At 43.0% G+C, this 119,663-nt stretch overlaps 3 protein-coding genes across 11 annotated transcripts; 2 read left to right on the top strand and 1 right to left on the bottom strand.

Moving 5' to 3' along the window:
* Positions 1-13,124: 13,124 nt before the first annotated feature.
* map1aa (microtubule-associated protein 1Aa) lies at positions 13,125-37,457 on the top strand. The gene is made up of 6 exons (XM_040133545.1): positions 13,125-13,198; positions 25,841-25,923; positions 26,920-27,060; positions 27,192-34,188; positions 34,321-34,547; positions 35,668-37,457. Exons 4-6 carry the CDS (start codon positions 27,354-27,356, stop codon positions 35,821-35,823), a joined length of 7,218 nt encoding a protein of 2,405 aa, XP_039989479.1. The 5' UTR covers positions 13,125-13,198; positions 25,841-25,923; positions 26,920-27,060; positions 27,192-27,353; the 3' UTR covers positions 35,824-37,457.
* A 7,890-nt stretch (positions 37,458-45,347) lies between these two features.
* On the bottom strand, positions 45,348-80,859 carry ppip5k1a (diphosphoinositol pentakisphosphate kinase 1a). Of its 9 annotated transcripts, XM_040122913.1 has the most exons (32): positions 80,767-80,811; positions 79,779-79,830; positions 79,521-79,689; positions 74,220-74,753; positions 73,195-73,390; positions 72,647-72,737; positions 72,417-72,502; positions 71,708-71,862; positions 70,867-70,968; positions 70,087-70,248; positions 69,839-69,960; positions 69,624-69,725; positions 68,630-68,716; positions 68,468-68,543; positions 68,241-68,350; positions 67,584-67,669; positions 67,340-67,465; positions 65,934-66,055; positions 64,282-64,464; positions 63,128-63,269; positions 62,206-62,429; positions 61,456-61,583; positions 61,133-61,247; positions 60,883-60,990; positions 60,346-60,474; positions 60,121-60,261; positions 59,665-59,758; positions 58,122-58,247; positions 55,944-56,006; positions 48,497-48,634; positions 48,290-48,403; positions 45,348-47,908 (listed from the first exon to the last, which is right to left on the bottom strand). In XM_040122913.1, exons 4-32 carry the CDS (start codon positions 74,361-74,363, stop codon positions 47,292-47,294), a joined length of 4,089 nt encoding a protein of 1,362 aa, XP_039978847.1. In that variant the 5' UTR covers positions 74,364-74,753; positions 79,521-79,689; positions 79,779-79,830; positions 80,767-80,811; the 3' UTR covers positions 45,348-47,291. The 9 variants fall into 9 exon arrangements, with proteins under 9 accessions (XP_039978847.1, XP_039979231.1, XP_039978874.1 ...); XM_040123297.1 differs by lacking the exons at positions 55,944-56,006; positions 79,521-79,689; positions 79,779-79,830 and adding exons at positions 51,429-51,608; positions 52,355-52,414 and having other exon boundaries at positions 60,358-60,474; positions 80,767-80,859; XM_040122940.1 differs by lacking the exon at positions 79,521-79,689 and having other exon boundaries at positions 80,767-80,812.
* A 14,679-nt stretch (positions 80,860-95,538) lies between these two features.
* Positions 95,539-113,431, top strand: LOC120792434 (aggrecan core protein-like). Its single transcript, XM_040131618.1, has 21 exons — positions 95,539-95,626; positions 95,795-95,886; positions 97,110-97,401; positions 98,734-98,908; positions 99,642-99,769; positions 99,912-100,205; positions 102,485-102,787; positions 102,922-103,096; positions 103,185-103,312; positions 103,529-103,822; positions 103,936-104,034; positions 104,139-104,207; positions 104,259-104,591; positions 104,712-105,920; positions 106,830-106,907; positions 107,947-108,060; positions 110,360-110,518; positions 110,628-110,710; positions 111,757-111,901; positions 113,038-113,220; positions 113,357-113,431. The coding sequence occupies exons 1-21, from the start codon at positions 95,539-95,541 to the stop codon at positions 113,422-113,424; spliced, it is 4,509 nt and encodes a 1,502-aa protein (XP_039987552.1). The 3' UTR covers positions 113,425-113,431.
* Positions 113,432-119,663: the final 6,232 nt, after the last annotated feature.

Raw genomic sequence — 119,663 nt, forward strand, 5'->3', positions numbered from 1 at the left:
AGGTCGAAGCCTAGTATATGGCTGGACCATGTATGGTCACAATGTGCAAAATTTTAGGACGTAGTTAAAAACTGTTGGGGAACGGCTATAAACAACTACTTTCAATGGAAAGTAGCTAAAGCCTGCTGGAAAAGTTTCAAAGTTGTCACTAGATGACATAATACATTAATTAGCATATTCATGGCGTCACCACATCATATTTGCATTCTGCCTAGTGTGAGCTGGTTTCAGCCCTTTATCCGTGTGTTTCTCACCTTCTCTCTGTGCTCGCATATACAGTGATTTAATTCAGCCGAATTCCCAATAAAGCTGCTCTCATTCCCATGTTCTGTTTCTGTTCAGACAGTGGAGCGCGGCCCATTAAGACTACACGTTAACAGGCAGTCACTTCCAATCCATTTCCAAGCTGCTGCTCTGATTCTGATTTTTCTAACCACGATGTGGTCCGACAAAAACACCAGACACATGAGTTGAGGACAACGACTGTGCTGTGATTTCGGCCGTAGTTACCTGTGAAACGATTACTCAGAGAGAAAGTTAGAACCTCATTCACGTCTGTGTCAGTTGCCGTGCGGTCAGTTGAACGGCGCGCACGGAGAGGTGTGCCTGCGGGAGGGAGAGCCCGACCTCGCGAAATACTGGAGAATCTCTTCTACAGAAAGTAGCTAAGATTTGTTCAAAATGTCGCTAGATTTGTCGCCCGGTGCTTTTGTGAAGAAAAGTCGCTAAAAGGGGTCTGAAAAGTCGGTAAATATAGCAACAAAGGCGCTAAGTTGGCAACACTGCCTGTAAAATTGCCCTGATGACGCCATAGAAACTGTTTGCGCCAATTCATTTTGAAAGAGCAACAGCCAATGGGGAACCGCCAACACTGTTGGTCCAGCCATGAATATGCAAGGGGTGAAGCGATTGATCTGGTGGAGCAATTGATCTGATCTGCTGCTGATGTTTTGTTGTGTGCATGTAAACGTAGTGAATGAGGAGCTCTGAAAAATATCAAGGGATACTTAGCAGTGGAGGATTAAATCCATTTCCAGGTCAGAAAGGGAGACACGCCCAGCTCTTATTGATGCTATTGATTACTCTCTTTGTCTCTGATTACTGGTTCCAAACTGTTCACCCTGCCTCACAGCTGCCACTGACTGAAATCTTATCCAGATACAGTCTTGAAAATTGGCTGCAGTAAACTATGAGGGCAGGTGAACACGGAGCTGGAAGGGGGCCGTGAATATACAGAGACGTGAGCAGCAGCCTGAAACAAACACAGCGTGTCCCTCGGGATCACCGGCAGGCTGCTGCAATCATCCGTACACACACGCAAACACACGGACTTCTTCCACTACCCCTGTGGGGACACTCATTGACATAATGCATTCCCTAGCCCCTTACCCTAACTTTAACCAGCACAACTAAGTGCCCAACCCCAACCATTACCCTAACCCTAATCTAAACCTAATTCTAACCCCTAACCCAAAAACCGAGTCCTAACCATCAGAAAGCAGTCTCTACCTGTAGGGACCTCAATTTTTGTCCCCACTGTGACACCAGTCCCCATGGGTTGGTGTGCATTCAGGCTTAAGTCCCCACCGGGATACAAGAACACACACACACACACACACTCACCAGCTATATTGTATTTCAGTAATTTGCAGGATTCGTCTAGACAGTCTGTGGATGCTGCATATCAACCTGTCCAGATTTCGCCATCTAAGCAATATAATATGGTGTAAGAGATTACCATCGCAGGGTTCCAGAAACCTGCATTATAGCACATTATTGAGTCCAATCTCTTTCTCATTGATCCAAATATTATATCAAAGGTGTTGTTTGGTTTATTTTCTTCCCAGCAGCAGAAAAACAGAACATCTCTGTGGATGCAAGAAATTCTTATATATATATATATAACAACACTACAGCAGTGCTGCGAGGCTGTGCTTGGGCACAGCGATGCTTTGGGCTAAATCCTATCATGCTGATGTTTAGCAGGTATGATGTTTACCACGTTCCCCACCTAAGTTTATCGTAGCTGACATTTGCTAAGTAGCACTCAACATAAAGTGCAGCTGAGGCTGACGTGAATGTCATTAGATTTGCAGGTATTTGGTCATAAACCAAAGTATTGGACAAATTGAAATTTTAATACGATGATTACACACGAGGAAATGACACAGGACCAAAAAACTCATTAAAGTTCATACGGAGGAGGAAATTAATGTTTGTACCAAATTGTATAGTTTACCATCCAATAGACATTTCAACTAAAAATCACAACTGTCACCCTTCATGGTGGCAGTGGAGGCAAAGTCTTACGATCACCAAAGTCAGTAGGCTTCATCCTCTGGGGGACCGTGAAAGTCTGCACAAGGTTTCATGGCGATTCATCTGATAGTTTTTGAAATATTTCCATCTGCACCAAAGTGGTGCACCGACCGACACGGCCATCCCGAGAGCTGCTTGCATGGCTAAAAACATCTTTAAGAACAGTTTTTTGACATTAGTCTTGAACAGGACCCAGTTTACAGCCTTGACTCACTCTCAACCCCATTTGGATGTGACCCTGTCTCGAACTGGATCCCCGCAGGTTTTTCACATGACTAAATTGATCTTGTCTACGGCCAATAGATAAGGTGGCATAAACAACATGAATAACCTACAAAAGTTGTATAGCGGTTACGTAAAGGTTTGGAGAAGGTTGTTTATGCCTTCAGGGATGCTGGTTCACATCTGGTTCAGACCAGAGGGAAATGAGCAGTAACACTTCGGTTTAACAAGGCTTGTCTCAACTGTGAATGAATATGAAGAAAAGACTGAAAAACAGCAGTGCAGATTCCCCTGAGTTAACACTGTTTTTTTTTTTTTTGAAAAGTCAGTGTTCTTGTTTTATCTCTTAAAAAACAAGGCGAGACTTTGATTCCTGTGAGCTTTGTTATTTGACAGCAGTGAGCAAAAACACAGGATTAAGAAAAATTGTTTTATGTAAAAAATAAAATATACTCCAGAAAGCTCTTTCACAGATTTGATAGAGAGAGACAACATTTGGGAATGTGTGGAGTGAGCCGTTAGTAAAAAAAAAAAAAAAAAAAAAATGTTGCCTGAGGCAGAGCCTCAAGAATCAGTCCCAGCCAAAATGGCAGCAGCAAACCTCAATCACTGAATTCCGGTTTTCTGATTCTGATTTGAAAGGATTCGGCTGGTGGGATTCAATATATTTTTCTGGTTGTAAACAAATCCGATGAAAAGACCAAAACTTTTTCGCATCCCTACTCTAACGGCAGTAGAGGATGCATTTGTTGTGGACTATTTTTCAGTAGCGGACTTACTGCAGCTGATTTGCAGCAGCAGGACGGTGTATCTGGGATTGAGGCAAAATAAACTACAGTGTGTGTGTGTTCATGGTGATGAAGGATCGTGTCGCCCAGTGCAACAGTGAGGCTCACTTCTGTGTATTTAATAGTTATTGGAGCTCTATGGAACAGAGGGATAAGAGATATCAGGCTTTGGATACACACACAATACTAGTTAGTGGGATAAGTCATAAGTCATTGTTGGTTTTTGTCTCTCCATGGGAAGAAAAATGATAAAATATCACCGAACTTATTTTTTAAAGTAAGAAGAAAGTAAATGATATTCGCAAATTCTGCATTCTGGGATTTTGTGATTTGTTGTGCTGCTTTACTTAGCCTGTGTTTCCACTTGGTAGGCTCTCATTGACATCAGTGCTTTGAGTAAAAATGAGCGAACCGAGACACTAATCAATTTTTGCGACAGCAGGCGGGGGAAAAGGTGCACTGAATGTGGAGAGAGTAATAGCTCAGTAATTGTGGACCCGAGACACGCTGTGTGGCGAGAGTGGCTGATAAAAAGATGCTCGTTATCCCCATTAAAACCTTTCAGACTGTTCTTCCAGGAAATGATGTGTTTTTATGCTAGACTGGTTTCTGTATTGCAAATAAGACCGACTGGATCTCTATTAAGCCCAGAGGAAACGCACGAGTTCCCAGTTCAGATGGTAGAGATGAAGCGACTGGGTTCTGTGTTGCCCGCCGGCATGCAAAGGTCACATTGGAAAATTGATCAGGTCCAGGCAGTAAAAATGTCCTCAGAAGTGGGTGCACCCTCAAATTGAAGGCAAATCCTCCAGTGGCTCTTTTCATAATAGCGATGGTCAGAGGGGTTTAGAAATTCTCTACTGATTCGTGTTTATTTTCCAGAAAAACCTCTCACGGCACCCACGCGGTCTCCGCGGGCCTGGCTTGCCTGCCTGTAATACCAAAGCTCCTCCTGGTCTGTGCCTTGAATACTAATACGCAGCTGTTGGAGGAGTGCAGAGTCACAATGGCTGACAGGCTCATACACAGAGAACATAAAGGAAAATCTATAAGACCTAGAAGACGGGACGGCAGGCTTTTGTTATCAAATGGGATCAGCTGGCTTCCAATTACAGTAAAGGATGTAATCAGATGACAGCTGGTAGCTTATCAGCGTTTATAAACGGTTTATAAATGGTCTGAGATCGATGACGCTCTTATATTGTGACTTTCCAAATTTTCCTTCAGCGCTCACCTCATCGATCGAAATTTTGAACAGAGATCGTAAAACCGACGGAACAGAAGCTGTGCAGCTCATCAGCAAAGACAGACAGATTTGGAGCCAGGATAGAAAATGATCGTTAACAGATAGAGAGGTTTTATTGCATGAACCACCACATGTACCACTGCTTTCTAGTGGAGTCAGATTTTAAGCTAGCGTGACACAGACAGTTTTCATCAGCATCTCATCACAGTAAAACTGCGTGTTGCCGGAAAATAACAGTCAGCTCCGCGCTAGCATTTCCCTCCACACTCAAGCCCTCTGATGCCGACGTGGAAAAGCTCCGGCAGCCAAGATGGCAGTCACCTCCCTGATGGGTGGCATATGTGCTGAAGGACAGCCAGCGCCCTCGGGGCCTCACAGCCCTCCTGAAGGCTTCGCTCTGCCTCTCTGCAGCTAGTGTGTACACGCAAACGCTAATCTGCCCTAGCACACAGGCGGAGGACGGATAAGCGAGAAACACAACGTAGGGACAGGAGGGTTTAGGAGCTGAGACAGGGGTGGCTGATGTTGTCTGGCTGAGGCACGGGGGTAAAGTGTGATGAGGTTCAAAACTGAGGCAGTTAAAAGAAAAGTCCAGCCAATGATGCTGTAGATGTGGGAGTTTGATGACGTACTGTGAAAAGGTTTCAACAATTTTAAACAACAACAGACTCTAGGATGTGGTGTTAATGCCTCAAACCCATTATGGCTTATTAGGCTTAGTTGTAAAGATGCCATTTTGAGCCAGCGTTCATTATTCAGACTGGGAGACATCCAGCATTGCGTTCCTACGGCCAGAACAGACCAGAATGCAGTGCAGCCACATCACACAGGGACTGATTTAATCCCAGTTTCACAATTCCTAGAACTTTCTTACTCTTTCTGCTCTAGCATTGCAGGTATCCATAAACTCAACATCTTTGGGTTTTTGACTGCTGCTCTGACAAAACGGAGCAAGTTGGATATGTGCAATATGTTGTTTTTCACTATTTTCTGACACCTTATACACCAAACAGTCGATCTATTAATAAAGAAAATAATTGTCAGACGTATTGATAATGACGATAACTTCTGGTTGCGGCTTTACACTTTTCCTACGACGGCATAATACAACCTTTCACCGGTTTTTCCTACGGTTAATTACTTGACACGGAGAAGAAATTAAAGCAACATTAAAATAAACGAGCTCAATATAAAGCATTTAAGGTCTTAAAACTAGATTTTGATGCAGGGTCCCTCTACCAGACTGGGGCCATGAGATGGAGGATGGAGGGCCGGACATAGTCGATATTGTACTTCAGTGGTGCAAATTTCCGATGAATCAAATTACCCAAATGATACGTAATGAACCTGAATAATGAGGTCTGGGGCTCCTGGGCAGTTGCTGATTTTTTTTTTCTCCACTTGAGGTCAGCAGAATCCAGTTGTGAACACAACACTGACATATCATCACCTTTTAACTTGATACGGTGGACCTGTTAGCAAACGTTTGCATTGTGTTTTATGGTCACGAGATAAATTCACTGATGAATGTTATTGTGGCTCCAAATGGCAAAAAGCCGAAGCACCGCTCATCTTCCTCAGAGTGACACCTACACGTCCGAGCGTCCCTTTTCTCAGTTTCAAACCCTCCGTGGCCTCTTTTCACCCCCCCCGAAGATGCTCGCGGTTTCCCCAAAGGAGTCCTGCGATATTGACGCTCTGCTGCATCTGTTATGTCAGGATGAAATGGACAGAGTATGACACACAGGCAATCTGCGCATCCATCACTCTATGTCCATTAGTGTCTCGGCCCTCGGTGTCTCCTCTGCACACAGCAGACCCTTTCCTGATTGACTGATGAGGCACAGGGACAGTCTGGCAACATGAAAGATCACGTTTTATCCCGGGAGAGGAGGAAGAAGAAGAGGAGGAGGAGGAGGGTGGCAGTAATGGTCTCCATGGCTGCAGCTGTCGCCCACACGGTGCAATTAATAAAGACTCAGTGGACCTACACTGCAGACTGATAGCTAATAAACAAAACCTGGATCAGAAGCCCCCTCAGAGAGGAGATGTAGTCAATAGTGGGCAGTGAAGCTCAGTGGATCCTATCATACTGGTGTGTACACACAAATATCAGCACACGTTGTGTAAGCGAGCCTCTGTACAGCTATGAATTCACCCTTACGTCAATGCATCTACCCTCTGGTCACTGCTACTGATGGGTCCGGGAAATAGTTCAATGTTACCGCTCATTGTCTTTCACTGGAACTGTATTACGATGTGATGATCGTATGGTGTTGTCACGTTACAAAATGCTTTTACCCAAATAAATAATTCCAGGAAAACTGCAATTAGAACTAATTAGATGAGTTGTTTGGTGCGGCCCATTACGACCAAACACTGCTCACCGCCTTGAACACCAGTTTTATTATTTTCTGCGATACATTTCCCACATTGTGATCGACACTGATACTGGAAAAACATTTTAATTAATATTGTATTGTATTGTATTACTGATTTTAACCCTATCGGTTAGTAACATGTTAGTAACTAGTAACCAGGAGCTTAATTATTTTTTGTAACTCTCTTCAATATTTTCCATATTAATTTCACTAACTTTGCTTTCATATTGTTCCGTTTTTGTCAATGCCAATTATAAAACCATTAATAAGACTAAGAGTCTGAAGCCACGCTGGCAGTCCTGTGAGGCTGTGCTTAAAATTTGCTCACTAGCTCTAAACAAGTGAGAGTAAGTACAGCTGAGGCTAAATGTCGTTTGTATGTAGAAGGTGTTTAGTCATAAACCAGACACAAGAGCAACACTGAACGCAAATTAAAAATCTGGCCTGCTGGTGCTGCGATATGAAAATTCAGGAGATCACCAAAGCCAGTAGGATTCATCCTCCGGTGACCACGAATGTCTAAAAATATTCATGGTCCCAGTAGGATTCATCGTCCGGGGACCACGAATGTCTAAAAAAATTCATGGTCCCAGTAGGATTCATCATCCGGGGACCACGAATGTCTAAAAAAAAATCATGGCAACCCAATTAGTAGTTGGTGAGCTACGTCGCACATTTCCAGACAAATCCACATTTCGCTTTCGCCTTTGTCAGCAAACTCTGAACGATGCACACACGCGAAAATTTAGAGAGTAGAGGACTCATTTCCCGAGTACATTAGCTTGTGAATAAAGGGAGCGTTCACAACACGTGTGACGTACTACTTGATCGGAGGCCGGTCGGGTGTTCACCCAGCATGACGGACATAACAGCAGGCCGAAGCTGACAGGCAGAGACAGAGATGAGTGATGGCTGCTGCAGAGAAGAGGCCTTCAGGAGAGCGGAGCAGCATTATTAAAGTCCCTTCACACACACACACACACACACACACACACACACACACACACACACACACACACCTCGGACACACAGGTGTAATATTATCTGCCGCTACACTCTCATACAAACAACAGATAAGAAAAAAAAATGGCAGAGTAATGGAGGTGGATGTATCATGAGTGGGCAGTAATAGAATACTGCAGTGTCAGCAGGCGTAGTTCCTGTGTGGGACAACTGCATTTCTACATCCTCATCTACACTTAAAAATCATTTTTGTTTGGTTCTCTCGTCTATACTCTTTGAAGACAATTTTCTCGGTAACAATGCTGAACCAACAGAACCAGCCTCTAATGAGTTCCTGTCCCACACGGCACATTCTCGGCTCACACTGATCTGCTTTGTTATTGATTTCTGCCTGAGAAAGGGTCGGATATACAGCAAATCACAGAGACCCGCTCTGGAGAGCAACACCGACAGGTCACACCGCCGGGCGTGAAACGATCTGATATGGTCCATAAAGTAACCTGCGGGGATGACACGGCACTCTGTGTCATGTAATCAGTCAACTAACGCGTAGTTCAAATTTTCATGACATGCCTTAAAAATGTCCAGGCATGGTAGGCAGCGTTTGTCCTGGTTGTGGTTGAGGAGGACGTGTGCCGATTAATAATTCAGCAGCCGTTATTGATCCGTCCCTCGGCTTCTCCGCAGTCAGGGCCGTGCATCAAGGGCGAGGGGTCCCCCCTGCTTCTGTGCCTCTCATCTGGACCCCACGACGCACACTCGCATGCCTACAGACGTGTGTGTGTGTGAGTGCACACGAATGCACCAGAAGACGTGAAAGAGAGCCAAGTTACTGTAATGCAAACGGCATTGTGGAAGAAGAGCGTCTCTAGGGATTTCTGTAATGTCCTTGGGGTAGAGGACGAAAACACTGAATTACCACTTCATTAGGTACTAATCTGTATACTCCACTGCAATCCACAACAACAGCTCTGCTATGAAATCCTTTTGTCTTTTAGAGGCTTAGAGGGTTCTGTGTTTATTGAACAAAATGTGGTCGGGGAGGTGTATTCGAAGTTGTAGATAAGGCTGGACGAAAACTGCATTATATTTAAATATTTCTTTCTGTTCTGTCCACCCCAACTTAACAGCAGATGTAACTTACTTTCATTTCGTTGCCGATGAATTTGACGATATTCTTGTTTTAATTATTAACCTTTTGGTCAAGAAAATGTTAGAAAAAAGGGAAAAATGCACAACGTCCTAAAGCCCAATGCGTCAAAATCCCACACTATTCAATTCTTAATGATATAAAACTGAGAAAAGTGGCAAATTTGAAAGCTTGAACGAGCGAATGACTGCATTTTTTGCCTGACATAAATGGTGAAGTCGTCTGGCAACTGAGCCAATCTTTTTTTGAGGCGATGCTTTGATGTTAAATTGGCAGAAAGCACGGTTCGGCTGATTGACACTCGGTGGCAGCATCGTGGCAGAAACAATGCACAACGCACAATATTCAAAACGGTCAGCGTTGACAAATGGTTGATGAGGAAGGAACTGCATTCACTGTCAGGCCTCAAGGAGCAGGAGGGAGGAGAGGGGGGGCCGGAGTAGCTGAGACACTCCGGGAGAGAAAAGCAGCGCGCCCGGAGAGAAGGGCGCGGCAGAGGCCAAGCATCCGAGCTGTACAACTAACAGCTGTCTGACATTTAGAGGAGACTGCAGGTCATCTGAGATGGTGCTGGATCAGTGCTGCTTCAACAGAGTGGATACGATGCACTTCGGTTTCACTAACAGACTTTATGCGGAGGCATTTAAAATACCAAAGCCACCGTAGGCACCTTCCTGTCGGAAGACTCCTCAGTGTTAGTGGAGACCTGCATGTTTTGATTAAAGAGGCCCATGGAAAAAAAAACCCTACATGAACGTAGGAAGACCTTGCTCTTGTAGATCAGGTGCAACTTGCACCTTACACACTACACAAAATGACAAGGTGTTAACTAAATCGTTTTATAGAATATAATCCCTGGAGTCAGGGATGAATTGCTGAACGGGCCTAACTTTCAAAACAAATGTTAGCCCCTAACGCGTGAAACAAATAGACGAATAGACACAAAACTAACACAAAGAGACAAAAAAACTAGAGAGAGAGACACAAAAAAATCCACAAAGGAACTACAAAGAAATAAAATGGCTACAAAGGGAAGGCTACAAAGAGACGCAAAACGTCCACCAATAGACACAAAATTACGCAAAGAGACAGGAAACGACCAAGAAGAGTCATTTTGTGTCTCTGTGGGGGTGTGAGGGTCTTCCTCCTACATAGGAGGGATGGGGGGGGGCAACCTGGAGAATGCACTTCATACCTTGAGTTCCATAAAACATAAAAACTAACACAACGGATTGTTTTTCTAAGCCTCACGTCCTTAGCTACTGTTGCTCGGCCTGTCAAACTTTACATCCTCGCACGGCACATGTGCTTTTTACGGTCACAAAGGCGGCAGATTTACTCAAAATTCTCAGCAATTTCCGAAACAACGGGTCACTGATTTCAGACAGAGGTGGACAAGAGCAGACTTTCTAGATCCAGCCAGTGACCGTCCATTTTTGGTGGCTGAAATGGCAACTGTTGCTGATTTCATCAGCAGGATTAAAGTAAAATTGCCTCCCTGAGTTGGCTGAAAATGCTGTCTCTGGCTGATTTCTGACTTGTCTTAAGAACAAACAAGACACCTCAGGTAACTGGGGTTGCTGGAATGCAAACTTCTCCAAATACAACAAAAGAGCAGGACTGAGCTCTGATGCATTCAGGACAGGGAAATCCTGCAGCATAGCCTGTACTCCGCGAGCTCTAGTAACCTAGTTAGTCAACGTGCTATCTGCTTGCTTGCACTTGTCCAGGTTGAAAATGCCACTAAAATCTGTTCAAGGCAGAGCCAGCCGGCCCCATGGAAGTGACAAGTTTAACCTCATGTTTTTATTTTCAGGAATCACAATCAGCAGCACAGGTCCGCGTCCTGTCATCGTACGACGGTTCTGCAGGGGCAGGTTCAAATCATCAACGCGCCTCCGCACACGTTCCACGGGAACTCTGCCAGCTCTGCTGAGGTGTGAGCGTCATTCTCGTCACCTTTCACAGCCGAAACAGTGCGACAGCATGTGCACAGTTACAGATTTCAGTGTTCAGGCTGGTTCAGAGTGTGAGTACATTAAAACATGCTTAGTTCTCTGCTTCTGTGCAGCCACAAGTGAAAAGGGTGTTTCCTCCACCACGGTCAGTATCGTCTAAATCATGCTTTCACAACGGCCACCTGTCCAAGAAAAACTGAAATATTTGTTTTAATTGTAAACTGCTTTAGTCACATCTCCAGCTGCCAACCGTGTTTTCTGTTTTCCATTTCTTTTTCACACGATGAAATAAACGTGTTTGTCCAAATGTGATATCGCAGGTGAAATCCCGAACACTAAACTGAGAAAGTCATAAAACTAATACGGATTATGGTTCGTTCACAAACTCACACAATTTTGAGGAGAGCAGTTCAAGTGTGGCCTCTTAAAGCTGAAAGCTAAAAGTACTAAATATTAATGCCTGACGAAAACAGGTACACTTTTCCTTTTTATAAACTGAAGGGGACCCGGAGGGTGAAGATTTCTTTTTTTCTACCCGCCTTTGTGAGCTATTTCTGCGTCAAAGAAAATTGTTTTCTGTGTGATCCAAAAAAAAAAGGTTGAGATGTTATTTCAGGAACAGAGGGGACAGCGAAATGTCTGGACTATCTTTTGTCTAGACATTTTAAGGGTCACTGAAACGGTGACATCCACCTCTCTCTCCCTCTCTCTCTCTCTCTCCTCTCCCTCTCCGTTAGTCAGATGTTATGATTCATGGTTTGCAGTGGGTCAAGCTATCAGAACTTACAGTCTATTTTAGTTCGTCTCTGTCCCACCCAGCAGCTGCCGTCTGAGTCACAGCTGTTTGAAAAGTCCCCTTCCCAGAACAGAGAGTCCACTTGCTTCCCCCTGAGTAATAACATCTAACTTTATTTGTCTAGATAAACTTAATTTGTGCATCATCCACCCCCCCAGTAGACTTGGTGTTTGGGTTTGACTTACAGTTTCTGAATAGATTAACGCTGATGGTGATTCTAATATCGTAGAGTGTTACATGCACGCGGGACCGCGCACGCCCCGCTACACGCTACGTGCTAGCGCCATGAGCTAAACACACGGTTGAGGCCGACGAGTTACACCAGAGGCTGAAAAAGTCCAGCTTTGAACCTTCTGACTAAAGAAAAGATACCTGCAGGTCACGTCGGAGAGTAATAACGTGAAAGGGGTCGTTTTGCAGTGACAAACGCGCAGAGAATTTATCACCCAACCGCGCAAGTCTACAGAGATTTTCAGCCTCTTTTAGCTCAAAGTTTTTCCCATTTCACGGCTCAGTCTCAACACTCTCATAAACCCCGGTTTCCAGCAGGCAGCCACAGCTCAGAAAATAACAAAAAAAAACAAAACCCAACTCTAATTCACCCCTGAGCTTGTGAAGAGAGCGGAACCTCTAGCAGCTAAAGGGCCAGATCGTTTTGTCAGGAGTTGGTGGAGACCAAACCAGAGGTTAAAAGAGAGTGAATACTGGACTTACATCTGTCTGGAGGACACAAACACCAGTCTAGGGGGATGATAATGCTGCTTCATATTTTCTGGGTGCATAACTAGGCAGCTGCTTGCTAACAATGTCGCCACAAGAGCTTGATGTTGTTGTAGCTTTTTAACACAGAAGTGTCTGCGTTTTGGTTTTGTTTTTTTTATTGTTTTTTTTTTTTTTGCTTTTACGTTTTTAGTCTGTGTAAACTGCCGTAGCCACAATCTAGGACACATTTTCTGTAGATTTGTCTCAAAACAAATGTAGAGACATTTTATGTGTCTGGTCCAGATCGATCCGTGGTGCGTTGGGGGGGGGGGGGCTACAACGCTGGATCAAATTTCATTGTTTTCGTTATCATCACTCAGAAACTCGGTGCCTGTTATGTTCTTCACGTGAAGCAGACTCGGGCTGGAAAGTAGAGAAAAGCGGCCGTTTCCGATTCGCGCGAATGCAGCCGGATCGCTCGGCAGCCCCGCGGAGCGCGAGTGTACGACGGGTTCCTGAATGCAGCATGAGCCCGGCAGATAGCGGAGTGTAGGTGTTGAGCAGTTCCAGGCCGATCCTGCCTTCATCCTCATCCTCATCCGCAACAGCAGCAGCAGCAGCAGCAGCAGCGGCGCCGCCCCTCCCTCTGCTCCATCCACACCACCGGAGCCCGGTAAGACGCTCCGCCGTTTGTTCTCGGCTTAGGCAGCCTCGCGTCCTGTAAGGCAAGGCGGCGGATCGCCCGTCGGCTTCGGGGGGGGGGGTTGTTCCCAAACCGCCGCGACGACCGCTGGTCCGACCGGGCTCGGCCGCCCCTCTGTCTGAGCCCGCATCGCCAAAACTGCGCGCAGGTGGCCGGGGTGGCACGGGTTTGTGTCGACAGCCAAACCGTGTGTTCTCGGGGGGCCGTGAGTAACGTTTGTGAACGGAGGATGTTCAGCCGGTAGCGTTTACTGTTTACTGGGCTGCATTTCAGTCACGTTGTGTAGTGTCGGGTTTAAGGGCAAATCGCCAGGACGTTACGGATACAGAGGTCACGAGTCCCGGTTCCTCACGGCGCAACCTCGAATGACCACGGCCGCTGAAAAAGACTCTAAAATGCGCCAACGTGTTGAAATATATAGTACCATGGTTACCATGGTTTTCTCCCTACGAGATGGTCCGGCTGATGGTTTGAAGCCGCCTTCACGATGTAAATCCACCGGATATCATTCCGGTGGAGAAACTCAAATCCCTGTCGGTTTTTTTTTCTGTTTGGCCTCAAAAAAACAAAAACAAAAACGGTGCAACAAAGGCTCTAAAAACGAGACCAGAATCGGCCTCAAAAAACAAAATACGCCATGTGTAATTTATGTGCACTTGCAGAACCTGGACTCTCGGTTTCCTCGGGCTGTTGAAACACCCAGATCCCCCAAAACCGGGGGGGTCCCCGGTGTAGCCACAGCCCCCTCCGGAATCGCTTAATGTTTCCCACTGTCCTGTAGGATCGATGGGGTAGTTGACAGGTGTGACACGAGAGCAGTGGAGGCCGTCGTCCTCCCTCCGGTCCACCGCAGCGTGAGCGGCCTCTCCGGCTCGTGTTTACCTTCTGAACCCGCAGCCAGAAGCTCTCGGTTCAGCGGAGTAAAATTCGGGTGACCTGGTTTTTAAGGTGAAAAAAAACAACAAAAAAAAAAACAAAAACAAATGCGGAGCATCTTCTGACCCTGAAGGCAACAGCTGAGCCTCTGGTCCGGTCGGGCTGCGGCACGTGTGCAACCGACCGGAAAGGTACGGACGCGGGCGAAGTGACGGCCGCTTTCATCCAGTGCCATTAATCAGAAAGTGAAATCTGCGACTGATGAGTCAACCGACTAATGGTTTAAGACATTTGCTATTACGAGACCAAAATCACAACATCGAATCATGCAACAACATCAAATGCTGTTCTCAGACGCGCTTATCTCTGTTTGAGCGTCTTTAAACGCAACGCCTGTGGGTTCCGGATGTAGGGCTGCAGCTCTAACGGCTATTTTCACCGCGGACGAGTCGCGTTCCACATTTATCAGTCGGTCGACGGACACGTCGCCACGGTTTTCCAGCAGCCCACCGGTGACGCCCTCGGCGGAGGTGAAACGGTCCACCGACTGATCGACTAGTCGATTAACAAAATCTGGACAATCAATTAAATTGTTTGGATCATTTCTAAGGCTTTTCGAATGTGGACACCTGCTGGGTCTTAGCCTCCCCTGGTGGTAGAGTGAATACCTCTGCCGATTATTTGTATTGTCTGGAAAATGTCAGCAAAAGCGTTAAATGCCCCCGATGCAATTTCCAAGATTCCTGTTTGACCTTTTGAAATCGCTCGTTTTGTCCGACCAACAGTCCGAAACCCAAAGGTATTTCGTTTACCGTCACACTGGACAGACAAACGCAGCAAATCCTCACATTTGAAAAGCTGAAGCCGGAAAACGTTTGACATCGTTGCTGGAAAAACTACTTGAACAACTGATCGTTTACCAAAAACACGTCATTTTCCCGCATTTGACTGATCGACTAATCAATCAATCATTTCGACCGCAGCTGGTCGGGAAAAAAAAAACGAGCTTTTTGAAGACGCCGCCTTGAGGTCGCGAGAAACTGTGCTGCATTTCATCAACTAGAATCAACGACCGGCTAATTGAAATGAGGAGAATCATCGTGAGCCGCAGCCGAACCTGCCTTGTGGCTGGAGAACCCAGTTTAACTGGCCGGTGGTTTATTCTGACCACCCTAAGTGGAGGCTGCCATTGAAATGTCCTTGAGGAGGCCTCCTGCCTCACACTGCCCGACGAGTTTCAACGGGCAGACTGAGCAGGAGGACGGAGCAGAGCAGCTCAGGTCGTCTGCCATTCCGTGCGAGGGACCTCGTTTCATAATGACTAAAGCCCGCGGAATGAGATCAGGTTTTATTCTTTGTAGTATTATATTCTCCTGTCGACAAGCGCATCCATGAAGCCCACCAACCCCCCCACACACACACACACACACACCACCTCGTAGTGTGCTCTGTGAACTCCCACAATGCCTCAGGGTGGCTGAGCCAGAGTGCTGAGCTCAGCGGGATTCAGGCAGGGTGGAGCGCGGATAGATTGGATGCCCGGAAACGGGGATGGTCGTTTGCCTGTTTGGTGGGGGTGTGGCCCGGGGCCGACTGGTGTTACGTTCGCTCCGCCGGTCACGAAACGTGCCCTCACGTAACCGTGCGTGTATTATAAGAACTGAGTACCAGACTCAAAGGCGGTGCCCGCTCACTTGAATGAAAGTTGCTCATCCGGCGCATAAGCCGAAACACCAATCCTAGCTTCGTGATTTGTTTCTGCATTTAGTGGCGCACTCACACCCGTGCAACTTTTCTAGGCTCTGAGAACGTCCCATAAATGTAAAACTTACAGTGGCTAAAACATTCATAACAGAGAGTAAGAACCTACCTTTTACAGTCGCAGGTGTCCTGACAACAGTTTTAACGACGCCTCTTTTCTAAATGGAGCTCTGTGTGGGGAAGAGGGTTTTTGGTGCCCCCCCCCGGCGATGTTGTCATTGCAATACTGCAGATGACCACTGGGACACATTAGCAGCGAGGCCGAGTGGCCGCACTTTGTCCAGCTCTCTCAATACATCCAACAGCTCAAGTCCTCTGGGGGCTGAAAAGGGCATTCGGGGGAAGTAAAGAAGATCATTGACTACCGGATAAGGCAAGGTGGACACTGAAAACCACGAATCATTAGAGAGAAAAAACTACATTTATGTTGTTTCGACGCAGAACAACAAAAATTTTGATTTATCAAGAAAAGAAGTGCTGAATACTTGAAAACAAGTTGATGATGATCGATCAAGTAGTGTCAAAAATGACAGCTTTATCATTAATGAAGATAATCGTCAAGTGGCTGTCAGCTATTTGCAGCCGGTAGCACAGGACTTGTTCTTTGACAGGTCAGCGTCGGCACTCAAGATTGTCGATGCTGTCGATGCAATAACGGACGGCAACGTTCTGTGTTGCACTTAATCGTAAATAAATCCCATGAAAACAGCAGAACCGACAACAAGTCGCTCCTGTGTGTCCGAAGCCTGACGTATCTCATCTCCCTCTGAGCCATAGAGCTTCATTGTTTCCAACAGCTATCAAGACCCGTTGTTGAGCCACGCTGTTGCACTGGGTGACATGTTCTTTCACCCCCCATTAACACACACACACACACACACACACACACACACACACACACACACACACACACACACACACACACACACACACACACACACACACTGTAGATCATTTAGACTTGGTACCACACACACACACCATCCTGCTGCCCCAAACACTCAGCAGAGCACCAAATATGGATAAATCCACTGCTGGAAATAGTCCCCAACAAACGCAGCATTTCCCCCCGTGTGAGTAATGTCTGCTTGAAACTACAGGGAATATTTTAAGTTGGATTCTGCTATCGAACGCCACAGACTGTTTACTGAGAAGATCGTTGGTTTTCTGTTGCTGCTAACAAACTCTGTTTCTTGGTCACCTGAGGAAAGAGTTGTTAGAAAGTAGAAGGAGTAAAAATATACCCGTAGCCTCAGGGTGTGACATCTCAAAATGTCCTTATGAAAGATGAGGATGAGGTGTTAAGGGCTTCTATTAAAATTCTGTCTTCCAGGCCGGTCTGGATGTTTGCTGTTATGAGACCATATGTGGAGTGGAAGCAGCTTTCCCGGACGCCTGCTCGGTTCGTGCTCGCTCTCACACCGTGAGCTGTAATTGCACTCTGATCTGTATCGGTGTTCGCGCCGGAGCTTTTCACGCTACCACCTCACGCCGACCAACGTCTGACGGACTCTAGTCGCCCCGAGTGCACCCTCCACACGGAGCACACGCTCAAGTTGCTTTCTTTTACAGGACTTTTACAGTGTTGCGTTGTGAAATGTGTCCAGAGTGAGAACAGCTCAAGTACGATAACGTGCAAAAAACAAAACAAAAAAAAGACGCATCAATTAAAAGTTGAATTGGGAAAAGCAGTGGGAAAGATTGATATGAAACATTACTTTTAATGACAACACCAGTATTAGGCAACATAGTACCACAGGGGGTTGTCTAGATAACTTAGCTATGGAGGTATTTTTAAGACAACTTTCTTTGCTGATAAATTATTTTTCTGTTTTTTCCGTCTTTTTTTTAAATGTCCGATCGCCCCGAAATAACAGCAGCCTTGACCCTTAATGACCAAACCTGAAATCCTCCATACGTGCCGTCTTGTCATTGCACTCGGTACAAACAAAACGCCACATGTGCCGCAACATTGTGGCTTGTTTGATCCAAAAATGGATCCAGAATCCAAAAAGTGAGCTGATTCAAACTGCAGAATTCATCCAGTAAGATATGCAACGCTCCCAGTAAAATATTAGTTACTCGTTGATCGGATGTTTTCCTACCACGGGGCCCGTTGATAAATCACAGCAGACCAGTTTCCCCTCAGCGGACAGAAAAATGACAGCACCGGTTGGTGAAATGAGTTCCAGGGTTCACTAACCATCCTCTACCAACAGTCAACAGGCTTCGTGTAGGAACACTTTTGTACCAGCGTTCAAAGTTGGACTCCGCAAACTCCCTCCACCACACAAACTTGTCGTTAACTGCCGGCTTTACCCCAGTGAACGCCACGTGGTCGTGAGTAGCTGCACATTTGTGAGATTTGATCGTTACTGTAGCCCAACTGGCGCCCCCAAATTGCTATGTAGGGCAACCTTTTCCCCTCAATTTGTGGGCACGTTTTATTTACAAAAATAATACAAAAGCAGTAATAATTCCCCCACCATAGAGCTTAAAGTCCTGCTGTCAGCAACGTGACAAATTTAGTCAGTAGTCATCTTAGAAGGACGAGAAACAATTAAGAAATGATTTTTAATAGAGCTAGAAGAAGAAGATGTGTCATCAGGGCGGAGCAACACTAGAACAGAAATAGAGAAGGTTTGAGAAGAAGTTAGATCCTGAAAAACATCTCTCCAAAGCAAAGCCGTCCCCTGAGGGGATGCGGCCATTGGGATGTGGTAGTCATGCAGCTGGATGAGAGAAAATTAAACAGAAGGGGATGTTACACCGTCAGGTGTTGCAGTGGAGCATGTTCCCCTGGACAGCGAAAATGCAGACCATAAATAGTATCAAAAACGAGGAGGGGGGGGTCATAAAAAAACCTCAATATCGCTTTGACTAAGTGCTTTCAGATGCGTAAACGTTACCAGACCTGCACCAGATCGGGGGCTGTAAATCAGAAAACACTAATATGGGTTGTTTTATGAGACACTGAGAACACCCTATTTTTGTCTTTTGGGGTGTAGGGAGTGGATGTTCCTTAAGTTGCTATGAACACAATCACTTATTTGTTTCCTTATGAACTCGACAGTTTTTTCCAAGCGGTTGCCCATGGTGCGCGCTGACGCTTCCGCCAGGAGAGTTTCAGGCCCGTTGAAGTGTTGGAGACGCTCCGGCAGGCAGTCACCGAACATTGTCTGTGTAAAAACTGAAAAGGACTCGCACTTCCAGAACGCTGGCTGCTCCATGCCACTCTGCCCGCATTTCCGAAAATGATCACAGCACCGGGCCGAGTCGGATGAGACGCACCTCGAAACTTTGCGGTTTTCCAGTACAAATGCTATACGATCTTACCTAAAAGGTCTGAGGACAGTTAGTCAGGACCACGTTCAGTTACGATGCCTTTCCCTGAACTTCTGTGTGTCAGTATTTCTGTAGGATTACAAAATGGGACCCTCGTGTGATCCAGCAGCCACACAGTCAGGGAACGGTTCAATACCATGAACCCTGCTGCTGCGCCTCAAGCCGTAATTCAGCCCTTTGATTATTTCCCTCAGGGCTCCCCTGAAAACCGCATCGGTGTCCCTACATCTGACGGTGAAACCAGCGGGTACAAATCACACGCATGGCCATTTAACGCTTCGTGTCCAGCAGGGCCACCGCTTTACGTTACTTCTGCGCGCCGCGCTCGTTTGTGCGCCCCGTTTGGTCCGAGGGATGAGGAGTTAATTGATCGGGACAGAGGAATCACGTTCAGTCACCTCTGCTTGAATGGCCGGAGGAAGTTACTTTTTTCGGACCAACAAATTCTGCGTCACATTGCTTGCTCCTCGGGGAATCGGAACACTGGCGTGCTTCCCACGTTTGCCGTCGCTAAAGTCCCCGAGGGTTTTATACGAGTGTTAATATAATAAGCACTACAGCATGGCCGAACAGCGCCAGTAGCTCCGCTCCTTGTATTCACGCTCAGCTCTTCCTGCTCTGACCCTCTCAATAACTCAGACCGGTCACAACAATGGCGACTTATGGCCTTTATTACGACAGAGCTGTGTGGTTTATCGTGCTGCCTTTCACAGTGTTGTGGGACAAAATAAGCAGCAGGCCATAGATGTCTTTGATGGCTCAATTCAATTTGCTGCTGTTCACTTTGAAAGTGTTTACAACACGTCGGCTTTTGAAATCATTCTGAACACCCGTCGGATAAACAGAAAAATACGATGTCGGTTGAAAACAGGTTATTTTACCGCATCTGTCAGTTATTAAATGGAGTTATAGTTCACATTCTGCCGGTAGAAAATGGCTCTTTGTGTCCAGTGCTTCTCCCTCCCGAACGTTTCTGTATGTTTTTCTCAGCAGTGGAAACAGTGAACCACCGCAGGCAGCGTTTCCCTGTTTTATTTTTAACCACTGGGCTTCGGCAGTGGGAGGATCATGCCGTGTGGAGTCACACAGAGCGACATATATGGGGCATGGTCCGCTTTCGCGAACAAACACAAACACCCAGCCGACCTCTCCCTTGGCCCAAAGGTGGAGGTTCGGCACGTGAAGCTTTGGCCTCGGCTCGGCCGAGTAGCGGCTGCAAACCATTTCCCATCATACACCAGAAACACGACTGTGCAGGCTCGAACTGCTTTTGATGTGTTCCTTAATGCTGTGAACACCCACTCACTATTAGACATCTCGCTAAGACTTCCTAGGATGGAGGGAGGCTTTTGTTCTGCACCTCGTTATTTTGTAAAGCTCAGTGAAACAGAACCAAATACACTGGCTAAAGAATTGTGTGTGTGTGTGTCCACTAATATAAGACACTGAAAGTTCATTCTTGGCCCTTGGAAGCATTAGCTGTTTAGTAGCTGTACTGGTGCTTTCGATCACATCACACGGTCTTCCTTCTAGAGTTTGCCCAGTTGTTGTAAGATTGGAGCTTTTCAAATTTCCATTTTTTTCCTGGGCACCTCGAGGACTTCTCGTCCACAGTTGAGATTAAAGGCTCATTCTTTTTTTTCGAATGACACAGTTTTTCTCATGGAGAAAAAGGAAACTCGAACATCTTTAACTCCACGAACACTGGACAAATTCCATCTGCTGCAACCGTGTGATGTGATCGAAAGCTCCAGCTTCAGCGCGGCCAAATGGACCTAGTGGTGAGATCTTTATGTCAGGTAATAAAAAGACGTTTTTGCAATGGATAGAATATTGTTCTTCTTAGAAAGGACTGGCAGAATGCAGAGAGATGATCTGAGGAAAATCTAATTGAAAACAGAGACGATGGTCAAAAGAATCAACATAGCACAGCTCAAAACAGAGGAAAAACTTCTGCGGCCTGTTTTATGAACAAAATACAACGAGCGCAAGGAACCAAACAAAAAAATAGTGAATAAGGAAAGCTATTGTTAAAAATCAGGAGCAGATGGGCAAAGATACCAAAAGAATTACAACTTTAACGTTTATAGCTCTGCATACAATGTTGCTTCAACAGTAATGAAATGGGGCAAAAAAGGCTTTATTTGTTGATCACGTACAGTCCCAAAACCCACTGCTTCACAGAACCATTTCCCGTCTGAGCCATCTCATCTTCTCATCGTGCACATTGTGTAGACGCTGAAGGACGGCGCCACGAGCACAAATCATTCCTTTATTATTCACTAAGTTAAATGTTGTCATTTCATTGCCGTCTCACGCTGAACAATGACGCACGGAGTTATTAGTAAATCAGCTTAGAGACAGGCAGAGCCATCCGACAGGATCCACAATGCAAAAATCATGATTAGAAGAGCAGCACAACCAGACTAGTTGGAACAGTAGCTGATACTCTTAATATAAATATAAAAAGGCATTGTCATTAGAGCTAGACCAGAAAATCGGCCAGCCTGAAGCCGAGATGGTCTTTGGACACGTTAATAACTTGAATTAGGAATGAGAGGAGCGCGGCGGTTAATAGGCTTTTCAGACATGCGGAGCATTTGTATCAGTTGGTCGGAGTGGCTGTGTTTTGAAACAAGGCAGGGGAGCCGCTATGAAAAACGGGCCACGTGCTTTTCATTTCATTTACACACAAACATTCCTTCACCTGCGACAACCTTAACTCAAAGGCTATCAAAAGCTAGCAAATATTGAGAGTTGGTGTCAAATCTTTTTTAGTTATTCTTTGATTTCTACCTGACCCCAATCAGGTATAGAGCTACAGTTAGTCAGGCTTGATCCATTTAAGTCATTTTTTAAAGTAGATTTTCATCACCCAGTTCCAGCTTCCCATTCGTAAGGATTTGGTGTTTTATACCATTGCAAACTAAATAGCTTTGAGTTTTGAAATGTTGGTCGGACAAAACGAGCAATCTGAAGACTTAATAGAGTGCGTTCGGAAGCTGGAGTGGGAGCTGGAGTCATTTTGCAGTCCAAACGGTTGATTGTTTAATCGAGAAAACAACCGTTCATTTTAAACAGTGAGGAAACTAATCAACTAATGAGGAAATCAGAAAACTGCTCAGTTTTAGACTGCACTGTATGTAGGCGAAGTTTTACAGCTTTTTTCTGTTAATAAATCGTTAAACACTTTCACAGCGACAGGTTTAGCATATCTTAAAAACAGGTTTTATAGAAAAGACACACGCTAAGGTATTGTAAAAGTTCTGGCGTCTAAAACTTGGAGACAATCCCTTTCCTCAGTCTGTGCAGGGGAAACAGGCCTGGTTTTAATCCTGCTCGCACAGTTTGTCTCACGTAACAACACTTGTTGTATTATGTGCGTGCAGTTGTCAGATTTTAAGCAAGTCCTGCATCAAAAGCAGAGAAGACTACAGTAAAAGTTCCGGGTCTATGCTTGAGGACTGCAGTACAAGGCCATAGGTGAACAGTGAGTGAAGAGGAATCGTTCGTACCTGTTCTCCACTCTTGCGGGATGACACCAAGGTCGTAGAAACCGTTGTGTCTTCTTTGCAGCATGGTCCGCTTTGACTTTCAGACACCTCCTCCAACTATCCAGTAGTTCACAGGGAAAAAAGTCAAGAATTAGAAATAAATTAGTCAAGACACTAGAAAAAAATCATCTACTTCATTTATATGTTACAACCTATTCAAGGGTCCGGAGCCACGGGTTGTAAACCATTGCTTTGAATCGTAAAAACTATGTACATGTGTAGCCTGTCAAGAAAGACCCCAGGTAAGAATGGTTGACACTGTGTCGTCTCCATACCTTCAGTGCAGTCTAGCAGCCCAACCGCGCGAAAGATCCTTCAACACTTTGTGTCCACATTAATCACAGAGCTCTGACAATCAAAAAGAGTTCATTTGTTTCAATGTAGGCGGGCCACCACCAAAGGTTTCATGGGTTCAAATTGTTGACAGACTCGGCGGCTAATTAATTATCGCAATTATTGCTCCAGCCACCGTCACTGCCAGAAATATTTGTAAGATACAGCCACAGTGTGGACGGTTTTTCTGCCACTTTTTGTGCTGACTGTCGGCAAACACGCCCGCCTTTGGCTCGCAATTACCGAGAGCCAATCAGCCGCCCAGAACAAGAGAAAGTGTAGTCCAAGGACTCAAATGGCAATTAATGAGCTCCTTAAAACATGGTCTTACTGAAAAGGCCGTAAGAAAAAGCAGGAATGCGAGGCTGGCCCTGTTTTTATTCTTTCAGCACCAGCCAATTCATGCAAAACTTCAGTTTTCGTGCTGCAAACGGTAAATGCCTCTGCTCTGGTGTCGTCGTTTTTACATTCAAACGGTCTCCGTGGTTCAAAACAAGCACAGCCATCAGTTCCACTCTACTTGTTTGATCAGCAGCTGAGCAAATTCAGGTTTTAAACCTTTCTGGGGATGTGACGGTAAAGCAGCGGCGTTTACAAACCGGGCCATGGTGTGTTTACTCGTTAAACAGGCTGCTGATCCGCCGTTGGCAGACCGGCTCACGGTCCTGACTCGTTGGCTGACACGCTCCACCAGACGCTGACAAAACTGTTGTATTATAAAGTGACTCCGTTGCCAGTGTCTTGTGTATCTGTGACTTGATAATGAATGTAAGGTTTTCCGACCTAACATGTGACCCCTGAATATTTAAGGCATGTCCTCTTCTCTCCAGGCACTTGATTTAATTTTCGCCCCTCAGTGCCCCTTGCCTCTATGTGGTTGCATTTTTCGAGGTGGAGGAAGAGCCAGCAACATCTTTCAAGCTAAATATAGATTCCCCTGATGAAGCGGCTGCATTGCTTATCATGCTGCTCCTGCTGCTCCTGCTGCTGCTGCTGCGGCTGCGGCTCTCGCCTTCACCTCCTGTGCTATGTTATGCTGCGTGCATACTCTCATGTAGCGCGAGCCTCCCCTCCCTCTCGCAGAAATGCTGCAATGCGTCTCCCTCAGCCGAGACTGGGTCAGTGTAACTCGGCTAGCAGCAAAAAGGGCTAAAGAACCGTCCCTATAGCAACAGCCAATGAGGCTTGTGGCTGAAGGATTTTTTTTTTTTTTCATGCGCTGTTGTTGTGATTTCTTTATGAAAAGAGTGTATTTGCAGGATTAAACTCGTGGGGGTTGGGGGGCTTTAGTGCTGGTGGAGACATAAGATGGCAAGTGAACAAAAGAGAGGTTGGGTGGGGTTGAAGATGCTTATGCACAGCCATATGTGCATGTGCAAACCATTGCGTTGTCAGTAACTGACCCTGGTCGTAAAGTATTTTCTTACTGGGAAACACTGCTCTTCTACTTTAACCTACCAACTTTCACTGTTTTCAGCAGCTCGGTTCCGTCAGGCATCTCGTGGACTGTTCATTCATGGGAAACGCTCTGGTCTGTCCTAAGCAGCAGCAGCAGCAGCATTACGGGCAGTTTATCAGGGTGGACGTATCAAAAAGTCTTTTGAGATCTCGTGCTGCTTGATGACAATCTGCTTGTGTTTAACTCCTCCATATTCAGTTTTCTCCTTTTCAGCCATACTAGTGGCGAGGGATGGCAATGTTGGTAACTCGGTGGGTTCCGCCACGTTGAGACAGACGGACGTATTTTGACCATAATTGGCTGGATTGTCATGACGTTTGGTTCAGGCATCCGTGCTCCCCACAGGATGAATTGTAGTAACTTAAATATTGACTTAATCTTTTTTTTCTATTTCTATTTGCAAAACTAATGACGTTCCCATCAGCCTCGACTGTACTTTGTGCTTACTGCTAGTTGGCAAAATGGTACAATGCCGACACATTAAACTAAGATGGCGACCATCGTAAACAGTACGCCTGCTAAACATCAGCATGTCAGTATCGTCATCCTTGTGAGCATGTTAGCATGCTGACACTTAGCCCAAGGCAGCGCTGTGCTTAGGTACAGTCTCGCAGATGTTCGTCCTGCCCTCCGATAGTTTTCAGAAAGTCATCTCATTAATTCCGCCGGTTCCAACAGTATCATATATTCTGCATCGGTTTGCTCTAGCTCATTATTAGAGCTACACGATATTTACACTGAGCGAATTTTCCTTTTATGGCCGCACTATTCCATCAAATGGAAATGTTTGAGATGTGCGAGATTTTATACAAATTTCCCCCAAAATCCAGCCTGATATTTGTGGTATATTTTGGGAATTCACTAGAATTTAAAATAAGATCTGTGGGATTGAACAATATTTGGCTTCACAGCATGGGTTTGCAATGACTGACGTCTTCTCAACAGGTCATCTAGCTTGTGAACATGGACTCGTGTTTATGATTGTGGCTGCACGGTCCTTAATTCTGACTGAAACCTTTTATAGTCTATCAGCAGGAATGTTATAGATGCAACGTGGGCCTGAAACCAATAACTTTTTGTCTTAATAGTTTTTAAAAGTTTTTTTTTTTTTTTTTTTCTGGGATTTTGTGGCTGTATCCCACCACTGGCTCTTTTTTAACAGTGTTTCAGTGTTGTGGATTATTATTTTGCCAGGGAGCTTCGCTGCGTTTCATCCCTTGCCGGTCATTACGTGGCCTTGGTGTAGTTAAAACGTTTTTTCCTTTTGGTCTCTGTTTCCTGAAGGCCAACGAATTCTCCAGTATCAGAGTGATGTACTCGAGACAGTGGTGCTGGTGAACCCATCGGAGGAGACCGCTGCTTCAGAGGTGAGTCACACCCGGAAAACGCAGAAAAAAAAAAAACAACCACAGGGTGATATTAACCAGATGCTCTGACCCCTGCAGGACACTTGCAGATCCTCTGCATTTTTTATTGAAAGCGCACTGAGGAGGATCAGGCCAAAATGTTCGGTCTGAGCTGAACTCGGTTAAACTTATGAAGAAGGCAGCAGCACCTGCTGTTCACCATTTAGCCCCAGTGGGAGGTCCATGTCTCTCCTGCCCCACAGTATGAGACGCAGACACTTCTTTCATATTCTACCTATAAATAAACAAACACACCCAGATGCCTCAGATTTACTTGACTGTCAGTGTGAGTATTAGTCAGGTGGAGTATGACGTTTTTCCACTGGCGACATGTAAAAAGGACAATTTTGAAGAAGTTAAAGTTTAGACAGACATTGTACTGTGCATTTATTCTGCATTCATTCTTTAATCTTAATGCTGCAGCAACTTCAGCTGCTTCAGCTGTTTATAACTGAGTGCATCAGGACAGAAGCTGACAGACACTATTCAACTCTTAGGGGTAATTTTAGACTGTTATTTTTATCTTTGGTGTATGAGCAGTTCTTCAAAATGAATGTTTAACCTTTCATCTCATCTCATTGTGTCGCAAAATCTAGTATGATTTGAATTCTTTAAAAATTTTCTTACTTTCTTTAGCTTGCTCTTCTTTCACGGGTGTTATTATGAGTCAGTGGCTCAGTGTTGCCCGGGCGACATTAATTAGGAGAGCTCTCAGGCTCAATAACACTCAAATCAAAAGAAATATTGCAAGTCAGTGTATTCGTGAGACAAGAGAGATGATGTAGACACTGTGAGCTTTGTTTTTTTGGGAAGCATATTATTAACAAACCTTCACTGCTTGCACTTGGCCACTCCAAAAAGGTTTCTCATCTTTCCTGTACAGTACCGTTTGACTTTTTGGTTTTGATGTTGATGACCTATGGAAGATTTATTATGGTTACTGTCTGCTCTACCTAGATCCGCTCTCTGATCACTGACTTTGCTGCAAATAAGTTGCTGATACTGAGTGGCCAGAGCTCTGAACAAGGAGGTGACATCCTACTGCAAGGTGGAGCTCTCACCTGGCAACACTTCTCCAACATCATCTCCAACCCTCAAGTAAGCCGAACGCACTGTCTCTCCAAATACTTTGTTACAGTACATGTATATGGATCGATTATAAAGCTAACAAAAGCACAGTTATTGTAGGATGACAGTTCATTTTTTTTCCCCTGTTACTGTGTTCCCAGGTGATTGAAGTCCTGTCCCGGGCCTCCTCAGAGCAGCCATCCAGGCTTACTGTTTCCTGTCAGGGAGACGGGGGCTGGAGCTCCCTGGGCCAAAGCCAGGAGCAGCAACCACTCCGACATCTTCTGGAATACCGCTTAAACCCCGAACCGAACCTCCCAGACATGGACGGAGTCACAGAGTTCACTGAGTATGTCTCAGAGACAGTGGATGTGCCGTCACCCTTTGACCTTCTGGAGCCCCCGACCTCTGGAGGTTTTCTGAAGCTGTCCAAACCTTGCTGCTACATCTTCCCCGGAGGCAGGGGAGACTCTGCTTTGTTCGCTGTCAACGGGTTCAACATCCTGGTAGATGGAGGGTCTGAGCGGAAGTCCTGCTTTTGGAAGCTGGTTCGCCACCTGGACAGGATCGACTCTGTTCTGCTCACCCACATTGGGGCCGACAACCTCCCTGGAATTAATGGGCTGTTCCAGAGAAAGATCGCTGAGCAGGAGGAGGAGCGTAACCAAGGATCTGGCTCCAGCAGCAATGGCGACTGGATGAAGAACCTGATCTCTCCTGAGCTCGGGATCGTGTTCCTCAACGTCCCAGAGAAGCTTCGAATGCCAGAGTCCACACTGAAAGTGAAGCGAAGCATTGAAGAAGCATCTCTTACACTGCAGTACCTCAACAAGCTTGGTATCACACCAGAGCCTCTACACAGGGTAGTCAGCAACACCACTGAACCTATCACACTATTTCACAAACTCGGTGTGGGAAAGTTAGACATGTATGTCTTAAACCCTGTAAAAGAAAGCAAAGAGATGCAGTTTCTGATGCAGAAATGGGCTGGAAACAGCAAAGCCAAGACAGGGATAATGATGCCCAACGGAAAAGAAGGAGAAATATCTGTTCCCTATTTGACATCAGTTACTGCTCTCATTGTTTGGATTCCTCACCGTCCAACTGAAAAGATAGTCAGGGTGCTGTTCCCAGGAAATGCACCTCAGAATAAAATCTTTGAGGGCCTCGAGAAACTGAAACACCTGGACTTCCTGCGATACCCAGTTGCTACTCAAAAAGACATATCATCTGGTGCACCACCTCCCATCATCAAACAGACCAAAATGAGATCAAGAACTGACAGCAAAGAGAGTCTCAAATCATCACCCAAACCACACTCTAAAATAACAAAGAAAGAAATCAGTGGGCAGGAGGAAGAGTCCAAAAGCGACACTACTAAAGACACTAAAGAAAATAAAGTGGAAAAGAAAGAGGAGAAAAAACTCAAAAGTGAAAGTCTAAAAGCCACCAAGCAACAGAAAAACAGTGAGGTGGCCCCTATGGCAGACAAGACAGAGAAAAAGAAAATATCCAAGGAAAAAACTGCCAAGCAAGAGAAAGCATCCAAGATGGATGAAAAGAAAGACAAAGAGAAGAAAGAAATTAAGAAAGAGAAACGTGAAGTGAAGAAAGATGAAAATATAAGAAAAGAAGAGAAAAAAGAAAGCAAAGCCAAAGAGGATAAAAAGAAAGATCCAAGTAAACCAGAGTTGAGAAAAATCACCAAACCTGATCTGAAGCCGCTGACCCCAGAAGTGAGAAAAACTCTGCACAAGGCCAAGACTCAGGCCAAGCCCAAGGCAGACAAAAATAAAGCAGTCAGAGAGGAAGCCAATGAGAAAAGGCCACTTCCAAAGAATGTCCCTGAAGAGGTTGCAGCAGCAGCTCTGGCTGACAGGTCCATTGTATCCTCCCCTGAGGACCTCACTGAGGACTTTGAGGTTCTAAAACAAGAAGAGCTGTCCAAACTTAAGACTGAGCCTATCCAGAATGATGTGATGTCTGGGCATTCGGCGCATACAGATGCTAAAGTTTCCTCCTTGGTTTCCCCCGATGAGAAAGTCACATCCCCAGCCACTGAGATAAAATCTGCTTTGCCCAAATCCCCTGTGACACAGGAAGAAGAAAACAAAGACGATGGCGCATTGGAACAGGTTGCAGCCACTAAAAAGGAGGACGCAACCGATGGCTTTGACAAGAAGTATGAAGAGGAGAAAATGGAGAAATATGACAAATACCCTGTAAAGGACGACATAAAAGACAGATCAAAGAAGAGTGACAGCTCAGAGGAGGAGGGTGACGTAATTGAAAAAGCCGAACTTGAAGGAACAGAAGATGATGAGGTCCTGAAATATAAAACAGAGGAGGCGAAAAAGGAGAAAACTGGAAAGGAGTGGGACACCAAGCCAACTGAGCCAAAACCTTTATCAACCGAAAACATGTCTGGGCAAGCTGTAGCAGCCTCTGCCTCAGAGCAGTACTCTTTCATCCAAGACGAGACGATTCCCGGTTACTCCGAGACTGAACAGACCATCTCCGATGAGGACATCCACGAGGAAACAGAGGACAGGATCCCACAGCTGCGCTATGATGTGGCCTCCTATGACATCTCTGTTCCTGACGTGCCTGGCACCTTTGACTCCATGCACGGTATCAAAGAGATGAAGAGCTCCACCGTGTCTGATGTTTCAGATGTCAAACCCAAAGCATTCATGGGAGGTCACGAGCCTGAGCTTGCTCCGTACCCTGCCATCATTGCTGCTCCTCTTGCAGAAGAAGAGCACATCTCCTCAGCAACATCAATCACAGAATATGACAAACTGTCGTCCTTTGCCACATCTGTAGCTGAGGACCAGTCCATAGCCTCGGTTACAGCGCCTCAGACTGAGGAGGCTGGGAGGAACTCTCTCCTGCTTGACACCATCAACAGTATCCCCTCGCGTGCAGAGGCCGCCCATGGAAAGGACTATCTCCACTCGGCAGGAACCATCTCACCCACCTCCTCTCTGGAGGACGACAAGTGCTTTAAGTCTCCTTCCTCTGATGAGTACCAGCCCCACATTCCTGAAATGGAGGGTGATACAAAGATCAAATCAGTCCATGAAGAAGAAGACGATGAGGAAGACGAGGACGAGGACCAGACTCCGAACGTTGACATCCCTCTGGGAAAACTCCAAGAGGGCTACGAACACGCAGCCTCCAAGATGCTCCAGGAAAAGGAGAAATCTTCCTCTGCCACTTTTTCTCCTCCTCCCTTCTCTACCATGCAGTACTCTCCCACACAGGCTGTCGACGAAAACCAGGCTCTCTTTAGCATAGAGGGATTTAAGGCTGGTGCTGATGTAAAGCCTGTTTCGCCCCCTCCATCTTCCTCCCCTGGGTTAGAGTCTGACTCCAGGCAGGAGAGTGAGGAAAGATGTGCAAGTCCAGATGACAGCACCATGAGACTGGCCTCACCCACACAGTCTGTGCCTACAAGCAGCGGCTACTCTCCAACAGACGACAAACCCCTCAAGACAGAAGACAAAGATGAGGAAGCGGCCAGTGTTAAAGCTGACACCCAGAAAACAGAAAAATCTGTCAGTATTTGTGACAATACCTCCTTTATCGGCCTGCAAGGTGACAAGACAACATTTGAAGCATCTGAAGAATCTGATGAAGACAATGAAGAGGAAGAAGACTATTATGCCAAGAAAGATTTACAGCCTACAGTTAAGGCCAAGCTTATGGAAGCAAAAGAAGGGTGCTTCTTGGACGACGACTACACCTTTGACGCGAAATCTTCAAAGGTAGAACCAGAAGTCAAGGGTTCGGACAAGACACAGGTGTCTTTCAGCACAGAGGTAAAACCAAAACCTCAGGTGATGTACTCAGATGAAGACGAAGATGAAGATGAAGATGAAAAAGATGATGATTTCTCAAGCGGTGCAGGGTCTAAGCCCTTATCAACAGATCAAAGTGAAGTAGACTCTAAAAATGACAGTGCAGAGAAAACTGATTTCTCTTTGAAAGAGCCTGAGAAAAGTGTTCATTTCAGCCTTTACGATTTCCCAGAGAAGGAGAGCAAGGAGAAGGCCTTGTATATAAGGCAAGATACGCCCTATGTGCATGGCAAAACATTCTCTTACAGTGACATTTATGACAGCAAAACAAGCTCAGTGGATTCATATCGTCAAGAGTCTTTAGATAAGATGGAGAGGGACACTGCAAAGGGTGGAGTGGATTTGCAGAAACAAGAGCCCCCCTCACCGGTAACAGCCACGGAAAAGATGTCAGAGAGAGAGGGATTTACCGCCTCTTATGGAAAAGAATCATCCACCTCGTCGTGGCTTGACTCCAAGAACACTTTTGCTATACCCCCATTTGAAAAAGAGGTCAAAGAGAAGGAAACATCTGAATACAGCGCAGATAGCAGATTCCCCTCAGTGGCTGATAGACCTGAGGCTTTGTCCACTTCTTTAACATCAGAAAAAGACTCTCTCTCTATTAAAACCCCGACTGACAGCACAGAGCCCCAGACATACTCCTCGATGGCAGCTTTTGATGTACACAAACCTGCTGTCACAGGCTTCAGCGAGAAAGGAGCATGTTTGGAGGTTGATATGCGAAAACTAACAGCAAGAGATGAAGAGGACTATGATGATGACGAAGTAGTTGATGAAGATGATGAGGAGGAGGAAGACGAAGAGGAGGAGGAGGACGACGAAAGGGCTATCGACTCTGATATGGAGAAGGGTGCCAAAGAGAAGTCTGAGAAGGGAGTAAAAAGTCCAATCAGTGAAATGTTTGGCTCAAATAGGCCTGAATTTATGATTTCCATGGCTGGATACGGCTACAACAGTCAAGGGAAGCCGAGTATGAGAGAAAGCAGCTCCAGCTCACTCACAAAGGCTGAAGATGAAGCTAAGGTTGACTCCTCATCCTTCAGTGGAAAGCCGATGGATTTAGGTGCTACAGGGTTCTCTGGCTACTCCTCGGGGTTTGAATACTCATATGGAAGTGGCGATAAGGACTCATTTTTATCAGGTCAGACCACAGACAAAGGAAAAGAGGATTTCACTCTAAAATCAACAGAGGACAGTTATTACCAGAATGACAGAGCTGATCCTGATTTTGAGAAACAGAAGACACCGGACCTTCTGAGTAAGAGGTCACTGGACACGAGCTTTCAGTACACAACCACAGCTGCCCCCGGGTATTCCTCCTCTTCAGCCTATAGCTACTCCTCCTCCACCTCCGGCTCACTCTCCACCAGCCGTCAGCTTGGAGAGGAGTTGGAGACGCCCGCCTCTGCCGAACCTCTCTTCGAGTACTCCTCCTTTAAAGAGGAACACTCGTTGGTCATGGATTCTCCCTTCTCCGGCTCCGCTGGCGCCAAAGACGACTATCTGGAAGTGTCTGAAAAACAGATCACGACTACAACTACAGCTGAGTCCACCTCCAGCTTAGCACGCTTCTCACCCCTCAGCCCGTTCGAGGAGGTCAAATCTTTCCCCTCACTCTCATCCACTAGCTTTGCTGAGGACAAAAAGGAGCATACGACGTCATTAGGTGGAGTTACAGACAAAGGGCCTCAATCTGACTGTTTCTATAAGCCTGAGTGGTCTGAAGGGTCCAAGCTGGACACAGCTGTTGGGTTTGGGGCTTCAGCAGGACTGTTCTCTCAGCCAGAGCTGTCCAAGGAAAAAGAGGCAGCCAGCGCTGCTCTGTTTGGTGTCACTTCCTCACCACGTCCAGACATTGAAGGCAAGCATTACTTTGAGGAGACTGACAGCAGCGAAGAAGAGGATGAGGAGGCTTACATGCGTGAGATAACTCGGAGGTCTCCTTGCAGTGGTCTGACGGGTAGTCTCTCATTTTCTAACAAGCCTGTTGCTCCAGCTGCCACTGAAAAGACAGGTGGGTTACTCCCTGATGTTCTTGGCTCCTACATGCCCTTACCTGTCCAGGCCAGTAAGCCAGACACAGCCAACGGCCCCACGGAGGTCAGCACAAGCTCCACCCTCCCTGCTGGAGCAGCAGCCAGTGGTGTAGATTCACTCCTGGCCAAGGTAGAGTCCAGGGAGGGACCAGCAGGTTACAGGAGCTCATATGAGTGGGAGATACCAAAGCCCCAGATGGGAATGGTTCCTGGAGACTCCCCTCCCCATTATCGTCATGATGAGTTTGAAGAGGAGTGTGAGATGGAGCCAGAGCACCCTGCACGCCCTCTTTCACTCTCTTCAACCGACCAGCCGTTCCGCTCGCCGTTCTATGCTGAGGAGTGCAGCCGAGGAGGGCAGGATGACGACGATGACAGCGATCAGGAACTCGCTTGTGATGCACCCATGGGAGCCACCTCTTCTTACACCAGCCGCAGTTCTCCTGGATATTCCTCCTCCGAGCTCAGACAGTGCAAAGAGGACCTCTCGCCTTCCTTCATCAACCCTAGTATGCGGCGGTTATCCAGCGACGAGGATGAGGAGGAGCAAGGACGCAGAAGTGACCAATCGCAGGAGGGCGATGACCATGATCTTTCAGTCAAGAGAAGGGCTCACAAACAGCCTCATCATCACCAGTCCCACAGCAGGGACAGCAGCTCTCTGCACCAAACTGGTGGCATGTCGGCAGGTCTGGGTCTGGCCACAGAGGACACACCGCCCACCTCGGTCAGCGAGTCTCTTGGTTCTCAGTCAGACTCTGATGGGCCTCCAGGCACTGAGGAATACCCCTCGGTCCTTGGTGAATGCAACATGGACTCAGATGAGGATGGTGACTACATGCCTGTTGATAAATTACCTGCCACAGGAGGAGGCAGCCATCATTCCTCCAGTAGGAGCCATGACCCTCCTCCTGTTCCCATCACGGACCCCTACCCTCACCCCCCACACCCAGATGTTTGCATGGTGGATCCTGACTCTTTGGATAATGGCTCAGTTAAGAAAGAGCCAAAAGCAAAGGGCTTGAAGAAGACCTCGGGAAAAACCAAATCAGCATCCCCAGCTAGGCGCAAGAAGGCTCCCATGCCTGTCAAACAGACGCCGTCTCCTCGCAGTGCGACGCTGAAGAAGAAGGAGGCAGACAAGAGCTCACGTATGTCTCGTCTGTCAGATGGACAAGGCTCCAAAGATGATGACCTCTCCCGGTCGAGCTACAACCCTGGCAAGGGGCTGACCAACGGTGTCAAGAGCAGTTCGGGTGAGCAGAATTCACTAAATAGAGGATCCTGAAAGCTTTTTAGAAATCAGTGACATTTAATACTGAAAAAGAGATTTTGTAAGATAAATGTCTTTGCGCATAGTGACAGTTTGGTTTCGTTTTCCCACTCAGGTTCTCAGAAGTCCGGCTCCGCGGCTGCCCCTGGCCTTCCTATTTATGTGGACTTGGCCTACGTTCCCAATCACTGCAGTGCCAAGAACGTGGACCAGGAGTTTTTCAAACGCATTCGCTCTGCGTACTACGTGGTTAGCGGTAATGATGCAGCAAGTGGCGAACCGAGCCGAGGAGTCCTCGACGCACTGTTGGACGGCAAAGCTCAGTGGGGATCAAACCTACAGGTAACATTTCCAGACCTACTGAGCTTGACGCGGAGGTTAACTTCTATTGCAAAATAATCTCTTTTATTTTTGTTACGTGTCAGGAATTAAAATTGCCTCCTGTAATGTGGCAAATGTTGCTACAGCACATGTGCATAAAGACATGTAAACTTCCTAAACATAGTTAAATTTCACTAAATTTAGAAGATACTTGTGCATCGCAACTGAGCTGTGCTGAGTTTCCATCAGGGAAACAGGACTCCGGGTTGGAGAGTGATATTAGACCCCCCCCTTGACAGCAAAGCAAAAACTAAGTGGGCGAAGCCTGATATTTTCAACTTCCCTGAGGATGTAGGTAGGCACGAGTGGGCGCTTTTGCTTTCCAGTCAAGGCTAAAACTTAAAAATGATCAAGATTAGCTCTGATTTACTTGCCTTAAACAAAAGTGTCCAAACTAATGCAGATTCTCATTTACTTCTGTTCATGAAAAACGTGCACATTATCCTGATTATCAGTTGGCAATAATTGATTCTAGTCTACCACCCTCTTGACAAGTGAAACAAAATGTTAGTTTCAAACACAGTATATAGGGTAATTTCACAGTTTCAGGTGAGTCCTAAAACAATGGTCAGGTGCCTACATGAACATTGAAACAGCTTTTCTCCCTGTAATCATTCCTCCTGTCTATACTGGCCATTAAAAGATTTCTTCCTAAAGCGCGTCCACTGGAAGTGATGGGAGACAGAAATTCCCAATCCACGCGTTTGTGCAAAACTATGCTCCAAAGTTTACCTGAGGGGAATATGAGGCTTCAGCTGTCTCAGTTGGCCAATATCAGAGGATATCCTTGGACGTTACATCCTTTTTTCTGCAACGTTCCCTGTTCCCTGTTTCTATCTTTCCACTGCAGCTCAGCAAAGAAACACTGGCCTGGGAAGCACAAAGGGGGCGAATTTTGAAATCAACTCATACCGTTGAAGCCTCATATTAGACTTGAAAACTTTGTGAACCTATCCTTCACAACTCCCCCCCCGTTGTGGAAACCATGTTTTGTCTTCTTTTATATTCCCCTCGTCGCACCCTCCCCTGCACTTGTCCTCTCAGCTGTGTCAGCCGCGACATTTCCGTGTCTCCCTCTCAGGTGACGCTGATCCCCACCCATGACACGGAGGTGACCCGTGACTGGTACCAGCAGACGCACGAGAGGCAGCAGGAGCTCAACATCATGGTCCTGGCCTCCAGCAGCACCGTCGTCATGCAGGACGAGTCTTTCCCTGCCTGCAAGATCGAGTTTTAAGATCCTCGTTTCCTCTCTGTCTCCTCCTGGCCTCCCCAGTGTAGATCTGTTTTTAATTGCTCTTCTCTGTAGCCTGATATGCAAATCTGTCCCTGCTTTGGGAGTTTGTGTGATCGTGTGGCCGAAAGCAGAAACAGGTCTGGATAACTGTCTATTTTTTTCTAGATTTTTATTCATTTATAAGCTTGTCGTGGCTATCACCATTTGTATTACAAAGGTAGTTTTCTGACAACTGTTTGTCCTCCACTACATTATTGTTATTATTCAGTCAAAGAAGAAGAATGAAAAGAAGAATGCAGTTTTTCTGTCTTTTAACTCGTTTTTTTGCCAACCCCCTGTGAAACTTGGCTTCTTTGTTTATCAGCTGCGACGACCTGCCCGTTGTTAAAAAAAAAAAAAAAGGGGAAGAAGCTGTTTCTATAAACTCTGAGACACAGGAAACAGTTTAGAAACTGATGCTTGGTTGCCGATCTTCCGATTGGTCTAAATCAAAGCACAAATTGGGGCACCATAAAGCCAACGAGAAAGAACAAAAGTTATTTTCTTCCCCTGAATCCCAGACATCAAGCCTTCCACAGTACAGCCCAGCTGATCAGTTTAAAACATTTTGCTGATAGAAAATTGCTCATAGGGATCAATTTCACTTTACCCCCCCCCCAGCTTCCCTTTCTGTCTCCTTGTGCCTCCTACCGATATAATGGAATAGAAAATGTTCAAGTAGATCCCAGCAGTCCTTTCAATATGTCTTTTGAGTATATTTTCTGTAGCATAGGGAAGACAATATTCAACAAAAATCTGTATTGTAGTGAAAATATATTTCTACAGTTCTCTCACAGTGAAAATCAATCGTTACAGTACCAATTTCTCAGTGGCTGTTATTTCTTACAGTGAATTTGATGAATAAGTTTCTCTATAATATAACAGTTTCGGTAGTCTTTGATGTGTTTTTTCAGTGTATTTCCGGTTAACATGCCGCGGCAGAGGATCATGAGGAGGGACGTAGGCAGAGGCGGTGATGCCAGTAGAAAATCACCGTTTATATCTTTACATACAGAAACAGAGCTCATTAGAAAAAAAGGAGACAAACCTTATATCAGTGTTGCGTCTAAATAAGATCTTTATACAAATGCTGTGTTGAAGAACGACGAATGTACTCCAACAATAGGAACATGTGGTTTGCGAGGAGAGATTGCGCTTGCCCGGTGAAGAAGAGGTGGGCCGGTCCGATTGGTGGTAGAGGTGAGACTGTCACCCACATGTGCCTTTTTGTCCTGCTGTGCTGGAAAGGAAAAGAAATGTGTTGTAGAAACTTGGGGTATGCCAGCATGCCGCACATCCATGGCTCTGTGGCAGAGGCTCGGTCGAGCTGGTTTTCCTCTGTTGTCGTGATTGTTTTTTTTGGTTTGGGTTTGGGTTTTTTGTCGGAGAGAACGTCGGAAAGGTCCCAGTTGTACGTATCGAGCGCTAAATGGCACTTTTAAAGCATCGACTCAATATTTCAGCCGTTGCGTTATAGATTTCCGGGAACTGGCGCTCGAAGAAGCACAAAGAGTAACCAGTGTGCGACATCTAAAGCAGTTTTTGCTGTTTTCAAATTTAGCAGCATAAAATGTATAATTACAGTATTTTTTTTTCTGGTTTCTTTTAATTACTGCAAAAAAAAGTGTGTCTTGAGTTTGCAAAACTTTTTTTTTTTTTGCCACAATCACCTCAACTTGTTGCATCATGTTTTTAAACTGTGTCATTTAATCGGCAAATTTCTTTCGAGTGGTAAATCGGTGGATGTTTTCAACACTTTATTGACTTAATATTAGATGTAGATGTGTTTTAATTTGATATTGATGATTTTATATTTTGATATGTTTTCAGTAATTTCATAGATTTTAACCCGGAACAAGACCAATTATCTAACAAATTACAGGACCAACAAGCCTCTCCAGGGTTGCTATTTTATGATCCACAATAAAAATACAGATACTCCTCTGTATAATATTTTATTTCCTCAACCTATTTAGAGATGCATGTACAACAGATGCACGTACATAAAGGCGACGGCTCTTTTAAAGAAGCAGAGGGCTGCAGGGAGCGGAGCCCCAGCCTCCGGCTCCCGCTGATTTGAATGTGAAGCTGCAGATTACCTTTACGTTCTCCGTGGAGGACTTTGATCTCCTGGTTGCCTTGGTTACTGTGCATCATCCGGTACATCTTACTCATCGGTCATACTCGCAGCTGCAACCTTACCGTAGCCTGCAACACACCGCAACGAAAAACGCCGTGTGCAGATTAAAAGAAAAGCCACCACAGTTTCTTTCTTTGGATGGCAGGACGCTGTTTGACAAACGTCGGGATTTCCGTCTGCAGATTTGCAACGCTGTCGGTTTGACAGACAGGTCTGCCACGCTGAGGCGAGATCGACGTTGAGTTAGGGTTCCTGCTGAACTAAAAACATCCATTAACAGCTTCTTTGATGAAACAGGGTTAACTGTGCTGCCCAGTCAGTCATTGGCGGTGGAATCTGCACTCCGATTACATACTGCGTCACTGTAAAGGCTAATAACGACAACACTATCATCACTACTCACAAATGAACCCACTCTAAACCCAGACTGCCAGACACGAGGGACTCAGGTCGCTCAGGTCACTACATTTTTATCCATAGAGGACTTGCTATTAGTCACACGTTTTTGTTCCAGACTAAGGTTAAGATATACACACACTCACACACGGCTGCTGCATTTTCGTATTGTGCAACAAAAAAAAAAAAAAAAAAAAAAAGAATGAAAGCAAAAAGAAAATATCTGTGGCATCAGACTCATCTGCCGTGAAACAAATCATCATAAAGACCATTGGTTTCCAGTGAGCCCTGCTTGTACGTGCATGTGTACCTTTTAAATTCTCTCGTATTGTAATAGCTGAAGAAAAACTGACTTAACATAGAAATGCTATTTTAAAAGATGTATATTCAAGAAGCTAACCTGTCCGGTTCTGAAGAGGCACATGTAACCTGGCTGTGCTGTGCTGTAAAGAAAGCATTTGTGATCGTTTTTTCCTCCTTTCTGCTTCATGGTTGAACTTTCATCTCTTGTTTTAAGTGCAATATTCTCTTTATCTCTCTTTAAATGCTTAAAAAGGCATAATAGAAAACAGATTTATTGTTAAAAGGGAAAAAGTGTGGTGAAGACCAATAAAAACATCATTTACTGAAGAAAAATGTCTCCCTCTTCTTGTCATTTCGTACCATTATATCACATATGTTTTCTTTCTGAAAAAAAAAAGTTCTTAGTTACAAAGGAGGTTATGTTTTCACCCGTGTCTGTTTGGTGGTTGGTCTGTATTTTCGTTTGCCAGTAGGATTACACAAAAAGTACTGAAATGATTTGCACCGAACTTGGCGTAGGGATGGAACAAGGACCGGGGAAGAACCCGTTAGATTTTGGGCCAGATCCGGATCATTTACTATCAATTTGAATTTTTTTGTCTGAAGTCTGGTGCATGTTGTTTGACCCGGGCCTTGGCGGAGGTCTGCTTTCAACTGAGTGCCGTTCTAGTCTTAGCTTTTTATTGAACGGATTTGGGATGTAATGTATAGACCCCTGGGGAACATGAATGTCTGTGCTAAATGTCACAGCAATCCACCTAGTAGCCAAGATACTGCAAGCAAAACCACAAATGTGAGCCTCGTGGTGATAGGGGAAAAAAGTCAGAGCATCACTACGATTCATCTTCTGGGAACCATGAAGGTCTGCACAAAAATTTGCGTCAATCCATCTTGTAGATGCTGAGAAATCTCACTTGATACTCTAAGTTGAAACTTTGACTTGCTGATGACGTTAAAAAAAAAGTGTCAGGGGATCACCGAGGTCAATAGGATACATCTTCTGGGCACCGTGAATCTCTGTACCCAAATAAAGGACAATGCATCCACGGCTGTTGAGATATTTCACACAAAACCGCAAAGGTCAACCTCGTGGAAAGAATAAGTAAGGGGATCGCCAAAGTCAGTAGGATTCGTCCTCTGGGGATCATGAATGTCTGGACAAAGCTGTTGAAATATTTAGTTCGGACCAAAGTGTTGGACCGAGTGACAGGCAGACATTGCTGTCCCTAGAGCTGTGCTGTTAGCATGGCTAAAAAAAAAAAAATGTTCATTTTCTCATCTTTCCCCTTCTTGTTAATCATCTAATGACCCCTCAGATTCATCTTCCTTTGGGAGGTTCTGAACCACAGGTTGGGAACCGCTGATCGAGGCCTTGTCGACACCAGTTTTCCCCCTTGGCAGGCTCAGAGTGTAAGGATGATGCAATCTAGCGGGGGTTGCAGCACACAGAGGAGTCCAGATACAAGAACAGTGTGGGCTTTGTTCTGACTGTGTTAAACCCTTTTTCAACAGTCTGAGAATCCACGGATCTGCGGGGTAGAAGCGCTGAGGGGCGGAAGTGAGCTGTTTGTCATGCAAAACAAGGTGAACAGAGGCGGCAGTGATTTGTGGAGCATCCGGTCCCCGTTTCTGTGGTCAGATTGAGAAGCCCGGACACTGTTTGGTCTTTGAGAGGCTGGTATTGTGCCATGAGGAAGGAGCAGAGCAGGCCGGAGGACGATCACCGCTGTGAGAAGCTGCTGAATGGATGCTGCAATGACATCACCTCCAGGGTCACATGATCAGGGTGGAGTGCAGCAGGAACAACAGATGTTGCAGTTTCCCTTTTCCCAAGTACAATTACTCAAGTGCTCTACTTAAGTACAATTTTGAGATATTTTTACTTGAATCTGAAAAGAAGCCGTCAAGATGTGATTGAAGTGTAGACTTTCAGCTTTGATTCAAAGGGTTTAACAAAAATATCACATTAATCGTTTAGGATTTACGGCCATTTTTATACATAGTCCCTCATTTTCAGAGGATCACAAGTAATCGGACAAATGAAGAAGTTTCGCTGCCAGGTTTGGCCTGTTTCCTCGTTATTTCATTACAAAGTAAGCAGGTAAAAGGTCTGGAGTCGATTCCAAGTGTGGAATTTGCATTGGGCGGCTGTTCATGGGGACTCTCAATATGAGGTCCCTTAGAGGCGTCGATGCAAATGAAGGAGGCCGTCATTAGGCTGAAAACAGAAAACAAACCTATCAGACAGGTTTGTGTCACTGTCCAAATACTTATGGACCTAACTGTATGATGCTGAAATGGGTCATTGTAAAAACTAAGTACTTTTACTTTAAGTTTCTTTCTTTTCTCTCTCTCCCTCTTGAAAGAGAGGGAAATCAAAAGAGAGAAAGAGAGAAGTGGGGGGGTAGAACATAGCACAGTACAAGAACCACATAAAGATGTATAATAATAATGAGACTATTAATAAAACTAGTAATAAAAATAATAGGGCTAATTATAAAACTAATAAAACTAAATATAAAAACAGTAATGATGATCATAATATTTGAACCAGTGGGTGTTGAGCAGGATCATGGGGCCAGTAGGTGGTTTGCAGTCACAGATCCAGACTCTGCATCACCAGGGGCAGAAATACCTGCAGAAAGCGACAGGAAGAGAGAGGAGAGAGACGAGGAAGAACAAAACTACGGGAGAGGGAAGAAGAAGAAGTCAAGTTAGTAACAAGCATTGATGCCATATAAATGTATACAGATGGAGATGAGGAGGAGGAGAGAGGAGCATCATGGGAAGTCCCCCGGCAGTCTAGGCCTTCAGCAGCATGACTAGGGGACGGTTCAAGACAAGCCCGAGCAGCCCTGACTGTGAGTTTTATCAAAGAGGAAGGTTTTAAGCCTCCTCTTAAACCTGGAGAGGGCGTCTGCCTCCCGGACCCAAACTGGAAGATGGTTCCACAGCAGAGGAGCCTGACAGCTGAAGGCTGAAGGCTCCTCTACCTGCCTCCCATTCTGCCTTTGGAGACTCTAGGAACCACAAGCAAGCCCGCGTTCCTGGAGCGCAGTGTTCTACTGGGGTAATAGGCTTCTATGAGCTCTTTCAGATGTGATGGTGCCCGACCATTAAGGGCTTTGTAGGTGAGGAGGAGGATTTTAAATTCTATTCTGAATTTCACAGGGAGCCAATGCAGAGAAGCTAACACAGGAGAAGTGTGATCTCTTTTCATGGTTCCTGTCAGTACTTGCACTGCAGCGTTCTGGATCAGCTGGAGAGTATTTTAAAGATTTGTTGGGACAGCCTGATAATAAGGAGTTGCAATAATCCAGCCTAGAAGTAACAAAAGCATGGACCAGTTTTTCTGCGTCTCTTTGAGACAGGATGTGTCTGATTTTTGCAATGTTACATAGCTGACAAAGGCGGTCCTTGAAGTTTGTTTTATGTGGGAGTTAAAGGACATATCCTGATTCAAAATAACTCAGATACTCGTAACGGTGGTACTGGGGGCCAGGGCAAAGGCATCTAGAGTAACTATATCATTAGATAATGTGTTTGAGGTGTTGGGGGCCAAGTACAGTAACTTTAGTTTTGTCTAAGTTTAACAGCAGAAGGTTGCTGGTCATCCAGGTCTTTATGTCCTGAAGGCCTGCTTGAAGTTTAGCTAACTGATTGGTTTCATCTGGTTTCATTTACAAGTATAATTGGGTATCATCTGCATAACAATAGAAGTTCATGGAGTGTTTCCTAATAATATTGCCTAAAGGAAGCATATATAAGGTGAATAGATCTGGTCCAAGCACAGAACCTTGTGGAACTCCATGACTAACTTTTGAGTATAAGGAGAATTTATCGCTAACGTGCACAAACTGAAATCAATCTGATAAACGGGATTTAAACCAGCTTAGAACGGTTCCTTTAATGCCAATTAAATGTTCCAGTCTCTGTAATAGGATATGATGGTCAATGGTATTAAATGCAGCACTAAGATCTAACAGCACAAGTACAGAGACAAGTCCTTTGTCTGATGCAATTAGATGGTGATTTGTAACTTTTACCTGTGCTGTCTCTGTGCTATAATGCACTTTAAATCCTGACTGAAAATCCTCAAGTAAACTATTATTATGTAAAGAGTCACACAAATGGTTGGCAACAGCTTTCTCAAGGATCTTAGAGAGAAAGGGAAGGTTAGATATGGGTCTACAGTCTGGTAAGAAATATGGATCAAGTGTAGGCTTTTTAAGAAGAGGTTTAATTACAGCTATTTTAAAGGACTGCGGTACACAGCCTGTTAATAGAGACAGATTGATTCTATCTAGTAAAGAGGTGCTAACTAAGGGTAAAACTTCCTTAAGCAGCCTAGTTGGGATGGGGTCTAGGAGACAGGTTGATGGTTTAGATGAAGACATTGTTGAAGTTAGTTGGCAAAGGTCAATGGGAGAGAAACTAAGTATACATCAGGTTTTACAGCTGTTTCTAAGGTGCCTGTGTTTGAAGATAAATTGGGGCCGGTTGAGGGCAGGAGGTGATGAATTTTGTCTCTAATAGTTAGAATTTTATCATTAAAGAAGCTCCTGAAATCATCACTGCTGAGAGCTATAGGTACACATGGATCAATGAAGCTATGACTCTCTGTCAACGTGGCTACAGTGCTGAAAAGAAACCCAGGGTTGTTTTTATTTTCCTCTATTAGAGATGAGTAATAGGCTGCTCTGGCATTACAGTTTAAAGACCATCATGCCAAGCTAAGCGGGATACTTCCAGTTTGGTAGAACGCCATATCCTTTCAAGTTTTCACATAGTTTGACTAAAATATGTGGGTTTGGGAGTTAAACCGTGGAGCGAACCTCTGCTGTTTTATGATCTTTTTTAGAGGGGCAATAGAGTCGAGAGTCATTCTCATGGAGTCTGCAGCTCTATCAACAAGATCAATTTGGGAGGGACTGAAGTCAGCATAAGAGTCCTCTGTTATATTGAAACATGGCAGTGAATTCAGTGCTGATGGAATCAGTTCCTTAAATTTAGCTACATCACTGTCAGATAGACATCTAGAAGAGACATTTCTGCCTAATAGTGTGTAGTCCAGCAATAGGAATTCAAAACTTACCAAACAAGGGTCCGATAAAGGAGGATTCTGTGGAAAGACTATTAAAGTCCCAAAGTCAGAACAAGGTTGAGGGTGCGGTTCAAAAGTGAGTGGGTTTATTTACACCCTGAGCGAAGCCAATCGAGTCTAATAAGGAGATAAACACAGTTCGTCCACATGAATATTGAAATCACCTACTATAATTACTTAATCAAGTTTGTCCTCAGTACAGATAAAAAATTCAGAGCGTGGGCTAGGAGCGGAACGCTATAACAAATAGAACAGGCTTTAAAGTTTTCCATGATGGACGTGAGAGACTAAGAACCAGGCTTTTGAAGGCGTTATAATTGAGCTTAGGTTTAAGGTTGATTATTGGGCTTGAGTTGAAAACAGGGGGTTCATTAAGCTGACATATTCATCATGACCAAGCCAGTTTCAGTGAGACTAATTATATCAATATGATGATTTGATATTAGACCATTTACTAATGTCTAAAGACAAATTGAGTACATAAATTTTCTATTTTATCCGTCTTTAAATTTTCTCCCCACTACACTTAAGGGGGCAATAACTGTACTTTCTACTCCACTACATTCATCCAACAGATATAGCTACTGGTGACAGATATAATGCATTGTTATAAATTTAACTACCCACCAGTAGATCAAGTTGTTAAAATTAGCTCCACCTCCACAAGCTACAATAAAATGCTGCTTTACACAAAACTGGATCAGTAATAACAATCCAATAGTACAGTGATGTACTAATAATAAAATAACATTCTGAAAATCTTGTCTTTGCTGACTTCTGGTGGTTAAAAGCACGTACAGGTGTCCTGCAGGACGCTGTGACATCACTATTGGGTGTGGTTACAGGTGCAAATTCAGCAGAAAAATTTTAACTGAATTTCCAAAAGTAAATCTGCAAAAGAATTCCATCCATTAGTGTTATGTGAATATTAGGAGTTGGACGCGTCGGGATGAACAGTTGGTCTCTTCAGTGGACGTTACGTCACAAACTTCATGTACGTCATGATTTATTCACCGAGTCTATTTCCATTGTACTTTGTTGCATTTTGCTGAAATTTGTGATGGTTGATACACCAACATTTCCACCTCAGCCAAGCGTAAAAACCTTTTTTTGGCAATATTTTGACTTGTTTTTTTTTTTTTCCCCCCAAATGTCTGGCGTTTCCACTCAGGGTGAGTTTTCAGGGCAAACTGAAACGGACTTACTGAGTTTCAGTCTGGTGTTAAGCTACTCTTTAAGTATAAAGTACAGAAGTTCCAAACAAAACTGTGCACGGAGACGCGGACACTGGTTCTGGTAGGTAAATTTTCCATGTTGTAAGCACCAGAATTCCAGACCGAGATTTCAGAGACAGACATCTTAAAATGAAAATCTGGACAAATTAAACCGAAACAATCTGCACGGCCGAATGCCACCAGAGGTGAGAAAATGCGTTTGTGTGTGTTGTAATTCTGGTGAACTGACCCTTTACGCGATCAGCGCCTGCTGCACTGAAGCAAAACACAGTGAGCTCAAGAAAAACGGCACACGACCAGACTGGCGTCATCTTTTTTTAATATGTACACACAGACAGGACAACAGGTGAGTGTTTCACTAACTCACAGTTGCGTTTTGCACCTCTACAGTACATTGCAATGTAACATGAAATCCCACTGATTAAACACAGAATTGCACATCAGTGTACTCATCTACCTGAATTGCTTCTCAAGCACGTGTGCAACCCCCTCCCCATACACACATACACACCTGCTACATTACTGCTTGCCACAATAAAAGCACATCGAATGTAAAACGCCCCTCCTGTTTGTTCAGTGATAAAATGATAGATTAGCTTTCAGATTTTTCCCACATCATGAGGTGATTTTTACAAAAAAATACAATAGCTATGGTACAATTAAATATCTAATGTGTGGCTATTAAAAATACCAGACATTTCTTTTCAAGATGCAATTTCAAAATAAATATTTTCTCTCTCTCTTTTCCTACTGATTATATTAAATCTTCGATGAGGCTTAAGGACTTTGGCAGTAAGCAGTGCACACAAGGTTTGACCTGGAGATTACTTACACTTTAAAGTTACACATTTTTTACTTATTTGAATGACGATTCAGCTGCTGTCGTTCAGCTTTTGATTTGTTTGTTTTTTTTCTCTAATCACCAATGCAGGTACTAAACATGTAGCGCCACAGAAGCTCAGCACCGGATAAACTCTGGCGCATGATGAATAACAGAAGAGCCACTGATTGTATTTTCTGTCAGTTTCTCTGTCCTGTACTGCAAGTCATTTCCTGTGTTACTCATAAAAGCAGTGGGTCTATACGTCACTGTGTCCTGTGATTTCCTGGAAATCAGGAAAGCTTTCGCTCATGTAGCAATGATAAAGTGTGGCTGCCCCGGTGCCAGGAAACACGCCCTGATACCCATCACCTGAATGTGAGGATGATATAAAAATTGGTAATACGAAGGCTAAAGCTTCACTACTGCAGCCGTCCAAGAGTAAGGGCTGAAGGTAAGAAAGACGAGAGGCCGACTTTACACAATTTAAAGCTCCATTAATCCATATCTTTGTGGTTGCAATGAATCAGCTGAACACGTGAACTGTGAAAACCCACACAGAGTTATCCAGTCAACTCCATCTCGATGTAGCTTTTTAGCCTCTTTTAGCTCTTTTGGTTTTACAGCTCATTTCCTGTTCGACTAAGTACTCTCCTCAACCCCCGATAAATCCACTGTCCACTCCCTGCTCAGCACCAAATGACGTTAGTGGAACATCTCAAAGCTAAAACGCCAGATGTTTTTCTCAGGAGTTGGTGGAGAGCAAACCAGAGCTAAAAGGGGAGTGACTATTGGACTTACATTCATCAGGTGGACACAAAGACCACTCCGATAAAAATGATAATGTAGCTCAGAGTCTGCTGGATGCGGAAGTGAGCAACTGTATCCTCACACTTTTACTAAAACAACTTTGTAAGGTGGTAAAATGTCAGGGCTGTGAGTTTCTCTGCTTCTTTTGGAGTTTTTCTGCCCCCTAGTGGCCAAATATCGATTAATGCAGCTTTAAGGAAGGGCCTTGTGCAACAGCATATAAGCAACAGTAACAGGGGGCTGTTTAATTTAAACTTAACAATAAAGCTTCACCTTACAACAAGTGGCTTCCTCCATCTTTACAGATAGATGGACTGAACCAGTGGACTGTCACAGGAGGCTCGGTGGTCTCACTGGTGTGTCACCAGTGTGCTTTTTCAAAAGGAAACGAACAGCACGTGTGGCATTGTCATATGATTCTCCAACCCTGGGCCTAGTGTGAGGATCAGCTGCCCATAATTACCCAACACACAGTCATCAAGCTGGAGGAGAGCGGAGGCCTGGTTGGCTGTAGCTCAGTGCCTCGCTGCTCATGACCGACAACAAGGATGATGCCTGTAAAGTTACAGATGTAACCACAGTAGTTTCTGACGGAGCTGCTCTCCTGTAGTTTTCCACGCCCTACGGCTCCGCCGCGTGAGCGGCTCCAACCTCCAGAGGGGTCTCAGGATGGGGGAGGCTTTCTGGACTGTCCATCCATAACTCCATGGACTCCTGAGTGTCAAAGAACTCGTCGGGTCCCTCAGGAGACTGGGGCGTCTGGGAGCTAGAGCCTGCCTCGCTGCTGCTCTCTCTGAGCTCCAGCAGCACAGGCAGAGAGCCCGGGAGGCAGTAACCCTCTATCCGACCCAGAGCGAGCTCAGCTAACGCAGAGCAGGGCGGCCTCAGGCCAGGATCTGAAATTGGAGGATCCAGGGCTGCAGAGGCCCCCTCCGGCCCTTCCTGCATGTGTTCAGGATTATCTAGCTGGTGACCAGTAACGTCGTCATCCTCTGGTGAGTTCTTTGGAGTCAGAGGGACTTCAGTGAGGTTTGACACTGCAGGGTAAGTTGGGTCGAGGACTTGTGACCCCGTGGCAGACGTTGGCTGAGTGGAAATGTTTTGAGAGGAGTGAGCTTCCTCACTGCTCTGAGGGGTGAGGGAGATCTTATCGCTGAAACTGAAGCGTGGGGAAGTGTCAGCTGTGGTGGGAGAGGACGGCCCAGCGCTGGACACTGTGCTGGATGGACCGCTGCTGTCTGCACAGACAGAAAAACAACCCCATAGAAGCAGTGTGAGAGGGAATAAGAATATAGAAATAAACAGTCCCCGTCCCCATTTAGCGCACACATCTACCACTTGGAAAAAAAAAAAAAAAAAAAAAAAAAGTAAAAAGAAGTAACAATTTATTAGATTTCCTTGCAAGAAAAGACCTAAGTGTTGTGGGTTGGTTCACTGGGTTCTGCAGATTACAAACAGGAGAAACAGACACTGACCTGTGAGCTCATTTAAAACAGGCTGTAATGGATGACATGTATGCCATAAATAATCCACAAACGTCTGAAACTGAGATAGCCGTAGGACGCCAACCTAGAAATGTCAAATCTCGGTGTGGAGCGAGGAGCTGCTGGGATACTCACACCAAGGAGGTCTGTCAGAACGAGATCTGAGAGAGATGGAAGAAGAGAGGACTCGCTGAGGGATGTACGAGTCCACTGACGGCTGGTTGTGTGCGTCAAACATGGCTGACAGAGCTGCAGGGATGAAAACAGAACCACAGGCCAAGTTAAGTGGCGACGATTACGATGTTTATAAATAATAACATGAAATTTGGGTTTGTTTCTAACCTCTGGAAGTCCTGGTGTGCAGGTCCCCTGCGCTCTCGCACACGCCGGTGAGGAACTCGTTGACTTGTTTTAGTGACAGCGAGTTGTGCAGAGTTTCCAGAGGATAGATGGAGGGCACCATGGAGCAGCCTTCGAAGCCTGCGGCAGAGGAGAGACATGACACCCGCAGGCGCATCAGCCCCCAGTTAGACCAGGCGGTCAGAAGAGGAGCAGGCAGAACCACTTCAGCTGAGACCTGACACCACCGCACCAATGCCACCCTTAAACTACACCTCAACACGGTGCTCTGAAATCCTGATCCTGTTTCTGAACGGGACCTAACCTGCTGTGAACTCCTGCCAGCCTCAACGGTTTGTTTCCACTCAGGCAAGTTGCAGAAACCATGCTGAACGCCAAGACAACATGACACCATGTCAAACGGTAACACGTCTACGTATCCTGAACGTCTGGCTCCATTCGCAGAAGCAAGCAGGTCTCGAAAACATAATGTCTGCCTTTCTGGCGAGACCCAACGCACGCAGGCTGCAGCTCTGACAGCAGCGCACAGCGGTCCAAGCCGACCGGACTGCAGCTCGGGACCAACACGTTATCAGTTCGTCCACTGTTAGTTCACAACCAAGCCGCATTTCACCAGAGCCGTTCACAATCACAAAGCGTCAAACCACAGCTCGCCCCGACTGTTTAAAACCTCCAGAGAGGATGTTTTACGGTGTTCATCTGCACAGGGTGTGAGTACGCCACGTGTACAGCAAACAAGCAGGAATCACATGCTGGTTAAGGTCAGGAAGGAGGGCAACTGGCATTCAAACTGAACTCAAACACAGCAGCTGATTCCAAATGCAGTCGAATCTCATGTGGATCAATACCAGTTCCTATTCCGTCTTTGTGAAACACGGATGGTACAGGCTAGTGATGATATGTCGTCTGCTTAAAGCTGGAAGTATTAAAAAAATAAAAATAAAAAAATAAAATCTTTAAATCGAGACATCTTGGAGCCAAGATGGTGCCACAGCAATCTGTTGATGTGTCGCTTAAGCTTGGAAATATTCATATGTCACAACCCACTGCAAATATGACACTATATGCAATTATGTAGATTAATGAACAGTGTGTGGAGGATTGTGCAGATAATGTACGTTTCACTTCTAATGTATACTGTCTATTGAGCTGCGTATACCTGAGAGCTTTAGTACTAATGTCAAAATGACACATTTTTCTATAGTTCAAGAATGAAAACTAGTTTTTCTACAAAACCCTTTTTTCGAATGCACCAAACCTCTCGGCGTTGTCATGACACAAGCAGCTGTGCGAGAATTTTGCCAAAATAAAATGGTCTAAGACAAATCTCTTGATTTAGATCAGGCAAAAATCCGATCAAAGAGGCAAACTAGACTATGAATCTGACTGAACATTTGATGAGGACTTCTGATACACACTGCTACAGACTCATTTCAGTCTGCACTCAAAGCATTACTGAGGTTTGAAGCCCAACCAAACCATGTATGGAAAAGGACAGCGAATTTCTGTTTTTTGCTGCTGTGTGCCAGATGTTGGCCTTCCGATCACTGCAGCATGTCGACACATCGGTGGGCGTCGGTGAGTGTGAATACTCCGTTCTCTTTTTCTTTGTAGTTTTTATGGTTGTTCGTTTGTTGTTTTGTTAAACTAATTATTGTGCCCCTTGTCTGTGGCTGCTGTGATAATTAAGTTTCCTGCCAGGATGAACACAGGGTTTATTTTTTTTTCCCATCTAGAGGGCCTCAATCTGAAACCAACTGGAAATGATGTGTGTTGCTGTTTTATTGTGTAAATATTTACTCTAGCAATGTCAATTTGTCTTGCATTGGTGTATTAAGAGTTCTAGCACAAGCCGTTGTTATGACGCTTGGTAATATTACTTTTGTGTAGTGTTTATTTATTTAGTTAGTTTTAAAAACAGTGCGTGGGTGTGGGACAGACCACAAAACAAAGTCTGAAATCAAAACCTGTGAAGCAACGTTAGCAAAGCGTGTGTTTGGCAGTAATAGTCACTCATTAGAATGGCTGCCTGGTATCCTTCTAATCTAACCTTAGCGAAGGAAGGTGACATGTTTATTAAAATAAATAAACAAGAAAACTATATTTCTTACAGTGAAGTTATCTTTGACTGCTGGTCCAAAAAATGCCATCTGCCGGTAAAGGTTTTTAACCATTAAAATTTGGATTAGAGCTGAACAGATAAGACAATAAGTCTAATTAATTGTTGAAGCAATTTTTTTGAGAATGAGTGCTAGAATTTTACTGATTCCATCTGTTCAAATGGAAATTTGTATTTACTAGTTTACTTAGTCCTCTGTGATCGTAAACTCAGTAGCTTTGGGATTTGGACTGTTGTTCAGACAAAATAAACATGTGAAGATGTCATCTTGGGCTCTGGGAAATTGTCATTGTGATTTTTCCTTATCCTCTGTCATTTCATCGACCGAACAATTAATTGAGAAATTATAAATCAGATTACTCCATAATGACAATAATTGTTAGTTACAGCCATATTTTGATATATTGTTACAGGTCAATTCTAAAACATGTTGGTTTAAGAATCTACGATCCTTGAAGGGGAAAGAAAAATAGAATTACAAACTGAGGGTTTACAGATGCACCAAACATCTGTAAACCCTCAGTTTTAAAGTGGGGGGGGGGGGGGGACTGAAACCACTGCAGAGGGAAGGATAGAAGTTGTTTTATAGCTACATAAATGGCCCAAAAATCCCAAACAGCTCACACCACTCCAGCTTGCAATCTGCATAACCACAGAGACAGGCAAGCATGCAGAAACATCAAGAGGCAAAGCATGATAGTCAACCACAGAACAAGCACAGGCCCAACTAAACCATGAGCAGTGGTTGGACAGGGTGTGAGGCTGGGGGTATGGAGGGCGGGGCCAGGGGCTGACCGTAGAGGTACTCTAGGGGGTCCTGGCCGGAGATGAGCCAGTTTCGGAAGAGGCGGAGGTGGTAGGAGCACTGGTGGAGGTGGTGGGCCAGCGCCCCGTCCAGAGAGAGGTAGCGGCCCAGGCTGAGGTCGGTGGAGAAACGCCTCAACAACTGGGCCACATGGTGCTCCTCCAAGGGCTCTGAGGAAGAAGAGGGAGAGCGAGGAAGGACAGAGCAGTGGAGGAGGAGGAGGAAGAGGAGGAGGAGCGGTACAAAAGACATGAAATGATAGGATATAAGCTAGCAAGAAGGGATAGAGAGAAGGACCGAACTACTATACAGATGAGAGGGGAAAGAAGAGCTTGGAGAGAAAGGGAGGGATACAGCAAAGAGGAAAGAGGAGGGAGACGTGTAGTGTGTGTACGTTTGTGTGTATAAAGGTCTTTTATTGTTGTAAACAAAAGAGGCAGCCAACAGCTTATCCCGGCTGCCAAGCAGCCAAAGATCAGAAAAAGCAGCAAATCATCTAAAGCAATTTTTAGTGATCAGGGTCAACTAGCACTTCGGCAAAGCTTGGAACAAGACACTGAAAATAAAAAGAATAAAAAACTCATCATGTTGCTCCTCTGCAGCATCTCAATGTTACTTTAATAATCTGTATACTCTTCAAAATATAAAAATCGATCCAATTCATAATGACAACCCACAAAGGAGCAAGTGTGATACAGGACATTTACAGGAAGCGGTTATAGCCCAAAATGAAGAAGAGTCTTGCAGCCACCTCTCCAAAGAAACACAGCAGAAGCAGCTAAATATGCAGACAAATGTTGTGTCCACAGTAACTAACAATTTGGACCACTGATGTCATCTTATTACACTATTTAGACAAAGCTGCAGCTGGACATTTGGTGCCAACACAAAACTGCATCAGTGGGGGCCGTCGTACCTGTGGCAGTGCTCCAGAGAGGTGGAGCCACCGCTATGGTGGATGTGTCATCTTGTGTTCCTGTGGTAAATGATATATGTAAGACAAAAACATACTAATATAGTGCGTGGAAGTTGTACTGAATGAGTTTTCATGGTATCATCTTAACAAGACGTGTTCATTTTGTGGGCTACTTTGAATTCTCTACAGGTGTACTGAGTGAGATCTGACTGCCGCATTCACACCTCGTAGCTCTGGCTGACAGGTCGACTTGCACAGAAAACTTGCCACCGAGACACTTGATGAATTCCGAGTCAACTTTTTCCAGCAGTCACACCAATTAAAAAACAAAAAAAGCAAAACAAAACAAACAAAAAGACATAAATCTCGTAATACGCATACAAAGCAATTCAATTCAACTTTGCTATTCAATCCCAATGCAAAGATATGAGATGATTTCCAAGATCCCACCTGACCACTACTTGTCTACTTGATATAGCGCGGACCGACAGACAAAAAGAAAAAAGACAACCTGATCGTAAAGCTAAGTGGTTCACAACAACAAACGCCTGCTGCTACGATAATATCTCATTGTTAAAATAAATAAATACAATAAATAAAAAATAGCAAAGTTCACTCGTAGCCACAAACACTGTCATTAGACTTCATCATTAATAATCGAATATTTGCCCCTTTTCAAATCTTGAACACACTGAACAACCGTATCTGTGCACTGAAAACATTGAAGAGCATGTGTGTGCTTCTAAATGAAAACAAAACTGACCAATGTTTCTTTCATAACAGACACAGGAGATGGGGTGAACAACGCTTTAACCCTTCCCCAGTTTGTCAGTTAGAGCCAATCCTGGTTCCGTCAGCTGTAACTACATACAGAATACAGAAAGGCCTTGTAAAAACAGGTTACAGGTTAACATTACTGAGGGAGCGTGATGAAGCTGAGTTCAGAGGAAACAGGAGAAGGGTTAAACATTCGTGCTGTTGGTGGCGTTTTAACAATGAGCTCGATTTCACATCCTCTACAATGATGGCAACAGGTGTGTATTTTATGTAATTACTGTGTACACATGCACACAAGCACGGGCGCGCACACACACACACACACACACACACACACACACACACACACACACACACACACCTATCCACTGAAAAAATAAATAAAAAAAATACTGAATTATTGGGTAATGATGACCAATTTAAAAATTGTATGCAGGATGTTAAACAGGGTTCCCACCCTTGGTGAAGTACAAAACTCCATTATAATGCTCTTTATATTATTTTTCTGGTTTTTAAAAACATGAAAACGGTGACGGAGAGATGAAGCTTCAAAGGTTTAAAAAGGGAACGATGAATCTGTTTGCTATTACAGGTCCAAAAAGAGACAGCCAGGGTTCACTCGTTATTACCTCCACCGAGGAGGTAATGTTTTCATCCGTGTCTGTTTGTTGGTTTGTTTGTCAGCAGGATTACGCAAAAAAATACCAAACCCATTTGCGCCAATCTTGGTGGAGGAATTGGGCATGGGCCAGGGAAAAACCCATTAAACTGCTGTATAATGTCTTCTAGAGCACTCAGCTTGGAGTGCATAGTGCATAGTGCTCTATGCAGGCTTTTTTTTAACAAAAAGCCTGCATTACAAACTGAGGCCTTTAGGTTTGAAAAACATAAACCAATCAGGGACGATCTAACAAAAGACACTACTGAGTTGCATTCAAAATGTAGGATCCATTGCTTTGAGTTTGACCCATATTAGGGATGAAACACCAGGATATCACATATCTGCTGCTTCAATTCTAAACCTTCTTTGTCTCTTGCAAGTCCCCAAACTTTATGGAAGTGCAAAACTAAATTACAGTGGCCCTTTAATAAATAAGGGCTATTGTTATGAGAATCTATGATGTTGACCTTCAGAAATGACTTTTCAACTGGCCCTGTAATTTTAAACCCACCGATTCTCCTGATCTTGGTTAACCTGATTGTCGGTGTATCTAGGCAATTAATATTATTAAGTACAAAAATGAACAACAGTTGGCTGATATCTGACTTTAAATAGAAACACACCACCATTAAAGCAGAGGCCAAAAGTCGAAATGCATTGGTCTCACAAAGTGCTGAGGTTTTGTCATCTCAATACTATTCCCCTTCTTCACACAACTTGGAAAAAGCTCTGCCTGTGCCAGAAAATCCTGTTCTGCACGAAATTCTGCGTAATCCTAACAAGGAGACACAAAGCTCAGATTAAATTACTGCAGTACTGACCCAACTCTCCTCTAGCAGGACCAGAACAGGGATTTTCTTATTCCATGTCCGGGCCAAAAAAAAAAAATAAATAAAAATAAAATAAAATAAATGCACGGGCAAAGTCATAGTAACCATTACAACCACTGTAACATTACAACTACTGAGTGAGTTACTCTGCAATCAGAGGCTTTTTATAAAAGTGGAGGTTGGGTCACAGCAGTAATGAAGCCGGTGGAGACAATCAAGTGCGCTGAAATGAAATGAAGCCAAAGTCAGACTCAGACTGGATGTACAATAGATATTTTGCAATATTGTGCTGTATCAAAGGAAAGTCTTTTCAGTCTGTTTTGGTGAATTCTCCATTTTATCTGCACAATATTTTAACTGCGAAGACACAAGCGGCTCTCTGTTAGGTTATATACCAGTGGCAGCTACTTTTGAACACTTGTACGATGACATTACACGTATACATTATGCTCAAGAAATCAGATTACTGCAGAAAGCCAACTGCAACCAGAATACTTAGGTGCATGTAAACGTACTCATCGACCCTAGGCTTGTGTCCTGATCCTACTAACTTTAGAAAACACAAAGGGAAGTAGACGAGTGCTGTGTCTCTGACTTAAACTGGACATTAAGGAACTACCAGACACTGAATAATACTCACAAAATGTATCACAATGGAAATCATCTAGGCTGGAACAAATACAATACAATGGCAACGGTAAATGTAAGTTTAGCATTGAATGTCTGTGAAATGTTGACTGCTGATAAGTGGAAGAGGACGTAACAAAACTTTACTATTCTCTACTGTCAAGGGGGGATGAGATGATTGCAGTTTACTAGAATGTTTCTGTCAATCATCCAGAATTGAACAGATACCATGTAAAAGACGTAAAAATACTTTAAATTGGAAATAATTCCCTGCTGATATCTAGAGTTTTTCCTTACAGGTTTAAGCTGCGTGAATGAGACTATATTTTGTGCTTCACTACTATGAGGCCTTTGCAAAATTCGCTGAGATTCCCTGTCTCCAAATTTCTCAATATTTCTCAAATTTAATGACTAGTGGGAACCCTGGTTAGAAAGAGAATGTCAGGTAGTATTAGAAAAGTAAGAATCCAAAGCGTATGGGTACACAAAAACTTTAAATCATTAGGTGGAACAAAACAAAAACAAAAACTAAACAAAAAACAAAAACAAAAAAAACGGAAACCTGGAATGCTGGAAGGCCATGGGAAAAAAAAAACAAACAAAAAAAAAAACCCAAGGTCAAAAAACAAAAGTTTGAGGACATGCAAGACAAAGGGAGATGAAGTGGAAAAATACTTGAAAGAAGCAGACGTACCATTAGTCGGATGCTTTGCAAACGACACAGAAAATCGTTTTACTGCCGGCATAGACAACAACTCTGAGGAAATAAAAAAAAAAAAAAATTCACTAGTGTTACTATGAGCCACAGTAACTAGTATATAATTTTTTTTTATCATTTCCCTATTCCTTTTCTAATGTGGACGCAGTTGTGGAAAGATCGACCAACAGCTTCTATACAAATGATTGGTTTAAGAATCAGAACTCTGTTCCGGTTTATGAAGGAGCCCTAACTGAAGTTACTATTAAAACAGATCCTTGATGTTAAAAGTTTGAAGATGTTTGGAGATGGCTGTGGGCCGACATGTAGATAGAACATCTTCTGATGACAAAGTGAGATGAAATGATTTTAACTCAGGAGGTGAAGAGTACACACCAAAAAGTTAAGAACTGTGATAAACAAGCCCAATATTCAGGTCTGATTTCTGCTTTCCTTTCCTTTTCCTTCTTGAAGTCTAACCATGACAAGCTAAACAACAAGCCCGCTAATTAGTTAAATGCTGTTCTGACTCCCATTGTGTTCTGTGACACAAAGACGACAATGAAAAATACCAACTGTCGAACCTGACCAGGATTAAGAAGATTCAGCATGGAAAAAAAATCAAGATGGGAAACCAACACTACACTCAGAGGAGCATGCACTGATGCATTACAATTTGGGCGTACTGACTGCATCGGGACTACAATGCTTCCTTTGACTGTTGAAAATGAGGTGTAACAAGATGGATGACAAAGACCAACAGCGACGCAACATGTGAGACAACCAGGAGGATGGAGGCTGAGAGGAGACGGAGTCTGTATGATGCCACACTGACACCTACTGGACGACATAACAACAGACATTAAAGTCAGCTACACAATCATGGCCAAGCCTGGTGGCCATGTTTTGATGCGTCATTAAGCCTTGAATTCAATATTGACCATTTACAATTTCTTTTCACATATAAAATTATTCAAAAAAAAAGAGCTTGAATAATATTTGCGCACAGTTACGGCCATACCATCCAAACTCAAATGGGGAGGGCTAATGTACTCAAAAAATGTGAAAAAAAAAAAAAAATTAAGCATGGATGATGGGAATGTACATTTGCTGTATGACTTCTGCTATGGAGTTGTAATTTGTTGCTAAGTTTAAATCAGATTATTACATTTCTACAGGAAATATCACAAATGTTTCTAAAGTCAGTCGCCTGCAGTTGTGTTCAATCTATAAACTGGCTGATCTTCAGTGTATAGATTTCGGGTTCACTGTAAATATGAGAGAACTGGAAAGTGGACAAACTGTAGTAAGAAGTCAGTGCAGCCGTTAACCATGCAAAAAATAAATAAATAAATAAATTTAAAAAAAATTAATTTATTAAAAACATGGGGAGATCATGATTTAAGAATGAGGGGAAGGTAACGGACATGTACTGATGAACAGTTGCTTTATACATGCAGTAGCTCTAAAAAGAAGAAGAAAAAAAAATCATAAATATTGTATGCGGTTCAGAATGGGGGGGAAAAAAAAAAAAAAAAATATCAAGCTTCTACTAACATCTCCAACACACTCTCAAAAAAGTGCTGACTTCTATAAAAAAAAGGACAAGTGTGATCAACACTGCACAGTTAAGCTTGTGCTTTTGCCACATTTCCTGTTCTTGTCTTCACAAATTTTAACACTATTTATTCTGTTTGGAAGTTTTAATTGGGCATGAGGCAGCATGTATACAAATTGATAAAGGAAAAACACCAATTTTACTCAAAGTGGTGTGCAAGAACAAAAATGATGGAAAAATCCAGTGGTTTTGGTGACTAGAATGAATATGGAGTCTAAAAAAGAAATTATTAGAAAAACATGACTGTAAAATACTATAATATACATGTATGGGCATACGTGATACTTATATAGCATATATTCTTCTTGTCCGACTATGTTTACTGCTGATATTTTGGATATTGTCTAACTACTGTAATCAACACTTTTTCATAGTAAAACATATCTACAGTGACCATTTCTACTTAATAGGTTCAAGTGCCAACTTTCCCCACAGGGCTCTACTCGTGATGTCAAACTTACAGGACTTTATATTTTCAGGACTGAGGAAGTGTGTAAGACACTGATCTGCTGTTGCCCTGTGCAGGTTTGTGAAGGAGCACGGTCTCAAACACGTACCGTCTTTGTAGGACAGACTGCCAGTGGAGAATTTTTTGCGGTGTGCGCGTGCGTAGTCCTGCAGGTTAGGGGCGCTAGAGGACCCACCTAGGACAGTGGTGCTGAAGAGCCCGGCGCACTGAGACCCTGCGAGGGGGGCGGGTGGGTTAGTCACCACTACATAACATGCTGTTACTCAAACAACTGACCAGACAGAAACTGAGAAAGAGAGAAAAAGAGACAGAAAAAGATATAGACAGGCAGACAGAGACAGCAAGACATAAGGACCCAGAGGAGACCATGCAACTCATACCAACATCTATCTCTATTTCTACACTCCACAAGAGGATGGAAAAAGTTTTTAAAGTGTAACCACTATGTCAGGCTATGGGGTTAAAAGGAAAAATCCACCCTGACATCCTTTCCCAGTTTTGCTTATCAGTTTGTGAGACATTCAATGCATCAAGTACCCACTCTCCTCCTTCCTCTTGCTTTTCAACATTAGTATTTCCAAACTCAGAACCCAAAAGAGAAACAGAGAAAGAAAAAGTAGTCAGAGGAAAGAGTAACAAAATGCAATCAGTCTTTCAGACTTTTCTCTGATGACCTTCTTCAAGTAGGATTGCTGAATTCAAAATGGCGGTTTCGAAATTAAGTATGTTATACTCTTCTGAGGGACGGACCCTAAAACCCAATGATTATCTCTGATGTTTTAGAGAGCTGACGCTATATGAGTGGCTGGAAGTAATTCAACACATCATCCCACGGCAGCAAACAAAACTGACAGATGTACAATCTGGGGTGGATTTTTCTTTTAACAGCCACTACACCAGGGTTTAACAGCTCCAGAGTCAGTCATTCTATCAGGCTTATGCTGAAGGGGGAAAGGATTGAGGCTTACTTTGACGGAAAGAGGAGGCAGTGGAAATGTTAATCTGTGTGGACCTGCATAAAGGTTAACACTTTAACTCTGAATAGAATTTAAAGCCTCAGTATCTGAACACTGGTACAAATATTTGATGAGTTTCAACGCATTTAGTTCACAACGATGGAGCTGAAAAAAAAAATCTCAACTATTTACTTCTTGATGCAAAACAACTGTGTGTTGAGACCATTAAAAAAAAAAAAAAAAAAAAAAAAAAAAACACTGGACTCATCTCCTATACAGAGACTCTCAATTACATCCACTCAAAACTGGGATATTCTCAAATGTTTCTTGAAGACTGACTTAGATCCCAAAACAGGCATAAAATCTCATCACCATTTTATCTTTAGTCAGTACCGATTGTACTTGGAAACTCATTTTCTTCAAAAACAAGTAAATATGTTAACAAACACATTTATATTTCCATCTGGAGAAATTATATAAAGTCCAGCTGCGTGCGTGCATTTCCCAGGACTGTGAAAACAGCCCTCACAGTGTATTAGTTACATTAAATGATACTGTCCTCCCCGATCAAAAGTCATCTAATGAAATTTGCCCCCATCCTTCCCACTCTGGGCCATATCACACTGTCATATATACACACTGTTGCCACGGCAACATGGTATTTATGACACCTACCTAATCCACTTTGTTTCATCTCAGGGGATTGTCGTGAGCAGAACGAGAAGAGGCGATAACTGCCTACTTTGGAGGATGATGTCTCTGACAGGACCTGGTGGAAAAACAAACACACACACGCACGCCACAGACATCGTAAACCAGTCTCCACTGATGGCTGCTAGTTTGCAGAGTGAAATATGACCTTGGACAACATGACAGGCCAAAACCACAGAAGAGAGGCTCTAGGTCTATAAAACAAACTGATTATATAAGCAACTGAAAAAACACACACTCTCTGTGGAGGTTAATGATTAAACAGACTAGTAGTTCGATGCTGATAGTATTATAATGGACAATGCAGTAACTATGCAAGTCCACAATGACAGAAGCTTTGAAACGGATTTCAGCAACGAGATTCTGGTGTAATGAGTCTTCTGTTTTCCACGATTAGGTGCATTAATCAGTGACTCTCACCTCCATCGATCCAGTCTTATGATTGCGTATGAGTGGGGATCTCCTCTGAATGGTGATGGGCTCAGACAGTGGCACAGCACGGTCCGTCTCATCTCGTGAGAGGTCCTCCAGGCTGCCGGGGTCAGGCTGTTTCTGCCCGTTCTAGATGAGCAGAGAAAAGACGGAATATGCACGCTGCTATCTGCATAACAGTGACACGTTGAAAATGTTTGTATGTGATTATACCTGTCGTGCTACCTCTGCAGAAGCGGGCCTGAAGCCAAAGCCAGTTGGTGCATTCTCCTCCTCTTCAACGCCTTTTACCCCTGGGCTGAAGTGAAGCTCTACATGGAAGCGTTCCTCGGAGGTCAGGTCCTTTAGGGACAGATATCATTTTGAAAATTTTCTATACCATCTCCAGTACGACACTTTTTGTTTTCAGTAATTGGTGATACGGGCATATTTCAGTTGTTTCACAAAAGTAGTGAGGTCCAATACTAATAACAGGTACACATATTTAGCAGGTGCTTCAATATCTAAGATTTATCTTTACAGGGCAAACTTGTTGAGCAACAATGAAGATTATATTATCTACTTAATTTCACTCCTTCAATTCAATCATTTAAACCTCTTATTTACACACTGAGGAAGAAGGGCCCTCTTGTTGACAAGTTTATACTTCAAAAATCAAATGTATCTGCTCACAGAAATGTTGATAGAATGTCCTGTAGGCCTTGTGGCAAGGCAGCTGTACATGACAAAAAAAAAAAAAAAAAACACTACCTTATTGTTGTCCTCATACAGCATGATGACAATCTGAGTCATGTAGTTGAGTTCAGAGACGGCGCTGAGGTAATCCATGGCACGCCTCCACTGCTGGTCCTTCTCCTCCTGTTGCGCACATGCGGAAACACGAACACACACGCGCACACACACAAACACACACACACCCACCCACAGAACCTCAGCTTCAACTTTTACCCCCATCTGAGAAACATTTAAAGTCCTATAGGACTGATGTTTGATCGCTTACGTCAAGCAAGCCTCCATAGCGGAAAATGCTGAGCAAGGAGTGGACGTGACTCTCACTGGTGAAATATAAACGTGTCCTGACATGGCGCCCAGGAGACATCACTCCACGAGAGTACCTGCAAAGATGCCACTCGAGTCAAGTCAATATCACAAACCACAATTTTTCCCTCGCGGGACTTTACAATCTGTACTGCATGGAGCACTGTATTAGAGGCTCCAAATATTCTCCACAACTTAGTCCATACACTGTGCATCATGTCTTTCTATCTTGACAGCTTTGTAGTAAATTAAATGTACTCTTGGGAATCTTAATCACAGACTCACAGAGGATGTAGTTTGTTGACAGACTCGTCTTCATGGGTCCTCTGCAGGTCAAGTTGAATCTTTCTGACCAGTGGGAGGCAGTAGGCGTATGCTATATCCAATTTCTCCACTTTATTTATGCCATATTCCTGGAAAAAAAAAAAAAAAAAAAAACACACATAGAAAATGCTCCGTAACTGCTCAACTGGTAACATCTCTGACATTCATTGTTATTGTTTCACAAATTATGAAAACAGTTCACTGGTTTTAAAGAAGTCTTAGTCACAAAGAGAATCTAGGATAAATCGCCTGATTTTCTAATTTCCACTAAAGAACAAAACACACATTGTGTTATTAAATTAGCCAAGATGTTTATTTTATGGTTCAAATGTATCAACAATTAACTGTAAATTTGTATCACTTTTATTTTCTTGCACACCTTAGCATGGTTATTGATCTTTCATGTGTGTCTTGTTTTTTGCCTTTTAAATGGGAAGGACTTTGCAACAAACTAGCTTAGAATAAAAGCCAATAAATAAAATTACTTAGAATTAAAGTAAGTTCATGTTTAGGTTGGTAGCTTTGCATTCCTTCTGGTTATCTATACTCATCTGGGATTGTTATCAAAAAAAAAAAAAAAAAGACCTAAGACACAAAAAGACCAAGAAAATGATTCTTTGCAGTAGTTCATAGGTAACGTCCTTTTTGCCCTCCATTCCCTCCTTCCTCCTCCTCCTCCTCCCCCTCTCACTCTCTCTCTCTCTCTCTCACCTGTGGGATGACGACGTCAGCCAAAGCTCGAGACAGTCTGAACAGCTCAAGTGTGTCCTCCAGGCCTAGAGTAGCGTTGTGGATAACATCGTATTTCACACAGTCGTAAATGTCAGGTACTTTACTGATGTCGTAGCGGCCATTCTTCATGCGGAAGTCTCTCTCAAGTTTGGACCAGCGCTGCAGCATCAGCTCCAGTGTCTCACTGTGGTAAAGCTGCAGGTCTGAGGAGGTGAGAGACAGGAAGAATAGTTTAAAGATAAGTAGAAGATTTAACAAAGTTGATTCGATTTTGATAGGGAATTAAACTGTTGTAAGAGTATCAGGATACTGATTCTGGAAACTGAAACTGTCAAATTTCAATGCTTTGACGGACACAAATGAAACTCCACCCATCTATTGGAGTGGACATAAAAATCTTAAAACCTGGGCAAATAAAAACCAAAAATAACTGCATGGCAATATGCCACTATGGGTAAGACATCTGGGTCGAAACCTTTGTCAAACAAGAGTAACAGTCTATAGACATGCTTGTGTCTCCTCTATATAGGCACAGTGTTGCTTTGAGCTAAACGCTAACGTCAGCATGCTAACATGATCACAATGACAACGTTTACATGCTGATGTTGAGCATTTATTTGATTGTACAGCTGATGATGATGAGGCCTTTGGTTTTGCAGATATTTAAAAATAGGCTAAGAACTGGAAATTTTTTAATTTTGAACTGATAACGGTCTCCGGTGAAAAGACCGATCACAAAAGGAGGAGGATATGATTGTCTGTAACAAATATCATGGCAATCAATCAAATAGTTTTGGATTGTTTTTCACTGTAATGGGCTTGCAATGAAAATGTGGTGTGTCAAATATAAAAAGCTGAAAACCTTGGCATCCCTCTAGGGCTGGCAGAGGAATTTGCTCACCAGCTGACTTTGGGTCCTCCATTCTTTTGCGGATCTGGGAGGTGAGGCTCTGAATGAGGGCATAGACCTGGTCACATGTGGCCACTGGGTTCTGGACTATCTTCATTGAATTCACCAAAGAGGCACTACAGGTTGGGGCCAGCTGTCACACAAAGATGAAGATGACAAAGCACTTACATAAAAATCCAGTTAGGTAGAGCAAATAAACATTGACTACTTTCACATTTCAAAGACCCTGAAAACCCCGGCCTGCTAAAATGCACAAATTTGTGTGACTTTGTCATTTGATTTAACACAGCAAACTGAAGAAATATAATTAATCTGCCAACAGTTAGCTCAAGAAATAAACTTCTTTCCGCTTTCACTACGACAGGTCAGCAATCCTCTGAATGATCAAAGGAAATATGGGCACAGACCTCTCAATTAGTTCTGTGCCCAACTGTGTCTACGTATCATCTTCCGAGTCTGACAATTACTGTGGGAAACGTTTGTCAAAAAAGAACTCTTCAATTTCAAAGGTTAAGTAGAGAAGTCAGAATACATTACTATTTAAAGTCAGTTAGGGAGGAGTAGCTGTTGTGGTAGGATTTGAACACGCAAACTAACGTGTATGCTGCTATGTACAACCGCAAAAAGCAGTTATTGGCCTATGAGCAGCTCCACTTAAGGGAGTTAAGGGACGAGGGCCTCAACGGCACATTCACTTTAGGCAGAATTTCTCAAGCCAGCTGGGGATTTAAAACAAATATATTAATCTAGAGAAATCACTTTTTAATTATTTATCAGGCTCATGTGTTGTGTTTCAATATTGGCTTTCCCAAAAACGAGTGGCATAGACAGCCATCTTATTTCTTGCAGGCATCGCGGGTAGAATTTGAACTACCTCTTAAAAAAGCAATAGTTGTAGTCTGGAAATAATAATTGCACTGATCCAAAATGCCACAGCATTTGGGTTAATTCGGATCATTGCAAAACCAGCTACAAAACCGGTCATGACGTATGATGCACGACTTCATGTGTGTTTCCTGCAAAAAGGGGCTCGCAGGTCTACCGATTTGCCACTGCGATTCTCAGTGTTGTTTTCCGCTTTCCACCGGGCCCTCGCAGAACAGAAAGCTGTTGAGGTTCAGTGGTAGACACGTTTAGCTAATCACCCTATCGTAGTCCTCGTCGGTGAAGTCCCTGTCCTTCTGCAGAATTTCATGGAGTCTGGCCTTGACACGGTGCTGGCAGCTGCTCAGTGAGTCGCTGTCGTTGTCCAGCAGCCCGTTCATGTTGGCACTCTTCACCATCTGCACCAGGATGGGTGTCAGCTCACCCTCCAGAGCCAGCAAACCCTGCTCAGATAGACACACAAACAAAATGAAACGGTAATCTGTGATTTGTTTTGGCAACAAATTTGAAGCAAAGTGATCATTTTTCAACAATGTTGCCAATACTTTGTTATCTTACAAATGACAACTAACGAGCGGTTATACTAGGACACAAAATACTATGACATTTTTGTGACATGAGTGATCTTGTTGACATTGACGGTAATTTCTAAACTATGTAAACATACTGTATCAAACCCGTTTTACAGAAGAATTTGTTAACAGTTATTACAAATCAACAGTGGAATGTACTGGAAAAAAAAAACTCACCAGTCCTTTCTCATGTAACAAAGCTGTCAGTCTATAAAATAACTAGTTCAGAGAAGGTTGCTTTCCTTTTCAGAACAAGTTACTTCCTCAGAGAATCTCATGCCATTTCTGTTAATGTCATTCAAGAATCTGCAGGTGGAGCTCTTTACTTTCTATTCAACTAAGATTTTTCCAGCTTGTTTCAACTACACAGTCTTTTCTATCAAATCCAAACTCACATAGCTGTTGACATTTCAGCAAACAAAGATTTACCCTGTGTAATTGTTTATGTAATTGGTAACTGCAGAGTAAAACATTTTCATGAACTGGCCTTAGGTTGAATCATTTTTGTTTGTATCAATTGTTATGGATTTGTTTTTATTTGATTGTAATTCTCATCTTTCTGTAAAGCACTTTAAATGTTAAATGTGCTCTGAATGATCAAAGGAGATAATGGCACAGACAATTAGGTCCCCTGGTTGAAAGGTAACCAACTGTGTCTACGTATCATCTTCCAAGTCTGACAATTACTGTGGGAAACATTTCAATTTCAAAGGTTAAGTAGAGAAGTCAGAATACATTACTATTTAAAGTCACAGTTAGGGAGGAGTAGCTGTTGTGGTAGGATTTGAACACGCAAACTAACGTGTATGCTGCTATGTACAACCGCAAACAGCAGTTATTGGCCTGTGAGCAGCTCCACTTCAGGGAGTTAAGGGACGAGGGCCTCAACGGCACATTCATGTAGGCAGAATTTCTCAAGCCAGCTGGGGATTTAAGCCAAATATGTATATTTATACCAAATATTTATTGTTTATGAAACTGGTAACTGCCCTTAGGTTGAATCCTTTGTGTGTGTATCAATTATTATGGATGCGTTTTTATTTGATTGTAATTCTCATCTCTCTGTAAAGCATTTTGTCAACACCTGTTGTTTTTAAATGTGCTCTGAATGATCAGAGGAGATTTGGGTGCAGACAATTAGGTACCAACATTTGTAGTTTTTTTTAAATGTGCTCTATAACTAAACATGACTAACTGTGATCTGAGAGAAACAAATAAAAAATTTCTATGACAAAGTCACATTATATTGTTTTAAGTTTGTATGGAGCTCTTAGAATCAAACAGTTACATGACAGTCTTCAGCTTCAAACATAAGAGCCTTCTCTCTGGACATTGCATACCTTTGCGAAAGCTGCAGCCGTCATCTGCACCCTGCCTTCATCAGACGCGTATATTTTCAGGTCATGTCTGTAGGTGCTGTGTAACCGGAGTAACCCACAGCCTGGAAATCCAGCATAGTCTCCTACAAGAACACAGAACCGACAACAAAATTAGTGCATAAACAGACATCTGTTGTTTTTACTTCTTTGATCTATAATATGTGCACACGTACTGTCCTGTTAGTAACCTACTGTGTTGAACCAGATTAGCTTGTTTTTACGAGTTAATAGTGCAGGGGGGTAAGCTGACACAAGTAATGAGAACAGCAGAGAAAAGGACGAGAAAGAGAGAGACATATGGACTAACTGTACATTGTGTAGCAAAAAATTTAAAATACAATGTGATTTTGAGGTATCCAATAAAAGAAGTCAGTTTTATCACATCATAAAAACAGTACCACAAAAGATTTTACACAGTAAATTCCCACTTTAGCATAGTTGTTATGGAGACTGCAGGTAATAATAAACCATTAATACAATATTCATTCATAGGGATCTTCCACTTCTGACCTTATATGGATCAGTGGCTGCTCAGTGTGCCGGCAAAATGAGCAACTCAAAGCTTCCTAAATCTGAGGCCACATCCTCTTACTGCCAGTTTATACTTCTGCGTAGAATTGATGCCGTACGGTGTAGCCATGTACCCTACGTCATAGACTGACATGCACCTCCCTGGAAATGTAACTGCACGGCATCACAGATCACAACAACGGTGACTGGTCTGCTTGGTAGAATTGCCCTCCTTTTGCAACAATCAGTTCAGTGGTCATACACACATCTCCTCCGAGGTCTTCTCTCTTTTCTGCATTGCAGTAATTTCAGTAAAAAAAACTGTAACTCAACATTTACTAGCTCCATCTCCAAAATGATCTGCTCAGTTTCAGTTGCCATTGCCCTAAGTACGTGAAGAAAGTCAACACAGTGGCATAGAAACCCAACTGCCAACTAGCGTTTTGGTGTTGTAACTGTGGTGCGACACAAACACACCAGCGCACAAGTAAAAATGCTCGCAATTGTGTATGCCTCCTGCGTAGGCTCCGGTGTAGGCGCAGACGTATAAACCGGCCTTTAGTAACAACACGAGTCAGGATGGTGATTTGTATATGCAGCTGTTTCTGTGCTTAAGAACTTTCTGAATCTACAGTATTTGTAGTTGATGTGTCAACTGTTTTAACACTCTCTTAACCAACGCAGATCTCTCAACAAATTAAAATTTTAATTACTAGCTGGGTGCTTGTCCATTACATCTGTTTCCAAGACAAAATGAATGCCAATATGATACTACAAGGGTGGCAGTGAATAGCAAGAGGAATTACATGCTACATGGCATTGTTTCAGTAGGAAAAACACTCCTGTGTGTGTCTCACCTTGTCCTCCGGGGTACATACAGCGGAAGGCCCTTCCCAGCTCCTCAGCCTGCACTCTGCCAGCAGGAGTCAGCTCCCCACCCCACTTCAGGACCAGCAGTAGAGACGGACCTTCCTTACGTGTGTCTGAAAACCAAATCCAGAGGAAGGCAGTCAATAGTCACTTCAGTTTTTTGGCCAGCTTCAGCTTGGCAACATACTATTTTGAGCAGAAGGTGAAAAAATTGCCTTTTTATCTTCTTACCTTCTTCCTCACTGGAGGTTTTGGGCTGCCCATGGGGTAGGTAAGTTAGCTGTACTTTTCTGTTGATCCCCGAGAAGTGGCCATACCTTTATTAGCATTAGAAAATCTGGAATCATTAAATGCTAAAGCTATTTATGAATAAACATGTTTGTATGCCTTCTCTATGCCACCTCTAATAAGTTAATACTGTCTATGATGACTGCTAACTATATGATTTTGATTCATGTAGAAACAGGACCAGGATGTGCATGTCCATGCCTGTAATCCCTTATCAGAATATAATGATCTGCCATCTTCAGCTGTGAAGTGTTTTGAAGAATAGCAGCAACCACAAAAAAAACAATAGCTCTTGCTGTTTTGTATGGTAGATGGTGACATTTTAGAAACTCATTTGTCATTAGCATAGGAGGAGGCTAAATATAAACTGAGGGAACACTGCCCAAACCAATTTTATTTTATAGTTTTTAAGAGTATACTTAGGCATAATTTGGAGTTATTGTATGGTTTAAAGATTTCCTAAACAACCAGTATGAAAATTAAAAATCTGTAATTCTCATAGTTTGAAACAATTTGCTGAGCCGACCCAGAAATTTATGAGCTGGATATGAGATGGGAAACTAATGGTTAATAAAGTGACCCAGTTTACTTGTAACTTACATTTCCAGGACAGTCTTCAGCTGCTCCAGTTTGGACTTCTTCTCTTCTATCTCGCAGTCATTGTGCTGTCCTAGTTCTGCTAACAACTGCCGTGTGATGTCCAGCACCTCCTGTTGAGGTTCAGAGTAACAAGCTGTCAGAGACATACACACAGACTGGGATGTATGTGAATTAGCCATAACAAGTGAAAACAGACTTAACCATTCCCTTGTCTGACTCATTGTTACCTGCAGTTGTTTTGGCTTCTTTAGCTTTAGTTTACCCGTTTTGTATCCTCCATATTTTTCAAACAGATCAAAGAACCTGGATGAATCAAAGAATAACTTCAAATTAACCAAAACCCTCTAATCTGTCATAGCATGGAAGGCAATAACATAGAAGTAACATACATGGGGTTGCGAACTTCCATCTTCATCTTCTGTTTAGGTGTTCTGTCTCCATGGCGGATGACAGCAATGACACAGCGCAGTTCCATCCTGAAGAGTGCAAGTGTCAGTTTGAGGAGAAACAGGTTCCTTGTTAGATAGTCAAGTTGTTTTATTTTATTTTTTTTGTTTTTTGACAAGACACTTCTCATAAATGGACTCTTCTTCCATCATCAACACTGTTAGTTCACTAACAAAAATTGATAACAACAAACAAACATTTACAAATATTCATGTGGTCATCTAATATTTTTAATAACTGCATGAACTGAAAGATGACGATCAAGGACAAGATGGGTGCATTCTGCAAGAGCAAAAATGCAAAGAAGTCCCACACTAACAAGGGTCTTTGCATCTGGTTTGGGGTCTCCTTCTTAATGGTTTAGTTAACTTAGGGTTAGCAGCTACATATTTGAGAAGGAGGCTGTTGAAGTGCTTGGAAGAATATCCTTCAATCTTTCTAATTTACGACTATCTCCCGACGCATGCAATTGTATACAGCAGTTACTCTGGCAATAACTTATCTTTAGAAGACATCAACACGTACAAAAACACAGACAATTCAACCTGTGTGTAATTAATGTGTAACTATGTCTGCAACTTTGAGAGCTTGGGGGGGAAAAAAAAAAGTTTACAGAATCTAAAAAAAAATTTAGATACAATATTGCAATTGAACAGAACTCTACATGTAGGTCTGCAGTACTGACATTCATCAGGTAACTAAAAAAGTCCAATAATTATCCTCATTTAAGTGATACACACTATTAGTATTCCTCTGTCTAAACTGTGACTGCCTAAGTGCAGTAGATCAGCTCACTAACGTAAATTGTAATAAAACACGATGATAATTAAGGCTCTAACAAAACTACTTTGAACTACACTGACCCCACCTCCATTGAAAATATTTTGCAAAACTGTTGGTTTTTTTTGCCTTTCACTTTCAAATGTAATGACTCACATGGTCCCTGAAGTGGTGGGAACAATGGGGATGTCCTCTGCCTCAGTAGGGATGGACCAAGGAATCTGAAACTGAGGAGCCAGCTCACGCATCACAATGTTCCTGAAGAGCAATGAAGAAACAAAAATTCAAATCGATCAATCATAAATTAACCACAGCGAGCTCAGGAGAAAATGGTCTAGTGGACAAGGACCGCCAAAACTCAAAGATGGTACCCGAGGATCTTGGCACAGTCGTCATAGTACTTCATTGAGTTCTTCACGAAACTGAAACCGTTGACATCACACACATAGGAGTGTCCATTGGCTCGGAGGAGGTCGAAGCCACAGACGGTCTGCTGCATTGAGAGGAGAGGAGGACACATTTCTTTCAGTGATGTGGAGATGCAACAGTATCAGTCCACAATGGAAGAATAAGTAAACTGGGAAAAACAAAACTACGTCAGCACCATAACTTTGCTTACCTTAAATGCCAGGCAAACCTTGCGTGCCACAAGTTTCTCCATGGCCGACAGCATGACGGGGTAGCGGACCTCCTTGCCCTCGCTGTCTCTCTCCACCTTCCCGTCCAGAGCAGGGGACTTCCGGGCCTCGGCATGAGCATAGTCTGGCCCCACAGTGTACACCTGAGGTCACACGAAACATCCACAACCACGTGAAATCCTCTTAATCATTCTCATTTTGAAGGTTCATCCTAAAGGTTGCACCGACGAAAATTATTGGAGTCCAATAGCTCAAAAATGACCCTATGAAGTGGGAGGGGCCGCTGGTTCAGAAAGTGTCTTTCCCTCATTCTGTATTATCATTTCAAATTTTTCTTTAACCCGTATCTTCAACATTACTTAACATAGAAACACGGGATTCTCCCAGAAAATTCTCCCTATAGGTTTAGGTTATGGCTGCTATATTTTTAATCATTTGAACTTCGTTTCTAAGAAATAGTGTTTTTTCAACGAGTTCAGCAGTGTGCATGGCTCTAAATACTACCATACTCAACAGCCTCAAGGCCCATTGCCATTGAGAAGATGCCAGTCAGAGGAGTAGCAAATTCAAAACACTTCACTGGCGTAGATGGGAACAAAATATTGTTGCCTTGGTTGCTGAATTCATTCAAAATTGACCTTCAACTCAGACCAGTTGATTCTGTTTTCACATCAATTCATTATGGCCCTTTCAAGTGTCACATATTCCATGTCAAAAATTAACCACTCAGTGTTTTTCTTTCATAATAATCAATACTCTACCTTAACATCGGTGCCATCTGTTGGCATGAATTCTTCGTAGATGTAAGAGCCCGTCTTCCTCACACTGCTCTCTGGTGAGTACACGCTGCTCCGACTCCCAATCTAAACAAGTCACAGAGTGAGTAAAAACTACTGTCATTCCAAAAACACCATCCCAGTCTGAATTAAAGGCAGCCGCTCCATGTTTGACAACAGTGTGCCTGAGTTATTATAATGCCCTTTCTCTGGCACAGCAATAGACTCATGTACCATTACAAGAGGAGCTATTAAGTGGTGCAGGTTAATGCCTGATGTGTTCTAGTCAGTTCAGTTGATTAACAGTTGCCATTTATTACTAAACAGATAAAAAGGAATGTGCGCATTCAAAGTGTCAAGAACAGCCCTGGGCCTTAACACTTTCCAAACATAACATGAGTGCTGTTACTTCAGTGCACAAGAGCTCTTTGATAGGGAGAAGGGGGACTTGAGGCTAAAAGCAAATTCAGATCAAAGCTAAGTGAGTCAAAACCATAAATTGGATTGAAGGATGAAAGGATGCACTAGTGTGTTACTGCAACTCACTGTCTGGCTAAGAGAAATTATTAGTGGTCAGTCTGTTTTTAGAAAGATTAACAAGATTAACAACTAAGTATTAGTATAATAGTCAATGACAATACTTGTTATGGCAAAAGTTAACTGGCGTTGAAAGAACAACTTTAATACTTTGCAGTTCATAAGTTTGAAAAGTTTTGTAATTAGTTGCCGGTTTCATCCTAACTTGCAGTGTATGTTCCAGCTGAAGCAGTGTAAACGTCAGGACTTATAGACTGAAAAAACAAGCCATAACGGTCGAAGGAAGGACCTTTCTGAAGAGCCGCTGGCTGCCACCCCCAGCAGAGGTGGGGTAGTAGATGTACACATTGTGGTCCTCAGCGCAGACAGGCTTCTCAACAAAAGGCTTCTGGAATATCTCTCCGTTCACCTCCACGTGGTCCTCTCCTTCCACCAGGTTACACTCTAAGTGACACAGAGATTAAATATTTGCGTTTCCCAGGAAGCCTCTTTTCATTACCACTCTTGATTACACAGATGATGCTTGACCCCCCCAGTGTTTACTCATGAGCCCCGTGAAGCACCTCTACAGTCTGAACCATGTCAAGTTCATTCGTTGTTTTAAAATCAATCTTTACTAAGAAAGGAAGGTGGAGACATATCTGATCGCTCATCAGTCCAGAGACTGTCTCTACGTCACTGTGTAAAAACAGCATTTAAATACCAGACACATCATATCCCAGCACTTAGGTATGGGACACTTGCAAATGCTTCACATTTGATACTATATTTATCCACAAGCTGAAATAAAACCAAAGCAGTCTTAAATCAATGGCCTCAAAATGCTGCATGGACAGGGGCTGTAGGGCTGTTTGTCTGAAAACGTTTTACTTGAGAATTAAAACAGAGGTGGAGTGAATGTAGTCAGCATTGTATTGTCTTTTCCCCATGTTAAATTTAGACAAGTACAAAGATACGTAAATGAGAAGTGACTTATTTATTATCTATAGCCGACTGACCTTCTGGTTTATCTGGGTCGCGGTTCAGCACAGCATAGCGTGGTAGATCAATCCCTTCCTCCTGCAGGATGCGATAAACCTCTCTCCTGTTAAAAAAAACAAAAAAAAACAAACAAATAAAATTAATGTGTGAATAAGTAAACCGTGATTGTTTTATTCTCAATCTGCCTTGCTTTGCACGCATTATTCCGATGAATACTGTAATATAAAAATTGGGTATGTCAGATTACCTGTCCTGTATGTAGTACTGCATGTTCAGGTCATTGATGAGCAGCGGGTTTCTCAGTTTGGCATAGCTCACTGCCTTATCCAGTGGGAAGCCTGGTTTACATGCAGAGAAACAATTAAATAAATGAAGGTCATAGATAATAAGCTGTTAACATGGGGAATTCAAGTTCAGAGTTACGGCTAATGAGACATTTTTAGTGAAAACACAAATACTTAAGACAGACTCACAGAGGCAGAGAGAATTATACCAGGCTAAACATAATGCTGACATTGTATTAAAAGACAGGCACACTGTTTAGTGTGTAAATGGTCGGTCAGTTGATAAGAAGCCCATGTGATCATACAGGCTACAGTGTATGTAGAATGTGAAACACGCATCTTTGCATTTCATTTATTTTGTATCACACAATTTCTGAAATCAAGACGTACAGACATCATTGCTGCGGGAAACACATTCAAATTGCTTTATACATAACGGAAAAACTCAAAAAGCACTGAGAGTGTATTGTCATTTTGGCTGTGTGCACGTATGTGTTCTTGTGTGTTGTACCCTTGGAGTGGAAGGAGATGAGGCAGTCACACAGTGGCCATTTGTCCACGGGCTCGTTGAGGATGACGTCCTCTGGGAAGATGACCACAGTGATGTACTCAAACCTGCACAGCCTCTCCAGGATCTGGGTCATTGGCTTGGACTTGGACTTCTTCATCATGCAGCAGATCCCCACCACGATCTGTCGCTCCGGGGGCTGAGGAGGGGAGAGGGGAAGGAGCAACATTTTAATGATCTGTCTGCGTGTAGAAGAAATAAAATTGGCAGCGTTGTCCTTCATACTGAGGAACTGCACATAAAAATGATTGCAGTATTTACAGCTGATATAGACTGCTGTTGTGTCTGCTAGTGTTTTAAGACAGAAATTCACTGACAACAGCAGCAAACTCACTCTAATAGAATGTGTAGCAGTTGTAAACTTTCTACATGGATAGGCATCCAGGGGGGTAGCATCACTGACTTTTTCTTGGACCAGCAGCATAGGTCTAATTAAGGTGACTACGTGTAGAGATCCATCGTGGTTAAACTGAAACTAAAACCCACAGAATAAGGTCGGGTGTAGGTGTGAAATCTGATCTCTGACCTGCTGCATGTATACACAGATTTACAATAACCAGGTTACTTCAGTGCAGGTAAACACATTCTACGTAAGCTGGTTTCTCTGAGTAAACCAGCTACTTAAGTGCATTTAAATGATCTGGTCCTGGTCGAAAGCACTACAGACATCAACCATATCCGCTGAGCTCTTTTGAGAAGAGCACGCTGTGTTTGAGAATTCTTTTCAAGTTGTTTATAGGCATTTTCATCATTTCAACCAAAAAGTGAAGAGCTGTGTCATGGCTGCCAGGGTTCACAATGTTGACTGAGAGCCCTCTACTGGTGACTCACTTGCAATGTTATCATTCACTGGTAATCTGACAGTTTTGACATGATATTCTACCAAGATTCTTCCTGCTAGCACCGATAGCTACCTGGAGGAACAAATTATAGTAAAGAGGTTATGTAGTTTGACCAAAGTCTCCTACCGAGTCTGTGTCTTCGTCGTCCTCATACAGCTCCATGTCTGTCCTCATGCTGTCCTCCAGGACCTCGCTCTCATCGTCCTCGCAGCCCACGAAGAATCTGGGAGCGCCACGCCGGCTCTCGCCCGGGCTGTTGGTCTCTGACATCACAGTCCCCCGCGGCAGCCGTCAGCGTCCCACCGCGCCATCGTACACCAACACACCGCCGGAGCGGGCCGCCGATGGGAGGGCACGAGGCCTGGGGAAAGGGACGGGTCCACTCTGCCTGGGCTGGACAGCAGAGCCGGTAGATGAAGGCAGACAAGTGGGATGAGACAGAATGAGGGAGGCTCAAACGGAGGAGGTTATGTGAGAAATGATGGTGCTGGTCAGTCCACTGCAATGACGTAGTTACTGAAGTTCCTCATTCTTCATTCAGCAAATTCACATCTCATATGACTGGCTTTGATTTCTTATGGACCTTCAGCAACTTGGAGGCTGGAGCTCCAATTATCTGATGACAGTCCTTTCCTCCATTTGTATGCAAGACTGACAGTCCTACAAGAGAAACAAGACATTCAACATTATTTATTCAATCTTGTTTCATGCTTTGAGTATTAATCGTTTGCATTGCCCCTAATCAAAGTTACTCACAGCACTCCACAATAGTCATATTATAAAACATACTGTACACTCCTCATTCATGTTTGTTTGCATGTGGAATTTGGGATATATGCAAAGGAAATATACGTATATATGCTGGTGTATTTGGTGTATTTTGCCAGGCTTGTTGACAAGGGCATAACACAGTATCTTCAAAAAAGTATTTTGAGCGTCTAACATTAAAATCCTCAAAGCCAGAGGCAGACAGTGGGCAAATTTTCTGTGAACATAAAAACCTTCTTGAAATATAATGTTCTGCAAACACATTATCCTCTTTCACTGCTTCTGTTTTGGATAATGTCAGTTGGACTCAGGCTGCACCTGGTAGGCCCAGAAATGTGGTTAATTACTTTCAAGTCTTGACAAATATCACGCTATGGTTTTCTTCTGAATTCATTTAAATTTTGCAGTTTCCTGTCTATGTTGTAAAATTTGCCAAGTTAGATGAGTTAGTTTACTTTGTGTGTGTAAAAAATTAAGAGCTTTGACGATTGGTTGATTTATCAATTAGTCTATAGAAAATTAATTGCCAACTATTTGGATAAATCAAAACGTTTTAGTCATTTGTAAGCAAAAATGCAAAATATTTGCTGGTTCCAGCTTCTCTAATGTGACGAGGCTTTTCTTTGTCACATATCAAAGTAAATGTTTCAGGCTCTTGGTTGGAGAAAAGATGACATTTACTGACTTCACATTAGGCTGATGGAAATTATAAAATGCATTTCTCAACATTTTCTGACATTCTATGGACAAAAAAATGAATTGATTAACCAAGAAAATAATCTCGGATTAACTGATACAAAATATCCCTAGTTGTGGTCCTGAAAAAGATTAAGCACTGAAACAAATAAATAAAATTCTATATGAATCCTTTTGCACCCAATAGTTTATCAAAAGGGGAATGAGAAATTAATCCAGACAGAATTAAAATTAATAAGGAGAATCACTAATTGAATCTAAATTGATATAAACATTTCAGTGCTTATCTTTCTTCAAGGCTGGTTTCTTTCCAATCCAGTCTCATTATACCAACCTAAGGGGGTAATTTTGGTCTCTCAACTTCTCAGTAAAAGCAGAAATGGCCGTGTTCTTGAGCAATAATTACCTATAGCACTTACTCTACTGTTACACATTTAGACCTGACGCTGCAGTCTGGTGCTGCAAAACAGCAGGGGCATCAGCTCTGATCTGCATTTCCATCACCACTAAACATTAGCCAGCAATGGCGACAGGACAGGCAGCAGACATGTCATACTGTAGACAAACCACAACTAATAATTACTCTCTGAAACGATATGAGACACCCATCTGAACAACAAACCGCTTCACCATGAGGCACAGTCACTCAAGGGTCAAGACTGACTATTTACATTGCAAAAAACTGTTATTAGAATAAGCAGCCTAGACAGGGTCCGAGTGAGACAATAAACAAACTCATAACTGTCTAAAGCCTTGGGGATCTCAAGCTGAGGGAACTCAAATAAGACTCAAGCTGAGGGAACTCAAATAAGACTGCAAAAAGCCTATGCTGTCTTCCACCATTTAAATGTTTTTGGGAAAGGAGCAAAGAAGATATACAGCAGATATGCAGTTTTTGATATATTTATTTAATATAGTATTTATTTGTGAGAGTGTCATCTTTTCATTTAAACATAGTTATTACTTAAGTATCACAGCTCGATGTTGGTTAGATTTGTGAACATGCACTTAAGGCAGTGGAACTAAGAAGGGTTAAGTCTGTCGCTGTTAAGTGTTACTATTTTATAAATGTTTACCTGCTTTCTGGTACAGAAATTCATTCTCGCTTCCATTTTGGTACTGGATTAATTCAAAATAAACTCTTTCCATGGCTAAGTCGATTAGTGTTTCAGAACTTGAGCATAACTGTTAATCTCTTCTATTAAATCTGCTCGCTCAGAATATAAGCAGGGCCACAGCTCCCACTAAGGACACTATGGTCATGCCCTCTTTATTTATTTTTTTGGGGTGCAGTTGATATTCTACACTTGCATGCTACACAAGACTGTTCTGGTGTAAAAACCATGCGTCCCAATTCTACCAACTTTTAAGGAGCTTACAAAAACATATCTTATTTTAACCTTGACAAAATCCAAGGAGGGTTTTAAATAAACCCAAGAGAAAGAGGAATTTTGTCAATCCAAAGAGGAAAATGTAATCATTCAACCAGCATGAAAGCCAGTTAGGGCTGCAGCTAACAATTATTTTCATTATAAATTAATCTGCTGAGTATTATCTAGATTAATCAATCAAAGTCTACAAATAGTAAGAAAGAAATCAAAAACATTCCACCACTGTTTTCTAAAGCACAAGGTGATGTCCAAAATCTTACGATATTACAATTTCAATTATATAAAAAGCGCAAAAAGCAGCAAATCTTTACATTTGCAAAGCTGGACTCAGATAAGGTTTGAAGTTTTTTGCTTAAAAAAAAAAAAACAAAAAACTTAATTATGAAATTTAATGATTCACTAAATATCAAAATAGTTACAGATTCACTTTCTGTTGATTGATTAATTGACTAATCGTTAGAGCCAACAAGACTAGGTCAAAACCTAGCATGTGGCTAGACCGCCCTTTATCTGTTTGCTTGTCTCCAACTCTCTGTGCTCACATATTCAGTATTTTTATACAGTCGAATGCTCAATAAAGCTGTTCTCCTTCACATGTTTTGCTGTTTCTGTTGTCACACAACAGATGAGTTTGAAATATGTAGTATGAAATAGTGCCTGAACAACAGACCATTAAAATTAAATGTTAACCAGCAGTCATTTCCAAGCCCTTACCAAGCTGCGGCTCTAAGATCTTAAAATCCTGATTTTATAACCACGACGTCATCTGACTAAATCATTAGACACATAAGTTAAAGACAACAGCTGTGCTGTGATTTCGGCTACATTTACCTGTAAAATGATCACTCAGGGAGAAAGTTAGAAGCTCTTAAGTTCAACAATGAGACAGAGACAATGTCTACATTTGCACCGTTCACTCTAATCCAGCCTCTTCTCTCTCCTTTGCCCCCCCCACTTCATTTCATCCATGTAGTTACTACCTGTGATTATATAAACCTTCCCTATCCCTCATTTTCTTGTTTTGTTTTTTTGGTCTCACAAACTCCCACCTCTACTCCACCTTGAACCAGATGACTCAGGAGTTTTACTGGGGTAGGGCACCCCACCAGGATCTGCTCCGATGGAGCATGAATCTGTGCCAGAACTAATTTCAATAAAACAATTTTTCATCTCATTCATGGATGTCACAGCCTTGTTTGATTGAAGTTTATTGAGGAGATTAAGTTTCAAATATCCTTTACCTGACAGGAAACGTTGCCACCTAAATACACTTGCAGACTGAAGGGGGTGCATGGACGTTCATTTATTGCAAAATCTTGATTTCTAAATGCCATAAGTCTGTAGTGATGTGCATACTCCCCTTCCTTCTATTTAAAGGTTGATACCAATAATTTCAACACTGTTCTTCACATTTGACTGATTTTACACGAAGCAGAAAGAATAAAGAATTCAGCTCCTTGCAGTGGCAGAACACTATTAGAAAACAGCACCTGCACTATCACTTCTGGAAGAAACTAATGCTTTTAAATAAAGAGTAAAATTCAAAATATATTAAAATAATTAAGTTCAAGGTTGCAACTAACAGGTACTTTTTTTGTCATTACCTGGCTGATTATTTTCTTGATTAATTGACTGGTCGATAAAATATCAAACATCTGCATCATAATTTCTTTGAGCCAAGATGGCATCTTCAAGTTTTGCCCGACCAACAGTCCAAAATCCCAAAGTAGAGCTGCGGTGATTAGTCAATAAAGCGGTTGACTGATCAACATAAATTTAATCTGCAGCCATTTTTTATTATTGTTTGTCTTATTTAATTATTTATATATATTTTTTTTATTAAATAGAAAATGCAAAACTTTCGCTGGTTCCAGTTTCTCAAATGTGACAATCTGAAGCTTCTCTTTTTCATACATGACAATAAACTGGTTATATTTCGGATGGCAGACCAAATAAGAAATGTAAACACTCTACTTTGGGGTGAGGGAAATTTAAATGGGCATTTTTCACTATTTTCTGACAGTTCACAGACAAAACTATTAATCAAGCGATCACAGATAAACATCGGACTAATCGATATGAAAATATCCGCAGCCCTATCTCGAACACATTAAATGTACTATCACATTACACAAAGAATCTTCATAACTAAGAACTTGCTTGAAAATAAGACTTCAATCCATTATCAAAATAATTGCAGATTACTTTTCTGTTGATCGACTAATCAATTAATTGTCTAATCGTGTTGGTTCTAAATGAGTTAAAATTATTCAATTAATTGTAAATCTAGATTATTAGTATTTGGTGACCACTCAAAATGTTGGAGTGGGAGAAAGAAGAAGGGGAAGTGATTCTTCTTTTTTTCATTTTTAAATAGGAGGCCTGGACTAATGACCGTAATATTTCTAAAAACCTGGTTTTGGACATGGCTTCCTAGGAAGTAACACAGTACACTGAGTAATAGCATTTCCCTAAACAACTTCTGTTTAAAAAAAAAAAAAAACATATATACAGTACTTTGCAAAACGTTTAGGCATTATAGATGTTTAGATTCTTATCCATCACAGAATACCATCTGGGAGGCATCTGATCGGTCCCAGATTCCCTCTGCAGCAGGACAACGAGCCCAAACATACAGCCAGAGACATAAAGAACTGTCTTCAGAGACCAGAAGAACAAGGAGTTTTGCAACAGACGGGTTGTGGCCCACAGAGCCCTGATCTCAGCATCATGGAGTCAGTCTGGGATCACAAGAGACAGGAGACACTGAGACAGACTAAATCCACAGAAGAAATGTGGGAAGTTCTCCAAGATTTTTGGAACAACCTACCTGCCAAACACCTTGAAAAACCTGTGTCTAGATGTACAGAGGAGAACTGGTCCTGTTTTAAAGGCAAGGAGGGGGGGGGAGTCACAGCAAATACTGATCTGATTTAGTTTTTTTTTTCTTTTAACTGCATTTTGTATGAAGTTAACTGATAGATAAAAACAATTCACGACATTATTGTCGAAAGCTTACTTTTAGTGCCTAAAATCTTTGCGCAGTCCTGTACGTCACATATACATACAGTGTCTGCAGATACTATTACTTCGATTGGATGGTCTGAAAGCAAAACATCTTGGCTGCACAAATAACTTGCGCAGCCAAGACAACTTGCTAACTACCTACAGAAAAACACTAACGCTAAAGCTGCACGTATAAATTTAAGACACAAGGATGGCTGTTAAACTGAAGTAAAATGAATCATGCAGCAACCAGGGTTAATGTTAACCGCCACCTGAGACAGGTTTGTTGTTTAACGTTAAATTGCTTCTTTGCAGTTAAAGGTTTATTAACGTGTGCAATCATGTAGCAGTTATATAGTAAAAGGGATGTTAAAATAAGAAGATACACACACACTTTTATATATATATATATATATATATATATATATATATATATATATATATATATATATATATATATATATAATAAGATCACGATAATAAGACAATTTAATAGTGATTTTAGTATGTTGTAAAACGAATCTCCACTGCACTACACCGTAAACTGAGTTCAAGGTACAAGAATAACGTTATTTGGCGAAGAAATTACCGTTAGCTTCTGTTAATTTTAGCCCTGTAAAACACATTTTGCTAATGTTAGCCAATGTTAGCATTCAGCTAACTAGTACCCCGGCAATGAAGATAAGTCCCCCAGGGCCTGCATTTGAAACAAATACCAAATATCAGTGCTGTTATTCATGTTAACGCTTACGACTGGAAGCGTGTCGACGATATTACCATTAGCAGCGAAAGACATTTAATCATGAACTCACAGTGTAGCCGGGGGGTTTCTGTCGCTGCCATCGGCTCGCTTCCTCTACTCCTGACAGTTTGCCTGTGAAACCAATCTTATTTTTTTCTGTTTGACGCACTGATGATTAACTTCTAAAATAACCAATGGTAGAAGAGAACAATTTCGAGAAGGCGTAGCCTCAAAAACCAAACGAGCCAATAAGCAGCGACCTAGGTCGGACGAAGTACATGAACCCCAGAGGAGAAGCGCGTTAGCGGCCTCTAGCTTTAGCATTGAGATTAGCGAGGACCGTTACCATTATGATCAAGGAAAACATCCATTTGTTTAATGAAAATAATTCAAATGTAACTTTACGATGCTATCACACTGTACAGTGACTCTGTTTTTTGGACAATGGAGCCTAATTTTTCCCCATAACAACACAGACTGCTCACCTGAGTTTTATTTATTACATTAACTATCACAGCTGTTATATTTCAGATTCATCTACTACCATCTCTCAGGTACTGTCTGTACACACTGTAACCACATATATAGGCTATACAGTGTGTAAATTATTCATATATGATAGCTTATGTCTGTGAAGAATCTCAGTCCTCCAGGTCATGGTTATCCAAGAAGAGCTGAATCGAGGGCAACTGGAAAAGCTATTCAAAAGTGGAACCATCTCACGTTTATGTCTGACTGATGTCAACCCATGGACACTAGTAGAAGTAAGTATTGTATTTATTGTTGTTGCCCTGCATGTATTTCTACTGCTGCTTCCACTGTTGCCTGTGAGGCCACGACTACAACTAGTGGCACTGCTGGTACACTTCACGGATTGTACTGTATTGCATAAATCCCACAACTGGAAGTTTTGTGGCGGGCTCTCCTACTCGAACTCAGCATTTTTTAAAAGCTGACCAGCAGAGCAAACCGTCCTCCCTCTGCTGCTGTTGATGTAAGGTTCAGCGTTGACGTCAGCAGGTCTCTGAGCCTGTCTGTGCAGACCCGACCCTGTTTGACTACCGCGCCACCCTGCCGGTTGGATACCTGCGTGGAGGCCAGCTCGGGCTCTCGCTGCTGTGAACTGCGCGGGGTCACAGTGGGCCACTATACTGCTTGTGAAAAGAGCATTTTACAAACAGCAGGGGTGAGCAGAGTGCAAACAAGGGTCTGCTATAGTCAAACTGAACTTGGAGAAGAGAGGGCGAACCCACTTGCACAAATATTGTCAGTATGAAAATAAAAATACCTTTTAGCTCTCAGCATTCTTTTAAAAATAATAAGCTACCATTTACTCTAATCTACTCTAAAACTCAAATCTGGTGTTTGTTTTGCATTACCTAGACTTTTTATGCACTTGGAACAGAGTATAAATTGTGCTGTATGAGGTGAAGAGGCAGCGTTTGTCAGATTTTCAGTCCGTTTATCTACAGTATATGACCCCTGCCTCCTTCTCCTTCACTATATCTCCAGGAGCTCTCACACAGACCCTCTCTGAAGAGGCCCTCTGCCGCCTACCATCCTCATAAGACTTCCATTTGTCAAACTCAGGGGTGTTACACTCCCTGTGACTTACAGCAACAGGTCAGACCAGGACAAGGATCGTCATTATGAATGCAGTTCCAGACCCCGCTTCTGCTGGTGCTGGCTGCTTCGGTCTCTGGGCTCCAGACTGTGAAACGCCATCAGCAACGTATCCCACCTTTGGCCTGCTGCTCATACCACCCGGTTCTTTCTCTAACCTCCCAACTGACGAATATGGAAGGCTGCCACGTGGATGACGCAACCCTCAGGCCCTAGGTTAAGGCGTGGCACGTGGAAATTTCCACATAAGGGTAAAGTAAGTGCTTCAGATCATTCTCTGTAACATGTGCACTTGTGTATACCAGGACGGGGGGGTGGCTTTGATATCAAAGGACAGGTCTGGTTATTTTCTGTTTCCTTGTCATTGCCAATGAAATCCACAGAAAGGCCCAAGCAAACAATGAACTGATCCCGCTGGCAGGTATTTTCTGTGGATCCAAAGCCTGATATGTCGTATTCCTCTGTGCCGCAGAGCTCCACTGATGTTCAGAGAACAATGCTGAGCATAATGCTGAGCAGTCCTGGTTCAGTACCAGCAGTCAGGGCTGCAGGTCATGGTGCAATTTTTTTATGTAAACAGTGCAGTGAACAGCAGACAGCGCAGGCAAGCAGGTAAGCAAATATGCATTGTGGGATATTTTCATAAATGAGCTGAGAAGCCTGATGGCCTGGGGGGAGAAACAGTCCTGTTCTTCTTGTTGCTGTCTGCCAGACAGAGTTTTGACGGTATGATGTGTTGAACTGTTGAAGAGCATTCTCACTTGTGTACTCCCTTCGTCCAGGTGGGTAAGCGCAGTGTGTGTCGCCAAGGCGATGGCGTCATCCGTGGGCGCTGTTTGGTCTGTATGCGGCTGAAAATAGTCCCCAACAAATGCACTGTTTCGTCCTGTTTGAAAAAACTGCTGTGACCAGCTGTTTTAGGAAACTATCTAACCTTTTTTTCTTTCTTTTTTTTAAAAGAGAGCCTACATTTGGGAACAGTTCTTAAAAATTTGCATCTTCAGTGGGTCCGAACCAACTGGCTTGGGGCTGAGAACCACAGACAGGGACGGGAAGTTGAAAAGTACTAAGAGACGGACTAACGTATTGATGGTCTTTTCAGGATATATAGATACAATAACAGAAATGTAGAACATCACAGGCTTTGTCCTTTAAGCTTTGCTCGCCTACACACTTAAGAGCAGCTCCTAAATAAAAACTGGACTCTGTGTGTTTGCTCATCTGTCAGTGGATTCATTACTTAGTTTTGGTGATTATTCTGTGAACCTTTGGCCATATATATATATATATATATGTATATATATATATATGTATGTATATGTATATATGTATGTATAAATATATGTATATATGTATATATGTATGTATATATATATGTATATATATGTATATATGTATGTATATGTATATATGTATATGTATATATATATATATGTATATATGTATATATGTATATATATGTATATATATGTATATATGTATGTATATATATGTATATATGTATGTATATATGTATGTATATGTATATATATATGTATATATGTATGTATATGTATATATGTATATATATATATATGTATATATGTATATATATATATGTATGTATATATATATATATATATATATATGTATGTATGTATATATATATATATATATATATATATATATATATATATATATATATATATATATATATATATATATATATATATATATATATATGTATGTATGTATATATATATATATATATATATGTATGTATATATATATATATATATAATATATAATATAATATATAACATGAGGGCATTGTTCTGGGCTTTACTTATTTAAGCCTGCTGGAGGTTTTGTGGACCCTCTCCAGCTGTGATACAGACGTAAACCACAGTGTGTGGCAACTGAGCAGCTCCACTGCTTTTCTTTTGTTTAGTAAGCACTATGACGGCTCGAGAGTCATGAAGTGGCTTCACAAAACTCATCAGATAATAGCTGCAATACATAATTTTGACCCGAAAAACCAGTGGACGGAAGTCATTTTTACAGATCTATTCACCGTAGTAAAGGGCACCTAAGAGTTAGAGAAAAGCTGAAACAGCTGACAAGTAGACTTTTAAAAAAATAAATAAACATCGCAAACATAGATCAACTTCATCTTACCAGGGTGTTTCCTCATCTGAATCACTTTTTACACTCATGCTGTCATCAAACAACAGAAACAAACAGATATGCTAGCAACAATATTTGTGTTGTGTGATCAGATATATTGAAACACAAAAGAAGCAATCACACAGAGAATTGAAAGCAAGTTGGTCTGTTTGCTTTATCCCTTCTGATATTATCACTACATGATTCCACACATTTATCTCAAATTTGCATCTGCTTCATGTGAAGTTGCGTGAAATTTCCTCATCATTAACCTGCATCCTGACTCTCTTTTTCTGTATCACAGGCACTCGGACAGTATTTCTACAACCGGCTCGAGAAGTGACCGGTAGTAATAAATCTCCAAAGTACTTTCACTTTAATCTTTGCCTCTACAACAACCAAACTGCCCAGAAAGAGACCAATTTTAACAGTTACGTAAGGAACTCCATTGATCAAGGAGCAACAGTGACTTTAAGTTGTTTTAACACTACGTGTGAAAATGTCCTGTTTGAACAGCGCAGTGTGCATGATGTCAGAAAGCCATATAAAACATGTACAAGACTTCTTTCAGAGGGTGAATGCACATGTCTCAACACCCGTGCAACTATGTGAGTGACACAGCAGTTAATGACTCTGGGTGTCAAGTAAACGCAGGCTGGCAGTGGTCTGGCTGCTGGTGGACGTCGTCTTTTATCAGCTGTGCTTTCCAGCCCTGCTCGGTGAGAAGAAAGTCTGCTCTGTGCTCCGTCAATGGGAAACAGTGTTCCGACAAAAAAAAAAAAAAAAACCCAAGTATTCATTCTCATTTTGACAGAAAAAAAAAGTCGAAACGCATGAACCCGCACGGACACATACTCAAGCATATCCTGTAAATGGGGGGGGGGACCAAAATGCTTGGTCATCAAGTTAAAAACATGGTGGTTTTCCACTTTTCTTCATGGATTTAGCAAACAAGAATAATTCACTAGCCGTAGAAAACTGATTTCAGGAAAACGCATTTACTTGCACAAAAAGATGATTCCACTATTCGTAATGGACATTTACAGATTTTACATTATTTCACTTTTAATTTAAAAAAAAAAAAAACCTAAAAAAATCTAGCCTTGACTTTTTTTACCTTAAATTTGACTTTCAGCTACTGTACCTCAATAAAAGTAACCCAAAGCTTAATCAAACAGCTTTCCCAGCAATTTCACAGTTATTTGATGAATATGTAAATTCCTTTCAGATCTTGAACTGTACCGCATTTCATGGCGATCCATCTGAAACTTGTGATATTTCGCTCGGAACCAAGCATGTGAACCTGCTGGTGGAGCTAGATAAGTAGTCGGCGGTTCAACAAACTGATTAGATTGGTCCTCTGGGGACCAAGCCATCCCATACATGTTGAAATATTTCACTCTGACCAAAGTTGTGCATCAACCGATCCAATGTTGCTGAGCTCCACTTCTAGCGTGGCTAAGAATTAGTGCGTTTTCTTCTTTACCAGAATCGCATCGAGATTGCAGTTTGTAACTCTGGTTTCTTCATTTCATATGTGGCCTGAATACAGTGCTGTAGATTAGTTTCCCCTTAGCTTTAACGTTATTGGGCATGTCGCATTTTTTTCCTGAATAAACATGATCGAACATGCCTTGATTGCAGCTTAAAGTTTGTGCTCCTGTGGACTCTGCCAAAGTAAATCTATGCAATATTTGTTTCTGCACTTAACCCTGATCCTGTTAAATCTAAGATGCCTCCATTCCCGTAAAGTTCTCCAAAATAAACACCATGCCACGAGTTTCACCCTTTCTACATGTCCCCCTCCCAGCGATATGTTGTAGATAACACAAGTCTTGTGTGCAGCAGGAATCAGGAGTAAATTTCTGACCTCCAGCACAAGGAGAGGCTGCACACTGACTTCAGTTCTGCAGGTACACAGCAGCCATTCATACGAACAAGGCAAGAAAAAATAAACACACTCCGCTTTCAACAGAAATTCTCCCGAGAGGTTTTTCTAATGAAATCCTTTCAGCAGGAGAAAGCAGACTTCCTGACTGCAGGGAGGCTTCTCGGGTTGGAGAAGTTGAAAAGTGAAACTTGCTGGAAGTCCATCAACTTGGAAAACCCCTGTAGATACACATCAAACAGAACAACTACCATTGTCCTACAGTCAATGAACACTCTCAAACAACTGAGTCTATGTGCAGATGGGCTTTTTCTCCGTTTTTCTCCGTTTCTCTGGCATAGTGGCTCAGCAGTTCCGCGTCGGCATTTTTTCACGCGGCTCACCGATTTCAGCAAAGAAAACCCAATAAAGATTTTTCGCTCAAAACCTGATGAAGGCTTGTTTGCCAAGAACACACAACCTCTAACAATCACATAAAAATTGGAAATTGGAATTGTGCTCGTTTTACATTTTTGGATTCCCCTTATTTGAATGGACAAAAATTCGAATTTCCACTGGTCTGTTTTTCGTTGAATGACTGCATGTCTGCTAAACATTTGGAACGCCTGACATGTCTGTGTGCTAAGTACAGAGCTGGAGCCAGGGCGTGCTTAGCTTAGCTTAGCATTAGGACCGGAAACGGGGGGATACAACTGGACCGCCTCTGTCCAAAGTTTAATTCCACCCATGCCAACACCTGTAAAGCTCACTGCCTGAAGCAGGCGAAAACGACGCTACGAGAGCGGTGAGAGAGAACCAGAACAGTAAAGAGCTGAGACCCACTGCAAAGCTCTGCAGAGCTGAGGGGAGCTGCAGATTCAGCGGATAATTCTCTGTAGGTTGATCACTACAAGTGATCCTTCTCACACTGTCGCAGTGTTTTCAGATTGTCATTTTATACATTGTTACTGTAAAAATATCGATTATAGCCAATCAAACGAACAGACGCGGTGGTATCAGTTACTGAGAATACGTAACCCAAAACCCAAACTCTTTCAGTTTGCCAAACAGCAAATGCACGTGTTTTACAATCGATAAAACCATACACTGGTTTCTAGAAAGAAAATCTGTTCACACAACCTCCTCAGTCAAGACAGCAAAAGCCAAAAACAACCATTAGTCTTCATTACTGCGCTCCCTGTGTGGCAGCTCTCAGACAGCAGTCCTATTCACAAAGTGACCTTCGCTGTGAGAGGAGCTTTTGAATAAAGTTTAAAGTCTGCTCATCCCCGAGGATTTAACTGAAACCCTGTAATCGATCCATCACTGCTGTGGGCCGCTTCGGCTTCACCTGTGTGGATCAGCGCCGTTACTGATGGAGACAGAAAACTGCAGAGAGAAACTGCAGGGACACAAATATAATCTGTCAGCCGCAGACACATGAATAACCTACAGTTTACTGTCATGTCATCGCAACACTGGAAAACAGCGCCGTTTGGTTAGACAGCGTTCTGAGGTGGGGTTGGAGTGGAATTTTCTTCAGTTAGTCCAACAATTTGGTCATTTCACCAGACACTGCGTCCAGCATAAATAGCCCACTCTGTAGGCACACCTTGTCCCAAATCCTCTGGACAAATATCCCAGAAGTGGAAAAATATAAACACTGCAGAGGAAATATGGACAATTGCTGACATAATCTCACCACACAGAAACAGTGAGCACAGTCAGGGTCTCTCCCCTCCTCTTTGAAGCCTGGTCCAGGTAGCTCAGTCACTGTACACTATTCAGATGTAAATCCGGCGAGGCCGACCCGGAGAGAGGCAAGTGAGGAGCGTAAACCTCTCGGATTTAGCATTCTCCCCGTTCCGGCATCCCTTCAGCCTCTAATCGGAGCGTTCATATGGAGATGGAGCGGGAGGAGGGTTGACAGAGGAGTCGGAGAGCATTAAAATAAGCTGATTGAAAAACCTCCCCGGCCATTTCAATTTCACTAAAAAAAAAAGCGCAAAACGTTGTGGAGGACAGAAATTGTGCAACGTCAGAGCATAGAAACCTAAGTGGAATATATGCTGCAGCTGGAAATCCAGCATTACTGTCATTATATCTAACTTAAACTCAGTCTGGACTCCCATTATAAGTTAAGTGGGCTTCATTAGTATCTGTAGCTACAACATTTTTAGGCGTGTGAATACTCACATGCTCCTCCTGTCCACATGTTGCTGTTTCCTGCCCAAGAAGTGCCCAGCGGTACCTGGCTGAAAGAGCGGCTTTGTCTCCAGTTTGGATTTTTTTTTTCTTTTTTTCTTTTACTGAAAGCGGGTGGGCGGAGAGCAGTTAAGGGGGCAAGGCGTGGTCCTCTCAAATGTTTTAGGAGCCCTTTAGAGAGCCCAAGGTGACAGCGGGACAACAGAGCGGAGGATCAAGTGATACCTGTGGCATTTCTGTGTTATATTATGAATATGGTCTAGTGAAAGATTTAGTCATTCTCTTGCAGTTTGTGATGATGGATAAAAAAAATAAAGAGCAACCACAACCACCACCCACCTTTCGCTGCGATGGAGCAGCGGCTCTACTCCAAGTCCCCTCTGGCTGTCCAAGCTCCTCACCCGAGCTCTAAGGCTGAACCCAGCCACCCTGCGAGGAAAGTTTCATCTCTCCCCCCAGCTGCTTCTCGAAAATGATTAAGTTTTAATTTTTTATATTAGCACACACGTACAACAGTATAAAACCAGATAACAGAAGTCAAACAGATGTGACAGAGGTCAGGAAGCCACAGGCTTATCTGAGGCCATATTTCCATTTGTAAAAGAGAAGTCAAGATGGTCAATCTGTCTGGTATTATGAAAATGAATTTGAGATGCTAAAGCTACTAAAAAATGATGGGAGAGAATTAAAGTCTGGTTATATAAAAAACTACACTGGCTGACTCCAAACCTAAGAGGATCATTACCTCTTTTGTACCAAGAAGGCTAGATGGGGCAACCCCCCCCCCCCAACACACACACACACACACACACACACCGCCAACGCTTTTTCCCCCCTCACCCCCATCAAATGAGTCAAGAGTGCCAGATATACCCAGTTACGTTTCCTCCAAAATAAAAGCATAACATCTGCCCTTTTCGAAATTGATTACAATGGAAAAGAAAACCAAAGAATCGCACACGCGGCCCATCACTCAAACTCACGTTAACAACACGATGTTTCGGTCCACAGACCTTCATCCGAAAAAACTCATACAGAACAACAGCTACAAATATATAAAGTGTTGGGCTTTATTCAATGAGCACAGACACACTGCGGTCATGAAGTGTGTTCAAGTGATGGACGCTGTGCAGGATTTTTTTGAGTTTTTGATCCTAAGCACCTGCCACCAAGACCGGACGGTGAGCCAGGTGAAAAAAGGTGTGATGTGGTTACGCTTCTTTACAATTGTGTGCTTTGAAGTCCTCCATATAAACCATCTTCCCGAAACCTCGTATGAAAGGTTTCGTTGTGAAATGTTGGAAATGTCCATTTTGGAAACATAACGCTACATGATGGGCTTCTCACCACTTCTCATTTAGTATAATTCCGTGTTAATTCAGTAGATCTGGGAGCTGAGAGCATGTAGACATCAATCAGATCCTAGTTTTGGATTTACTGTAAATAAAACCCACTGACTGAAAAATACACTCGTGTCAACAGTTTAGGATAATAAATATTACAACATTTAAGACTTACGTGAGTCAACCCAGATGCATTTTAAATTCTTAGTTTTTTGCAATCACATTTGGGGTTTTGGGTTCAAGCTTCCAGTTGAGCTAAACACTTCTTCACCAACTCCTCCTGCTCTTCTTATTAAATCATGTGATTGCACCATATTAGGCTTAGAAATGTATTTTATCCACCATACTGTGATTAGCTTAACCACCTCCAGAGCAGAGAAGCGTTTTAAGGGGCAGCCCGCTTTTATTTTGAAAGCAGTAATCACAGCTCCTCATGCTTCGTTGTGAGCAGCTTGACGGTGGTCTTTCCCTCTGAGGTTTGACAGCCAGACCTGGACCCAGTCTCTTTCCTCCGCACACAGCCGAGCATCCTGAGCTCTCTGTTTCTGCTGCTGCTGCTGCTGCTGCTGCTGGGACTGGGACTTGGACTGGGACTGGGACTGGGACTTTTAAACTCACAACCTGGCCACCTGGAGCTCCGCTGACCCCAAAAAATACAACCCCCCAGGGAAGAGGTGGACTTCAACAGGTGTGAAGGTATTTCTGCAACAGGTGGGAAATATTCTTTCCTTAACTGCTTGTGTTTGGTTTGTCAGATTTTATGAAGTAATGTGGCAGTCGTTTTAGATGGTTTCAAGCTCTACGACACCTCCCTGAATCTACCTGGATTCACATTCCACCTTGTCCTTTTTTTTTTTTGTCCTCATTATGAATTTCTTTTCCCCAGAAAGAAGAAGACTTTTAAAAGAATATATGTAAGAAATTAGGAGGTTGGATTGGAGCTGGACAACATTTTAGTCTACTGGACAAATAACAACTCTATCGTTTCTGTGTATCTGAAAAGCACTAAAATATGATAAAAATCAATAATTAGAATAAGAGCGGACAAAAATAAGTTAGACAAGAGTGAAAAATAATTGAACTAAAACTTGATTAATTAATTGAGTAAATTTAGTGGACAAGCAACTGGCCAATATGATCTTCTAAACATGGGCTCATGGTACATTCTTTGGGTTTCCACAAGACGGTCAATATAACTCCCTGCTGAGTGCTACACACTCTTATGTCAAAGTTTATTATATTTGAAGCAGATTTAAAAACAGGAGTGTTACAGGAATGTTTAAACGGCTTCATTCCATTAGGGAGGTGCGTCTAATATATTGTACAGCATCTCTGGATTGCAAATGATCATTTTTGATAAAACCCAAGTTTAAACCTGAGTGGACGCATAAGAAATGTGTCTCGTGTAGATGGGCAGGTGAGGATCCGAGCCCTGTCACGGCCACACCTTTGGCCCGCGACTCCTCCCATCATGCCTCACGTTTTTCCGAGCCTCCTGCCTGAATGTGAGCAGTGTTGGAAAGGCGCGACGCTGGAGCATACGCCTCGCTGTTTACATAGGCCCTGGTGTCGTCAGAGCTGCCATAATACAGGCTTCAGGGGGAACAGATCGGGTCTTATGGGCCCCGGTCTCTCTGGGAGTGGACCTCACCACAGCTGCTGAATGAGCGCAGTGTGAAACCGGCCGCCGGCACGGCTCGCACACAGCTCAGCTGCTACTGAGCTGTCACTTAGTCCAAACACCACATCTCAGTCCCGCAGAGACACTCCCTCCACGTTTCAAACACTTTCCACATTGTTTAAAGGAAGCTGACCCCTTCTCCGACTGATTTCAGCTACAAAGTCGTAATCTGAAACGCTGTGTGGTCAGCAGAAGGAGCTGGAAACAGAGATGTGGGTAAATTCTGACATCCAGTCAGGGATCACACCATTAAAGCCAGTTCGAGTTCAACTCAAATTAATCGTCACTGTTCATGCATGTACATTTATGACTGATCGAGCCAATGGTCCAAAAAAAAGGAGATAAAACAAACAAAAATCTAGCCGGCGATGGTGCTAGAGGTTTTTTTCTTAAGTAAAAGTAGAAATACCACAGTGTACTCTATTACTCTAATGCATGTAAAGTTCTAGGTTCAGTATCTTACTTTGAAAGTAAAAGTACAGAAGTAGCCTAGAATCAGCAAAAAGTGCTTCAGGTATCAAAGGTAAAAGTACTCATGATAGAACATGGCCCCGTTCAGAGTTTTATCTATATTATTGGAAGATTATTACAGATGCATTAACGTGTAAGCAGCATTTTAACGTTATGTGTAAATCTAACTACTTTTTCTACTGTGGCATTACATTTCATAAACAAATCGTCGGTTGTACATATAAAATCTTGATCTGAAAAGTGACATAAATGTAGTGAGGTGAAAACACACACACACACACTGATGCAAAGAAGTAGCTGGTGGGTAGAGCCTCAGCTCCTCCTGTCCACATGTCCAAGTGTCACCGAGCAAGACACTGAAGCCCGAATTGCTCCAGTGTCTCGCGTCGGCGCGTGAGTGCGTTGATGAGCGAATTAGAGGCAGGACTGCAGAGAGCTTTGTCCCGTGATGTAGAAAAGCGCCATGTTTCATTTCTCATGAAAGACATTTTTACACGTCACAGTAGGAGAGGCACGGGGAGCCGCTTCAGTTTCGGGGTCCTGGTATCGTTCATGCTGACTCAGCCGAGCTCTTCTCACTGTGTGACCGGTCTGCTGTGAGGAAAAAGGGTGTATTTACATCAGGCATTAGAGAATCTTCCCTCGTCACATGAGCGCGGCATTGTCTCCAGCACCAAGTCAGTCACCAGCCAAAGTCTGAAGAGTGAGGGGGGAGGAGGGACAGAGACGCTGTCAGAGATTTCGATGCGGCTGACTTGAGTTTAGGTCCGAGCCCAAAGAAGCCCCTTTAATTCATATTCTTTTAGCTGCTTCGCATCATAAAGTGTAACATTGGCCTCAGAGACTACACAAACTCTGTTTGCCAAAAAAAAAAAAAAAGCATGAAGGCTGGTGACAGACAGGGCATTCACCCTTCACTGCACGTCCCGTAATAAGTGAGCGATTTGTTCAGGCTGAGCAAGGTGTGCTGCATTTCTGCGGCTCAGAGGAAGTTTGCAGGAGCATGTTGAATCCGTGGTGAGTGCCAGAGCTGCGTCTCTACCACCTGGCCACATGCCCCAGTGACAGTTTGTCCCGCAGCCTCTGTGCTGTTTACTTGAATCCCCTGTGCTCGCGGGGTTGCTGTCTGAGCTGCTCTTCATTCAGTCTTTGACGTTCTAACTCTCCAGTCTGCGCGTCTGAACTGCGAGAGACAAGAGTTCGCGGTGGTCAAGTGGTGGGAGCCAAACCGATTCTGATTCTTCACTCCAAGGCCACGAACTCGTATTTTCTCAGTCTGCTTCTTTCTGTCCTTTTCTGCTGAAGTTAGAGCCTTTTTGGTTATCTCACATGAGAGATGTTTGTGTCCTGTGCTTTTGTCTGTTCTCTTCTCTCTTTCTCGAGCTGCGCGGGGCTCAGCTGGACATGGGAACGTCACAAATGTTGGCGCACTAATCGGGATTTAGCAACATCAGGATCAGACCCTTTAGATAGTTGTGGGGGTTGTTTGTGCCTGTTGGTACTGTCAATAAAACCTGATCAAAACACGAAAACAATTCAGATCAAGCAGACCCCCCCCCCTCAACTTTATTTGCTTCATACAAGGTCATGCAAAACCATTGCTTGTCTACTATGTAGGGCCTCAGAGTATGAGCGCTTACTGCATGGTGGCAGTAATAAATACATAAATGAGGTCCGATAGAATAAATAAAAGAAAGATCTTTTATATTGAAACCATTTAATAATATCTGTCTTTAACATTACAAAACTGACTGTGCAACATCACTGACAATTATCAACATTTTAGGGGCCTTAAGTAAAAGTAGTGATGACGCGGTGGAAAAATACTCCGCACACTTAAAAGTCCTGCATCTAAAATCTTACTTGAGAATCAAATCTTCTCATGTTGAATGTAAAATCATAGATTTAAGTAGAATTACCTTTATAAAATAGAGGCCAAATTACAATACAGTATATTGTAATTTTTGCACTTTTTCCAAGTTGTTCACATTTTAAGATGGGAATTATTTTGAGTTATTTTTCTGCTGAGATTGAAATAAGTCACAAATGTAAATTTAATACTTAAAAAAAAGTTAAAAATCCATAAACTGTGGACTTGTGCACACGAAAATGGACAAACATACAATCTGAACTATCAGAAAGCTTCAGGCTTTTGCTCTGAAAGGAGGGAGGAGCAGGAACTGTTCCTCAGATTTAATAATAGCATCCATTTACTTTTGAAAGAACTGGAGCTCCTTGTTTTCCCGTGAGAAAATAAGAGGTGGCTGTTAGAGTGAGCAATCACCCGCCCAGCACACGAACATTTCAGCGATGTGTGGTTGTGTGCCAGTCATCTGGGGAATGTAGCTGCTGTGTAACTTTTGCGGAGGGAAGCTGGAATCATTTTCCTGTTTGGGAGCGTTTCAGACTGCAAAGGTGGACATCCCACCTGACTTTGACTATAACGCAAATGACTCGTGACTTCCGACATCTGGATCTGTCCTCCCCGACCCCAGAGGGGAAGGCTGTTTACAGGACCAGGAGCATATGCGCAGACAGAGCAGACATTCAGGGCAGTGCTCAAACTGTAGGATGACTGGAGGCTCAGCAGCAGGAGTTCTATTACGTTTTGTGTGTATTTGTACACAGAAATGACAGCTTACTTTTTGTTTGTTAATTTGCCCAATATCAAATAAAAGATAGGTTAAAAAAAGACAGATACAAATTCTTCAAGGATAAAACACAAGGAAATGTTCCTACAATCACAAAAGATGTGCAGGCAGAGCCAAAAATGGTGCGTCTGGCCCTTTTATCGTGTGGCTCTGCCCTAAAAGACGATGAATTTTCACCATCATAACAACACAAAATATCCACAATCGACATTCAGGTGCTCACCTGTGCAAACCAGAATCTGCAGTATTGCTGACATGTTACTGAAACTGATAAACCCGAAGCGTTGAACACACTGAGAATGGCAGACCTGGCAAACAGGGATTCTGTATGGTCCTCGTTTCCTACACAAAATCAAATTCTATGAAATCTTTTCTGTACTTCATAAATCTTTTGCAAATTTAGTAGGGTGTGTGCTCGCCCATTTTATTTCGCAGTAACTTATGTAAGGGTAAATAATACACAAACACATAGGATTGTGTTATACTTAAGCCTGTATCTGGTTTTACCGCTACCAGTTTAGATGAAATCATATTAATATGTGATTTCTGCCCCCCCCCTTTTTTTTTTTATTGTTTTCTTATGCTTATTTGAATGAAAACTTTTATTTTCATTCAAATGTGCATTGTTGAAAACTGTTTAAATATTCAACAGTGATAAAAACCAAAAACATGTGGGATATATGGTGATGTGACGACAACGTACACCCAGGATCTTGGATATAGTGTCAGGCCTACAGGATTATTTGAGATGACACCTTTACTGGGATTAACTGATTCTAAATGTTCCTCTGCGTTGCTACGTTACATAGAGTTTGACTCGTAATCGTATTTTCCTTTGTTAATTTTCAGGTAAAATATGTTAAGGTGGACTGTGCTGCTGTCTGCGTGTCTGAGTGTCATCTTGGCATCATTCGACTATATTTATGAGGAGAACTCCATCATGGGTAAGACCTCTGATGCCGTGCTGCATCTTATGATTCCACGAGCATGAATTTGGCGTGCATTGCTGGAGTGTGTGCCCGCGAACAGAGTTTTAAAACATTTGAATTATAAATCCAATGAGTGGTTTTTTTGGTCAGGTAACGTTTATGTGTTGACGTCCTCTTTCTCAGACCCGGAGGATGTGCTCAGTGTGAGCATTCCTCTGGAGGAGCCCCAGCGCGCTCTACTGGGAGGAGCACTGGTACTACCGTGTTACTTTGAGGTGTGTAATTTTGAGCTTTTGCTAAAGTTTGTTAGTTTCTGTTGTATGTTTCATATTTCACACATGATTATCACCTTACTCTGCAACTCTAGTAATCTTTGTGGCCTCTTTTAGCTCATAGTTTTGGTTTAACGGTACATTTTCTGTATGGCTCAGTCTCAATGCTCTCATAGCGTCGTTTTTGATAGCAGCAGGCTGCCGCTGTTTTCAGCGAACAAGCTCTGATAAAACCACTGCGCTCTACCGGCCCGGCCCCAAACAGCAGACAGACATAGTCAGAGACCGGCTGGTGAACGCGGTGGAGCATTTAGCAGCCGAAGTGCCAGATATTTCCCTCAGGAGCTGGTGGAGACCAAAAACAGAGCTAAAGGAAGTGTGAATATTTTACTTAGATTCACCAAGTAGACAAAAACATGGCCCTAAAAGGATGCTAAGCTCTATTTCAACTGGGCAGTCAGTAGGCTTGTCAAAACATTTGCCTTAGCAGCTTTATGAGGGAACCTTACACTGTGGGTTTGTCCGCTTGTTTTGGCATATATTTGTCTTCTAGTGACCAAAAAGAGATTAATGCGGCTTTATAGGTGCATACATACTGTAGTTGTAAACAAACAGATAAAGCGAAGACAAGAAAACTGTTTCTTTTAAGAAAGACAAATATACAAAACAGAAGAGGAAAAAACACAGAGTTGCTCAGGAATTAAACCTCAAGAGGTCAGTTCAGCTAAATCACAAAAAACAAAAACAAAAAAACAAATGACTTGGTATCAAGCCATTTAGCGCACTTACAGACTGATGTGCCAAATCTTTTCGATGTCCCACTGAGACGTCTGTTTCCATCCCAGTACAGTGGAGATGTCAGGAACGTTGTTTGTGCTGCTCAAAGCAATACAAAAATGAAAAATGAAAAATACAAGAGCAGGATTCTGGTTGATCCACAGACCTTGATGTCAGATGTCTTCTCTGGGAACTATTAGTATTATTGTTAGTATTATTTTAAAGTGCATTGAATGTACATAGAACTACTTCATTAAAAAGATGTCGTATCGTTTTTGCAGTATGGGGTGTATGTTTGTGTCCTAATAAAGTTACAAAGGTTTCGTTTGTGTACAGAGAGTCGAGATTACATCTTATATTATTACCTTTAATTATCTTCTGATTGCTGTCTTCATATTTCGTAAACCCAGGAAATCAGTTGGTGATGAATGTTGTTGTTTCCCATGTAGGACCACACTGTCCCAGACCCAGGAGCTCCCACCATCGCCCCCCTCTCTCATCGCATCAAATGGAGCCTTGTCACAAAAGAAAAAGTCACGACCATCCTCGTGGCCTTGGAAGGACAGGTGTATATCACCGAGAGCTATCTGGACAGAGTTCATCTGGTGGGCTACCCCACAACCCCAGCAGACGCTAGCCTCAAGATATCCGAGCTACGATCCAGTGACACAGGAGTGTATCGGTGTGAGGTTCAGCACGGCATCGAGGACAACCACGACATCGTCCACGTGCAGGTCCAAGGTATGCAAATGAGCTGCCAAAGAATCACGTACAGTCAGTGAGGTAACTGTGGTGAATACGACGAACCTATTCATTTGGTTTATAGTATCCCATACTGTTTTCCTCTACCTGGCTGCAAAAATACATGAACTGTCATAACTCTTAATCACACTGTGCAATGTGACCGAATTTAGTAGACAAGTGCCCTAATCTGCTCAGAGCGAACCCGGTGAAATTTGGTGGCCTTCTGCCTACAAGTGGCTCGAAAGAAACACGATCTGTTTAAATGACCATAACTCACAGGGGTCATGAGTCCGACTCACTTGAGATTTTGCATTTTGCAATTTATTCCTTTACAAAACTGTATTAGTTTTGTAATCACATCACACAATCACCTTGATCAAGGCTGGAATACCGGCTGACAACAGCCCAGGGGCCCCAGAAGCCCAAGGTTCACAACACGTCATTTGGGTCTACGCAATTTGGTTAATTAAAAATTACTAAGACATTTGTACCACTGAAGTACAACATCGTCCGTGTCGGGTCCCCCCTCCTCCATCATGTGGCCCCGGTCCTTCGAAGGGACTCTGTGTCGAGACCTAGTTTTAAGACCTTATGTGTTTTAGTTTATATTGAGCTCATTTGTTGTAAAGTTGTGTTTTATCAAATTGCTTTAATTTTTTTTGTTTGTGTCAATCATTAACACACAGGAAAACTGATTATTTATATAAATCTGTTATTCTTATAACTGATAATTATTTTCTTTAATAATCAGTGTGTTCATTGTATATATAGTCAGAAAATAGTGGAAAATGCCCCCTCATTATTCCCTGAAGCTTTAGTTAACATATTCTAATTGTTTTATTTTCTGTGACCAACAGTCAAAAACCAAAAGATGTTGAGTTTACTTTCATTGAAAACTGAAACTGAAAACTTTTTTTGCTTAAAAAAAGTCACTTAAAAAAATAATAAAATTATCAGAATTGTTGCCATTTAAGTTTCTGCAACTCGACTAATCAATCAATCAACTAATCATTTCAGCTCTGGAGTACTGGTTTGTTTCTGGGCGTGAAATAATGATGCTTTGAATAGTGGGGGTCAATAGGGGCCCAACAACAAATTTTTGCCCCAGGGTTCCTCATCCGGTCATAACCATGATTGTCGGTACTGTATGTTTACTTTGATGCAAATCCAGATGACGATGACAGATTCCTAAACATTTTCTATGATTAAAATAAATTTGGAGGCTTGGCCCACCATTGTAGAGGCTTCTGAGGGTTTTTTATTCGTTTTGTGGCGTTTACCACGAAAAGATCTACACCTTTAAACTAAAGTACTTGTTTATCTCTCCAGGTATTGTTTTCCATTACCGGGCCATCATGGGTCGCTACAGTTTGACTTTTGAGAAAGCGAAGGCGGCATGCACCCAGAACAGCGCGGTGATGGCTTCACCTGAACAGCTTCAAGCGGCATACGATGATGGTTTCCACCAGTGTGACGCTGGCTGGCTCTCTGATCAAACAGTCAGGTCGGTTTGTCACTGTTCAACACAGCGGGTAGAGCAGCTACTTGAGTCCCAAACATTAAAATGAATGCGTTAGTGAAAGAGAAAAACATTAAAAGCTACTTTATAAAAGATTCCAACAAATACCTAAAATACTGGACATTTAAACAGCAACATCATAGATTGCTGTTTTTTTTACTAAATACACTTAAAAAGTGTCAAAATATTAGTTTGGTTTTGCATGTTTTAAATGTTTTCATGTAACATCATATCATTTCCAAAATATATTGTATTCATTCTAAAATTGAGAGGCTGTAGCTTGAAACAAGACAGGAGGAGGCAGGTTGCTGTACAAGTATCATTCTTTTATGGAAGAAAACAAGACTTTAAGGAGTCAATTACAGACTGAAATGACATTATAAGAAGGAGATTTTGTGCACTCAACGAGATATTATATATTTTACAAGCAGATCGTGTGCAAGGATGTGCTTTTCTGAGAATTCATCTGCAATAAAGAGCGGCAACGATGAACTGTGATGTCTGAAACTCAAAGCCAGAGGACAAATAAACAAACAGGGATGTTGTGAAAAGGAGAAGGGCAACTTGGTGGTTTTAAAGTTGCTGTACAGCAGCAAATGTCAGATGTCAGTGTGTGTTTTAAAACCCTCCCTTTGCAAGCTCATGTTCTAATTTTGATGCAGAAGACATACAGCGTTTCATACTGAAGATACCAAAGCTCATTTTCGTTTAACCAAAGGTACCCCATCCATGATCCACGTGTGAACTGCTACGGTGACAAAGAGGAACTGCCTGGGGTCAGGACATATGGAGTGAGAGACCTCAACGAGACTTACGATGTCTACTGCTTCGCTGAGAAGATGACAGGTGCACTGTGATGGACTCTGCAGTCTCTCTATTTGTAGTTCGCTGGGAGAGTTTTCTAAAATTGTCCCGTTTTGCGTATTTTAAGATAATCCCTTCATTACTTTACTCGCTCATTCTGTTAAACCTCTCTTATCTGATACAGGCAAAGTTTTCTACACCGCCTCTGCGGAAAAGTTCAGCTTCTCCGAGGCTGTGGTGGCCTGCTCTAATCAGGGAGCTCAGCTGGCCACTACAGGCCAGCTCTACCTGGCCTGGCAGGGTGGGATGGATGTCTGCAACGCCGGCTGGCTGGGAGACGGGAGCGTCCGCTATCCCATCAACGTTCGTAGGCCACAGTGTGGAGGGGGTCTGCTGGGGGTGCGAACTGTTTACATGTACACAAACCAGACAGGATACCCATTTCCTGAATCCCGCTATGACTGCTTCTGCTACACAGGTAGGCCGTCATTTAGCTAAAGGGTGGATACTGGGAGCGCTGCTCTGCACATTATTTTATAATCAACAAGTAAGAGATTCTTAAGAGATTCACCATTTGTTGTAAAAGGTTATACAGATGCATACACAAACATGAACACTGAATCTTAGTTAAGTCAGCGGTACCAAATGATAAATGGGCCACTGATGGTGATGCGTGGATGAAGCAGCCAAGCAGCTAATGCCTGAACTAACGTAATGCTCCATTTACGAACTGACACATGCACAAATACGAGACTCATTTTACTGCGTATAATGTCAAATAGATCGCTCCTTGTGGCAAAGTGACTGTTTACAGTGAAAAGCTCTGACACACAATACACACTGTACAGTACAGTACCTGCTAACAGCAACCAGATAAAGATAGCACCTATCTAGTGAGAATACACACTCACCGAGCACTTTATTAGGAACACCTCTACACCTGCTTATTAGTGCAATTATCCAATCAGCCAATCGTGTGGCAGCAGTGCATCGCAAAAAATCCTCTAGATACAGGTTAGGACCTTCCGTCAATGTTCACATCAAACATCAGACTGAGGAAGAAATGTGATCTCAGTGACTTTGACTGTGACACGGTTGTTGGTGCCGGACGAGCTGGTTTGAGTGTTTCTGAATCTGCTGGTCTCCTGGGATTTTCACACACAACAGTCTCTAGAGTTTTTACTCAGAATGGAGCCAGAAATGAAAAACTATCAGGTGAGCAGCAGCTCTGAGGACGGAAACACCTTGTTGATGAGAGAGGTCAGAGGAGAACGGCCGGACTGGTTGGAGCCAACAGAAAGGCAACGGTAACTCAGGTAACCACTCTCTACAACTGTGGGGAGCAGAGAAGCATCTCAGTATGAACAACACATCAAACCTTGAGGTGGATGAGCTACAACAGCAGAAGACCACGTCAGGTTCCAGTCCTGTCAGCCAAGAACAGAAACCTGACGCTGCAGTGGACACAGCATCACCAAAACTGGACAGATGAAGACCAGAAAAATGTAGCCTGGTCTGATCTGGATTTCTGCTGAGGCAGCAGATGGTAGGGTCAGAATCTGGTGTAGACAGCATGAATCCATGGACCCAACCTGCCTTATGTCAACAGCCCAGACTGGTGGTGGTGGTGGTGTAATGGTTTGGGAAAGGTTTTCTTGGCTCCACTTTGGGCCCCTTAATACCAACCAATCATGGTTTGAATGCCACGGCCTGTCTGAGTATCGTCCCTGACCATGTGCTTCCCTTCATGGCCACAGTTCACCACCTTCTAATGGCTACTTCCAGCAGGATAATGCTCCATGTCACAAAGCAGAAGTCGTCTCAAACTGGCTTCATGAACATGACAATGAGTTCATTGTACTTCAGTGCCCCCCCCCAGTCACCAGATCTGAATCCAGTAGAACACCTTTTGGGTGTGGTAGAACAGGAGACTGGCAGCATGAATGTGCAGCCGACAAATCTGCAGAAGTGACGTGATGCAATAAGGTCAACAAGGAGCAGAATCTCAGAGGAAAGTTTCCAACATCCTGTGGAATCAGGACATGAAGAACTGAGGCTGTTTTCAGAGCAAAGGGAGGCCCGACCCAGTATTAGTGTGGCGTTCCTAATTAAGTGCTCGGTGCGTGTGGTGGAGCATTGAGCAGCTTAAGAACCAGCCTCAGGTGTTAGGTAAAGACCTGAAACAGAGCTAAAAGGGGAGTAAATATTGGACTTACCTTCATCAACATTGGCAGCAACAACATTAGCATTCGTTTGAAACACAGCTTCACATTAATGTTATTGTTGCTCTGTGTCTGCTGGATGTGTAGATGGACAATTGCCTACTAACACCTTCGCTATATCAACTTTATGAGTTAATACTAAGTCAGTGTTGTATTTACAATTTTTGTGCTGCCCCCAAGTGGCCAAAAGTCTGTTTGTGTAGGTTCAAACATTGTGAAGTTTCAAATTTTACATGATTTGAGGGCCAGGCTTCTTAGACACTCAATATTATTGGATGGGACTTTTACATACTCCTGTTAGGATGCCATGAAGTCACACTAAAAATGCTTTTTTCCATAAGCAAATGTTATTGGATTTTGCTATATTGTGCGAATGTTTATTTTCCAAATAATTTAACAAAGTAAAATTAGTAATTTTTGGTATCTATTATCAATATGGTAAGTGCTGTGAAACAAAGAATTAACATAGAATTAGCCACTGCTACATCAAAGTTTTAGCATTTTCATACTAATTTCCTTCCTCCATCACCCTCAGAGTCCCCCGATGAGGGAGGTTCAGGCATCATAGAGGAGGGAAGTGGCGTGCTGAGTGTTACTACAGTGACACAGAGCCCAGAGGTGTTCTTCAGGGAGACGACCACGGAGGGTGAGGCGGTCGGAGAGGTGGCGACTCAGCAGCCCACCATTGTGGGCTTCACCTACACAGATAGCCCCACCGAGCTGCCGCTGCCTCAGCCACCCAAAGCCACTGAGCTCATCACTGAGCCGATAAAGTCAGTCACCGCCCTGCCCGACGTAGGCAGGGATCCCAGCAAAGGCTTTGTGATGCCTCCAACTGGTCAGTGATAGAATAGTGCATGTAATGATAACTGTAACATCACATAGAAATACCAGTGAGTGTCGCTAATTATAATGTATAGTCATTTTAAAATGGTTCCACCACACAAAAATCCCCCTTGTTTCTGTATGCAGGTGTGGTCTTCCATTACCGCTCAGACTCCGGTCACTATGCATTCACCTTCGTTGAGGCTCAGCTGGCCTGCCAGAGTGTTAGAGCCTCTATCGCCACGCCAGAACAGCTGCAGGCAGCATATGAGGCCGGGTATCACCGGTGTGATGCAGGATGGTTACTGGACCAGACTGTAAGGTGAATATGAAATATATTTCCAGAGCAGGTAAAAGATATCCCTGTCCTTAACAGGATTTAATAACTCATCGTATTTGCTCTCTTCCAGGTATCCCATTGTTTTCCCTCGAGATAAGTGTGCTGGAGATCTGGGAGAGCTACCGGGGGTTCGGTCTTATGGTCTGAGGCCAGCAGATGAGAGATATGATGTGTACTGCTACATTGATGGGCTCAAAGGTACGAAGAACATTGTTTTGCTTTAAAAATTATCCATTACTCTATCACAAAAGCCCAGGTGCCAGTATAAAAAGTGGGATGATGCTGGGAAGCATGTTTGTGCTTCCCAGCATCATCCCACTTTTTATACTGACACCTAGTAAAGACACTATAATCATGCGACACAAGTTATTTTCATTCTTTTTCGCTGACATCTCTTCCTCATCTGCTCCTCAGGTGAGGTTTTCCATGTGGGATCTGCTGAAGGTCTAACCTACGACGAGGCGGCTTCTAGCTGTCAAGAGCAGAGTGCCGTGTTGGCCTCCACTGCAGAGCTCTATGCAGCCTGGACAATGGGTTTCGACAAGTGCCGTGCTGGCTGGCTAGTGGATCGTAGCGTTCGTTATCCCATCAACAACCCACGCGCTGAGTGTGGTGCAGGGAAAACGGGAGTGCACACCGTGTACGCTCACCCCAACCAGACACACTACCCCAAACTTAATGCCAGATTTGATGCATACTGTTTCAGAGGTAAACACTTAACTGTTGCTGTCTAAAAGGCTTATTCTGAATTTTTACTTTCATCATCATAATTCATTAAGGTAATCCAATGACTATTTTCTTTTATTGTTTAATTCCTCCAGCGGACTATCTACTTGTTGCAAATAAAACTGGACGGAACATCACAGATATCCAGGAGGCCCTCCTAAACCGGACATCAATTACTGATTTGTTGAGGCCTAGTAAGCTCTAATTAAATCATGAAGACATTACTTTTTTTTATCTGTCCAAATTTCCTATTTATTTAAAATGTTCCTGACACTTTTTTTTAAATATTTCTTTTTAGCTTTTCCCTCTATCGCCCCTCCCATCCCTGTGGAGACATCAGGCTCTGGTTCAGGCTCGGCAGACTTCGGTTCAGGTTCAGGATCTGTGGTAGACAGTGTCTCCGGGGCTCATTCTGGAGACTTGTCTGGCTCTGGTGACCTCTCTGGTTCTGGAGACCAGGTTACCTCTGGAGACTTGTCTGGTTCTGGAGACCTCTCTGGTTCTGGAGACCAGGTTACCTCTGGAGACCTGTCTAGCTCTGGAGACCTCTCTGGTTCTGGAGACCAGGTTACCTCCGGAGACCTGTCTAGCTCTGGAGACCTCTCTGGTTCTGGAGACCAGGTTACCTCCGGAGACCTGTCTAGCTCTGGAGACCTCTCTGGTTCTGGAGACCAAGTTACCTCCGGAGACTTGTCTGGCTCTGGAGACCTCTTAGGGTCTGGAGACCAGGTCACCTCCGGAAACCTGTCTGGTTCTGGAGACCTCTCTGGTTCTGGAGAACAGGTTGCCTCTGGAGATCAGTTTGCTTCTGGAGACCTGTCTGGTTCTGGAGACTTGGCTGGCAGCGCGAGTGCTGAGCTGCCTAGTGGAGAATCAAGTCTTAGCAGTGCAGATGCTTCTGGATCAGGTCTTAGTTACGAAGAATCCGGCATCACCGTTGTTTTTTCAGGTATCGATGGCATTGTCTCTGGAGAGGGCTCAGTTTCAGGAGGACTCCAAGAAGCTGGAGAGGGGAGCACAGGGATCCTTATCTTCCCTTCTTCCGAAGCAGGCTCTGGAGTGCTCAGTGGTAGCGGGGACCTGTCTGGATTTGGCACTGGATCTGGGTTCAGCTCTGCGGAAAGTGGCTCTTCCACAAAGAGGTCGGAGGAAAGTGGACAATTCTCTGGCATGCCGTCCGGTTTCATCACCAGCAAGGACTTTTCTGGGTTCAGTGGTTTCCCATCAGGATTCTCCTCTGGAAGTGCTAGTGGACAGTCAGGAGAGCTTTCGGGAAGTGGAAACGCTCAGATCTTACTGATAGGTGATGAACTGATCGATGCATCGACTTCTAGTACTCATAAGGAGTATGAGCTTGGCGGAGGCCTACTGTTGTTCAGTGGCTCTGGAGACGTTTCAGGATCTGGGATTCTCAGCGGTGAGCTCAGTGGCTCAGCTTCAGGAAGTGGCTCAGGGTTCTTCTCAGGTGTGACCTTTGTGGGGTCAGGGTTCACTGAGGTTACTACGTCATCCTCTGGAGAGCAGGAGGCCTCTGGGTTGTTAACCTACGGCTCTGGACAGGGAAGTGGTGGACATTTGTCTGGATTGGGAAGCTCAAATTTCATCTCTGGGTCTGGATCAGGAATATCTGGATCGGGAATATCTGGATCTGAGTCCTCCACAAGCGGAGAAGAAGGCAGTGTTACATTCTCGACTGGGGAATTCATAACAGAGGTATCCGGAGACTCTACACTGTCTATGGAGCTTGGACAAGGGTCAGTGGAGTTCAGTGGAGAAGGAAGCAGTAGCAGCAGCGGAGACTACTACACATCCGCACCCAGCGGCATTTCTTCAGGAGCTTTCTCTGGATATCTGCCGCAGGTTGTGCTGCCCTCTCCATCCAGCGAATGGGCACTTACTGAGAGCACGACAGGACCAGAGGAGGCCCTTAGTGGGGCTTACCTATCACAGATCCCTGATGATGTCTATGGGACCCATGGGCCTGCACTCGCCCCCGCAGGACTGGCAGCTCCCCCCACCGCAGCATCACCAGCCTCCGTGCAGACACCAGGCATTGTGGGAAAGCCTGAGTCAGTAGAAGGTAGGCCAACCTATTCCATAATCTGACAAGTTTATATTTTTCTGTCACTGGTTGTACGATGATATGACATCTTTTGTTTGTTACCTTGTTTTCTTGTAAAATCAAGGGATAGAGTGTGTTTGTTGGGGTTGGGTGAGTGTGTGGTGTGGTGGGGTTGTATTGCTTTGCAAGTTTTGGCCAAGAGCTGAAATGGTTAGTTGGTTAACTGATCAACAGAAAATTTTGATAATCATTTAATAGTTCAGATCATTTTTTAAGAAAAAAATGCCAAAAATTCACTGGGTCCAGCCACTAAAATTCAGAATATTTCTAGTTTTCTATGAGTCTTTGGGTTTGGACAGTTGCTAAGAAATAACCAGCAATCTGATGATGTCAACTTGGGTTATGTTTCATGTTTCATCAGTTCTAGACTACATGATTAATTGATTAACCAAGAAAAAAATTGACCATATGTAGAAGAAGCTGCCTTATCTTTGCCCATTAACTACAAATTGCATATATTTACACTACTGGCCAAATACCTGTATATTAACTCGAGATTTGTAATTGATGACCCCGTATCTCACCACTAGAACTGCACAAAGATGTGGAAACAGCTGATAGAATTTGTATTCTACTTCAGTCTAGAGTCTTTAAAGAATCATAAAAGCCAAAGAGCAGACAGACTTGGCACTGCTTCCACCAACTGTAATGACTTCAATTTTTCTACAGTCCATTGACCTGCATCTAATCCCCTAAATATGGAAAGAAAATCAAACATTATTTCCTGTTCCAAAAACAGCTAAACCATCTCCATCTCTTGTTCGGATGAAATTTGGAAGACTGATGAATTTTTTGTGTTGACAGTAGGACTACATTATGTCCTTCATGGCGGGAGTCACGTTTGAATCATTTTACCTGTTTTTCTAGTTGACCTTAACCCATGTTATCCCAACCCCTGTGGCGCTGCTTCATGCACAGTAGAGGACGGGGTTGCTCTCTGCCACGGTGAGTCCAAAAATTGGTGGCATGTGCAATTGTTTTTGTTTTTTTTTACTCTACTCCTTTCTTTCTCTGAAAACTACTGAATTCGATATTGTGTGATGCTGGTCTGGTTTAATCGACTTCACCGGTCTCTTTATTTTTGAATATTTTGCATGTTCTAGATTGCTGGTCTGCATTCTGTTTATTAATCAGCTTGTCACCTGAAGTTACATTTTCAGATAAAGATTTAACTGATTGTGATTAAATTCACTGTTTATGAATCAGCCTTACCAAAAATCTTTTTTTTTTCTCTCCCTGTTGTTCTGTCCTGATTTGTTTTGCATCTTATTTTTTCGATGTTTTGTGTTCCTCTGATTTGTTTTTGTTGTTTTTTTTTTGCATTATGTCTTTGTGTGGCTATGGGTCCCTCTGTGTTTGTGTGGCAGATTTGAATCTTAAGGTGTTTGTCAGATATGTATCGGCTCTGCTATGAGGTTGTACAGCCTCTGTGTCACGTGTTTATCACAGCTGTCTTCAGCTTATGTGTTGTTTTTGGTCTGCTGTGCCAGTACGCCGCCTCCGCTCTGCTGTGTGCATGCTGAACCTGGGGCAATATACTTCCTTTCTGGCATCATATGGGTGCGCTCATTCTGCTGGCATTGAAATACTGAGCTTCTGCTTCAACGAATCACAGATTCAAATATAAACTTACTGCCGATGTTACAATTATTAGTTCTCTTTGTGAAGATAAAGACATAATTTAAATATATTTTAGTATATATCATATATCATCATCATTATTTAAACTGGAAGACCTCAAATAATAAGATTGAACAAAAAACAAAAGAACCTAGTTGATGACTCAGTGTGCAGTAAGTCTAATCTGGATCAGACGTTGCAGCAACTTCAGTATTATTCACTAACTCCTCAGTCCTGAGGTGTGATAGTCCTGCTATCACAGTTCCAACCCCCCTCCCCTTGCTGGCCAACCTCCCACCTCCCATCCTCCCATCCTCCCCACCCCACGCTGAAACAGTAGTGTCATCCGCCCCCTTTTTTGCAGAGGTAGATGTGTGCCATTCCAACCCTTGTGCCAATGGAGCCACCTGTGTGGAGAGTGCAGACTCTTACAAATGCTTATGCCTGCCCAGCTACGGAGGGAAACGCTGTGAGATCGGTACGAGATCAGCTTCAGCTAATAAATACTAACAACGGCCTATCAAAAACAACTAAAGCGAGTGAGATGCTAAACATCAGCAGCAGATAGCATCATCACTCACTGTGGCTCTGTAAAAATACAAAGTCATGAGGAGTCCTGGTGGCCCGGCAGTCCAAGAGGCACAACGTGTATCTGTGATGTCCCTGGTCTGCCATGGGACCCAGGGTAAAAGACCATAAAAGTAGCTAAAGGCTCAGTTCACCGAAATCACAAAAACATATTTCACTAACCATGAGTGGTATCAAGTAATGCAGTACTTGCTCAGTGTTTTACAGCTCAAAACACTGAACAATTGACCCTCTGTTAAACCCAATTGTCCAGTCGTAGCTAAGCAGCCGCAATCCGGCGAAGGGCTGGCAAGTCTTCCCGAGTAGCCAAAGTGATGTGCATGGAGTAATACTAAGAGCAATACACAGTATCGAACGAGTTTGGAGGCTGGTGCACTAAAGAGCACAAGTGTAAGGAATGGATTAAACAGTATGGTCGTCTGCTTTAAGGACAGCTGCTAACGTTCGCATGTCTGGCTAACTAGCTTAGTTGTAAACTTGTGTTACTTCCTGAAAAGCGGCAGCAGATTATTCACTCACTGCATTATTTTGCCGGATTTTGGGTTACATTAGAAGCCTTGTTAGCCCTGTTCAGGACCGGCGCATGTAGTGCATGGGAAATTGTCCCAGATGCTACTGTAACAGAGCTGCATCCCAATTTCCCAGAAATTACCACCAATTTTAAGTGTCAGACCTGCCACCATTATCTACATGAACCGAATACATGTCACGTTAAAAAGCAAAGTTTGACTTGCATGGCAACAGTAACTGAGGAGGGAGGGGTACGTGAACATTACATTTTGAAAAACCCAATAGCCGGGCATATTTTCCAGGAACAATATCCTACTCAGGATAAACCACACAGACACGTAAACACAATGTCTTCGGTAGAAAGAAGTTCCAATGAAAACTGCTCTTACAGATAAAATAATCTCAAGTAAAGGTCAGATTACTAGCTATTTTCAGGGCTTTATACTGCCTGTCGTGGTCTTCATCGGTGAACGGAACCAGCACGGGTGTCGTCACATTTTCAAAATGCCATGCCCCTTTAGACCACACTGGGTCGAGCACCTCAGTGAGAATGAGCAAAGACCCTAAATGTAGTTCACTATCAAATCTATTTTAAAGAAACAGTTATTTATACAGGGGACTATTTTGGTCAAAAAATTGCAAAACACAATTATCACTGAAAAGCATAAATGCTTTTACATAGGCTACCGATTTACTAAAATTCTTTCTCCTGCAGTGATAATGTGACACAGGATCAGAGAGGATACTGAGTACGCTTGGACCCATCCAGATCCACTCCGGTATTAGAAGTATTGACACACAGAACCAAAACCCATGGCAGTAAAACAAGAGCCTATGCGACCCACTTAGAGCATAACTTTGACCTGGTCCAACACGGGTCCCAGGGTGTCCCCTGCGCTACAGTGTAGACATCCTGGTCCTAAGTCGGGGCAGGAGTCTCAGCATGCCGCTTCTCCCTCTATCCATTTTCCTCAGTGATAAGATTTTGTGATTGTGCTAAAGGCGTGTTGCATCTGGGCAGTGACAGAAATCTCAGAGGTGGACATCTCAGAGAGCAAATAAAGCCAAAACTAGGTTGGAAAAATATGTTTTTATGTATTTTGGGTGAGCCGGCCCTTTAAATCAAATCATCACAGTGAAGCAAGAGAATGAATGAAGCCTTTGAATGTTGCACTGATGGAAAACATTTTACAACATTACTGTTGCGCATGGCCCTCCCAGCTGAAGTGAAGCATTATGTGCAATTTTCCATCCTGTATGAGGACGTTTGTTTTGTACGTCAGAATGGAGACACTGTCCATTGTCAGATTTATACTGGATGCCAGACTAACTCAGAGCAGGGCAGTGGGAAAATCTGTTCCTCTTTGACTCACAAAACAAGTAGCGAATGTGTAAAACTCAAACACCACATGGGTTGTGAACAATATCAAGCACTGTATCGATGAAAGAATGAGAAGAAGAAAGGACGGCTTCTCATCATCAGATGCTGTGATTTAGTTTTCCAACCCATTTGTGGGCGCGGATGAGGAATGATGTTAAATTTATGGGTCTTATTTGAGTCTCGGAGCCGGGAAAACTGAAAAAAGGAGTGTATGTGGGGGAAAGTGCATTCAGAATGCTGTACACTGAACGAGGTGACCTGTTTCACAATTGTTCCCCCCTTGGTGTTGCGGCTGCAGATGAGCAGCAGTGTGAAGACGGTTGGACTAAGTTTCAGGGGAACTGCTACCTGCACTTCTCTGACAGGGAGATGTGGCTGGATGCAGAGAATCGCTGCCGGGACCTGAACGCCCACCTGGTCAGCATCATCACCCCAGAGGAGCAAGATTTTGTCAACTGTGAGTGCTAAATGTGGTGTGTATGTGTCCATAGAGATGGGGACAGAGAGAGAGGGAAGGAAAAATATAGTCCTAATAAAGGTCAATGCTTTTTTTTTTCCTGCCACAGCAAACGCACAGGACTACCAGTGGACTGGGCTGAATGACAAGACAGTAGAAAATGACTTCCGCTGGACGGACGGCACTCCACTGGTGAGTGAGAGCATCGCACCGGTGTGTTACTGGTGCGGTTGGGAGTGGAGGTTCCCAACCTGTTTGACTTCTAACCCCCTTAAAAGTCATGTTTGTTTGTAGCCCTTAGTCGCAGTTTGCAGGTGACTACAGAGGATGGTTTTGTTTTTGTTTTTTTTATCTCAGAGGGTTTTATTTAGATTCTTGTCAGGGCATGGATGGATTACTGAATGGGACTACTGCGCAGAGGCAAAGGGGCTCGGGGTCATATAATCTCAAATTTTTGCGGCAGAAATATGTTTTACTCTGCTCCGCGGTCCTGTTTAGCAATTTTTAAATAAGAGAGGTTTTGAGGGAGAAATACATTGCCACCTACAGAAACCTAGCCAAACACTGTGTAAATTGGGCATGTGTGTTGAATTGTCAGTTTTAGAAAATGTTGATGTGAGATGTTATCAACTCACAACCCCTCTGATTTGTCTTGTGGCCGTTTTGGGGGTCCAGACCCCCAGGTTGGGAACCACTGGTGTACTGTATTGTAGCGTTACACAGCATATCACATCAGTGTTGTGCAGTGTTGTGTAGTGGGCTAACGTGTCAGTTCAAATGTTTTGATAGGTGTTGCTGCTGCCAGCTGGAGTCTTGCCGGCAGCTGTTCACAACACACCTAAATACGAAAGTTATTGGACAATAATGATGATTTGGCTATTCTCAGAGCCTTGCCAGCAGGAAAACTAAAAATGTAACTTTTATCCTAAGGAAAAGTACAAAACCGCATTTCATGGCAATGTGGCTGTTAGCTGTTGGGATGTTTTGGTGTGGATCAAAGTGTTGGCTGGTCACACCAACTAACAAAGCAGAAAACAACATCAGTAGAGTTGTATATGATTGCATTATTTAACACTGCAAGTTGGACTACAGTGCAGCTTAATAAAAAGTATGTTTACAGTGCAGACTGATGAATAGTAATAGAGATTCTAACTAAAAGTTGTGGTCCCTCTAACCTGTAACTGTGTCTAGGGAAACCTTGTAGTGAAGTATGTTTTGTATTTCCTTCTCTTCCTCAGCAATTCGAGAACTGGAGGCCAAACCAGCCAGATAATTACTTCAGCTCAGGGGAAGACTGTGTGGTGATGATCTGGCACGAGAAGGGACAGTGGAACGACGTGCCTTGCAACTACCACCTGCCATTCACCTGCAAGAAAGGCCCAGGTACAGTAGGCCCCTATTTTGGACCTCTTAAATCTGGTTCTGATAAAATCTTTTGCAAAAGGCTTTAAAACTTTCTTGATGGACTTTTGGTGACAGACGCACCGCCCTGACATATTATAGCCTTATGAAGTTGTTACAGCATATGTGTTAGCAAGCAATTGCCTACTAACGTATCCAGCAGACATGGAGTCATGTTTCTCTTCAACTGATGAATTTAGCTCCGGTTTGGTCTCCGCCAACTCCTGAGAAAAAATATTGGGCTCTTTAGCCGCTAGATTTTTGACTGTCTTCTTCAGTCGCTAACTGTCTGTCTGCGGTTGGTTGCTGGGCAGGTAGCAGAGGCCTTCATATGTCTAAAATTTTGGATCTGATCCCAAATTGACCCATCGAAAACCTACACAAACCCAATCTGCAAAAAGTAATTGAAAATCAAAAAAAGTGACCCGCAGACGGTCAGATCCGGATAGACAGATACAGAACGGATACAGTAATTAGACTCGATGCAAATTAGATTGATTACAATAGAGAGGGAATAGTATTACTGGCAACCGCTTGATACGCAACCAGTTAACAGCCGCGGTTGAAAAGACCAGCAATATATGTAATTTTTCCTGCACTTCACAGCTCACACTCCTCAACCCCCCCGGGTATTAAACATATTGCCACGTAAACTGAAGATCCAATGAAACGGCACCCCACCCGCCAAATTAGACTGAACATAATGTGAACCCGGCCCGACTTGAGTCCCGGATCATGTCTCAGTTACTGAGCACTGAATGGACCTGTGAAGACGTATAGCAGGTAGCATACTGGTTTATCAGAGCTTGTCTGTGGAAAAGAGCTGCCTTCTGCTGCTGTTGGATATGGTGTAAAACCAAAACAGTGAGCTAAAAGAGGCTAAAAAGCTCCATATAGCTGAAGATTTAGATTTAGATATAGTTTCAGCACGAATGACTTCTTTCAGAAAACCACTTGGTTCATATAAAAGATATTGATTAATGCAGGTTTAAATGCTGCGCTAAATCTGCACCACATATATCAGTCCAGTAATAGTTGGCTGGCTTGTTTGGTAATAAGAGGAACAAGTGGACACATGCTTTGATACGATCCCCTGTGGCCTCTGGTTCTGTCCTCAGTGTCTTGCGGCGCCCCGCCGCAGGTCGACAACGCTCACGTGTTTGGTAACAGGAGGGAGGAGTACCCCGTCAACTCCATCGTCCGGTACCAATGCAACCCAGGATTTACACAGCGCCACCCACCGGTGGTTCGCTGTAAAGCAGACGGACAGTGGGAAAAACCCCAGGTGGAATGTACTGACGGTGAGTGCGCTCTCCGCGGAATCCCCGTTACCCTGCTCGGCACTAGTTTGTAGTGAAAACTCGGCGATAGGAAAGGACAAGTGCATCAGTTTTCTAACAATAACTCATCCTTCTTGTGTCTTTTCCCTCGCCACAGTGAAAGCCAGAAAAAGAATACAGCGGAGGAGCAGCAGGAGTCCGGCAGCCAGTAGCAAGCTTCACTGAAGAGTAACAAAGAAGACTTGATTATTTTAAAAGAACATTTACAGAACAAGAAAAATCCATTTCCCAACTTAAGTGAAAACAATTTGAAGGGTGAAATTGCTGGAAAGCCCACATGAAGGGCGCTACATCATGGTAATGTGATTTTTGTCTGTTCTACCCCCTGCCCCTGATAATATATTTTAATTAGATTCACTAATTTTATTGCTCTGAGATTATTTTCATCATGTGTATTGTAATATAATTATGTTTGGTGAAATCATTGCTAGGATACTCTGTATGAGTTTTACATTTATAGATGGCAGCATCTGTCTGGTTCGTTTTAGTCTGCTGTAGATCTGTATCACAGTGATGGATGTCGGTGGATGTTGGCACGTTAGCATTTGCTGTAGAACCGGTTTTTGATCTGAGGTACCAAAAAGTCGTGTGTTTGTTTACTCCTGTTACATAGGTCATTGAAATTTCTTTAGGAGGACAAAAAACACGGTGGCGGGAATTACACCAATGGCAGAGTTAAAGGGAAATAACGTTTTTTTACTAAAGTCACATCAATCATCGGAGTTCCCCCACGGTGTCTGTCCTTCATGGTGGTTTCTACTGCTCAGTCGGTGTAGTTGAAGATATCAGGGCTCATTTTTCTTCCTTTAAAGATGAGCCTTGCGGCCACTTGTTCCCCTGATTCGGCATGAAAAACAACTTCCAGAGAGCGAGGCAATCCGACACAGGAAACACGGTAAAACTCTCTGTTTTAATGTTGCTCAGAGGTGAGAGTGTGAGCAGATAAATATCCCGGTATTAAATGTTGAGTTTTTCCAGACAGATCTCTACGAGAGGCTGTTTTCACACTGAGCCATCTGGTTAAATTCGATTTACATGCAGTGGCAAGAATCATCCAGGGTGTAGACGGTGTCAAAACAGTCCCCTCACAAACCGTAGGGTTGGTTTGTGGTCTCTCAGAACTGGCTCGTAAGACGTTCTGTTCGACCACATCTGAAATCATGAAGTGTTTATTTTGTGGTTTTGTATTTAGGCACGGTGAAAAGTCAGCCATCAAAGAGAGAGGGGAAGACATGATATTGTTAAAACTGGGGATAATGGCGCATATTTTGAGACAGTCTCCCCTGGAGGACATTCGTAGTGTTGCACTCAGTTGTTCACATGAAAAGCAACAGAGATATTGATGTAACAAATTAAGGTATAGCTTTAGACAGAGAAGTATAATGCCTGGCTCCTCTGTAACCTCTGCACAGCTGACCAATCACACTGTGAAGTCGGTGTGAATGTCCGGTTGTTGGTTTTGGGTTTTGTTATAGAAATTGTGAGACGCAGACCCCTCTCGTCCAACGTCAGAAGGGAGTGGGGGGAGGGGGTTTCAGAAGCTGTCCGACAAGCAGCTCGGAAGGAGAATAAAGCCTATTTACAGTCCATGTTTTTTGAGTGGAAGCAGTGGAAAAAACCCTTATACAGGCAGGTAATATTTAAACTAAACGAAGAGAAAGCAAACAAACCCAACAGACTGTAAAGTCTGCGGTAGTATCTTGTAATATCGGTGTTTTAAAGCAGAGGCTTTTGTCAGTGTGAAGACTCAACCTTTTATTTATTGATTCCACCCAGTGACGCAGAGTCTCTCTGCTGGACCGAGCCAGTATTTGTTGGACGACGGAGATTCAGTTCTGTCGTACGAGACGACAGCAGCGTCAGCAACACACAGCCAGGGTGAATAAAGTTCTACTAGCTCCATATTTCCGATTTAATCTGTAGAGGATAAAGAGATACTGCTTGTGAACCCGCAGCTTGTCATGTTTGGCTGGTTTGAGTCCTTTGTTTTCTGTGTGTTTAGTCGCTATCACCTTCCACGAGGCTGTGCAGCGCATAGTGTTTGTGTGGAGCAAGTTGTCAGTATAATGAACCTGTTATCTATTTCATTTTTGTAACCTCAGAGGAAATAACCTCGCTGTAAACACTCCATTATGAAGTGCCTGTTTTTTTTCCAACTGCTTTCATTTGTGCTCTTGTTTTGTGTCATTGTTGCTGTGTGTGGGGGCTGTGCCTCCTTCAAACACACAAGCCAGAGACTAAGAATTCAGTCTCCAAGCCGTACATGCATCTCTTGTAGCACCTTTTATTCACTGATTTACAGAACAAGGCTGGTAATATTCTACATTTCTCTTGTTAATCTCATGAAAAGACTGAAACCAAGTTTTGTGTGTGTATCCAAAGTCTGATATACCTGATTCTTCTGAGCCGCAGAGCTCCATTGTTTCCAAAAACTATTAAAACCACATCAGTGAGTCACACTGTTGCATTGGGTGACATGTTCTTTCATCACCACGAACACACACACACACACACACACACACACACACACCGCCCTGCTGCTGGAAATACCAGAGCACCAAATGTGGATTAATCTGCCGCTGAAAATAGTCCCCAACAAATGCACTGTTTGTCCCTGTTTGAGTAACGTTTGATAAAAACTGCAACGGCCAGCTGTTTTTTTAGGAAATTACTGAGCCTTTTTAAAGAATGAAACTATACATTTGTGACCCATTTTTAAAGATTTAAGTACTGAACGATGCACATGAACACATAGCTGGTTTAGGTCTTTTCATGTGATTTTCCCTGACACCTCCAGAGCAGTGGTGTATGAATTCAGACATAAAACACTGGTTCTGTGAATGGGGCAGATAAGAACAAGGATCAGATATTACATTGACAATGTACAGATGATGCCTCATCTTTGCATCACACTACCTTTTGATTTAGTCTTGTTTAATGTTTTATGGCACCAAAGTGTTGCAGAACGAACCCACTTGTGCCCCGTGTCTGAATGCTCGTACTCCGAAAACGCGTCAGTCAATGCCAAATAAAAACACTTTGGTTCTTGTCTTCTCTGGGTTTCTGTCATGGCATCTCATCTCTGTTCATACAGCACAACTACCCACAGATGTTTGCTTCACATCTTCACACATGTGAAACTTACATAATTAACAAACTGCGAAATCAGTCAGTCCTCCATCATTCCGGGAAGGTCACTGCCCAGATATTCCAGGTACAGACAACAAACGCGTCTTTCACCTTTTCCCCCCCGAGTCTCAGTGAGCTCAGTGTTTCTGTGGCAGCAGCTGAGGTAAGTAGATACAGCACTGACTCATAGCAATAATAAAATTACGGTAAATTTGTATTTGCCAAACAGGGTGGGTAGCACATGGCGTCAGCGTTGCCTTGTGACTGAATGGAGTCCTTTTAAGGCTCCTCTGTACCCCACCCGTCACACACACCGGTCCACGTCCCCGCCCGAGGCCTCGGGATGAATCGTTTCTCTCTGCTCCGAGGATATTTTGCACTTGTTTATTAGTGGAAAAAAGACAAACTTCTTGCGGTCAGCAGGCTGTGGCCATGACTGTAGAACCCCCTGTCAGGCACCAGGGTCGATATTTTTGCCGTTTGAGGTTTGAACCTCAACACGGACACTGAAACTATCATCAGCCGTATCAGAAAAGGGTGGGTCACATAACTGAATAAAAGGATAACACACTATGTCGTGTACAGATGTACAGGGGAAGGCAGCTGGATTGTTGAGAATCAGGAAAGAATGAAGAATAAACTGCCTATATGTAACTACGTTAAAGTTAAGGCTCTACGTTTTGGGAAAACACGCTTATCTGCTTTCTTGCCGGGGGTTAGATGAGAAGTTCGATATCGCTCCAACGCCTGTTCAGTAGATGTGGAGCTACAGCCAGTAGCTGGATAGCTTAGCACGAAGACTGGGGGGCACCTCCGACCACCTCTAAATCTCGCTGATTACATTTAGTGTATAAGATTTAAAAATGATAAAGTTGTTTTTTCTCTGAGAGTATCATGTCTATTTTCTTTTCATCCAACTCTCTGGAGTAAAGCGAATAAGCGTATTTCCTAAAAAGTTGAACCTTTTCTTTAAGGCCTTTTTTGTGCTACACAAGAAGTAACTTGACAAATTCAGCACTTATTTAGAACACGTGTAATGTAGATTTCATTTTGCCATCAAAACGAAGCCAACTGGATAAACTTGTAGGGAGCTGTTGCTCTGTCATTGGCTGCACTTTAAAGTTTAGGACTGGTTTAGTCTAAACCCAGCTGCTGTGTCCTGTAGAAATCCCCTAAACGCTACCAGAGGTCATCATACCTGAGGTTTAACTTGAACCTGCTGCAGATGTTGTTTAAAGTTTCAGTCTAGTATTTAGTTGCCAGTAATTTTAGTATCTCTAACATATAATAAGTTAAAAACACACTCCCTACATCTAAATTTCATGATCCTCGAGGTTCATGAAATTTTTATTCAGATCTAAATCCATTTCTGGATGAAAATTATTCAATAAAGTAAAAAGCGTTGTTTGTAGTTTTTGATGAACACATAGAGTCTACCAGTCTACCAGAGAGGAGTGACAGCTACTGTACTGATGAAAAATAACAAGGGAAAATGGTTATAGGACCAGAGGAGGAAGCTTACAGGTGACTCTCTAGTCCCCGTCTTCCTCAGTTTCTGAACTGAGTGGGTGTGATGAATCCACGCCTTCTTTCCTGCTCTCTGGTCAGGGCCACGTAAAACAACCCCTAGTGGATCTGCAACGGGAAAGTAGCAAAGAACTTTTTTTTGTTTTTCAAAGTTTACAAGAATTTAAACATGTCTTCTATAAAACCTCCATATACTATATTCTATAGACTCAGAATGACTAGTACATTCCCTTTTGTATTCTAAAACAACACATGTGGGATGGTAGGTGTTTGTGCCGGGGCCAGCTGTTTTTACACTAAGGAGACACACCCGTACGCAAGTGGCTTGAGAACACATCAGTGGTTGCTGCAGGTGCCACTTCATCGATTAACAATTTATTCGGCTCGTGTCCTAACTGCAGGTGAGTCCAGAAATCTCAGCTTCCGTCTAAAGAGGCCCATCGTTCACACGAATCTGGCAATTTTGAGCCGTTGGTGTCTATGGCTCTCAAAATCTTGTCCTTTAATTAAGAGTTCAAGCATTTCTTACTCAGCCGCACTGCAACAGATTCATGTTTAGTGGTCCTCATCGTTAGTTCGTCGTTAATCTTGATTTGGACACCACCCAGTCTGACTAGTTGAGGGATTAGTTTTCAGTCTGGAGGTGGACGAGGTGACCAACGCTACATTAGCAAGAAGTTCAACTTTCAAATACACCGACTAAACAATTACAAACGCAGCTGCAGCTAAACAGCTAAATACACCAGCCAATCACCACTATGGATGGTCTCCCTGGAGACGGTTGCTATGTGACCTGGAAGGACTTACTGAAATTTCCACAGGTGGACACACATTATTATTTTTCTGAAGAAACAGGCCGAGTCCCATTTATATTTTTAAACTAGATTAATTAAAGAGAAACCATTTCTTTAATAAAAATACCATCAGATCTTAATTTCGTCATGGGTAATATTTTTCTTTCTTGTGCAAGACATACACTTGTATCCAAAAGTTTGGGCACCCCTGAGCAAATGACATATTTTGTTGATATTTGAAGTGAAAGAGCATTAACTTCAAATGTTAATGCTCTGTTACCTTTTATTTCATGAACTTAAAAAAATAGCAAACAATTTAACAGTAATTGTGGTATGTTTTTTTAAATGTATAAATTATACAACTAGCCAAGGAAATTGGCTGGAATGGAAATAAAATTCTGCTGCCAGACATTTTGCTGGTGGTAGACGAGGTACATTAAGGAAATCATGTAATAATGAGAATTTACGAGCACACTGACAAGTGCAGACAATGGAGAGGTTTAGACAGTGACTGTAAATTAAATCGATGTCAGATTTATTTTGTTGTTTGTCTGCAGCCAGATAAAAGAGAAAAAGAAAAACGCAAATAATAGACTAAAACTATACAATTATACTGCTTCAGCTAATTTATTATTATTGTTGTTGTTGTTGTTGTTGTTGTTATCAGACATATCTGTTTCTTTGCTGAAGGTCAAAAACATCTCTGGTAAATAAATGTTATTCTTTAGTGTGTGTAACTTTCCATTAAGTCCAGTTGATAAATAGATCTGACTGTTTGAGGAACCGAATACACAACAACTCTTTTCCCGGTCGGACCGTAGACTGGTAGGACTTCCTTTTGGTGGGTTTTTTTCTTGCTGGATAGCGAAGGCTTTCGCGGAGTTTTTAGCAGAACAAATAACCTGGTGTGATGATAAATAATCAATTCAAGACACCGATCACTTCCCAAGTATG

Source organism: Xiphias gladius, chromosome 1 (assembly GCF_016859285.1).
Source record: "Xiphias gladius isolate SHS-SW01 ecotype Sanya breed wild chromosome 1, ASM1685928v1, whole genome shotgun sequence".
Lineage (NCBI taxonomy): Eukaryota > Metazoa > Chordata > Actinopteri > Istiophoriformes > Xiphiidae > Xiphias > Xiphias gladius.

Coding starts and splice junctions, on each gene's coding strand:
- LOC120792434 (XM_040131618.1), top strand. CDS start 95,539: ATGTTAAGGTGGACTGTGCTGCTGTCTGCGTGTCTGAGTGTCATCTTG. Junction 99,770..99,911: donor CTTCGCTGAGAAGATGACAG/GTGCACTGTGAT, acceptor TATCTGATACAG/GCAAAGTTTTCTACACCGCC. Junction 111,902..113,037: donor CACCTGCAAGAAAGGCCCAG/GTACAGTAGGCC, acceptor TTCTGTCCTCAG/TGTCTTGCGGCGCCCCGCCG.
- ppip5k1a (XM_040123297.1), bottom strand. CDS start 74,363: ATGTCAGAGACCAACAGCCCGGGCGAGAGCCGGCGTGGCGCTCCCAGA. Junction 73,391..74,219: donor ACGACGAAGACACAGACTCG/GTAGGAGACTTT, acceptor TCCCCTCCTCAG/CCCCCGGAGCGACAGATCGT. Junction 48,404..48,496: donor GCACACCAGGACTTCCAGAG/GTTAGAAACAAA, acceptor TCATCCCTGCAG/CTCTGTCAGCCATGTTTGAC.
- map1aa (XM_040133545.1), top strand. CDS start 27,354: ATGGACGGAGTCACAGAGTTCACTGAGTATGTCTCAGAGACAGTGGAT. Junction 34,189..34,320: donor CGGTGTCAAGAGCAGTTCGG/GTGAGCAGAATT, acceptor TTTCCCACTCAG/GTTCTCAGAAGTCCGGCTCC. Junction 34,548..35,667: donor AGTGGGGATCAAACCTACAG/GTAACATTTCCA, acceptor TCTCCCTCTCAG/GTGACGCTGATCCCCACCCA.